Source organism: Oryctolagus cuniculus, chromosome 5 (assembly GCF_051225735.1).
Source record: "Oryctolagus cuniculus isolate XC-2025 breed Fujian yellow rabbit chromosome 5, ASM5122573v1, whole genome shotgun sequence".
In the NCBI taxonomy this organism is placed as follows: domain Eukaryota; kingdom Metazoa; phylum Chordata; class Mammalia; order Lagomorpha; family Leporidae; genus Oryctolagus; species Oryctolagus cuniculus.
Genome location: NC_142871.1, coordinates 33,740,620 through 33,884,798, shown reverse-complemented (window position 1 = coordinate 33,884,798; position 144,179 = coordinate 33,740,620). Strand labels below are relative to the sequence as shown.

The 144,179-nt window shown below is 40.6% G+C and overlaps 2 protein-coding genes and 1 pseudogene across 9 annotated transcripts; 1 reads left to right on the top strand and 2 right to left on the bottom strand.

Annotated features, from left to right (window-relative positions):
* Positions 1 to 11,485: 11,485 nt before the first annotated feature.
* ALDH8A1 (aldehyde dehydrogenase 8 family member A1) lies at positions 11,486 to 40,534 on the bottom strand. 2 transcript variants are annotated; one of them, XM_002714833.6, is made up of 7 exons: positions 40,339 to 40,534; positions 35,800 to 35,947; positions 34,778 to 34,933; positions 31,782 to 31,931; positions 27,393 to 27,649; positions 22,856 to 23,017; positions 11,486 to 12,294 (listed from the first exon to the last, which is right to left on the bottom strand). In XM_002714833.6, exons 1-7 carry the CDS (start codon positions 40,474 to 40,476, stop codon positions 11,842 to 11,844), a joined length of 1,464 nt encoding a protein of 487 aa, XP_002714879.1. In that variant the 5' UTR covers positions 40,477 to 40,534; the 3' UTR covers positions 11,486 to 11,841. The 2 variants fall into 2 exon arrangements, 1 of the variants encoding a protein (XP_002714879.1); XR_016233714.1 differs by lacking the exon at positions 11,486 to 12,294 and adding an exon at positions 24,080 to 24,246 and having other exon boundaries at positions 22,881 to 23,017.
* Positions 40,535 to 50,066: 9,532 nt separating this feature from the next.
* HBS1L (HBS1 like translational GTPase) lies at positions 50,067 to 141,709 on the bottom strand. 7 transcript variants are annotated; one of them, XM_051854308.3, is made up of 18 exons: positions 141,550 to 141,709; positions 138,212 to 138,277; positions 129,816 to 129,944; positions 127,025 to 127,219; positions 85,639 to 85,747; positions 79,358 to 79,614; positions 78,750 to 78,915; positions 76,337 to 76,454; positions 71,393 to 71,539; positions 69,651 to 69,725; positions 68,340 to 68,457; positions 67,622 to 67,690; positions 64,575 to 64,679; positions 62,029 to 62,119; positions 61,550 to 61,658; positions 55,302 to 55,402; positions 52,201 to 52,345; positions 50,067 to 50,719 (listed from the first exon to the last, which is right to left on the bottom strand). In XM_051854308.3, exons 1-18 carry the CDS (start codon positions 141,590 to 141,592, stop codon positions 50,708 to 50,710), a joined length of 2,055 nt encoding a protein of 684 aa, XP_051710268.3. In that variant the 5' UTR covers positions 141,593 to 141,709; the 3' UTR covers positions 50,067 to 50,707. The 7 variants fall into 7 exon arrangements, with proteins under 7 accessions (XP_051710268.3, XP_089188777.1, XP_089188775.1 ...); XM_089332651.1 differs by lacking the exons at positions 64,575 to 64,679; positions 67,622 to 67,690; positions 68,340 to 68,457; ... (8 more) ...; positions 138,212 to 138,277; positions 141,550 to 141,709 and adding an exon at positions 62,821 to 62,937; XM_089332648.1 differs by lacking the exons at positions 50,067 to 50,719; positions 52,201 to 52,345; positions 55,302 to 55,402; ... (9 more) ...; positions 79,358 to 79,614; positions 85,639 to 85,747 and adding exons at positions 115,947 to 116,590; positions 125,437 to 125,655.
* LOC149126461 (small nucleolar RNA SNORA40) lies at positions 59,166 to 59,271 on the top strand (annotated as a pseudogene).
* Positions 141,710 to 144,179: the final 2,470 nt, after the last annotated feature.

Here is a 144,179-nt window from a genome sequence, read left to right as displayed (position 1 = left end):
CCACTGACCTGTGTGTTTGGAGATCTTAGTAAGATTTTCTCATGAGGAAAATGCTGACTCACGATAATTATTCCCCTTGTTTTAGACTTCATTTATTTATGCGAGTTTGCATTATTTAATTTTGTTTCTATTCTTGAGTCATTTCTGTTTCATCCTCCCTCACTTGAAAGCTCTGAGAGGCATGGGCTCAGACTCTACTCTCCTGTGCTCCATTGTAAGACCCTAGAAAAACACAGTGGCCACTCAACAGTTTCCCACTGAGTACTGAGCTAGCTCCTGCACTCAAAAGAAAACTCTTGGTGAAGTCTCCACTCTAACTTATTCCTTAAAAGACTGCTTGCAAACTTAAAGAATGGCGAATGTCCTAAACAGCACTCTGGCCTCAGAATCAGCCCTGAAGGCATTCAGATCTGGCTGAAAAGCCCATGAGAGTATTTCAAGCATGGAAAGCCAAGACACTCTGGGAAAAAAAAAAAAAAAAAAAAAAAAAAACCACCACCCTAAATGAATTAAAGATCTCCATGAGTGAGATCCCAGTGGAAAGAACAGGTCATCAAAGAAGGAGGTACCTTTCTCTGAAGGGAGGAGAGAACTTTCACTTTGACTATGACCTTGTCTAAACATGATCAGAGTCAGCAAACTCAAAAGGCTTCCATAGCCTTGGCAACTCATGACAAGAGCCTAGGGTGATTACTGATGCCATAAACAAGAGTGTCAATTTGTAAAGTCAACAACAGAAGTCACTGCGCACTTACTCCTCATGTAGGATCTCTGTCCTTAATGTGCTGTACATTGTGATTTAATGCTATAACTAGTACTCAAACAGTATTTTTCACTTTGTGTTTCTATGTGGGTGCAAACTGTTGAAATCTTTGCTTAATATATGCTAAACTGATCTTCTGTATATAAAGAGAATTGAAAATGAATCTTGATGTGAATGGAATGGGAGAGGGAGCGGGAGATGGGAGGGTTGCAGGTGGGAGGGAAGTTATGGGAGGGGGGAAGCCATTGTAATCCATAAGCTGTACTTTGGAAATTTATATTCATTAAATAAAAGTCAATAAAAAAAGACTGCTTGCAGACATAAAATTGGGAGATAAATGCCCACCTCCATGGAGAGACAAAAACTCAGTTTTCATTTTACACTCATGACCTGAACTCTTGGTCCACTTTCTCCCAATAGACTCATTTGAGCTCCTGGTGGCAGAGTCCCTGTGGGTTAGCTCAACTCCTTTTTCAGACACTGTTCACACAGACACTCTCCCCGGTGGGACTCACCTTCTTTCTCTCAGTTCTGGGTTGAGCCTGGACCCAGCAAGGGCTCAGTATGGACCAGCCCTGGGGACTTACCTGGATTCATGGTCTGCTCTCCGTGTACCTGAGGACCTTCCTGGAATCAGGTGCCCCACCCGCCCACAGCATCCACAGTCCCTTGCCCTCGCACCATGAATGTTGTTCCCCAGAGTGTACTCACCCACCTGTGACATTCCAAACATTTCTTCACTTAGACTGCAGTGTTCCAGTGGTTTTTCCCCTTTATGAGACAGGAGAGACAGGATACACAGGAAGTGAAAGAGAGCAGAATGGGCCTCCCCAAAACATGATGCCTTGGAGTATTTTGAGCTGAAAGTTTTGGAGAAAAAGCAGACACAGCAAGATCCCTCTGCCCTCCCCCTCTCTGCCTAAAAGGAAGGAGAGGAGAGGGACCCTCATCCGCAGACGTAAGACTGAGATGAGACTGCCCAGCAAAGCAGGCTAAATACCCCTGCCTTCCATCAGTTCCCCCACATACTCACCCTCCCACAATTCACCGAGGCCCCGCCCCCTCTCCTGCTAGTCACCTCTTCACATTGACGGCCCTGCGTAACATGGTACAGAAGCTCCCAAGTCTGACAACTTCTTTGGGTTTTCACTTCTTTTCTGTGGAACCCTTATATATGGAAAATGAAAACTAGCACGTGTAGGCCTTTCCCCGTTCACCTGTCTTCCGTCAGCTTGGTTCTAAGGGCGCAGGAGTGGAGCCCAACAGAGTGAAGGACAAGTTTTCCTTTGCCACGGAGATGAGGTGAGAGGGAGGGAGCAGGGCGACCTCCGCTCTCCCTGCTCACAGGGCCCTGGCTGCCCAGTCACAGGGCAGCAGCTCTGTCTGACCCTGATCACCTCTATGTACCTCAGCTGGATGAAGATTCCACTCTCAGCACTCAAACTCCCCCAGGAGGCCATCACCAGAGGCACTCCCTCCACCTCAGGCCAAAACAAAGCTCTTCTCTTTACACTTTGCCCAGTGGTGTGATGTGGGGTTGCTGGCAACAGAAAATGGGCTAATTTGACAATTTACTGATCCGTGTTTTAGATTGAAGTCATTCAGGCAATGAGTTTCTCTTTATGAAGAGAAGCTGGCTAGTCATGATCGTGCCAATGAACAAGGAGATAACACCTGGAGCCGGAAGCCTTCCCTAGAGCCAGAGCTTGGACCTGTCACCCACAATGTCTACTTGAAGCTCCTAAAAACCTTCTAGCTCTTTCCCCCGTCTTGTTTTTCTTATTCCTGGGTTAGTTCCGTGACTTTGGTCAACATGAAGTTTGGCATCTGATCCATGCCTGAGTGGTGGTCTGAAGGCCCTGACTCCACTCCTCACCACCTGACCCACAACTCTTCACCAAGCCAAGCACCCGGCATCAGACTCTGATTGATGTGGGTCTAACTCAGCAAACTGAACTAGTGATTATAACTTGGTTTCAACCTCATTGTAAACAAGGGTGTTATTTTCCCAGGACTCGAAATAGTTCATATAGAGCCTTTTATTAAATTCAGTGCAGCCGATTTTTATGCAGTCTCTGCTGTGCCAGGCACTAATCTCAGATCTGTAAGGACAAATGCTGGCATGCATGCAATATGAGAAACAATCCTTGCCTTCCGGGATCTTGCACTCTGTGGAGAGTAAGAGTGTCGGGCCTCTTGTTCAGAACACAGAAATGACACTCACCTGGGTTTCAAATTGTGTGCGCTGTTAAAAAAATAAAAACAAGAATGGGACACCTGAAGATCCTTCAGAATGTGGAATGAAACGTGACTTGCTCTGTGGTCGACCTCTGAGGCAATCAAGACAGGATATAAAAAGCTATCTGTTGCTGCCAAGATTGAAATCAGTTTTCCAAAGGCATTCGCCAAGACAATAGGAGGTGTGTTCCCCCCTCCACAAGAGAGAGGTGAGTGGAGGGTGAGCATGCCGAAGGCCCCAGTAATCACTGCTGTGGTATAGGTTTCTGGAGCTATCTCTTCATGGCTTTGCTTATGGCAGCAAATTAAAACTAGCAGTGGAAGGCAGAAATAGCAACATTCACCTTATCAAACAATACAGTGCAAAGGTTCGGGGAGAGAGAAGTCTGACCTGAAGGCACTTCCCCGCTACTCATCATCTTGGACAGCTACCCGGAACCCGGGACCCGGGGAAGAGATTTTCTTGTCCAATTCTTTCTAACGTGCAAGTTCAGGGAGCTGCTCTTTGTCTAGATAGGATGCACTGGGTACATCCTGAGGAAAGGGAGAAGTCCGTTTTCTGCAAACACTGTCCGGGAGATGTGAACTCGCTGGCTCGCTCCGCCTAGGGTACCAGAGGAAGCAGGGGCAGGAGCAGGCCAGAGTTCAGGCAGCTCAGCTCAGAGCAAGCGCTCCAGGCAGCGCCTTAGTGTTGCTTCCACGGGGCCAGGGCGGGGGGACGACAGGATCACTTCCCTCCCTAAGAGGGAACTCAGCCTGAACTCAGACCGCTAGCTCAGCCCCAGGGCAGGCCAGTGGCCAGATCTAAATAACCCCTCCAGACTGCCTTCCGGCGATTTATCACTGCTCGTATTCAGCGGGAGAGTGAATTCCCCCTAATGTACCTAAAATCAACACAGAAAGGACCCCCAAACTCTGTATTTTGTTGAACTCCAGACATCAGAAAACTTTCAAAAATCCCCTGAAGAACTAAATAAGCTGACCTTCAACTTCTGTACCTATCTGGAAGATTCTCACATGCTCTGATTTCTCCTACGTAGCAGTTTGTAAGCTCTGCTGTTTATCTCCTGGCGGCAGGCCTGGGCTGTGTGTGTGTGTGTGTGTGTGTGTGTGTGTGTGTGTGTGGACATCTCACCAAGATGCTGCAGCGACAGCATTTTATGCCCCACGCAAGCACCTGCTCCCACCCGAGCACCGGTGCCTGGAGCCACAGAGCCCCATAGCTCTCGAGCTGGTGCACCCATTCCAGCATTGGAGCTGACTCCCCACTGGGCACCACGGGCACCGCCTGACTTTAGAATCGCCCAGGGAAGAGGTTTCCACGTGCATTGGCCATTCACCATATCTAAGCTCAAGGATTTAAAATAAAGTACTTTTGTTTCACATAGAAACTCATTTCCAACAGCTGTAACTAGTATCCAGCCCCCATCTCCTGTCCAGTGGAGATTAAGGCCAGCTGCTCACTCTGGGTGGGGAGGGAAGACTCGAAAGTACTTATCACTGTTGTGTTTCTCACTGCCCTCAGAAAACCTCTAACTCTTCAATGCCCACGTGTTTCTGTGGGTTCTAACATTCTGTTTTCCACCTTCACCTAGAGGTACCTCTTGCTGTGCAATCTTTGGCAAGCCAGTCAACCTTTCTGTGCCTCAACTGTCTACTTGGGAGTGGGGCCAGAGTTGCACAGGGTGACTTCAAGGTCCCTGGCCCTCTATTCTGTTATGACTCAGTGACTCCCTCGGTCCTTAATCTTTCCAGGGAGCATTTTTTCAGTGCACTGTTGGAAACTCTTGAGTCATACCGGAATGAACTGCAATTATAAGCTGTGGTCAGCATGTAAGGCCATCTCCAAGGGTGAGTCTGGACTGGAGAATGTGGAGGAGGAACGGGACGAGGTGTGGTAGGGAAAGCCGGCATCAGACGCGGAGGGGAAGGCACATCCTCCGCCTGAGGAGGAGCCAGCGGTGGTGGGAAACGCGGCTCTTCCCAGAAGAGCTGCCAATCACAGCCTTGGCGGCAGGCTCAGCGTGGTGATGACAAGGGTGTGCACAGGCACTGTTATTGGAGGTCACGGTCAGCTGCAGGCAGCTCTAAGACACCGGAAACTCCCAGGAGATGCGCAGATTCAAAGCAAGGAAGGATCAGGGCTTTGGAATCTTCGTCCATAGGTCTGAGGCCGGGCTTTAAGGGAACATCCCGGAGGCCCGACCCAGAGGCAGGGGAAATTTCCCAGGAGACCCTTCGCCTTCCCTGTGCCCCGCAGGAGAGAAAGAATCAGCCCAGCGGGAGGCGGGTGCTCATAGAGTCAGTCCTGCCAGGCCCTCTGCTGAGCAGCCTGGCAGCCTGTGGGACCCTTGAGGACAGCGCCCCCCTGTGGCCACGGCCAGGGCAGGCAGCCTTCCCCAGAGTCCACTCTGCAGGATGACATTCTGTCCAAGTGCACTGGGCCTCCCCAAGGTACCAGGTGATCTCAGACCTCTGAAGGCAGCAGGTGTCAGAGACCTGGAGGCCCTTGGAGAACACGGAGCACAATCTTCCCAACTCTCAAGTTTGAGGCAAAGCATTGGTAGGAGAGCTTCTAAATACAGATAGCGTTATTTGTAGAAGGATAATCACAGCATGTTAAAATAAGCGGAAATAACTCAAATATTGCCTCATGATACAAACGAGAGGAAAAATGACTCCCTCTCCATTATACTAAATACCCTCTTCCCCACCCTTATTTCTTTTTTTTTTTAAAGATTTATTTATTTTACTTGAAAGTCAGAGTTACACAGAGAGAGGAGAGGCAGAGAGAGAGAGAGAGGTATTCCATCCAATGGTTCACTCTCCAATTGGCCGCAACGGCGCCGATCCGAAGCCAGGAGCCAGGAGCTTCTTCTGGGTCTCCCACAGGGGTGCAGGGGCCCAAAGACTTGAGCCATCTTCCACTGCCTTCCCAGGCCACCACAGAGAGGTGGACAGGAAGTGGAGCAGCAGGGTCTCAAACCAGCGCCCACATGGGATGCCAGCGCTTCAGGCCAGGGCGTTAACCCACTGCGCCACAGCGCCAGCCCCTCCCCACCCTTACTTCTTTCCCCCAGAAGTAGTCACTTTAAAATACTTCTGGTTTTAGGTCTTCAAAACCATGGAACTAACCCTTATGTGTGTCTGTATTTCTGGCCTTGTCAACTGATAATATGCATGAGTTTCCTGCATTGAAAAGAGTGAAATTTAATCCATTTACCCTACGTCATCCTATCTGCATTTCATCTTCCAATCTCTATGAATTACATTAATATTTTAAGATGTTTAATGGCCAAATGCATAGCTGTAAATGAGATACATTCAGTTACTATTTCCTGATTCTTGAGCTTCTGACACTATTGGCCTCTTCCTTATTCTGTAAGATTTAAAATTTATTTTAAAGATTTATTTTAAATCCTAGCTAGCTTTGGTCTTCACCCTGCTCCTTCTCCCTTCCTGTCAGTTGACTAATCCATTACTAACCTGGTAACCTCTAAGTTTAAGCTAGTTTTCTGTACTTCGTCTATAGTTTGATTCAAAATTGCAAACCGTAAGAAATTTATACTAGTAAGATTATGATTATTCATGTATTATTATATGAATAGTAACACAATTATTATTCAGAGTCAAGTGGAGATAGAGACAGCACTACATCTGCATAAACAAGCCATGCAAAATAGCCCATGACTTGGGGCTGGCGCTGTGGCTTAGTGGGTAAAGCCACTGCTTGCAGTGCCAGCATCCCATATGGGCGCCAGTTCGAGTCCCGGCTGCTCCACTTCCGATCCAGCTCTCTGCTATGGCCTAGAATAGCAGTAGAAGATGGGCCAAGTCCTTGGGCCTCTGCACCTGTGTGAGAGACCATGAAGAAGCTGGCTCCTGGCTTCGGATCAGTGCAGCTCCTTTGACTTACAAATAAATAAATAAATCTTTAAAAGAAAAAACCTTTTTAAATGTTTTTAAAAAAAGCCATATCTTCCATTAGATTCCCCCAATTACCTAACTTCCTACGTTTTACCTTCCTAATAAGCACAAACTATTTTGCTACTTTATTGTCCTTTTTGCGCAATATTTTGTCTTTTGTTAAGATGGTGTATACCACCATCACCACCCCTGGGGGAGGAAGAGTAGTTGCTTCTTTGGGTCTTATTTTCTATGAAGTCCTTTGTGCATGTAAAGACTAAAATATTAGCATCCAAGTTTGTATGTCTTCTCTCTTGATAACCTGTATCATATGTCTCTTGATAATCAGTTTCATTTCTCTTCCTGGTACAAGAAAAGGGGAAAGCTTAGCAAGGGACATTTATGACATACTTTTAGAACTATAGGGAAAGACTATGTCTGGCTTAATTGCCTTCAGTTCAAAATAATCATTATGCCAAAGCAGCATATTTTAGGAAGGCATATTCTGATTCTCTTTAACCATTTCACATATCTAAGATCTTCCAGAATACTAAACATATTTTTAATCAATGTTCCTATTAAAGACAATGTTTAATCAGTAACTCTTATCTTCCCTGTTCTAATTTGCACCAGTTGCTTTCTAGGCCTTTCTACATCTGATAATTTCACATTTCTTTTCATTCTGTTCCTTGAGCAGTTCTTTTGTTTGTTGGATTTGTTTTTTCCTTTTGCTATACTGTATATTCCCTATATTGCTTACTTCAATACCAGGAAAGGTAAATGGGGGAAATTTTGAATCACTAACTATATTGTTTTGTCTTTACTCTTCAGGAACACTTCAGCAAACTGTAGAACCTGCATTCAAAAGAATTTTCCCTGAGAACTTTTAATCCATGTCCCACTGTACACTAGCCTAAATATTATATATATATAATATATATATAATATTATTAGGGGAGAGGTATTCTGTCAATTTTCTCTGCAAGCTTCACACTGGGAACTTTTAAATTTCAACAGACTACTTCTTGGTTCTCCATGAGTAATTTCCATCTGAAAAGTCTCTGTTTCCTTCAGAGAAATGTTCCCTGTTGTTTGCTTCACTGCTCGTCCCCTCTTTGGTCTTTGTTTTCTCACCTTGGATTAGTTCTAAATCTACTCTCCATCTCCAGCTTCCAACAGTTTCTCTTTCTGTCATGCTCTACATTTGGACCTATTTTCTCCACTTTATCTCTTAGGTTGCTAGTTTAGTTTTGAGCTACACCAAAGAATTCTATTGAATTCTACTGAATTCTGTTAAATTTTATTGAAGGAAGCAATGTCTAATTTTTTAAGACCTCTTGCATGTTTTCGGCCTGCTCCTCTTAATAGTAGCCTTTTCTTACTGAATGCAGTGCCCTCTTACATATCTCTGAGGAGACTAATTCAAGTTTTTATTATCTCCTTTCTTTCTATTTCTCCCACAGCCAATTGTTTCTTTATGCACCTTGGTATTTTTCTTACATCAAATATTTGATAAGCTTTGATTGATTGGTAATCATTTTTTAACAAAATGTCTATTGGTTGATGAGCATAGGTAAGTAGCATAGTTCATTTTTGCAATTTAGAAAAACAGCTTTGGGGCCAGCGCTGTGGCATAGCAGGTAAAGCTGCCACCTGCAGTGCCCAGTACCCCATATGGGTACCAGTTTGAGTCCCAGCGGCTCCACTTGTGATCCAGCTCTCTGCTATGGCCTGGGAAAACAGTAGAAGATGGCCCATGTCCTTGGGCCCCTGCACCCACATGGGAGACCTGGAAGAAGCTCCTGGCTCCTGGCTTCAGATCAGCATGTCTTCGGCCATTGCGGTCATCTGGGGAGTGAACCAACAAATGGAGGATATCTCTCTCTCTCTCTCTCTCTCTGTGCTTCTGCCTCTACTTCTCTGTATTTCTGACTTTCAAACAAATAAATAATCTTTTTAAAAAATAGAAAGAAAACCAGTTTATTGGTCTTGCATTTTGGATTCAATTTGGTCATGTAGAGAAGTTTAGTGTTTGCCTCCACTTCCACCAAGATAATCCAAAGCAGCTAGATGCACAGGGGCCTCTGAGACAGTCCTGCACTCTCTCAGGGCAGACTGAGCCCCGTGGCTCCAGCTGGACCCATCAGGGCAGTGGTGGTTCTGGAGCCCAGGCCCACACAGTGCTTTGTGCTGATAGACAATGGGGACCAGGCACTTGGAGTAGCCCCTGGTGCTCTGGAAATAGGATTTGAGAATCACCCTCTTTCCCATGCCATGTCTCCTTCCACCATGTGAAAAAATATCACATGTTGCTGCTGGGTTCACATGCACCTGCCCATTTGGAGAGACATAGTGCAGGCCCAGCTCCCGGCACTCGGGGGAGGGTTCTCATATTGGAGTCAGGGACACACTGCAGAGTGAGTCTGCTCTCCAGACAGTACACACCTGGGTGAGTGAAGTGCACTGGCATTGTGACCTCACTCTAAACTGTGAATCAGCTATTTCACCCTGGCACAGAGAAAAGCTGGGACTGCAAAGATACCAGCTGACTCCAACATCCTCTCCCCCCACCGACTGTAACCAGAGATACCCCCACACCTGTCTTGGATGTCAGTCTGGACTCTTGCCCTACCCACAAATAGTGGCCACAGCTCCCTGGCCTCAACTAGCAAACATCCTTAGAGGTCAAGTGTAAGCCTTGGACCACTCCTCCACCTCCAACAACCAAACCCAAAGGCATATTTCCAGCAATAAAGCCTTCAGAAAAAAATTAATAACTCCAGAAGTGATAGAAACAAGGGTCCACTCAGCTGCACAAAAATCAATGTAGAAACGCAAATAAACATGAAGAAGGAAGGCAATACGACCCCTCACAAGGAACACAGTAATGCATTCCTTTTGGACTGTGAAGACAGGGAGATTGACAAAATCCCTGAAAAAGAATTCAAAGAATGATTTTAAGGTTACTCAAAAAATGCAGAGAAAGAGTTAAATGTGATTTGGATCTCAGTACATGAAATGGACAAACAATTCAGCAAATGGAGGTAGAAATATTGAAAAAGAACCAAATAGAAATATTGGAAACAAAGTGCTCAGTAAGTCAAACAAAAAATACAGTGGAAGACCTTACAACAGGCAGAAGAAAGAATATCCAACCTAAAAGACCAGTTTTTTGAAATGGATAAAAAAAAAAGAAGAAGAAAAAAAAAAAAAAAAAGAACAAAAACAATTGTTTAGGTCTATGGGATAACTTCAAATGACAAAATATGATCTTAGGAATTCTTAAATGAATGGAAAAACAGAGGGTTTGAAAAACATATTCAATGAAAGAATAGCAGAAAATTCTCCCAGTTTGGAGAAAGATATGGACATCCAAATACAGAAGTGCAAAACCCCCAAATAGGCATGATCAGAAAAGATCCTTGCCAATATATATTGTAGTCAAACTTCCAAAAGTAAAACATAGAGAGAATATCCTAAAATTTGCAAGCGAGAAGTTCCGGGACTAGAACCTGGTGTGCCTGCACCGCAAGGCAGAGGATTAGCCTAATGAGCCGCGGCGCTGGCCAATACTAGACTTTTCAACAGAAACCCTACAGGCCAGGGGAGAATTGAGAGACATGGTCCAGGTTCTAAGAGAAAAAAATCTTCCACCCCAGAATGTTTTACCCTGCAAAGCTCTCATTCATAAATGAAAGTGAAATAAAAATCTTCCCAAACAAGCAAAAATTGAAAGAATTTGTCACCAGCCAGCCAATTTTGCAAATGGTACTTAAGGATGTACTACATACAAACAGAGAAAGACAATCAGTATCATGAAAGAATATGAAGGTAGGAAACACCCAAGTTAAAGAACAAAGGAGACTTGGCCAGTGCCATGGCTCACTAGGCTAATCCTCCACCTGTAGCACCGGTACCCCGGGTTCTAGTCCCGGTTGGGGCGCCGGGTTCTGTCCCGGTTGCTCCTCTTCCAGTCCAGATCTCTGCTGTGGCCCGGGAGTGCAGTGGAGGATGGCCCAAGTGTTTGGGCCCCTGCACCCGCATTGGAGACCAGGAGGAAGCACCTGGCTCCTGGCTTCAGATCAGCGCAGTGTGCCAAAGGTAGTGGCCATTTGGGGGGTGAACCAACGGAAGGAAGACCTTTCTCCCTGTCTCTCTCATTGTCTAATTCTATCTGTCAAACAAAAAAATTAAAAAAAGATAATTCAAGAGGAAGGTACATATCATATAGGTTACTAAAATCGCTTACCATTTATAGTTTCTGTTAGAAGTGGTAAATTATAAGCCTTATTAGATACATATTCTGAGAGCTGGAACCGATTGGGCTTGACAATAGGAATGGATCAAACTATTTCCTCTTGTTTCAAGTTTTCAGCAAAGTGGTCATTATTTTATTTTTCTTTGTCCTTACAAAAATGCATTCATCAGGGTCTACTAGGCAGGCTTTCTCTGAAAAATTCCATAGGCGTTCACAGTGCCTACATGATGAAGTACGGTCATCACTTAGCCATGCTAGTGAGCGGTGGACAAGGAGACCACCTCCACATTCTCCCCAAAGGCAGGAAATAACAATGTGTCTTTGACTCAGTACAACTTTATTTTTTACCATATAGTAAAGGTATCTGATTACCTGCAATCCCTAAAATTCAATCAAAATGATAAAAAAACTGTGAAGACAAAATACGGGAGGAAATGGATGATTGTTTGGTTTTCTTTTTGTGCCTTCCTATTTGGAAGTCTTGCCCTTTGTGAGCCCACACTGGATACACATCTTTACTAGCAAGTGAAAACACAAAACACCAGGGATCAACTGGAGATAACATCCTGCCAAGTCAGGGCAAGGTGGAATTCACGCCAGCTTCCCATTCACCCCATGGGGCCACCAACTCCCCGCAGCCAAGCGTGGGCCATGACAACTTCTCCATTGGCGAAGATCAGTGTTTCACAGTGATGGTTTTGATTTCAGTGAAGAAGTCATAGGAGTCCTTGAGTCCTTCCCTTCCTACCCCAGAACTTTTCATCCCTCCGAAAGGCAGGTTCAGCTCTCTGATGAGCCAACAGTTAGTCCACACCAAGCCGGCCTGCAGCTTCTTGGCCACTCGGTGGATGCGCCCCACATTGCTTGACCACACCGTGGCTGCCAGGCCATATTTAACATTGTTGGCTCTTTTAATCACTTCCTCTTCACTATCAAAGGGGACGACACACGTCACTGGGCCAAATATCTCCTCCTTCATGCAGCAGGAATCATCCTTAATGTCTGTTATCACCGTGGGAAGCATAAAGTAGCCGGCCTGGTTTCGGGGGGGCAGGTTCAACTTATCCACGCCCTCCCCACACAGAATCTGAGCTCCTTCAGCACGGGCTTTTTCGATGTAACTTCTGACCTGGGTGGTCAAAAACCATAATTAGCAACATGTCACCTTCCGGCTTCACACAAAGCAGCAGAACATTCAGTATTTCTAATCATCAGAAAGAGACTTAAGGTCATGGCCAAGAAATCTAGGGTTCATTATCTCATCACTCAGCTGTTAAGCCCAAGTGCAGAATTGTTCCAACCGTCATGTGGGCACTGAGCCCTCCTACATAGAGGAGGGAAGTCATTTATTTAATGTCTAAGTGCCAGGCACTCTGCAAAGTGCTTTTCCTACATTCGTACTTGATTCTCTCCCAATGTTATTAGCTATTTTTATCTATTATTATCCCCTATTTGCTGATGATATAATTGAGCCTCGGAAAGTAGAAAAATGGTTCCTAGCACTAATAAACAATAAAGCTAGAATTCACACTTGGGCTTATTTTGCAGTTAAATACACAAAAGAATATTTTGTCCATTTGAAGCAGCTATGTCCATTATAGAAAATGAGAAGTCAATGATACGTAAGATTTAGGTAAAGGCCAGGATCTCTCTCAATAGTTGCACTTCTAAAATAATCATGTTTAATTTCTGGTCTCATTACTGGTTATACTCTGAAAATACATCTAGGTAATATATAATTAATGATAATGGGAAATAAGTTATATAATAAGTTAACCCCTTGGCTCAGAGATAGCAACAGATAAATGGTTGTAGAAATAACTCATTATAATAACTATGTATGTATGTGTATGTTTATGTGGAAGTCTTGCTGAAGTCCCAATGATAGATACATTATTCTACCCAAAGGGGTATTATAAGCATAAGAACAGAAGAAAAATAGTCCTCAATATTAAAAGGCTAGAAGAGCAGTTGAGTAATAAATCAAAGGCAAGGTCAGTTTTGAAATAATGTTTCAGATTCCTTCTTATCCTTTCTCTCTCTGAGCATTCTGCCCCAGAATTAGATTAAGACTCCTCTGTACAACACAGTGAATGCAGAACTATATTTGTCCATTTGCCATGTGAAAGAATAACTAATGCTATTCTATTATTAATCTCCTTCCAGTTTGCAGAATTCTTAATAAGCCTCAAAGTTAAAGACTTTTTAAAAAATACAACATTTGGCACCAATTTGTATTCCCCTCCACTCTACCCTCTCCGCCAGCATCCACAAGGACCTCAAAGCTTTCCCAGAACTTACCCTATTCCAGTGTGTGGCTACAGAATAAACTAGGTCTGCACTTCTCTTTCCCCTACTCTCTTGATCCTTTTGAAACCACACACCCACATTAACTAAAAGACTCAAAAAATGGGTGACCTGTAGGAAGGGAAGTCCACAGAGAGGTCTCTAGACGTGCTGCCTGGGAGCAGTGCTGGACTTGTGTAGATATTGAGAACAGTGTGAGGCATGCTTTTGCTTTAGCTTATCATATCTAAACGCGATTACAACACCCTCTTATCCCCAAGGGACACATTCCAAGACAACCATGGGTGTCAGCAACCACAGGTAGAACTGAACCCTACATGCCCCAGGGTTTTTTCTATCGGTACATACCTGTGATAAAATGCAATTTATAAATCAGGTACAGTAAGAGATTAACAGCAATAGCTAATAATGAAATAGAAAGTTATAGCTGTGTACTGCAATAAAAGCAATGTGAATGTGGTCTTTCTCCCTTGAAATACCTTCAATATTTGCAGGCTGTGGTTGAGCACGGCTAACTGAAACCACAGGAAGCAAAGCCCCAGACAAGGGCAGACTACTGCACACACTTTATCTCAGGAAAATAAAAGAGGAAGGGATGTGTCCATGTCCAAATTGTGAATATATCAAAATGCTTAATGTATAAGGTGTCTCACATGAAATTGAATTTATATCCTAGAGAACGTCAGACTGCATGACAGAATGGTATTTCCCTTTGTAGATCAAGAACTAAGATTTTCAGTAAAATCTGAAGAAGAAAAAAAAAAAACTCTTATGTCTGGTACTGTGCTTCAAAAGTAAGAAATTACTATCATAAAACTTTTCCTTCGATGATAAGGGATAGTTAATACTTAGTGCCTTTGAACATAAAACTAAAGCACAGAGGTTAACGGAGTGGTCTTGGGAACACTAAGGTATTCAACTCTCAGTTTCTCCACTTACTAGTTGGGAGCTTTTAAGTGGTCTATGCCTTGGTTTCCCCATCTGGAAAAATAGGATTAATGCTGTCACTTAGGGCTCTTACAAACATTAAATAAAATAATGTATATAAAAATTATTTCACACAATGCCTGGCACATAGTAAGTCTTGTTTTAGTCATTTATTTTATTTATTTGAGAGAGAGGGATACTGCTCCCACCTGCTGGTTCACTGCCCAAATGCCCACAATGGCAGGAGCTAGGAAAACAACCCAGCTCTCCACGTGGGTGGCAGAGACTCAGCTACTTGAGAGATCACCTGCTGCCTCCCCAGGGTATGACCTTAAAAAGAAACTGGAATTGAAATAGGCTTGAGAGTCAAACCCAGGAAGTACAAATAGAAATTAGGTATCTCGGGGCTGGTGCTGTGGCACAGCGGGTTAAAGCCCTGACTTGAGGTGCAGGTATCCCCTATGGGCGCCGGTTCTAGTCCCGGCTGCTCCCCTTCCAGTCCAGCTCTCTGCTGTGGCCTGGGAAAGCAGTGGAGGAGGGCCCAGGTCCTTGGGCCCCTGCACCCATGTGGGAGACCTGAGGGAGGCTCCTGGCTCCTGACTTTGGATCAGCTCAGCTCTGGCTGTTATGGCCATCTGAGGGGGTGAACCAGCAGATGAAAGACCTCTCTCTCTATCTCTGCCTCTCTCTGTAACTCTTTCAACTAAATAAAATAAATCTTTAAAAATAAATCAGAGCCGACGCCATGGCTCACTAGGCTAATCCTCTGCTTTGCAGCGCTGGCACACGGGTTCTAGTCCCAGTCAGGGCGCCGGATTCTGTCCCAGTTGCCCCCTCTTCCAGGCCAGCTCTCTGCTGTGGCCAGGGAGGGCAGTGGAGGATGGCCCAAGTGCTTGGGCCCTGCACCCCATGGGAGACCAGGATAAGTACCTGGCTCCTGCCTTCGGATCAGCACGGTGCGCCAGCCGCAGCGTGCCAGCAGCGGCGGCCATTGGAGGGTGAACCAACGGCAAAGGAAGACCTTTCTCTCTGTCTCTCTCTCTCACTGTCCACTCTGCCTGTCAAAAAAAATAAATAAATCAGGTATTGCAAGCAGTGACTCAACTGCTAGACCAAACACTCATCCCAATGGTCCTTTCTTGAACAGCAGCTGTAACTTTGATGCTGGTGATGATGGCGATGACAAAGATACTGGAATCCACGTTTCTCTGTGATTTTGCTTTCTGTTATTTCAGTTACCTATGATCAACCAAGGTCCAAATACATAAAATGGAAAATTCCAGAAATCGGTTTTAAACTGCACATCTTCTGCATAGCATGACGAAAATCCCATGCTGCCCTACTCCATTCCACCAGGGACATAAATCATCCTTTGAACAGTGTATCCGGGCTGTATGCACTACCCGTCTATTAATCACTTAGTAGCCACACTGGTTATCAGACTGATCATCCCTGCATCACAGTGCTGTGTTCAGGGTTCAGTACCATCCACAGTTTCAGGCATCCACTGGAGGTCTGGGAATGTAGCCCCTGGGATAATTTAATGAGGAAGAAGAGATAGTGCATGATCTGACACTTACTAGCTGAGACCTCAGAGATACCCCTCACTCTGTATGTCAATTTTGTTTTTAATCTGAGAAAAGTAGACAGGGAACTGTCAGAGCAGGCCCTACGTAGGCCTGGTGCCTTGCCTTAATGGAGGTTGAACTATGAACTTCTGTGCCTCCTCAGGTCTCACTGTGAACACTCCAGAATTCTCTCTCTCTTTACATCCTTGGAAGGCCACATAGCCAGATTCTCCAGAGTGCCTAATTGGAGAAGACACCAGGAGAGTAAACAGAGAAACAAAGGAGCTGGCACTGTGGTGCAGCAGATTAAGCTACCACCTGGGACACCAGCATCCCATATGAGCACCAGCTCAAGTCCTGGCTGCTCTGCTTCTGATCCAGTCTTTGTTAACACACCAGAAAAGGCAGCGAAGATAGGCCCGGTACTTGGGCCCCTGTCACGCAACTGAGAGACCTACATGGAACTCCTGGCTCCTGGTTTCAGCCTGCCCAGCCCTGGCTGTTGCCATTATTTGGGGGAGTAAACCAGTGGATGGAAGATCTCTCTCTCTCTCCCTCTCTCCCTTTCTGTCTCTCTCCCTCTCTCCCTCTCTCCCTCTCTCCCTCTCTCTCCCTCTCTCTATTTCTCTCTCTATCCTCATCCCTTGCTTTCTCTCTAGAACTTTGCATTTCAAATAAATAAATCTATATAAAAAAGAAAAAGTACCTCTGAAAAAGCAAAAGCATCCTTTGCAATTTTGCATGAGGACAGAATCCCATAAAGTTCCCGCACATCTTGTAGAGTCACTGGGCGCCCAGAAGCCACACCTGCCTTTGCAGCATGCTGGACATCTCTGTCTCTGGCCCTTGGTCATTCCCAAACACCTTCTTCACATTCTCACTGAATTCTGTGACAACTGCATCACTCTCTACTGTGACAATCACACAGAAAGTGGGTCGGACACAAAGCCCAGTCTCTGCGGGCTAATTTGGTTTGGACAAGACCGATACCCAGTACCCAGGTATGAGAGGACTGGAGCGCAGCATGAGCAGCCAGACCTCCCTTGGCACGCAGCCCCAGGGCTTTCTGGGAAGAGGTGACCGCTGCAGAGGGTTTGCCCTCCCGCCTCCATCGACAGTGTGACACGGGGACCTGAAGAAGTCATGTCTGAAAAGGTCACGTTTGCACTCATCGGGCTGCTTCTCTCCCTAAAGGTGGGACAGCAGAGCTTCCCAGAACTGAGCTGGAAGGTCTGGGGAGTTTACGCCAAGGATCAAAAAGAATTCAAGGAAATAGGTACCTGAAGTTGGCAGGTGCTCTGTACCCAGGACTCACAGTGTGGAATCCATTCAGTCATTTGCCCAACAGATAGGTGCCTACTATATCCCAGCAGCTTTTCTAGGGTCTAAGGATACAGCAGGAATAAAACTGAACTTGGAGCTTGCTTCTCATCAAGAGAAGATGGTAGTAGGGGGTGATAATATATATTGTACACCACATGGCATTAAGAACCATGGAGAAAAAGAAAGGGAGAGGATGCTCTAAAGGGTGTGGTTTGGGGGGAGGACAGGCAGGGAAGGTGTCATCAGAAGGTGACATTTGACCTAAGACAGGCCGAGCAAGCAGCAGCAGGGAGCGCTCTCCAGGCAGCGTGAACAACAAACAAAGGCCAAGAAGCAGGAATGTGCCTGGGATCTTTGAGCAAAAAGGGAGGCCAGAACGCAGGGAGGGCAAGGTCACAACGGAAGTGAGACCTCTATAGACAGCTTCCTGGGTCGTTCTAAAGACCTTGGGACCAAACATAACATGAGGCACCTCAGCCAGTGACAAACAATCCTGATGTGAGAGCGAGGCTTAAGGGGTGACGTGGCTAAATCAGAAATGTCGGCGGGGACTCAGGACCCTTCTTACCAGGGCACTGTGGGAGCACAGCCCTGCCAGGGTTGAAGTCACTCCCGCTTGGGTGCCCTGTCCTGTCTTGGTCTATCCAGTGCTGCATGTCTTAAATACGTACAGCGTGCTACCTATGCCAGGACATTAGTGTTAGTGTTGTTCGTGAATCATTACCATGCTGAACATTTAATTTTTCAACAGTTGTAAGTTCCGTACATGTTAAAGCTTAAAATATAAATAATAAAAGAAGACTCCTGTGGTTGGTCAAGCAAGGACAATATTTTTAAATGCTTTATTAAAGCCCATGGTAATTATAATGCATTGGAACCTGCTGAACCTGTCAATGACCTGGGTTCATTATGCTGCTAGGTAGAGACAAATACTTAGAGTAAGATAAGAAAAACCATGGCTACCCATGTGAGTCTATGTATGGCATCAATCTCTCTCTCTTTCTCTCTCTCTCTCTCTCTCTCTCTCTCCACACACACACACACCACCACCACCACCACCACAAATCATTGATAGAGAAAAGTCAAATATTTTGAATTGTTTCACTGGTGCTAACTTCCATTTTGCCCCTTCCTGCCTCCCAGGAAGCACTCAGGAGAGAACTGAAGCTGTTTTCCACCTGTCACCCTCACATGTGGATGGGCAGGCATGCGGCCCTAGAAACCCTACAGACCCTGGAACAGCCAGAGGGCAGAGACAACGTGAGCCTTTTGCACCCGGTGAGTCCTCATTCTGTGAAGGGGAGAACGTCCACAACTGTGGGCCCCCATGGACATTCTGGCACAGCTGCCTAAGCACCTGCAGATTTGTAGGTAGACTTGGCTGGAGGAAAACGCCCATGCTAGTTGGCTTCTATACAAATAACCATAACCTCAAATGAGCCTTTGGAGTTACCTTGCTAATTGCTTTGTCGTTCCCCCACCCTTTCTCCTGGTTTCTTACCACATAATCCATGCCCTCCCCTCCCTCTTGAAGCCTTCAACACCTCTTCCCCCTGCACCATGCTTTCTAGTCCACTAAGAACATAGCAGAAATAAAAACAAACCATCAAGCCACTGCATTCTTCCCATCTACCTGCATCTAGGCTTCACAATGTTGTGAAGTTCAAAGTTAAATGTAACAAATCTGCCAATGCGTTCTGCAGTATCAGAGATCCCTACAAACCCAAGTAAAGGCTCTTTTTCCTCATTTGCCGACTGATGAGGACAGTCTTCTTTCGTCAGTCATTCTTTCCTTACTGCAACAAAATACCTAAGGCAGGCTGCTTACCAAGAGGAGAGGTTTCTTTTGACTCATAGTTCTGGACATTCCAAGTGCAAAGAGCACCCTACAGGCTTTGGCAAGGAGCTGCCTTGGCTGCAGCACACTGTGGAGTACACCTGTTTCTCTTTTCTGTGTTGCTGTAGTTTCAATCAGATGTGAGTCCCAAAGCAGGCAGACAGTTTAATCCCAAAGTTGTACGTTGATGGTTCCAAGAAGGTGGAAATTCAATCCAATTATGATGTCTAGGATGTGGGCCTGGAGCTGGAGGGAGGTCCTTAGATCATGGGAGGTATGACATCAGAAGGTAGCTCTTGTGAGAGACTTGGTTATAAAAGCTTGATCCAGGCCTAGCTGTTCTCTCTCTGCTCTCTGTCTTAACAAGTGATCTTCCCTCTGCATGTCCTCTGCCATTGCCATCTGCCAGCCTCATCAGATACCAAGCAAATGGGGCCCACCACATCTGGGACTGTGAACCTCCAAAACCATGACTCAGAATACACCTCCTTCCTCCATAAGTAACTTCTTTTGTGTATTTGGTTATGGCAACAAAAAACTAACTGGCCGGTGCCGCGGCTCAATAGGCTAATCCTCCGCCTGCGGCACCGACACCCCGGGTTCTAGTCCCGGTTGGGGCACCAGTTCTGTCCCGGTTGCCCCTCTTCCAGTCCAGCTCTCTGCTGTGGCTCGGGGAAGGCAGTGGAGGATGGCCCAGGTCCTTGGGCCCTGCACCCGCATGGGAGACCAGGAGAATCATCTGGCTCCTGGCTTTGGATCAGCGTGCTGGCCGCAATGCACCGGCCTTAGTGGCCACTTGGGGGGTGAACCAACAGAAAAAGGAAGACCTTTCTCTCTGTCTCTCTCTCTCTCTCTCACTGTCTAACTCTGCCTGTTTAAAAAAAAAAAAAAACTAACAAACACAGAAAATTGATACTAGAAAAAAAAAAAAAGGCTGTCGTCATAACCATACCTGAAGATGCGGAAGAACCTTTGAGATTGGAAGTTTGGGAGAGTTTGGAGGAGCAGGCTGATAAAAGCCTAAAATGCAGCAAGCAGAACGTCAGGGGAAATTCTGGTGAGGGCTCAGAAGGCCAGAATGCTGACAGGAACAGGACAGATGGAGGTGGTTACCGTGTCGGGAACCGAGCTTCTGTCGCACCATGGCAAGGAAGGCATTTCAGCCCCTCCCACCGCAGGCTCAGAGGTTTAGAAGCACAAATGTGTTTCAAAGATCTTCCAGGGAAGAATCCTTTCAGAAAAGAGTCCAGAGCTCCTGTTGCCCAGGACCAGCTCCAAATTCGGGCTTGCTGGATAAGTGCGCCAAGACTACTACAGCGGGGCCGGCGCTGTGGTGCAGCGGGTTAAAGCCCTGGCCTGGAGCGCAGGCATCTCAAAATGGGCACTGGTTCTAGTCCTGGCTGCTCCTCTTCCGATCCAGCTCTCTGCTATGGCCTGGGATAGCAGCAGAAGATGGCCCACGTGCTTGGGCCCCTGTACTCGTGTGGGAGACCCGGAGGAAGCTCCTGGCTCCTGGCTCCGATCGGCATAGCTCCAGCCATTGCGGCCCTCTGGGGAGTGAACCAGCAGATGGATGACCTCTCTCTCTGTATCCATCTCTCTCTGTAACTCTGTCTTTCAAATAAATAAAATAAATCTTAAAAAAAAAAAAAAAAGATACTGCAGCCCTGGTTTAAGCAGGCTCAGGTGCAACTTCTGTTAGTAGCTGACGTTAGCATCATCTGCAGAATCCAAGAGTTATGGGGTCATGGCGGCTTTCACTGAGATTGCAAAGGAAAGCAGGGAAGCCAGGCAGAGTGGTTTTTGCAGGATTGTAGCCCCTGCATTGAGACCCTCATGGGATGATACCCGGTGAAGGTGTGGGAGTGCAGTCAACGTGGAGACCCAAAGAAGGCAGAGTGACCAGCAATGTGCACCTGCCCAGGAAAGCCCAGACATTTGTGTGCAGCCACGTGGGCAGAGGGCCAAGGCAGGAAGCTGCTTCAGGGTTGGAGCCACTTCAGAGAACTTCCACTAAGGCAATGCCAAGCAGAAATGTGGGGCCAGAGCTGCTGCAGAGTCCCTACAGTGGCAATGCCCGGTGGGGATGCAGAGACAAGAGCCCAACCTTTGATGAGAACTGAAGCACGGGCTGTCGCCTCCTGCAGTGCATGGGAGGGGCTGCCCCTGCCACAATGTGCCCAGGTTGCCAGACGCGAAGCTTTGGAATTTAATGCTTGCCTTTCTAGTGTTTGGCTTTGCTTTAGTCCAGTGAATCCTTTCTACTTATCTGTCACTCCTTTTTGGAATGGCAATGTAAGCCCTATGGTTGTCTCAGCACTGTATCTTGGAAGAATGCGACTTGGATTTTTACAGACTTGCCTTGGGTCTCAGATGAGATTTTGGACTTTAAACTTTTGAACTAATGTTGGGCTGAGTTAAGACTCTGGAACTGTTAGAATGGACTGATTGTATGCTGTATATGCAAAGGGTGGGACTTTAGGGGAGCCGGGGAAGAATGGTATGGTTTGAATAGGATATGGCTCCCACACTTACACAGATGGAGAATTTCCAAAGTCATAAGTTGGTGAAACAAAGAGAATACAAACTCAACTGAATTATGGTATCTAGGAAGTTGTCCCAGAGGGAAGTCCTTATGTCCCTGGGGACATGCCATCAAAAGGCAGTGTTTGCAAAAGCATTAGCTATAAAAGCCTGAGGTGAGCCCAGCTGTTCCTTATCTCCTTCCTGGTTTACCATGTGTGTGATCCTTCCTCTGCACATTTCTCTCATTGCCTTCCACCAATCTCAACAGATGCCAAACCAACAGGGCCTACTCAATCTTGCACTGTGAACCTCCAGACCTGTGGGCCAAAATAATCCTCCTCCTCTCATAAGTACCTTTTCTTATGTATTTTTCTATAGGGATGAAAAACTGACTGATACAGGTGTAGTCTCCCTCCCCCTCTTTATAAAGCCACCAGGATTTGGTCATGGAGTCCCCACTCCCAATGACCCAATCTAATCACTTTCCAAAGTCCTAGTTATAAACAGCTGTAGAACTATGTTTCCAAGCTCTTAATACTATTAACATAAGCATTTAGGGGTTAAACTCCTGCATGAGTTGAGGGGGACACAAATCATTCAAATAACAGCATTCTCTTTGGTGTGCCTCAGTTCTCTCAGCTAAAAACAAGGTCCTTCTAATTGCAAAATCTATGACTTATTTTGGGAGTCACATCTGCTGGTGAATTAAAATGACCCGAAAGATAGGAATTCCATAAATCACTCAGAGACCACCAATGGTTTCTATCAGATGGGCTACCACTGGTCACCTCACTGGCTATCGCCCACACAATTTGCATTGTTTGTGCTCATTTTTCCATCTGTTATAAACCAGAAAGGCAAACTTGCCTATGGAATTCTCTGCCATTTTTGAGCCACACCATCCTCATTAGCTGATCTCCATGTTTTGAAATGTGTCTTCTCCAATCTACTGGTGGTATCTTCTTACCCTCTTGTTAAGTTTACTAATTTCACGTGAATGCTACTTGAACATGAACTACACTTGCATATTCATATCTCAAATGTTCAGACCCACATCCAAAAACAAGTTCTCAAGGGTCATCACTTTTCAAAGCTAGGGTAGGAATCAATAGTATTTTGAAGCCTGATGTGAGTGGTGCCTGCACTGAGCTGCACTTCGAATGAGAACTTTTTCTGAAACTTACATGGCAAAGATTTCTTACCTTCTCCAAATGTGCTTTGCTTATCAGAGCTCCCATGCTGGCCGATGGATCAGAGGGAATGCCAACTTTCCACTTTCTGGTAGCTTCTACAAATCTCTTTAAAAATTCTCTGTAGATGCTCTTCTGGACAAAGATCCTGCTGGTGCAGAGACAGACTTCACCCTGCCAGGAATGAGGACAATGACAAGACTTGAGCACACCCTATTTCATGGATCACTCACCGTGGGATTCTGAGTATCAGGCACTGAGATGGAACAATGGCACACAGTGCTATGTCATATGGGACACACAGTCTTGCAGGGAAGACAAGAAAAGTAAATAAGCTCAATAAATAATATAACTCCACATAGTTTTCAAAGCAATACAAGAAAAATCAAGCACAGGATGAAAATAGCAACTGGTGGGAGGGCAGCTACTTGATTAATGGGAGCCATGGAAGCTGCTTGCCAAGAGAAGATGATTGAAGGAAGTCTTGATTGATGGGAAGGAGCTGGATAGGCAAAGATCTGAAGGGGGAGATTCTCACAGCAAGAATGGAGGACCTGCGTGGTGGTGGGGGGGGAACAAGCATGGGGAATGTCGGGAAAGACAAGGAGGTGGGTGGGGCCGAGAATGTCAGTGAAGGCAAGGACAGGAGCCCGTAGGAGAGGAGGTCGAAGGCAAGCAAGGTGACATCACGAGATCACAAGCTTTGTGGGCTCTGGAGGCGCTTGCAATTTATTCTCTGTATCATGAAAAGATAATAGAAGGTTTTAAGCTGCAGGGGGATGCGATCGGATTTACATTTTAAAAGGATCATTCTGGCAGCTGGAAAATAGAAAGGAAAAAAATGAGTGGGAACAGAGTGGAGAGTTAAGAGAATGTTCTGGAAGTCCAGATAAGTGACAGTAGCTTGGACCAGGGCGGCAGCAATGAGGAAAGAGACTATGGGATCTGTCAGATTAAACAGATTCTCTCAGGAGCATGGAGCTCCCAAAGTGTAAGAGACTGGCACCGATGCAGTGGAGAAGAGACGGTGTTTGGGATACGTGTTAAAGACAGAATCGGCGGGAAGGTGGGAGGGTGAGAGGTGGGGTTTAGGGCAAGAACAAGGATGAGCCCTAGATTTTTGGCCCAAGCCACAGAGCAGATAGTAACTGTATTCCCTGGAAGGACACATAAGCTCCAGGGAGAGCCTGGGTTCCTGGGGGGAGGGGAGGAGGAAGTCGAGATGCTGGTGCTCACACGAGAGGTCCTTAGCAAGCCTCTCAGTCAACTGAATACGGCGTGTAGTAGCCTCCAGCAATGGTTCTTGACATCTCAAAGCTTTGTGCATGTAGGACAAGTAAATCCATAGCTAAATGGCTTTCTCATCACATCTGTATTGGGCCTTCACGATATACACGACAATCCTAGAAAACAGAAAGCTTCTAATTATGCTGGGTTTCGGACCAAGGCTCACTGTCCACATTAAACAGCGGTATGTCTGGCTTGGTGAATGTCCAAACACATGATGGTTTCATTTGCACAAGTGCCCTGTACCTTGTCGGGGAGGAAGACATGATAAAATGACTTGAGGGTTTTACTGAATTTCCATTACTCGCGCCAAAAATGCATGGGTGATACCAAGACCCCTGGAAAGACGACTTTGGAGGCAAGGCGAGAAGGACAGCATCACACAGCGAGTGCCAGCTGTGCAGGTGCTTCCCTCATCCTATTCCTGTGGGGGATGAGCTTCTCCACCGTATGGTGAGCGACTGAGGTTCTGGGTGAGTACACCCCAAGAACGCACAGATCCTTCAGAAAAGCAAAGCAGTTTGCACCGCTTGGAACTCATCACTCAACTACGTAATCAGCTGCTGCACTTATTTTACCTTAAACCTATTTATTGCCCTGAATTGGCCAACTCATTTGGTCCATGTCCCTTTTCCCATTGACATTTTAAAGACACCACCCCCACAGTCTCCTCCACCCCAGAGGAAGGCTCCCTGGGCAAACTCAATCCAGCCTGATTCTGGGGCTGGGAAGTCCACAGCCCAGATCCCCAGGTCAGCAATCCCTGGCCTGAACACAGAGTTCACCTCACGCGCTCTCACCTCCATTTCTCAGTCACAAAGTTTGTCCCTCGCATCTCTCTAAGCCATCAAAACACTTGGGTAAATGGTTCACTTGGTGGTTTTTTTTTTTTTTTTTTCTGACAGGCAGAGTGGACAGTGAGAGAGAGAGACAGAGAGAAAGGTCTTCCTTTGCCGTTGGTTCACCCTCCAATGGCCGCCGCGGCCAGTGCGTCACGCTGTTCCGATGGCAGGAGTCAGGTACTTATCCTGGTCTCCCATGGGGTGCAGGGCCCAAGCGCTTGGGCCATCCTCCACTGCACTCCCTGGCCACAGCAGAGAGCTGGCCTGGAAGAGGGGCAACTGGGACAGAATCCGGCGCCCCGACCGGGACTAGAACCCGGTGTGCCGGCGCCGCAAGGCGGAGGATTAGCCTAGTGAGCCACGGCGCCGGCCTCACTTGGTGCTTATTTTAATGATTGAATTAGCTATATCATAAAATTGCCTGTCTATTGATCCAGAAATATTTTCTTTTTTCTTTAAAGATTTATTTATTTGTTTGAAAGGCAGAGAGAGACAGAGAGAATGAGATATCTTCCATCTGCTGGTTCACTTCCAAATGGCTAGAACGGCTGGGGCTGAGTCAGGCTAAAGCCAGGTCTCCCACATGGCTGGCAGAGGCCCAAGCACTTGGGACATAGTTTGTTGCCTTCCCAGGCACATTAGCGGGGAGTTGGATAGGAAGCAGGGCAGTTGGCACTCCAGTATGGGCTGCTGATTCCCAAGCAATGGCTTAACCTGCTGTACCACAACACCTGCCCCCAGAAACCCTTTCTACCACTTCCTCTAGGAATGATAGGAGAGAAATAATTACAAGTATAATTACGAAAATAACATTATAAGTTCTATTTTTCTCCATACACTCACAAAAATCCTGTTGGGAGGCATCATTACTGCTCAGATGATTTTACTGATGAAGAAATACAGGCTCAGAGGCGGGTGTTTGGTGAAGCCGTTCAGGTGCCACTTGGGATGCCCACACCCCACGTTGGAGTGACCAGTGTGAGTCCTGGCTCTCCCACTTCTGATGCCAGCTGCCCAGTAATGTGCACCCTGGGATGCAGCAGGTGAAAGCTCAAGTAATTTTATCCCTGCCACCCACGCGGGAGCCCCAGGTGGATTCCAGTGTCCCGGTCTCAGCCTCGCCTAACCCTGGCTGTTGCAAGCATTTGGGGAGTGAGCCAGTAGATGGATGCGCTCGCTCTCTCTTTCCCTCTCTCCCTCCCTCTCTCTCTGTCTCTCTCTCTCTTTCATTCTTGCTGTCATTCTTACTCTCACACTCCCTTTCAAATAAAATGAAACTTTACACATTTTTAAAACAGTTTAAGATAGAGATTCAAAAGGCTACCTGACAGCCAATATGACCTGAGTTAGGTCAGTACAGATCCCCATCTCATTCCCCTCTGCTTTCCTTCTATGGAAGTTCTAAGTCTTTGGCTTAAGTCTTTATTCTCTGCTTAAATGAAATGTCCTTTGGAGAAAAGCCTTCTAAGCATCAGTGCCAAAAAATACTAAACAAAAGCAGGCATTTGCTGTCTAGCTGATCTGCTCTAGTGTTCTTAACCCTTTGGATGCTGTGGCCTTGAAGGATCTGCTGAAACTACGGCACTCAACAAACATCTGTTATACAATGCCAGGAGACTCCCTGAAGCTCATCACAGACTCCACATAGAGAAAGCTGCTCTAGGCCATTTTGGATATTTCTAACTCATGTGTGAATGCACTGGGGATACTTTTCAGGAGAGAACACAATTTACTGCAAAGGAGACATTGGGATGGTAAGAAGGGACAGGACAACTTTGTGGATCAAGGAATAGAGAAGCATGGAGCAGCAAAATCAGTCATTTTGCCTGTGGCTGGTACCTGATGAGAGGTGTGAAACCCAGGGCCAGCGCCATGGCACAGTAGGTTAATCCTCCGCCTGCTGTGCCTGCATCCCATATGGGCGCCGGTTCTAGTCCCAGCTGCTCCTATTCCGACCCAGCTCTCTGCTGTGGCCTGGGAAAGCAGTGGAGGATGGCCCAAGTGCTTGGGCCCCTGCACCCACGTGGGAGTCCCAGAAGAAGCTCCTGGCTCCTGGCTTTGAATCAGCACAGTTCTGGCTGTTGTGGCCTTCTGGGGAGTGAACCATTGATGGAACTCTTCTCTCTGTGTCTCTCCCTCTCACTGTCTATAACTCTACCTCCAAATAAATAAATAAATTTTTTTTAAAAAAAAAGTGTGAAACCCAAGCAGAGGAGCTTGCTCAACAGAAACCGTGAGTGCACGAGATCACTGGTCGACGCTGGGGTCAGATAGGCAGTCAACAGAACAATGCGGGGTACCAAGCCTCCTGCAACTGAAATGGGGCCGGATGGACCTTGTCACTCCTGGGCTTCACCCTGTGATGAAACGGATCCCGCTTGACAGGGCCACAGGGAGGGGGCGGGCCCCGGAGGACATACCTGGTTGGCAAAGCTGGACCTGACGGTTTCCGGAATGCACTCCTCCAGGTTGGCGTCCTCAAAGATGACAGCGGGATTCTTGCCCCCCAGCTCCAGGGAGAGCTTCTTGCAGTGGGGAGCACTCAGCTGGGTGATGCGCTCAGCTGTGGGCTGGCTCCCAGTGAAGGAGATCACGGGCACCTCTGGGTGGGCCACCAGGGCCTCACCTACCCTGGGCCCTGTTCCAAACACAATATTGACCACACCTGGAGGAACACCTGCATAGGAAATAGTATTAGTGCCGGCAGTTCTCCTCACTGCAATGCGGACTGCAGGTGACGTGGAGCGGCTGCAGGTGTATGTGGGGGAAGCTCTCGGGGGGTTTGACAGAACTTTTATGGCTGTCTCTAGTTTAACAGCAAAGACTACAGAGTCACCCCCTGCCTATAGGCCCCAACAAGTGGAATTTCTCTGAGTGTTTTGTTCTGGAGCAAGGCAGGTAAGAGTACACCCTAGGTAATTCATTCCACAGTACCTACAAGGCCTTGGGGGCCAAGAACGCAGGGCAAGACCAGAGGGGCAGCAGCGCCCTGCTCCGATGTGGTATCCAGGAGTCACAGCGTGGGATGAAATACATACATAAATGCCGCACAGGCACAGAGAAGAGATGGACTAACTTGGCTCACAGGAGTGGGGGAAGGCTCCCCAGGGAGGCTGTTTTGAGTTGGAAGTCCAGAGCCCCATGATAGGGGCAGAACCACTACTCTCTAAAACCGGCCTCCCAGGACCGACGTCAACCAAGAACAGGAGCCCTGCTCTTTGAACACCAGAACCTCCTGCCCTGCGCCCAGATGTATTGGCTTGTGCTTTCTGCAAGCACTCATCCACGTCCAGGATGAGAAGGGATGCCAGCGAAGGCACAGTGGTGTCTGGTTTCTGTTCTCCATTGTATCCCCGGTGCCACAGCCTAATTTGGTCCAAAGAACTCTGGTAAAGGCTCACGTTCGTTGGGTGCGTCCTGTGGGCCAGCCATCGCCAGCAGTCCTGTCCCCTCTCTCGCCCTCACAGCACCCTCTCAGATAGGAAGTACTGTCACTATCTCTTCACCCACGGGTACACTGAGGCAGAGTAAGATTGAAAAACAGTCAGCAGGCTAAGAAGTAATTGTTAAGTAAAGGAAAAATTTGAACTGATGCTCAGTGTACGGTATCCCTGCTAGAACTGGATTGGAAACTTGGGAAGCTGTATGTGGTGTCCAAAGAGAAACTCATGTGCACAATCGTGTTGTGTCTACAGGGCTGCTAGGTTTGCCAGCTGATTTCTGTCTCTCTTCCTCCAGGCTGGCATTGCAATGGGGCCAGAAATCCTGCCACGTGTCAGCTTTTGGAATTGTATCTCTGCTCCTGGCTAAGCCCCACTGAGACCTACCTAGGGTGCATGTTTTTACTTCAAGAAAAGGTGCCCAGAAAAGAGAGGGGGAGATGGACTCTTCCCAGCACCCACCGTGTGGACATGGAAGTGGTCAGCAGTAGCTTCCCTGTGGACTGAGAGGCAGTAAGTGCAGAAGAGGCTGACAGACAGAGGACGGCCAGTCCGCCCCCAGCTCGCAGCTACCATCCCCACCCTGGCCTAGGGAACAGTCAGCTGAGGGACCTAAAGCAAGGGCCTTCCCACAGGTCACCTGCTGGGGCTGCCTGCCTGCTACCTCCGCACACCACCACGGGGTCAGGCGGGGCAAAGTCAGGAATGTACACAGGGGGGCGGAGGGGGGGGGGGGTAACCATCAAACTACGACCAGAAAGAGGACCGGAAGCCAACACGAAATCCTTGATGTGCTGGTAGGAGGCCATATTCGATCAGCTTTCCCAAATCTGGGACAACTGAGGGATTGCCTCATTCAAGAGTCTTAAAAAAAAAATGGGTTGTGTCCTGTTGAAGTGAAATGGACACTATGAGAAACGGTGACTTGATCAGCACAGCCCTGACTGTTAATGAACAACTTAATACATTATCCCTCTTAGTATTTTTTTGTTTGTTCTACTTAATATGACTGGTTTAATTCTGTAATTAATACACAGTTATTCTTAAGTGTTGAAAATTAACTGAAATGTGATCCCTGTTAAACATAAGAGTGGGAACAAGAGAGGGAAGAGATGTACAATTTGGGACATGCTCAAGCTGACTTGCCCCAAATGGTAGAGTTAGAAACATACCAGGGGACTCCAATTCAATCCCATCAAGGTGGCATGTACCAACGCCATCTCACTAGTCCAAGTGACCAATTTCAGTTCACAATTGATCATAATGAAAGGACTAAGAGTCAAAGGGAGCACATAAACAAGTCTAGTACCTGCTAACACTAACTGATAGAATAAATAAAGGGGAGAGTGATCCAACATGGGAAGCGAGATACTCAGCAGACTCATAGAATGGCAGATGTCCTAAACAGCACTCTGGCCTCAGAATCAACCCTAAAGGCACTCCGATCTGGCTGAAAAGCCCATGAGAGTATTTCAGGCATGGAAAGCCAAGACACTCTGGCAAAAAAAAAAAAAAAAAAAAAAAACACAACCACCTAAATGAAAGATCTCTGTGAGTGAGTTCCCAGTGGAAAGAACAGGTCTTCAAAGAAGGAGGTACCTTTCTCTGAAGGGAGGAGAGAACCTCCACTTTGACTATGACCTTGTCTAAGCAAGATAAGAGTCAGAGAACTCAAAAGGCTTCCATAGCCTTGGAAACTCATGACTGGTGCATAGGGAGATTACTAATGCCATAAACAGGAGTGTCAATTTGTAAAGTCAACAACAGGAGTCACTGTGCACTTACTCCTCATGTAGGATCTCTGTCCTTAATGTGCTGTACATTGAGATTTAATGCTATAACGAGTACTCAAACAGTATATTTCACTTTGTGTTTCTATGGGGGTGCAAACTGTTGAAATCTTTACTTAATGTATACTAAACTGATCTTCTGTAAAAAAAAAAAAAAAAAGAAAGAAAGAAATTATTAATTCCCAACTTGACTCTCACTGGGATTAAACATGACAATAGGTCTGATCTGATTTCATCATCATTTAAAAAATCATTGATTATTTTTCACTTTATGTTTCTGTGTGGAAGCAAACAGTTGAAATCTTTACTTAATGTATGCTAAACTGATCTTCTGTATATAAAGAGAATCGAAAATGAATCTTGATGTGAATGGAAGGGGAGAGGGAGTGGGAAAGGGGAGGGTTGGGGGTGGGAGGGACGTGATGGGGGGGAAGCCTTTGTAATCCATAAGCTGTACTTTGGAAATTTATATTCATTAAATAAAAGTTAAAAAAAAAATGGGCTGTGTCTCCTAGGTATTCTACAGCCACAGAAACCGTAGGAGCACCTGGCAATATTGTTATTACATTGAGATTAACCTGTGGTTTAGACAGCCGGTGAGCTTGACTATTGAAGATGCTACCTGGGGCAGGCTACATGTTGTGGTATGACCCAGACACTTCTATGCTACAGCTCTGCTCTCACGGGGCTGCCAGTCAACTCCCCAGGGGTCCGGGACAATCCTGCAGTAGCTCTGTCTTGGCACTGAGGGGAGGAAGCAGTGAGAGGACACTGTGGGTGAAGGAGACTTCTTAAAAGTGGATCAAGGAGTGGCCGGCGCTGTGGTGTGGCGGGTAAGGCTGCTACCTACAGTGCCAGCTTCCCATATGGGCGCTGGTTCAAGACCCGGCTGCTCCACTTCCAATCCGGCTCTCTGCTAAGGCCTGGGAAATCAGTAGATGATGGTCCAAGTCCTTGGGATCCCTGTACCCACATGGGAGACCTGGAAGAAGCTCCTGATTCCTGGCTTCGGATCAGCGCAACTTTCTCTCAATCTGTGTTTCTCCTTCTCTCTCTGTGTAACTCTGCTTTCAAATAAATAAATAAATCTTTTTTTTTTTTTTTGACAGGCAGAGTGGACAGTGAGAGAGATAGAGACAGAGAAAGGTCTCCCTTTGCCGTTGGTTCACCCTCCAATGGCCGCCGCGGCTGGCGCACCGCGCTGATCCGAAGCCAGGAGCCAGGTGCTTCTCCTGGTCTCCCATGCAGGTGCAGGGCCCAAGCACTTGGGCCATCCTCCACTGCACTCCCTGGCCACAGCAGAGAGCTGACCTGGAAGAGGGGCAACCAGGACAGAATCCGGCGCCCCAACCGGGACTAGAACCCGGTGTGCCGGTGCCACAGGCGGAGGATTAGCCTATTTAGCCGCGGCGCCAACATAAATAAATAAATCTTAAAAAAAAAAAAAAAAAAAAAAAAGGATCAAGGCGTCCACACCCAGCAATGCCCCTGGAAGCCGCTTCACTACTGTACAGAAGGTTTCTATTTGATGCAACTCTGCTAAAACCCTGTGTCCCCCTCACCCCACACCCGCCGTTACCTGCTTTGTTCAGAAGTCTGCACAGCATCCAGGCAGTCACGGATGTCAGCTCGCTGGGCTTGGCTATCACCGTGTTCCCGGCAGCAATGGCCGGGGCTATCTTCCAGGTCAGCAGGTAGAGCGGCAAATTCCAAGGACTGATGAGACCAGCTGAGGGTTGAGAACAGAAGAAGCGTTGTCCAGGAAGCCACGCCCCTCGGAGGCAGACAGGCCCAAGGGGCTATTAATGCAGTACCTTTTCAAGTTGCATTTGTAGGTAACTTCTAAAAAACATTATAAATGGAGTGGGTACTGGGTTCAGCGGTTAATTCAGCATTGGGTTGCCTTCATCCCATGTCAGAATGCCCCGGTTCAAATCCTAGCTTTGCTTCTAATTCTAGCTTTCTGCTAATGCCCACCCTGGGAGTCAGCAAAGCCTGATTTCTTGGGTCCTTCCCACCCAGATTGCGTGTCTAGCTTCTGGCTTCAGCATGGACCGTCCCTGGCCTTTGTGGGCATTTGAGGGGGTGAGCCAGCAGATAGGAGATTCCTTTCTCCTCCAACCTAACCCCTATCTTTCTTTCTCTTTGCAATAAACAGAAATCTTTAAAAACATATTTGCACAACTGTACTTTTTAAAGCACAGTAATATCAACACAATTCACTCATTTTTAGATGGCTTACAATTATAACCATGAACAGCACAACGTAAGGTCCAGGACTAAAAGGTCCCTCACTATTCCGTTCCAGGATGTGATACATTTTGAGATTCATTAGCTGAATTTTGCTGTTTAAAAAGCATATCAAAAAATAAAGTAAAATAAAAAATGTATCGGGGCCAACATCACAACATAACAGGTTAAGCCACCGCCTGAGGCACTGGCATCCCATTCAGGTGCCTCTTCGAGTCCCGAATGCTCTACTTCCCATCCAGCTCCCTGCTAATGGCCTAGGAAAGCAGCAGCAGATGGCCCAAATCCTTGGACTCCTGCACTCATGTGGGAGATCCAGATGAGGCCCCTGGCTCTTGGCTTCAGTCTGGCCCAGCCCTGGCCTTTGCAGCTATTTGGGGAGTGAACCAGTGGATGGAATATTCTCTCTCTCTCCCTCTCTCTCTCTGACTTTGCCTTTCAAATAAATAATTAAATCTTTAAAAATAATAAACTAATGAAAGATGTATCCCTCCACCTTATTACGCTGTCCAGCTGCTATTTCTTCTATCAAGTTTCTCCACCTGTTTCTAATCTTTTGTGAATTGGGACATAAAATTCCTAGCTATACAGGATAAGTCGTAAAATGGGAGCACAAATGTTCTGCACGTTCCTGGTAGGGCTCTCCTCTCCACAAGGCCAGAGAGTTCTGATGTCCACACTGTGCTGTCCACCTAGACTACTCAGAAGATTTTCTTCAAAGATGTTTAAATTTACTTTTATTTCTTTGAAAGGCAGAGTAACAGAGAGAGAGGAGAGAGAAAGAGATCTTCCACCCACTGATTCACTCCCCAGATTTCTGGTCAGACCAAAACCAGAAACCTGGAACTCCATCCACATGTCTCCTGTGGGTGGCAGGGGCCCAAGTACTTGAGCCATCACCCGCAGCCTGCTAGGGTGCATTAGCGAGCAGGAAGCCGGACTGGAAGGCAGAGGTGGGATTCAATCCCAGGCACTCTAACACAGGATGTGGGCATCCCACATGGTGGCTTAACCCACTGTGCCACAATGCCTGTCCCAGTAAACATTTTTTTTTAGAAGATTAATGTGGGTGCATTAGCAGGAGGCTGGAGCAGAAGCAGAGGTGGGACTCTCTCCCAGGCACTCAGATAAGGGATGCGAGTGCCCCAAGGGTGGCTCAGCCCACTGCATCACAATGCCCAGCCCCAGAAGATTTTCAAGTAGCAATCCTCTGTCGACTCCCACCTGTCAGGGTTACCAGCATCTAGAGTGTGACTCCCTGCAATCGTCTGAAACTGCCCGGGTTTCCAATCATAAAACACACAAATATAAAATCTACCTTATGAACAAGGAAATGGATTTGGCTCATTTGATACTCTGCCCTCAAGCCTGTGCTATGAAAATAAGTATATAATTTAGATTACTAATTTCCCATTGAAAAAAACTGTTCTTCAGGGGAGATTAGAGGATTTTTGTGGCATAACAAATCAGCATACTTTTTCAGACAGAAGTTAGAGGTTTCTCTAATGTTCTTGAAAATATGATTTCCGAAGAGCTCAAAGAATCCATGCAATAAAATGTCTCATTTTCCTCCCTTTTAACTTAACATTCACAAGAAGTAACAAGCAAGAGCAGGCTGATTGTTTCTTATCAGGGCAAACAGTGACATCAAGTGGACAGTTCTAGTCATTGCATATATATTTATCAGTTTCCCCAAAGAGACAAATGACTAAGGGAAGTGAATCATTCTGTCGAGCCATATTTACCATGTGCCTGGCATTACTTTAAGGCCCTACACTTACTAATTTATTTAATTCATATCAATGTATATATAACTATGATTGAACTTTTATTCCATCTTTTCAGATAAGCACATAGAAACAACCACTACACTCTCTGGAAATAGATTATTTTTTAATTATATAAGAGTGCTTCAAAATGTGTGTAGAAAATGGAATTAACATATACATTCAATATGTCCCAAAATTTGAAACCCATGAATTCAAGGGGTCTTCAAAAAGTTCATGGAAAATGTATACTATGAAAAAAACAATGCATGGATGTCAGCACTTTTTGACTCAAAATAAGCTTATGTGGTAATACCATTTTTCCATGAAATTTTTGAAGCACTCTCAAAGTAGGAAAAACGTCCTGGAATGAATGTACTCTGCGCATGATCTTCCAAGATCATGCTCTAGGAGTAAATAGGGAATGTGACCCAAAGAAGACAAACAGGCATTTGAGGCTGACAAAGCCTCAGTTAAAGCAGAAAAACTCGGCTCCTTCCCTGTCCTTCGTCTGCTCCTGGAGCTCCATTCCGTAGAATCTCCGTCTATCTGCACCTACCGATGCCCACCGGGGTGCGCACGGTGTAGTGCAGGCAGTCCACGTGGTCCATGTGCGTGCACTCGGCGGTGTGGTGCAGGCTAGAGGAGGCGAAGAACCGGAAGTTCTGCACCGACCGTGGAATGTCCATGGTTCTAGCCAAGGTGACGGTTTTCCCTGGAAGAAGGCGGCCCCATTATTGTGGGTGTATTTCACCTCCGTCCACCTGCTTTCTGCCACACGTACCCCAGTGTAGCCCGGGCCAGCCTGCATCACACACACACACTGATCATGTATAACATATAATAACATACATTTATATAAACTCATATAAAATATAATGGCATTTACAAGAATAGATAGTAATGTCTATGAAGTTATAGGAATCCCCTGGCTTCCGCCTGGCCTAGCTCGGGCCGCTGCGGCCATCTGGGAAGTAAACTAGCAGATGAGAGAGCTCTCTGTCTCCACCTCTTGTCCACTCCGCTTTCAGATCAATAAATCTTTCTAAAAAAGGGGGCCGGGGTTCCAACCTAAGGACAATAATCTTCGCTTGGTGGAGTGAGCGCTTCATAGAATTCACCACGAATTTGCCGATGCTACCGCGTCACCGACACAGTCACCAGGCTTCGGGCATGCGACAGAGGGGGGAAATACTGGCTGGATTTGCCCATCTGTCTCTCTCTCTCTCTCTCTCTCTCTCTCACACACACACACACACACACACCACTTTACAGACACGTGGTGTGTACTGCGTGTCCTCCAGGCACACAGCTGCGCTCCTCCTGCTCGCCCCTCAGCTGCCACGCGCGTCCCAGCTCCCAGGAGGAGACTGAAATGAGCTGAGCTCAGGGCACGCGCTGAGGGGTCCTGCGTCCCATCTAGGGCGCTGAAGAGGCGAGAGCGCACCTGATCGAGTGGAAGGAGGCCGGGTAGGGCCGGCAGCTGCCTGCTGTGTCACAGCTTTTGTAAGCGTCGCCTGAGAAGGCACCTGCACCAAGCCCGGCTCTGCTAGAGAAAGATCGCGCGCACAGGGCTCTCACCTTGGTCTCTGGATTCCGCCCGCGCCAGCTCCTCCAGGGACTGCTCCAGCAAATCCGCCACCTGGTTCAGCACCCTAGCGCGCTCCTGTGGACTCCGGGAGGACCAGCCAGGAAAGGCCCCTCTCGCAGCCTCCACGGCGGCCTCGATCTAGAGGAGCAAAGAGAGGGAGTGCTGCTGCTTCTTGAAGGGCCGGAGGAATCCGGAAGCCACAGGTCCCTACACACCTGAAGATTTTTTCTGCCTGATTGCAGTTATTCAGCATGGCCCCGAGCTGAGATCCCCACACAGTAGAAGACACAGATGTGTACGCCCATGGCCAAAGAGGGTGCTGCGGTTTGCAGGGCACGGGCCCTCCCCAGGCTAGGGCAGGAGTGCTGTAGCCCTGAGGTTATGTGCATGCTATTAAGAGGGGGAGAGGGAATCTGGGGGGGGGGGGGGCTTTGTAGAGAAGTGGTTAGAGCAGATTAGGTCGAGAGGGTGGAGCCCAGCATTCAGAGAAGCCACACAGCCCCAGGAGCTCCTGTCTCCCACCCTGTGCTGCCTGCCCCGCCTCAGGACCCTGGCAGCCAGGCCATGGCCCGATGGGGGCCCTCATCTCTGCACATCCAGAAGCATGAGCCAGAGTAAGCCTCTCTCCTTTATACAGTAGCCTGCCTCGGCTATTTTGTTCAATTAACAAAAAGCTAATACACAACAACACAGAGAAGCACTCTGTTTCAGCAAAGGTACCTAGAACGTGGCAGTCAGACAAACAGAAAAACAACTGTTTGGATCTTAATGGCTATGCATTTTCACTACTTCCAGACAGTCATTTTTGAATATTGTAGGAGAGAGGACATTTACCCATTTGGATGACAAATCTGATTCAATATTTATCATCTAATTTTTATATATAAGAGAAAATGCAAAATATCTTATTTAATTTCATACCTTTTAAAATTCTGTATTGAGAGTGTTACTGTGTTATCTTTTTCCACATAATGATTATATATTTTTTAATTTTAATTTTTAATTAGTTTTTAACAGATTCAATGTGATTTGTAGATAGAATTCTAAGAACTTAATGATTTTATCTCTTTCTCCCTCCATTCCCCTTCCCTCCCACTCTTTCTCCCTTTTCAGTTTTTGAGATAACATTATAAAATTGCTTAATTTTAAAATTTCTCAATACTTCACCAAATAAGAAGTTTAAAAAGTAAAAAGCAAAAGACTCTAGTGGGAATATAGACAATCAGCTGGATCCAATAAGACAAATCTCGCATGTTCTCCCTAATATGTGGGAGCTAAACTTTAAAATGCAAACAAAAAGAAAGAAGAAAGAAATGCATGTGTGTTTCAGTATTACTGCAAATACAGTTTTGCAAAACTTTGTCTTATACCTTTTTCAAACCAATGGTTAAGAATGCTAAACTAGACCAGCACCGCAGCTCACTAGGCTAATCCTCCACCTGCAGCGCCAGCACCCCAGGTTCTAGTCCTGGTTGGGGCGCCGGATTCTGTCCCAGTTGCTCCTCTTCCAGTCCAGCTCTCTGCTGTGGCCCGGGAGGGCAGTGAAGGATGTCCCAAGTCCTTGGGCCCTGCACCCGCTTGGGAGACCAGGAGGAAGCACCTGGCTCCTGGCTTCGGATAGGCGCAGTGCGCCGGCCATAGCGGCCATTTGGGGGTGAACCAATGGAAAAGGAAGACCTTTCTTTCTGTCTCTCTCTCTCTCTCTCTCACTAACTCTGCCAGTTAAAAAAAAATGAATGCTAAACTACTGTAGTTTTAATGATTTGTAATTAAGATGTATGTGGCTGCAATGGTTATTTTTCCATTCAATTATTGTTAACAGCCGTTGGCTATGCTCATTTTACAGATAGTGCAACTGGGGCCCAAGAAACTTAAGTCACTCTCCTGAGTCACGCAGATAATCAGCGTCAGAATCAGGATTCAAACCCAGAGCTCTTGGCCCTTGAGAGGAGTGGTTCACCTGTTATGACAGAACCACATCCTTGGCCCCTGCCGAGCTCCACCTAATCAAAGAGGCCTCTGGGAGAAGAGGGGGAAGAGGGGTCGGTGGTGGCTGAGCACAAATCCTGGAGGCCTAGTTTTGGAGCTGCTTGCAACAGGCAACAATACTCAATACCTGGAGAGCCATGGGCAGGGCCAACTCACTGCCCAGATGTGACGCAGGCACAGTGAATTTTCCCAGTGTCGGCTTTCTCCTCTCTCTGGCGGTGGCTAAGCAATGGTTTCCCAGAGGTGGCTCATCCCTGCCAAGTCTGCCACGTGCGCCCAGAGTAGACAGTCACTCGCATCTCTCTTGCACCGCTGGGCCAGGCTCAGGCGCGCGCTGCTTTTCCACGCGCCCTGGGGCAGCCCCCTGCAGCCTTCTCCAGTCGCCTGCTCTGACAGCACCCAGCCCCTGAGTCCCTGCTGGCCCTCTCACGTGAGGCCAGACCCACACAGCTCCTTGTTTTCCTCCTCATGGACCAAAGCCACGTTCAGCCGAGCTGAAGTAAGGTGTAAGATGACGCTCATCTTAATTAGAAATTCCTGGAGACACAGTGGCTTCACCTGCAAACCAGAAACTCGGCTTCACAGCCAGGATGTGGGAAGAGATGGGGGCTTTGGTGATCCCACTGTGAGCTGCAGCCATGGGGAGCCCCCCTGCAGCCAGCAAGAGGAGCGTTCATTCCTACCACCGTCAACGTATGTGTAGGACCCTTGTGCTACTTGGGAAATTCAAGTCCATTCACCTCCCCTAAGTTGTTTTCGGTTATGTGTCTTGGTCTGTATAGAGTATATATATATATATACACACACACATATATATATATAAATCTACTATATACAATAATACTAGTATAAGCTAATATTCTCTAAGCATTTATTATATGCCAGGCACCAGAGGCCTCACATGTGTTAGTCTGTTTCATCCCCAGAGCACTGTGAATTAGGTGTTACAATTATCACCCCCATTTTATAGATGAGGAGACTGAGACACAAAGAGCTTCAGCTCTAACTCAAGGTCACAGACACCAAGCTGTGAAAGCTGGGCTTTGAAGCCAGGCAGGCTGACTCGAAGTTGTGCTTATGATTGCAATGCTGTAATGCAAATGTGCCAAAACACACACACACACACACACACACACACCTGTGTGCATGCATGCCCGTCGATCCGGGCATCAGAGATGAAAGAGTTAGCACACCGTCCTCTGTAAAGTCAGCATGGTGACAAAGTCTAATTTCTAGGTTGCTATAGCTGAAACTCAGGATAAGCCCTGTTGAAGGCTCAGTGAGCTGAATGTGAAGCGCCTCACCAGCGCGGAGTAAGTGGCAGTTCCTGTTAGCACCAGCAGCCATTTCTTCGCAAGTGACTTTTTGGACAGTTGGCCATGTGGTTTGGTGATCAAAACTGGAACTAATTAATGGGACACGATAGGCTCTCAGCGAGTTGGATTGCGGGCAGTGGGCAGCACCTCTGACTGCGTTAGCAGGTGCATCCGAACTCATCCTGTAACCTGCAAAGGCATGATGCTGTGGGTGCAGACAAGATTTCTCTGGAATCTGCCAGATTCATCATTTCTTACCTCACTTTGGAAGACATTCTGGGGTATGGAGAAATGAAATATGCAAAGCTGGATTTTCCACATTTTAGGTCATGTGAAGCAAACAAAATTGCAGGTTTACAGTTTAACCAATGAATTAAGCAATGTTTGCAAACTTTAACCCAAAGTCTAAAGGTTTTTTTTTTTTAATGCAAGACAGGCCTGAAATATTAACCATCCAGAAAAAAACTATTCTTATGGAAACTTTGCTTATAATATATATTTACATATGATGGCTACAATTACATTTTAAATAATTTTTTTTTGTGCCTTAAAAAGACTAAATTGAACCCAGTAGACATTAGATGACAATACCTACATCAGCTGTGCTGACTGTCCCTGTTATATTTGCATGCTCTGCGCAACAAAGGAGAACTAATCAAAACTATTTCAAGTATTTGACAAAATTCCCCAAATAAAATTAATTCTCCATTACCATTAAGCACTTTGAGTAAGAAAAATATGCTGTTAAATATAAATCCCAAAACCTATGGGAATTTGATTTTGAGTTTTGTCACTCAAATGACTGATTTTATTTTACTAGATATTTTGAAAACATGAGGAATCATTAGAGAACAATCTACAACTAAGCCCTAGGGGTTTTTAGTCTGTTTTCTTTTTAGAGAACTGTGTTACTTCTATCAGGGAATGTCAGGATTGCCCCCGCCCCCCCCCCCAAAAAAAAAAAAAGAAAGAAAACTACATATCCAGACTTGTGTTAGGCTGGTTAGAAAATCAACTTTCTTTCGGGCAGAATAGCCCAACATTTGGTCTACCACCTATACCCGGTTACACGACGAACTTTCGTAGAACCACAGTCTTCCTTCTGTTGATGTTTAACAATTCTGGACCTTCCTCCACCTCCCTTTGCCTTCAGAAATTAGTTTCCCCACAATATTCCAGTGTCTTAAATATTAAATTCGGTTGCCTCTGAGGGAATATACTCACCTCTTCTTTGCCACTGTTGGGTACTTTGCAATACACCTCTCCAGTCGATGGGTCATAAGAATCTATGTAAGACTTGCAAGGTACAAATGTTCCGCCTATGAAGTTTTCCAGTACCAAAGGTGCCTCTGTCGCAGCCATCGTAAGGAAAAACTCTGCCTTCCCCTTTCCCCTCAGTCACCCAGCTGCCCCCACTTCTGAGTTCCTCTCCTCTCTTCTGGTCTTTATATCCTTGTTTGTCACTCAGTGGAAGTGGGAGGAGACCTGCCACTCTCAGTTTCCCAGTCTCCAAACTCAGAACCAAGGGAGCCCTCAAATATGCGTCAGGCTTCCAAGACTTTATGGAAAATAAGCAATAAGGTGCTGAACTGACACCCACTTATAGCACACAGCCCCTTAGACTCTTCAAAAGGCTTCTGTGTGCATGATTTTATTGCTCAAATACTGATCAAATACCAGGCCTTGAGGCAAGTCCTTTTCATTAGTTTACTCATTTGCTCCACAAAACAATCTTATATGAAGCAAATATCATTGCTTCCCTCTTTAATTTTTATACTTTAATTGCTATACAACACGTGCACTTACTTGTTGGATAAAGTATTATAATTCAACACATGTATATATCATATAATGATCAAATCAGGGTAATTTGCATTTCTATCTCAAATATTATCATTTCTTTGTGATGAGAATTGTCAAAATCTTTTCCAATTATTTTGAAATGTATAATTAATTACTACAGCTGCCCTATTGTGCTATAGAACATTAGGACTACGTCTCCCCCTAATTGTGTGTGTGTGTGTTTTAAGATTTACTTATTTATTTGAGAGTTACAGTTACAGGCAGAGAGAAGGAGAGTCAGAGAGAGAGGTCTTCCACCCGCCGGTTCACTTCCCAAATGGCCTCAAAAGCCAGAGCTGGGCTGGTGCAAAGCCAGGAGCCAGGAGCTTCTTCAGGGTCTCCCACGAGGCTGCAGGGGCACGAGGACTTGGGCCATCTTCTACTGCTTTCCCAGGTGCATTAGCCAAGAGCTGCATCGAAAGTAGAGCAGCAGGGTCTGGACCAGGTCTTGAATAGGCACCCCTGTAGGATGTGAACAGTGCAGGCACAGGCTTAACTTTCTACACCAAAACACTGGAATCTACTCAACAGTGTCTGAATCTATCTCTTTATGATAAATCCACTTCTTCATTGAGCCTGGCGGGGCCACAGGAGCCGGGAAACCTTTCTTTTCCAAACAGGGTGCTATTGTTTGCTCCTTATGTTCCTACACAACTCGTGTTGAAATGTAACACCCAATGCACTCGTGGTATCAAGAAGCAGGGGATTTAGGAGGTGAACTATGAGGGGCCATGAGGGTCCTGCTGCGTGGATGCAGTCCGTGCCCTCATGAAAGGGCCTCAGGGAACCAGGCCTTCTGTGCGCCACTCCAGCCCTGTGCAGATGCAGCCAGGGGTGCCATCTTCAAAGTGCAGAGCCCTCACCAGCCAGCTGACCTGCCCGCACCCTCCTCTCGGACTTCGCAGCCTCAAGAACCATAATCAATAAATAGTTTATGTAAATGACCTAGTCTAGTTTGGCAGAGCAGCAAAGGGGGTGAGATAGAGCTTTGGATGGGTAGCATTTTCTGCTGTTAATTTTTTTTAAGAGTCCATGGGTGAACAAACTCTTAATCTTGGTACAAACTTTAACCCTTTTCTTTAACCCTGCTACTTCTGTTTTCTGTTTTGGTTGTGAATTTCTGTTCCTCTGTAGGAGATTTGACTTTTCTCCTTGACCCATTTCAGGATGTTAGCCATGGGTATTCTGCAGTTTTCATTGCCGTGTAATTAGATGCGGATTTCTTTTTATCTGCCAAACTTGGAATATATTGTGCTGCTTTTACTTGTACATTCACGTCTTTCATGATTGGTTCTGAAAATTTTTCAGCTACTTACACTTTAAATATTGTTGTATACCTCTTCTCTCTGTTCCCACTCTGTCATACTTTAAATTTTCTACAAGGCTTCTCATTCTAATCAACATGAATTCTCTTCATATCTTTCTCTCTGTGTCCTGTATCCTGGGTAACAGGATCCTGATCCTGTTTCAAATCCTGTTTCAAATCACTTATTTTTTCTTTTAGGTGTACCTGATCTGTTTAATACCAGTTTTATAGTTTCAATTATTGATTTTTCACTTTTAAACATTGCATGGGTTGATTTTAAAGCATGTCTGGGGAGCAAACATTCAGGCTAGTGGTTAAGATGTCTGTGACCCATATCCGGGTACCTGTGTTCAATTACCAGCGCTGGTTCTTGACTCCAGGTTCCTGCCAGCACAGACCCTAGAGGGCAGCAGTGATGGCTCTGGTAGTTAGATCACTGCCACAAAGGTGGAGACCTGGATTAGTTCCAGGCTCCCTGCTCTGGCCCTGGCCCAACACTAGCTGTTGTAGGCCTTTGGGGAATCAATCAGTGGATGGCAGCTCTGTTTGTCTGCTGCTCAATTTTTTTTTTTTTTTTAAGAAATCACAACCTTGGGGAAAACATATAAAATAAGTAAGGAAATGAACTATTGTATGAAAATTGCCTGGCATGAGGTAGAATCCAACTAACTGATCATTTTTTTTTCATTCCTCCACACATTTGTGCCTTTTCTTTCAATCGTGTTTCTATTATTGGCATTTTTTTTGGTAAATTTTAGTTTTGCAGCTTGCGTCCCTCTTTTAAAGAGAAAAATACAGATTTTCATTTACTGTAATAATTGCAATCTTTTGTCTTCATTTGATTAACTGTTTTGTACAAAATAGGTCTCTCTTGTCTTTCACTTTTGTCTTTTGCACTGACATGAATACTTTTATTCGTTCTATTTAGTGGCTCTCCTAAACATTCTTAAAACTTGTTTTATGTGTTATCAGAATAATAAACAAAATAATATACTCCTCTCACAGGCTATCAGTAATTTAATACATTTCCTTTCCTCATATTTTATGTCATATTTGGAGGTATACTTCAATTCACTTATTTCATTCTTTTGTTTTACATTATACTTTACAACTATACAGTTAATTTACTTTTTTTTGTTGTTGTTAAATTTACTTCTATATATTTGAATAGCTTCACTGAGAGAGAAAAAGCAGTTCTGACAGCAAAGAGCTGGCCTGGGAATCCATGGCTATGTCACAATGTTCTGCTGGTTAACAATTCTCAGCTCTGTCACCAGACAAGATTACTCCATGGTCCTGACAAAATGAAACACTGTACTTACGGCCAGTACAGACCAAAACACTCATTTGCAAACCAGAAAAACGGCTACACACTCCCTCTTGTGGCTAACGTGAGTAACTCCAACTTCTTTCCATTCCTCTCTCACATGAACCTGGACGCTAATCCCACAATTACCCCTCTTGCTGACAACACTCACGCCAGAAGAAAGGGTGGCTCACTGGAGCCCTCCTCAGAATTACCTGCTCGGGCTCAGACTGCACAAGCCCCCTTCGCACATCTCCCTGAGAAGCACCGCGTTCCCCAGTGGTGTGCGTGTCTGCTGCGGCATCAGTCATACATTGACGACAGCTGTGTCCTGGAGGTCTTTGCTGACACTAACCAACGATGCTTGCTGCACCACCACCTCCCCAATCCTGAATTGGAATGATCTGAGTATTTTTCCATCCTGCCTCCCCATGCACTCTTTTTTTTTTTTTTTTTTTTTTTTTTTTTTTTTTTTTTTGACAGGCAGAGTGGACAGTGAGAGAGAGAGACAGAGAGGTTTTCCTTTTGCCGTTGGTTCACCCTCCAATGGCCGCTGCGGCCAGCGCACTGGGGCCGGCGCACCGCGCTGATCCGAAGGCAGGAGCCAGGTGCTTGTCCTGGTCTTCCATGGGATGCAGGGCCCAAGCACCTGGGCCATCCTCCACTGCACTCCCTGGCCACAGCAGAGAGCTGGCCTGGAAGAGGAGCAACCGGGACAGAATCTGACACCCCGACCGGGACTAGAACACGGTGTGCTGGCACCGCAAGGTGGAGGATTAGCCTAGTGAGCCGCGGCACCGGCCACCCATGCACTCTTTCGCCTGCTGGGATTCTTAGCCTCCTCTCTCAGCAGCAGCCTAGCTGCATAAATTCATTTAAAATGTATTGTGTGTTAAAATCCCTGGGAGTTAAGAGTTTTACCCGTAGGTACTCGGAGCTATTTTGCTCCTGTATACCTTTGTCTTTAGGAATTCAGTGCTGCAGTACTGCTGGAGGCTGGCTAATCATTTCTGGTGTTTTTTTTTTTTTAATTTATTTTATTTTTTTTTGAAAGACAGCTATGGAGAGAGGTAGAGCCAGAGAGACAGAGAGGTCTTCCATCCACTGGTTCACTCCCCAAAGGACACAACAGCCAGAGCTGAGCCAATCTGAATCCAGGAGCCAGGAGCTTCTTCCAGGTCTTCCATATGGGTACAGGGGCCCAAGGACTTGGGCCATCTTCTACTGCTTTCCCAGGCCACAGCAGAGAGCTGGATCGGAACAGGAGCAGCCGGGTCTCGAATCAGCACCCATATGGGATGCCGGCGCTGCAGGCTGGGACTTTAACCTGCTGAGTCACAGCCCTGACGTTTCTTCAAAGGTTTGTTTTAAATATTTTAAAAGTTTAACAGAGCATGCAGTTATAATCTCTCTGTGACCTTTGCGCACAATAGGGTGCTCTCTCTTCACGAGCTGACCTGGAGTCTGCTGACTCACCTCTGTGCACTCTAAGAATGGGTTTCCAAGGTCGGTTTTCTCTGTCACCAATCCCATTTTGTTCAAGCTTAATCTATTAAGTCTGCAATGAGTACATGAATTTAGCTGTCACGATGTAGGTTCCCATGTAATCTCCCCTAAGCCATTCCAACTGTTTTCTCCACATGGCCAACATTCTTACAGGCACCACACAGCAGGTATCCAAAGAAAACTTCTTCCTGCAGAAAACCTGAAAGAGAAGTCTTGCTTCCATGTGCTCAGAACACTATTCTACTCTTCCTGTACTGCACACTTTTCCACAGGTCGGCACTGTATTTCTTAATCACCTTTGAATAAAAAGAAAAGTCTCCATGCCAAGTGCTGGGAAGCCCTCAACCACCTGTCCACTTGAGTGCTGGAGTTCTTGGCAGCCAACTGATGGCTGCTTTCTTTCCTGCAATGCACACATCTTCGAATCCTTTGGGCTTGGGGGTCATCCTAGTCAAGGAAAGAAAGACTTCAAAATGGGGCAGTGGGCATCGGAAGAAAGACCAGCACAAGCAGTCCTGGGGTTAGCTGGGCTCCTCTCTCCTTTTGGACCCGCCCTCGCCTCAGTGTGGGGCCCTGCTGGTTTGTGCCAGTTCTGATGGCCTTGTGGCACTCAAACCAGTGTGACCTTCTTATCAGAGTTAGATAGGGTCTGTCGTTGGCAGTGAGGCTTTCTGCCAGTGGACACCAAACGCTGCCCAGCTGGATGATTTTGCCGATGGAAAACTTGACCTCCTTTCTCATATACCATCTTCCCGAATTGGCAGGGGAAGGTTATCGACAAGCTGAATCTCTTTGACACAGATAAATATTTTATATAAGGTTTACCAGCACTTACAGAAGTTCCTCCTCACCTGTTTCTCCTGCTTTGTCTTCAAGCTATGTTCTTCCTGGATGCGTTCATGTGGTTAATCCTCCTAAAGTAGGCAGGCATACAGGTTAAAATTGATTAGGTTTGTGAGCTGGAAGACCACGCCTTTGCCACGCCCCTGTGTGACCTCATGCCCCTACCTGGCCACACCTGGGTGCCCACCAGCCAATCTTGTTAATTAACCACACCCCTTTGGAAGCTGGTTAAAAGCCAGACACTGTGTGTCCAGCCTTTCTCTTCGGCCCTGGCCTCTTGCCAGGAGGGGGCTTGCTGTAGCCCTGAGCCTCCAGGGCTCTTGGCCTTCGGGCCACTCCCCTCAGCTTCCTGGCCTAGATGCTCCTCCATGTGGCTGGTTCCTGGTGCTTGGTATGAACCCAGATTTACCTCTCTCTCTCTCTTAAATAAAGCTCTCACTCTCCTATGCATCTTTCTTACTAAATAAAAGCTTAAAATGTACCATGCTGCCTTGTTTATCTGTGCCGGTATTTAAAATTCTTCTCTAAATATTAGGCAAGAACCCTCTCAGGCTTATTAATATTGGGGATTTATTGATAAGTATAAGCTGATATCGTATAGCACCCAAATTCCAGTAGCACACGTGGCATCCCAGATGGCGCTTCTGGGGAGCCTTAAGGGGCCACATTTTGGTGTAGATTTTAGGGGGTCATTCCCGACATCACTCCTTGTACTTCACTGGCCTGGGAAACCCTTTCCCCTCGCTGGACTGTCAGCCCGAGGACAATCTGAGCTCCACAGTTTTTTACTTGCCTGGAATATGGCAGGTGCATAATTAAATAAGGAAGCAAGGGAGTTTTTTTTAATTTATTTATTTGAAAGAGAGTTACAGAGAGAAAAGGAGAGACAGAGAAATAGATCTACCATCTGCTGGTTCACTCGCAAAAATGGGCCAGGCTGAAGCCAGGAGTTTCATCCAGGTCTCTGATGTGGGTGACAGGGGCCAAGTACTTGGCCCATCTTCTGCTGCTTTCCCAGGTGCTTTAGCAGGGAGCTGGGTCTGAAGTGGAGTGGCGGGGACACGAACGGGCCCCCATATGGGATGCTAGTGTCGCAGGCGGTGCCTTAACCCACTATACTGAAAGGAGTCAGATGGGTTAAAAGTCAAGGGATTCCACTGGAATTTGGGATGTAAAATACTTGCTTTCTTCCCCAAAATTTTAAATTTAGCAAGAACACAGCCTGCTCTCCTACCTTTGGAATCTCCAAATTTACCATGAGAATAGCAAGGGAGCTCCTTAAGAGCTCACAGCTTATTGTGAAAACAAGTTATCTACCCCACCCTTAGACAGGACAGAGAACTGTAAATGAGGTCTTTTGATGTTTTTTGTCCGACTGGTAACTGAATGCCAATCTAATCCTCAAGTTTTTTTTTTTTTTTTTCTTCCAAATTGTACTTAAAGCCGGCTGCCACCAGTTCCCTTTGGGTTTTCCTCTCTTGGAAGCCACGTTCCACATCACTCTGGCTGGAGGTCCTTGATTCTAATAAATACTTTTAAATCTCAAAAAAAAAAAAAAAGCCAGTTATTTTGCGGTAATGGAACTCTGGGTGAACTTTATTCTTCCCTATATTTTTTTGTATTCCCCAAATTATCTGAAGTGAATATGATTGTGTTTTAACAAAATCGAAAATACTGATTTGCATTTTCATAGGAGAAAAACACTTCTAGTCTAAAACATCTCTCACGCTAGAGAGGCTCAAATATTATCATAAATTAGTGTGAGAAAAAACACTAACAAATGAAAATGCAATTCTGTACTTTCCAACCCAGGTTAACCCTAGAGGCAACTCTTTGTTAGGAAAATTGCGCAGTCCTATCTATGGTAGGATCTACACCTGACACCATCCTAGGCTGTACCACCCCCCCCCCCCAAGCCATTGCTGGAAGTCAGGTGGCCATGTGGCCCAACCACTGGTGTCAAGCTCCACCCCCATCCTAATGGGATTCGAGGCTCCTACTTCCCTGCCTGCCCCTCCCCACTGAAGTTTTAAAAGGACCTGCTCCTGGACACGTGTCGTTCTCTCCCCTCCTCTCTTCCACTCTGTCTCCTGACATCCATCTCTGTCTCTGTCTCTTCCGCTCTCCCTCTTTTCCTTCTTCGTCCCTTCCCTCCAGACTGTCGGATTTCCCCCACTAAACTCTTTCCCTTACGCCAGTGTTTGGTGTGTTTTGTGGTGGCCTTATACTCTTCATTACAGCCTCAGTACAGTCAAGGGCAGAGGACAAAGTTATCCGTGCACGGACACCACTAAGCTTAAAGGAAGTCAGGACAAGCATGTGAAGCAAAATGACACGAAATGGATGTATTATTAAGTGTAGATGGAAGAGTCAGGCCAAGAAATCAGATCACAACCAAGCTTGGGCATGCCTGCTGTTCTTGTTTTGTTTTGTTTTTCTCCTCCTTTCCTTAAGATTTCCTTTCAAATAAAAGGACGAATGAGAGAGAGGGAGAGAAAGGGAGATACACAGAGTTCTTCCATCTGCTGGTTCACTTTTCCCAAAGGGCCAAACATGGCACTCCATCCAGATTTTCCAGGCGGGTGCAGGGGCCCCAGCACATGGGTCATCATCAGCTGCTTCCCCAGGCGCATCAGCAGGGAGCTGGGTTGGAAGCGGAGCAGCTGGAAGCCCTGCAAGTGGCAGTTTAACTCCTGTGCCACCACGCCAGCCCCTCTTTGTCTCTTGATTAACCCCAGCTTTCCACTGCCAGCGCTCCTCCCATACAGTGGGTCAGCTAAGTGACTTCACTCCTCCCTTCACCAACAGGCAACCGCAAACACAATGTAAACAAAAAGATTGCAGTGTATCACAACTAAATAGAAATGGACATAGACATAGAAATGGACGAACTCATTAATTCCCTCTACTACTATTTGTTGAAGTTCAACTCTTACTTCTGCCATGTCCTTACATAACACACAGAGTGGAACTTTCTTGGTTTTGCTCCTCCTTGTCCCAATCACTTTCCTCTCCCAACAGCACCCTGAATCTCACCGTCTCAGCTAAGTGCTCTGCGGACAGTCACTTCACCAGCAACTGCAGGGGCGTTCCAGGAAAAGCAGCACAATTCAACTGCGGCCAAGAAGGAGCTTTCCTAGTCCAGGACTTCCGGAAAACACACGCTCTTTCCTTTAGCCTGCTCTCCCCTCCCTGGATGGAAGATGTGCGGACAGAATCGCTGTCTCGTTAGGAACTTGGCATTGGAAGGGTTCTGTTGACACTGTGAGCTGTTGAGTCTGCACTGACACAAAGCTAGGGCTTCTTGTCAGGCAAAAACTTTTTTGTTGCTTCCGTCACTTGAAGTTAGGTTTCTGTCACATGTATATGTTCAAGTTCTGATTAATAGAATACATGAGTGAAACACTTATCTCAGCAAGTTCACTCTGAAGTGACAAATACTGCTCAGTGAGGAAGCACACCGTATGGGTATGTGTGTTCACCTGGCGGTCATTCACTGATCGGCACATTAAAGCTGTGCACTCTTCCATATGGGTGATATTCTTTAATTAAGAAGAAATCCTGTTGTGCATGGTAAGCCGTGCATGGTGTGAATAAACCACACCGCTTTCTGATTTTAAAAAAATTATAAAACTCCCTGAGAGTCCCAGGCTCAGCTGCAGACTGAGTCTCCTCCCAAGTTCCCTGCGCCCGGGAGGTAACTCAACAAATACGAAGGCACTGCAAAAGGCTGCTGGGAAATGGAATCAAAAATAAGTTTGTTTTGGTATAAAAAAAATGGAAACCCATGCATAATTTTCTCATGATATGCATTTTCCATGAACTTTGTGAAGACCCTGCACACTTACTAAATATGTAAACCTTGGGGTTTGTTGTTGAAACTTGAAAGAAACACTTGACTCTTAGTCATAGTGCACCGAATCTCTAAGCTTTGTGAGATCTGTGTGCCTCAGATCACGTATGTAATTCTGAAAGTGAGAACTGGGGACACAGTTATGGTTAGGAAAGGCTGAGACCTAAATTGATCTGCTGGTAGGAAAAAAGCAAGAATGCATGTGAAATAGTCAAGAAACAGAACAAACACCCCAGTCAGATGACAAGGGTGGCAGAGTCTCTCATGGACGTCCAAGGAACAAAACACACTGTGCATTATGCTCAGACTATAGTATTTTATTAGCAGGCTTTACAACTTAAATAATGTCTCGGGCGCGAAAGGAACAGCTTCCACTAATTCCAAATTAAGCTTTCAAAAGTTTACTTGTTGGAGGAACATATGTACGCTCAACACAAAATGCTTTTATTATAACATTCAGCAAATCTTAGAGTTAACAAAAAAAGGGGCCCAGTTCAAATGTCAACAACCTCAAAAATCCCAGTTTAATTACTTTTCCTTAAAATGTGTGCAGTTCAGTTGAATCAAAAGAGAAAACTGCAAATATTCTGTGGTCTGCCAGGAAGAAGGGTGCATTGCATGATAATTATATCTTCTAATACTGTTTCTCACACTTGCCATAAAATCTCAGCAAAGTCAATCCATTCACCAACATTTCGAAGGGAAAGTTGGTTTTTCAAATGAAAGCACACTAGACTTTCTTTCTCAGTTGGCAACTTTTTTGTGGGAGTGATTTTTAATATACTTCTTTGCAGTTAATTATATCTTTAATTTTTTCCCCAATTAAAAAAAATCAATATATCCGTACACATTGTTCCTTTACATGAATAACTGGATTCTTTAAATCCTGAGGTTAGTTATTTCATTGTATTTGGAGATGCTCTGAAATTCGGATCCATCATTCTTTTATCTGTAAATTTAAAAAAACAGCAAAATTTAATCATCTGCATGACCAGAACAAAGAAAGGGAAAATGACAGCGAAGTGATTTTTTTTTTGACAGCAGAGTTAGACAGTGAGAGAGAAAGAGAGAAAGGTCTTCCTCCTGTTGGTTCAACCCCCAGATGGCCGTTACAGCTGGCATACTTCGTGGATCCAAAGCCAGGAGCCAGGTGCTTCTCCTGGTCTCCCATGCGGGTGCAGGGCCCAAGTGCTTGGGCCCTCCTCCACTGCACTCCCAGGCCACAGCAGAGAGCTGGCCTGGAAGAGGAGCAACCAGGACAGAATCCGGTGCCCCAACTGGGACTAGAACCTGGGGTGCCAGCACCATAGGCGGAGGATTAGCTTATGAGCCGTGGCACCGGCCGCGAAGTGATCTTTATATTCAGAGATAACAGTTTACTTTTTCTTCTCCTCCTCAGTCACACTACTTCTAAGGTTTACTTTATAATATTTTATTTTCCTTCAGAAACTCTCTTATTTTTATAACCCAGAGAAGGACTTAATAAATTAAATGATGCTGTTGGCAACAAAACTAGCTAACATGTACTAAATGCTTTACATGTGCCAATTACTGTGCCAAGTGCTTTCTTTGCACAGACTTCACAACTCTGGGAGGCAGATTCCATAATACCGCGTTCATAAATGAATACACTTACAGGAAAATGTTCCTGTGGGGCTAGAATGGGTAGAGCAGCAACATCAATGGGCAGTTGAACCCTGAGCCCGCTCTGTCGGTCTCCACCCTATACTGCCTTCCACACAGAGTTACACAAATGATGTACATATCTCTTGGTGCCTTAGAACCTTAAAAAGATAGGTTTTATATGATTACATGTGTAACTGAATAAATTTTGACTCAATTTAAGCTCTGTTTTCAAAGTATTTCTCCAATTAAATAAATCAAATCATTCGATGCAGAAAACAATCATGAATTAATAAAGTCCCCTCTAAAATATAATATTCATAAGATTCATGCTAATTATGGTAGTGTAGAATTTAAATTATTGAAATTTCCTGGTTAAGTTTTGGTCATTTTCCCAAAACTCAACTGAACTTTGCGTTATATATAGTACACAGGTTTCAGAAACATCACTAAGATGTTAACCAGTTTTTCATGAAAACAAATGAGGGCTCTTCTATTAAACAAATCATTACTCCCAATGAATTCGATTCCTGCAGCCTCTACTCTTGTAATTTGGACTGCATGCCACAGCCTGGTTTTTCAAGACTTCCTTCATCTGGAGCAGAAGCACTGGTGGAGAACACAGCGTGCACCTCTCACAACAGATAGGTCTAAGATCAAACTTTTTCTTTCTTATCGTTTAATATAGTTTTAATTTCTTATCCTAATACCTTAATTGTGTTTCCCTTAAGCCATTTCAGTAATCTTCTTTCAAAGTAAAAACTAGACATCATAGCCATGTATATAAAACCAGTCACTTTCCAATACCTCAGTGACGACACCAGCAGCTATCGTAGAACCACTGTAGCGTAGCATAAACCTCCCCAGCTCCTTAAAGTCCTTATACAGCTCCAGTGCTATTGGTCTTTGTGTCTGTAGTTCCACCAATGCATTCTGGCCTTTAGTCAACAACCTTTTAAGGAGGGGGAAAAAGGAGCAAATGGATAAGCAATAGAGGAAATAACTGTAATAACAAGAACCTGAAAAATAAACATTTCACACTCAACACACACACACACACATACACATACACACACCCTTCCAAATGCAACTCTATTCTTTAACCTAAAATATTAGTTGTCCTAATCAATTCTTTCCCCTTCCTTCCCTCAAGAAATTGAAAAGTTCCATTATTTAATAAAGTGATAATTAAGGTTAAATCGTATAAGAAGGTATTAATGCAATGTTCTATGTCTTTTTTCTGGTAAAATTCTAATTCGTACTCTCTCCTCCCACATCCCTCCTAACCTCCACACATATTCCTCATATAGCAGAGGTTTAGGACAAAATCTTTTAAGAGGTTTTTTCACCATATAATACTTACAGGAAATGAAAGGGGCTGAGGCATGGGCCAGATTAGAAATGGTTGCAAAGATACAAGCACACAAAAAATTCCTAATCATGGGCCCCAGCTCTACATTCCCTGTGAAGGAGACATTCCAAAGGGTCATATTTTGAAAGTGTTCTGTAATTTAACTTTGATGTCCTCCAGAAGGATGGGGGACAGAAATCACAAATTCTGTGGACAACTAGTTCAGGGACAGATCAATCAGTTTCTAAAAAAAAAATCAAATTTTTCAAATATTAGCTTTGGATAATTTCTTTTCTTTTTAAGATTTATTTATTTGAATGGCAGTTACACAGAGAGAGAAGGAGAGGCCGGGAGAGAGAGAAAGTCTTCCATCCACTGGTTCACTCCCCAGATGGCCACAGCGGCTAGAGCTCTGCCAATCTGGAACCAGGAACCAGGAACTTTTTCCAAATCTCCCTCATGGGTGCAGGGACCCAAGCACTTGGGCCATCTTCTACTGCTTTCCTAGGCCATAGCAGAGAGCTGGATTGGAAAGTGGAGCAGCCAGGACTCGAACTGGTGCCCATGTAGGATGCCGGCACTGCAGGCAGAGGCTTTACCCACTGCGCCACAGTGCTGGTCCCAGCTTTGGATAATTTCAACCCTAGATCTAATTCCTTAAGAACAAGAACAACTAATATATTCATGACTTATGCTAAATTTTGTTGTCAAGAAAGTTCACTTCCAGTCTGCATAAAGCAAAAAAGGGTTTATGATGTTCCTGAACTGAAATGAAGGAGAGGTCAAATGGTATTGGTGCAACATAGAGAAAAGGACAAAGCTCCCAGTAAGGTGACAGGGAAAACTAGCATGAGAATACAGGAAGCCCTAGCACCCCTGAGCTAGGATTTTGTAACAGGAGCAGTGAGGGCACAACTCAGGTTTAGGTATAATGAGTAAAACTTCAGATTGAAAGTTCTCCAAATCAACTGCCTGGGTCAAACAACCTGGCTCCTGCATGAGAATACGGTTTACTTAAACAAGGGACTGGGTTAGAATCCTGCCTCTGCCACATGTTCCACTTTGCTAGCTGCTTCATACGGGTGCTGAGACTACAAATCATATGAAAGCACTCTGACTAGAACTGTTAGTCACATAGTGACAACACGTCTCTCAGAACACCCTGAGACACTCACGTTAGAAGCTACGGGCTCAGGTCAAAAATAAAGAGCCACCTTTATGAGAAAGGTAAAGAAGCCCTTTCCTCCTAACAGAGAGCAAGTGTGGGTTCCCAGCAGTGGGGGGGTTCTCTCTCCACTTGCAGCCAACCCTCTAACACCCCCCATCACCTCTGGCCCCTCATGCAGGTGCAGAGGATGAGGAACACCCCAGGACTGAAAATGGGGGATTTTGGGTGGGATTCCCCATGGGGTTGAAGTTGAGGAAAACCCCAAAGCTGAAGCAGTCAAGCCAAACTGTGCCTAGCCTTTAGTTGAATCAGGGTAAGAAACCCGTATGCTGTAATAGTCACATCTAGTCTTGCGTCTTTTGTTTTTATTTACGGTGCTTAATTTTACAGAAGTACTTCCTGTGCAAAGTGCCGACCTTTTCTCAGTCAGAGGCACACTGTCCACACCTAGACCTGGATATTAAGTGATAATCAGAGGAACTGACATGCTGGCCACCTCAGCTGATGGCTCCAGGTGGGCTCTGAGCAGGAAGAAAAAGATTTTTTCCAAGGGGGGAAAAAGGCATTGCTACACAACATGTAGGTCACTGTCCTCTTAGCGTAGGGAAGGACCTCACCAAGGAGGTGACAAGGTAAGAAAAGCGTGAATCTGAAATCTGGAATCAGTGGTTAGACATAATTCAAACTCATCATTAAAAATGTAGGCCTGCAGCCAGCACTGTGGCGTAGTGGGCCAAGCCTCCACCAGTGGTGCCGGCATCCCATATGAGAGCCAGTTCAAGTCCCAGCTGTTCCTCTTCTGATCCAGCTCTCTGCTATGGCCTGGGAAAGCAATAAAAGATGGCTCAAGTACTTGGGCCCCTGCACCTGTGTAGGAAGACCCTGAAAAGCTCACAGCTCCGGCCTCCTGGTTTCCTATAAGCTCAGCTCTGGCCATTGCTACTATTTGGGGAATAAACCAGCGGGTGGAAGTCTCTCTCTCTCTTTCTCTTTCTCTCTCTCTCTCTCTCTCTCTCTCTCTGCCTCTCTGTAACTCTTTCAAATAAATAAGTCTTAAAAAAAAATAGCATGGTTCAAACGTAGGCCTGGTGTTTTCAATGCCTTTATTTTTATCATGTAAATGTATGTATGTATATATATGAATTTATATTTACATTTTTAATTTCCATTCACATCTCCTACCACAGTACACAACACAGAAATTATACCAAGTAGTCACACATAAACATGAGCTTAAATATTTGTTTTTATGTTTGTTTTAGTCTAATGCTTGGAAAACATAATTTCTGGAAGAAAAATGGATTTCATTTGCCACGAATGATACAAATGGATCAGTGTGAAGGGAATTCACTTAAATTGTTGTTAGTATTTCTGCACTAAAACACTCACTTGGGCTTCTTCTTCGTGACTTCACCGGTGCTTTTGTTCAAGACGCTAATCAAGCGTTTGATCACAGCAGGTTCACTGACAGTCTGGTAGTGTAACAGCACCTGAAACAAAAATTGCTAACACTAACCACCGGTCACTGCAGCACCGGCCACCTTGTCTTTAGGCGCTTCCTTTAATTCTATCCAGTTCAGGGCACTGCTTGCAGGCTTTCAGGGTCTCCAGCTGCTTCCCCTAAGACCCACCGCTCTATCAGGAGGTTGCTCCACTTACCCCAAGGGGAAGGCCAAATCTCTACCCCACCAAGTACTGTGTACATTTTAGTCAACTGCATAAGCTTCCTATCAGCTTCTTCCTCTATAAAGACAGAGGATAACACTATCATAGGGTTGTTGTAAAGATTAAGAGAATTTATCATTTACAACAGATGTTACTGTTGCTATAATTACATACAGTACTACGGAACTTGGGATTGAATCGCAATGGTGCTGGCATTTACAGAGTTGTGATGGGAATTCAATAGGATGAGAGATACTGCCTGGCACAGCAATGTTCAACAACTGTGAACGGCTTCATCCTAAAAATGAGGGAAGGCGATACTATCATATACAGTAGCAACCAACCCACTAAGTCCCAAGTTTTCAATTCTGAAAATATTTCAAAGTTATAAGCGGTATATTTACTGCTCAATTTAAGTCTTTATAGTGTCCTTATAGGAGTCCTATATATAGAACAATGAGACATAATGGGTGAAGGCATTCATTGAATTTCAGTAATAATAATAACATTAAATTTTATCTGTATGGGAGACAGATCTGCATGCAAATCACTTTCATTTGGGGCAAGTTCTTAATCCTCTCCTCCCCAAATCCCCAGCCTTACATTCTTCTCACTAAAACAAGGAAATCCAGATGTTATTTTAAAATAGTGCCTGGCACATGGTAAAACAGTTAATTAATTGATGACCTTTTATGTTAGTGATTATTGTCCATGTTTTACATGTAAGGAAAATTCTTATCAAAAACTGATAATTTAATGTGGCCATGATGCTATGTTTCTGAGATGAATTTTACACTAGCTCTTCCCACTTCAGCTTACCAAGGGGCCTGTAGAAATCACAGAGATGGAACTTCTCATTTTATAAAAGAGGAAGCTAAGGCTTATATGGGTCCTAATTCAAACCAGAACATACATAGGCTGACCATCTTCATTCAGTTAACAAGATTTTAGTGTGCAATATGTCTACAGCATAGGTATGGTAGAAAGAGAAAATCTTAACATTCTAATTCACATTATATGTGCAGATATCTCAAAAAGTTTGTGGGAAAATATAATTAAAAAATGTTTCTTTCAGTGTAAAAATATTTTGAAATCCACGCATAGTTTTCCCTTAGTACAAATTTTCCATAATCATTTTGAAGATCCCTCATGCATGGATTTCAAAATAGTTTTATATCAAAATAAACTTTATAGGGGCCAGTGCTGTGACACAGTGGGTTAACGCCCTGGCCTGAAGCGCCGGCATCTCATATGGGTGCTGGTTCAAGACCCGGCTGCTCCACTTCCGATCCAACTCTCTGCTACGGCTTGGGAAAGCAGTAGAAGATGGTCCAAGTCCTTGGGCCCCTGCACCCATGTGGGAGACCCGGAAGAAGCTCCTGGCTCCTAGCTTCAGATCAGTGCAGTTCCGGCCGTTGTGGCCAGTTGGGGAGTGAACTGTCAGATGGAAGACCTCTCCCTCTCCGCCTCTCCTCTCTCTGTGTAACTCTGACTTTCAAATAAAATAAATAAAATCTTGAAAAAAAAAAAGAAAAAAAAAACAAAATAAACTTTATCTTTTAATTACATTTTTCCAAGAAGATTCTGAAGTAGTCTCTTATAACCAAAATCACTCATAATTCGAAATAATCTGTAGCATGGTACAACAGCAAAAATAAATAAATAAATAAAACTATACATATGTATATGTAATATATTAAAAACAAAAATGGATTGGACTTCAGAGTGAAGGTGATGAATAAGGGGTCCTGGCTTAGGCATTTGGATATTCAAAAAAATCATAACCTCTCAGGGTCTCCACTTTCTCCTCCATAAGCAGAGACAACACTAATACAGGTCACGTTCCTTTATCTGTGACTCCAAAACCCCAAAAGACAGAAAAGCTAAAGTTGTCTCTAAAGTCTTTTATAAACCCTTTTAAATAGAATATATGGACTAGAAGTGAAGCAATTTGCAAGTCTTACTGATCTCAGTGACGATATTAACAAGCTGTGGTGCAGACACATCGATGTGCTTGATTACAGGAAGTTGCCCCCTTCTCTGTCAGGGGTTTAACACAATATGCATGGGACATTTACCTTTCTAAAATCCTAACACTTCTGAATTTTGAGACACACTAGCTTGAAGGGTGTCAGATGAGAGCAGGGAGTCTGTGCTTCGTGTGTGTGTGTTTTTTAAAGATTTTATTTATTTATTTGAGAGGTAGAGTTACAGACAATGAGAGGGAGAAACAGAGAGAAAAGTTTTCAGTCCGTTGGTTCACTCCCCAAATGGCCGCAATGGCCAGAGCTACGCTGATCTGAAGTCAGGAGCCAGGTGCTTCTTCCTGGTCTCCCATGTGGGTGCAGGGGCCCAAGCACTTGGGCCATCCTCCACTGCCCTCCCAGGCCACAGCAGAGAGCTGGACTGGAAGAGAAGCAGCCAAGACTAGAACTGGCGTCCATTTGGGATGCAGGTGCCACAGGTGGAGGATTAACTTACTGTGCTACGGCGCCAGGCCCATCGTATGGTGTTTTGAGAATCCACTTGTTTAGGGTCAATAAAGTATAATGAACTACATAATCTGTTAGGTGGCAAAGTAAGTTGTGATTTTCCTTAAACCTCTAGGTTTAAGGTTTATCCTTCTAAAAGTCTGAATGAATGTATGGTTTCCTGATTTTCAACAAGGGTGCCATGATCATTCACTAGGGAAAGGAGTCTTTTCAATAAATTGTGCTGGGAAAACGGACATCCACAGGTAAAAGAATGAACATCAAGAGTTACCTAACACTGTACAGAGAAGTTAGCTCAAAACCAATCAATAACCTGAACATAAGAACTAAAACCATACAAATCCTGGAAGAAAACATAAGGCAAAAGCTTCAGGACACTGGATTTGGCACCGATTACTTGGATGTGACACCAAAAGCACAGAAAATGACAAGAAAAAATGACCTGAACTCCATCAAAATTTAAAACTTTTGGGTATGAAAAGAATTAAAAGGTAACTCCTAGAAGAAAATTTTTTCAGATTATAAACCTGATAAGGGATGAATACTTAGAGCATATAAAGAACACAGTGAAAGTGAAATCATTAATTTAAAAACGGGCAAAGAACTATTTCTCCAAAGGTTCATAAATGTCCAAGAAGCACATGAAAAAAATGCTAAACATCATTTATCATTAGAGAAACACAAATCAAAACCGCACTATATCCATTCGTTTGGCTATTATTTTAATAAAAAAAAATCTCTAGAAAAATGGAAGGTAAGCATTACTAAGAAATAAAGAAGTAGAGAAAACAGAACCCTGTGCAATGCTGGTAAAAATGTAAAATGGCGCAGCCACTGTGGAAAACACTTCAGTGGTTCCTCAAAAAGTCAAACACAGAATTACCACTGATCCAGCAATCCCACTCCTGGATCTATGTCCAAAAGAACTGAGAGCAAGGACTTAAGCAAACACCTGCACAGCCCTTTCATAGCAGCATTATTCATAATACTCACAGGATGGGAGCAACCCAAACTTCCACCAACAGACAAATGGACAAATAAAACTGTTACATACACACACTGCAATGTTAATCAGTCTTAGAAAGGATGAGATTACAGCGTTCGTGTGTGTTTTCAACTTACAGACAAGTTCAAGAAATCTGCTTTTGCCAGTCAAAACTGATTGTTCAGTATGAGTTTTGTTACGTACAAGAAGGAATATTATGACACCTAAGGAAGTTAAAAGTGATGTAGGTACTGATAACCACAAAGATTGCTTCCATGATTAAAGAATTTATAATTTAAAAACACAATATTAAAGTAAATAATAAAATACAATTTTTCAAAACTATAAAAAGGGATGAAATTTCTAACTACATGCGACAACATGGATGAAGCTTAAAAACATTATGCTAAGTGAAATAAGCCATATACAAAAGGATGAATAGTATATGATTCCATTACATGAGGGACCTAGAATAGACACCAAATAGAAAGTAAGTTGAACAGTGGTTACCTGGGCATGGGCAGAGGGGACAGTGCAAAGTTGTTTGATAATGGGAACAGATTTTGAGTTTGGGATTATGAAAAAGTTCTGGAAATGGATAGAGGTAATGCATTGTGAATGCATTTAATGCCACTAAATTATATTTTTTAAATGGTTAAAAATGGTAAATTTTATGTTATGTATATTTTACCATAGCAAATAAATAAATAAATAAATAAGTCAAGGGGCTGGTGTTGTAGCACAGTGGGGTAAGCTGCTGCCTGCGATGCTGGTATCCCATATCAGAGCACCGGTTGGAGTCCCAGATCCTCTGCTCCAGCTTCCTATAATGTGCCTGGGAAGGCTGAGGAAGATGGCCTAAGTACTTGGGCCCCTGTCACTCATGTAGGAACAGGGATAGAGTTCCAGACTTCTGACTTCAGCCTGGTCCACACCTGGCTGTTGTGGCCATTTGGGGAGTGAACCAGAGAATGGAAGATCGATCTCTCTCTGCCTTTCATATAAATAAATAAATAACTAAACTTTAAAAAAAAATAAAATATAAATTCAGTTAAAATTTAATCAATTTTTCTGTTTTTCCTCATAAAAATGTAGACTTTATCATATAAATGAAGGCGAATTTAAAAGCATGGATACATTATTAAGCAATTAGTTATTAGGGTGACATTTTAATTGTTAGGCAGCCTTTTCTTGGCTACAAAAACCCACTTTTTTTAAAGTTTATTCCCTCCAAAAGAGAGTGGGTTGATTGACAGAGTATGACTATTTTTTCTGAAACTTATTTCATCCTGGTATTTGTGAATCAATATTGCACGTAGAATGTCATAAAGTAATGCTGAAATACTTTCAATTCATGCTTATTTTTAAGAAACTACAGTAGACAGGAAGACAGTATTACTATTCAAAGTAACTGCTGAACTCTTAACCTCTCTACCTCTCCATTGGCAAACACTATTATTGCATGAGTAAGAACACGCAGTAAGCAAGCTCTCCACCTTCTCCGCGCAGGACACACCGCTTTCTATGAATGAGTTCCATGCGCTCACAATCTATTAAAGGGTAGTAGTTACCTGCTGATCCAATACACAAGTTTTAACTGGTCTATAATTAAATATCTTCAATTATAACAATGTTTATGAAAGGGCACCTTTATTTTTTAGTGTATGCAAGAAATGGAATATTATTATAAAAGTACTTAACTAGTGTCTCCAAATACGATTTTATATGCTCAGATTTACACAGAAATACATGACTGTAAGCAAAGTATACAATTATCTCAAATAAAGGTGTATAATTATAAAATGAATTTAGATGAGTGAAATCAATTTATTTCCAACATCTAAAACACTATGACTAACTTTAAAAAGTTGAAAGATCAATCCCATGCATACATGCAACTGGTCAGTGATGACCTGGAAACCAACATCAGATTCAGGGTCTGAATAACTTCCTTCAGCAAAATTTAAATTTACCATATGTAAAGGATACCCAGAATACAGCTAAATATCAATACATGCATAGGTCAGGGATTATATACACACACAAAATGTGCTAAACTACAGTCTATGAATTATATAAATATAGAACAATCTTATTTTCTGTACATTTGGTTTTCTGCAATTTTATAAAGCAATCCACTGCTTTTGTAATCACAAAAACTGCAAATAAGCATGTTATACCTAAAAATATTAGGTAAACTTCAGAACAGAGTAAAAGTGTTATTTACCATTTTCCCTGGATGAATTTTATTGCTATTAGTCTATATTGTACTAATTATGAAATATCTTCTCAATCTCGCTTTGAAAAAGTCCTTAGGCTCAAGGATCAAAATAAAAAAAAATTTTTTCAAATTCTAATTTTGTGTTTTTCTGGATTACAGTAAAGAGATTAACTGAAATAAATATAACATCACCATTGATAAAGGAAGTTGTTATGTTTTAGGATAAAGTTACCTTAAATTTATGAAAATAATAATAAAATATTTTGAAACTTACAGGAAATCCTTTAGTGATAGGAATTTCAATATTAAAGATGAGGATTCGGGCTCTGAAACGAGTACAAGCTTTAATCGGTTCTTTGGGACCACAAAATATGCAGCCAACACTGTAACCACAAAAAACAAAAAAGAAGAAAGGTAGCTGGGTGACAAACTGACATCCAACAGGAATATCTCTAAAAACACAAAGAAATAAAAACAATTAAGTAAATCAGAGATTTTATTAATACTTTCTTCTGAGGTAAGGTATGGCTTTAAACCATCAGAAACCTTAAATTATTTTCATATATTACAGCTTTCTTTCAAAGAACATGCCATGTATGTCTGCTGACTTGTATTAATTGCAATTTTAAGTTGGTTTTGTGTTACAATTGTACTAGTATTATCTTTTGCTAAGTCAGATAGAAAACTGAGTTGGTGGATTGCAAAACTGATGCACATTTCCAAAACAACGGGTGCTTAAACTCATTTTCTCACTTGATTTTGATGATATCCATCCCAACCAAAGTAAGGCTAACATGGTCACCCGCTGCAGCCCAGTCGACAGGTTCATCATGCAGAGTGATTCCTGGAAATGAGTAAGAACCAAAGAATACAGTGAAACACCTCAATATTAAACCATAACAACCAAAAGAGCTGGGTGATTTGTGCTTCATCAGCCACTACTCATCATTTTCAATATGAATGAGTTGAGAGTGAGAAATGTAACTGTGAGCGTTGAGGAAAACACACTTCCTCTCAACTTGACTCTTCTAGAATACCACTAAACACGAAGTGCCCACAAATGGCTGACTCCTGATTATTTCTCATCGTAAGTATTCCAGTGCTTAATCTGAATTTCAGATGGTCTTTTTAGCATCTGAACTACGTCAGACTCAAAGAGAACCTCTTTCCAGAGACCTGTATATTGATAACTGGTCATACGAAAAAAAAAAAAAAAGATTAAGGAAATAGTAGCAAGAAAATGCAAGTTTAAAGTGGCCTCCGAAGTTACTCTACCTAGAGACACTGGCTCATTTATCTAGAGAGCATCCTGGAGACAGTCCCGGAGAGCAGATCCCAAGCATAACATACAGTTACCTTATTGAAAGGCTTTTCAAATCGTTCAATGTTTTCATATTTTAATCTTCAACAGTCAGTATCATTTTGACAGTCAGTTACAATTTCACTAAGACCTTATTTACTTTGGAGTTAAAACTAAACTACTTTTTAAAAATCTGCTGCCTCAACTTAAGGCTTGTTTAGCAAAAGAATTCTGCAGATGAACACCTTTTGCAGTGCAAGTTTCATTTGGAGGCATTGCTAGTAGTCGGTCACCAGTTGGATATAACCAGCTTCAATTTTACCAGTCACACAAAATTCAGATCCTTTATTATGTATTTTCTTATTTTATTAGGAACATCCATGCGTTAAATTCCCTTCCACTAAAACTCATCTCCCCGGAAGGCAGCAGAGGATGGCCCAAGTCCTTGGGCCCCTGCACCCACGTGGGACACTGGGGAGAAACTCCTGGCTCCTGGCTTCAGATCAGCTCAGCTCCAACCATTTGCACCCAATGGGAGAGTGAACCAACGATGGAAGACCTCTCTCTATCTCTCCCTCTCTCTGTCTGTAACTCTGCCTCTCAAGTAAATAAATCTTTCTTTTTGTTGTTGTTAAAAAAAAAAAAAGTATTGTAGCTCTTGAGTGCTTTAAAAAAGAAAAGCAGGGGCCAGCATTGTGGCACAGAGAGTTAAGCTGCTGCCTGCAACACCTGAATCCCATATGAGTAGTTCAAGTCCTGGTTGCTTCAGATCCAGTCCAACTCCCTAACACGCCTGGGAAAAGTAGTGGAAGATGGCCAAAGTCCAAGTTCTTAGGGCCCTGCCACCCAGATTTGAGACCTAGATGGAATTCCTGGCTCTGGCTTTGGCTTGGTCCAGCCGAGACCATTGATGTCATTTGACTAAGCACACAGAAGATACCTACCTTTTTCTCGCACTCTTTCTGCCTTTCAAGTAAATAAATTTTTTTTAAAAACTTTGGTTTTCATTCCCTCCCCCATCCTTAGATGTAGAGTAAACTTTTTTACCTAATCAGATATTTATTAATTTCTTATAATCTGCAAGAAATTTGCTTTTAAAGTAAGCAAATTAATTCAAACAAAATATGCATTAAAATTTTTATACAGTAGTTGGGCACAGTTCTACAAATTAAAAGAGGGAAATACTAAAATTTAAAATATTTTAACATTTCCAATATATTAATACTTCAACTTAAAGTTGTTAAAAATAATTATATAGTATAAAACAGATCTGGAGTTTTACATTGAAGACAAATGCTTAGTTGAAGTCAGATTGGTAAATACAGAATTATAAACTTTCAATCCGAATTTCAAAAATAACAACTTGCATGCAGAAAAAGCTAAATGATTATAAGGCACCATGAAAAATATGGACACATTTTAGATCTCTGTAGTTTGATTTCTCTTTTCAACATTAGGTTTTTCCGCATTTGCATCTTACTTTCTTACTTGAGTCCTCCTGTAAAATACACACACACACATACACACACACACATACACATACACACATTTGGTATAAACAGGCTCAAAGTTATTAACTTACTGTTGCTCTGAAATACACATTCCAGAACAAGGCAGTAGCAGCCTGCACTGCCACTGCCTAGTTAAGAGTCAGACTGGGATCAGATTTCTAGAGAATACGATCTTAAATGCATCCATCAGGTGTGCACACATCTGGTTAACATCTGGTTAAGCCCTAACTAGGCTTCTCTAATCAATGTCAAAAAAAGAATGCTACCACAGTTAGAGTGCTTATGTACATATATACACAAATAGTCACAACAGAAAAAAATCGTTTAATGTTTTCACATTTTAATCTTCAACAGTCAGTATCACTTTGACAGTCAGTTACAATTTCACTAAGACCTTATTTACTTTGGAGTTAAAACTAAACTACTTTTTAAAAATCTGCTGCCTCAACTTAAGGCTTGTTTAGCAAAAGAATTCTGCAGATGAATACCTTTTGCAGTGCAAGTTTCATTTGGAGGCATTGCTAGTAGTCGGTCACCAGTCTGGATATAACCAGCTTCAATTTTACCAGTCACACAAAATCCAGATCCTTGATCTGCAAAACAGGCCAAAATCTTGTGGTTCATACAACAATCTTCTCTGTTGATATTATTAATTATATTTAGTTCCAAAGTATGGTTACATGAAAATAATACTAAATGTAATTAATATCACTTCAGAATCTTTAATAGCTTTACTAAATATGGCATGACACATTCTTTTATTCTTTCAAATAAAAATATTCATATTATAAAAAAATGGAAGTTGATTCCTTTCTCAAGTATTTATTGAGTTATTACTAAGCACCAGGCACTATACGTCCCTATCTGTAAGGAGTTCACACTAGTGAAGATAAAAACAATTGCATTACCTGAGGCTAATCCTATTTAAAATATATAATGGTAACAGGAAAAGGTACTCCAAAGACTCCATGAAGGGGCCAATGTACACTTCATCAGGCACTCTGATGGAGGACAAGGAGTTTCTTACAGGTAGCCTGAGGGGGTTTCCAGTAGGAAGAAGAAGAAAGACACTGCCCACCCAGGAAACGGATGTGCTAACAGCCATGTGTCACTTGGGGGCCAGGGGACAAATGGAATAAAGAAGGAAAAGCAAGACATGAGGAAACACATTAGACAAGGGAGAAATAACAAAAGGGGCTCATAAATGACACTTATGGTCTGAATTTCATCCTGCTATTAAATGCTGGAAAACCAATAAAGAACTCTGAACAAGTGACATAATAGTGTTTCTGTGTTACAATGGAAGCCGATGGAAACTTACAAACTGACCAAAGCAAAGGAATGAATTCAGAAATTCAGGAGTAAGGAATGACACGTGGGGAGTGCTGAGAAAAGGATAATGACAAAAAAGGGAGAAATGTGAAATGCTGCATTCACTGTGAGAAAGGAAATGAAGGAACAAGATCCATCTTAGCCTTGGTGAATGTGAAGTGTCTATAGACACCAGTGGAGAAGTTCTATTTCAGGGGGCACTAAGCACACCAAATTCATGAGAATGATACCCCAGGGGCATGCCCCTAGGGAGACGTCCAGCATCAGTTAGATCCATGTGCTGGGACAGTAAGAGAACAGGTTTGGGTTGGAGACACAGATTTAAGAAGGATCAAGATGTGAGACACAGAGGAACTCAAGGATGTCATTTCAAAGAGAGCATATGGGATAAGAAAGCCAGAACAACAGGAGGCAGGTGCTGTGGCATAGCAGATAAAGTTGCCACCGGCAGTGCCAGCATCCCATATGGACAGCGGTTAGAGCCCTGGCTGTTCCACTTCCAGTTCAGCTCTCTGCTAATGCACCTGGGAAAGCAGTAGAAGATGGCCCAAGTCCTTGGGCCCCTGCACCCACGTGGGAGACCTGAAAGAAGCTCCTAGCTCCTAGCTTCAGATCAGCCCAGCTCCAGTCATTGCAGCCATCTGGGGAGTGAACCAGCAGATGGAAAATCTCTCTCTCTCTCTTTGCAATTGTGCCTTTCAAATAAACAAGTAAATTTTTAAAAAACAACAACAACAAAAAACATCATTTCAGAGAGAGAACGAGGAGTCCTAAGAGAAGTTAGAGAAATACACTAGCAGGAGAAATGTGGTCACTGAAATTAAGAGAGAAAAGTTCCAATGAGGATGTGGCTGTCAGCCTCAGAGTAATGCCAAGTTCAAGTAAGAAAGAACGAAAGTGTCTATTAATTTTGGCAACCAAGAGGTCATCTGACCTCAGCAGGAACACACTAGTGGGAAGGAGTACAGACAGAAGCCAGGGAACAGTATGAAGAGAGAACAAGAGATGAGAAAGTAGAGTAAGCAAACATTTTTAATTAAAAAAGAAAATAACTATCTCTTGCATATTTGATGGATATTGAGCATTCTGGAAATCACTTTCTCTAGTAGAACACTGGAAGCTACTGATGATAAATGTCAATTTCATTGTATGATTTCTTTCAAAGTACCTTCATTCATTTATTGCTTGTTAATTTATTGAGCATGTGCTATGTTGAAGGCACTGAAGTGAATTCTGCAGATTTGGATACAGAAGAGACAGTACTTATCCTCAAGGAATTCACAGTCTGGGTAAAATAAATACACAGCACAGAAACAACTGCAATACTTCATGGAAAATGCAATGATAACAAAGGGCAGAGAGAACACAGCTTGGGAGATGGGTGTGGGTAAGCATACTCCACATGGTCCTCTGTAGCCTCTATTATCAATTTACTGATGATCAACTTCAAAATCACTCATCATTGCCTACTCTGTGTAATGGAGATTTGGGGGCCACTAGTATCTTAACAGTATTGGTTATCCGATGATATAACGATCACATCCTTTAATTTATGGAGATCTTATTCTGCTTCCTGTTTATAGTGTTCTAGGTAGGGTTTTATACACTTACATTGTTGGGTTTTTATTAGAACATCTTCTCCATTGTGAGTTTATCCTTCCTTAGTGTTGGCATACCATACAGAGTTTCCTTGTATCTTACAGTTCCTCTTTCTCATAGTTAGCTATTCTTTATACTAAATATCCCTCTTTACCAATGTGTGATATCTGTCTGCTAACTGGACGCAGACTGTTAGAGATGAGTTTAAAAAAAAAGAGCAAAACATGGAAATATGGGCATGCACAGTGACAATAAAGATCCATGTAGTTAAGAAATTGTGAATGATCCAGTTTGGCTGGAGGACATGAAAGCTAAAGGGATTTAATGAGAGAAAAAAATTACAAGATTACAAAGATAAAGGAGCGGGTTTACTTAAGTGTGGCACACGAGTATAAGATGGGGAACACTGAGTGAAGCGAAGGATTCTTTGAACAGTACAACTAAGTGGGTACAACTGTACACTTTAAGATTAACTTGACAGTGATCCTATATGGCATGCAGAAAGGAGCATGTGAAGGCAATGTAAGAATTCAGGCCATGACAGGAGGAGAGAAGGAAAAGAGGGAGCCATGAAGAGGGAGATTGTGAAGGTAGTAGCACTCACCTTTGAAAACATCAGACACACATAATCTAAAAGGCTTATCAATGGATCGTTGAGGAGGCTTGAAGGAATCTAGGGGGAAAAGGACAAAATCAAGACTGAATTCAAAATGTAACTTTCCTGACTCATTCAAATGAATCCATTATATTCCCAGTTCTATAAAATTATCACTTTTTATAAATACTAATAGCAAACTATTATTTACATAATGCTTTGTAATTTATGAAATGTATTCACATGTCACACCACATGCTTTCAAAACAGGGAACTTAGCCTGTTGACTATCAATCCTATGCATTTTTTGGTAAAATTTATTTTATTTATTTGAAAGGCAGAATCAGAGACAGAGAAAAAAACAGACAGAAAAAGATCTTCCATCCACTAGTTCACTCTGCAAATGGCTACAATAACTGGGACTGAGCCAGGCACAAGGCAGGAGCCAGGAATGCCATCTGAATCTCTGCCCAAGCACTTGGGCCATCTTCCACGCCTTCTCAGGTACATTAGCAAGGAGCTGGACCAGAAGCTGGGTAGCCAGGACTCAAACTAGCACTCTGATATTGGACACCAGCATTATAGGCAGTAGCTTAACCTGCTGCACCACAACGCCTACCCTGAATCCTATCGTTTTTCATACACATTACTGTCTCCAATAAAGAACTTTAAAATTGTCATTAATATCATTTATAATGCACTGAAGTTAGAATGGCAGAATACTTACCAATGTGTTCTAATAAACATAGTCCTTTATACCACTTTGTGAGCTCACTTGACTGAGATCTTGTGATTAGGTTTTCACCACTGAGACCACTTGTAGGGATAAAAGCCACATCACTCTCCTATGAAAAAAAATGGAAGTATGAAGCTTATACAGTGATGCTTCTATCTTATTTTCAAATGTTTGTTTATTTTTTATTGGTAATGCAGAAAGAACAGAAAGAGATATCTTCCATTTGCTGGTTCACTCCCCAAACTCCTGCAACAACCAGGGCAGGGCCAAGCCAAAGCTAGGAGACTGGAACTCCCTCTGGGTCTCTCACAAAGGTAGCAGAGACTCAAGTATTCAAGCTACTGTCTTCTGCTTCCCAGGATGCACATGAGCAGGAAGCTAGATTGGAAGCAGAGTAGCCAGTATTCGAACCAGGCTCTCCAATAAGGGATGTGGGTGTCCTAAGTGGTGACGTAACCTGCTGCACCTCAAAGCCCACCCCAGTGGTGTTTTTAAAAAGTTAAAAAAGATTCATCATTACCAGAACTGCACCAAGTTTGCAAAAGCAACAACGATCTACTTTTCAAATGCATAAAAAAAAATCACAGAACTACAGTACAAAAGTCTGATCCAACAGTTTCCAACTTCTGTGATGTTTGTGGGAAACATGAATATTTATTCTAAAACACTCATACATTTTTATCTGGTTAAATAAGCATTTTATAGTCTTGCTGTAGAAATTCTTTTCTACAGGCTTCCACATTCTTCTGTGATCTCCCCAAATCTACACTGTCTGATAATTTAACAGGTGGCAAAGTCTTTTACTTAAACAAAATCCAAAGCAAACACAATTTTTCCTCCCAAAGTGAAGTAAGCAAAAACATATATAACCATGAATATTGGTTTTCCTTTCTCTCTCTCTTTTTTTTTTTTTTTTTTTTTTTGACAGGCAGACTTAGACAGTGAGAGAGAGAGACAGAGAGAAAGGTCTTCCTTCCATTGGGTCACTCCCCAAATGGCCACCATGGCCAGCGCCATGCGGATCTGAAGCCAGGAGCCAGGTGCTTCCTCGTGGTCTCCCATGTGTGTGCAGGGCCCAAGCACTTGGGCCATCCTCCACTGCACTCCTGGGCCACAGCAGAGAGCTGGCCTGGAAGAGGAGCAACTGGGACAGAACTGGTGCCCCAACCGGGACTAGAACCCAGAGTGCCAGCGCCGCAGGCAGAGGATTAGCCTAGTGAGCTGCGGCGCCAGCTGATTTTCTTCTCTCATATCAATAAGATGACTTAAACGTACTATTAAATAGATTTAAAATTCTCTTACCTTAAAACCTGCTTGCTTAAGAAAGTGCCCAAGTTTTCCAGTAATTTCTTGAAACCTTTCTTGCTGCCAATTAACCTGACAAAGATCCAATTTATTTTTAAAACTATGTTTCAGAACATGACATATAAAGTTTAAATTTCTGCAATAAAATATAAATAAAGCTATATAAAATATAAATATTAAGATTAAAATCCATCAAAATTAAAATTCAGAATAGGTCTTACTATAAATATGACCTAAAATAATTTCCCTACAACAGAAAGCTTAGAAATAATGTCCAATATATTTAGAACTTTTTTATACATGTGTATGCTAAAAGTAATCTCAAATTTGGGGGAGAAAAAGTGAATAATTTATTAAACTGTGCTTGGGTTAACTGTTCAAATAAAATTTCTGAACCCACCCCAGACAAACATACTAGAAAAGAATACATAATTAAATCCTAAAGACAAGGATATGCAGTGTTTAGAGGTAAGTGTACTAAAGTCTCCAACTTACATGGAAATGCATGCCAAACAAGATGACTGATTAATGGACAGATAAAAAATTGATTAATGGACAGATAAATTGATTAATGGACAGATAAAAAGTAGATGGACCAATGAAAAATGTGATCAAGCAAGTAAGTAGTAGACTCTTAAGTGGTATATATAAAATGAGTACTTATTATAAAATTATTTCAACTTTTCTTTAGTTTTTCATACTAAAATGCTTAGGAAAAAAATTTTAAATATGTATAATAATGAATAAAAGAATCAATAGAAAATATAGGTGAGTATTTATCTGGTCCCAGGGTAAGAAGATATCTTAAGTATAAAGAAAAAAGTCAAAGGAAAATATATTTTAAACTTTAATATGTGTCCAAAACACATCATAAACAAAATCAAAAGTGAGTAAACTACACAAGAAATTCCCAAAGCAAATGATTAACCTTTAAAATATATTCAAGTGCTAATGTATTTATGAGACTATATTTTTATAAATCTTTGTTTTGAATATCAAATTAGAAAACAAGTTTTTAATAACAGCAATGTTGCTAAGAATTTGGGGAAGTAAACAAATTATATGTGCCAAAAACAAATAACCTGAACATTTCTCAAAGGTATTTTGATCATATTCAGCAAGTCTTAAAAAGTAAATGTGTGTAGACCCAGAAATTTGCATAGAATAAAGTATTTCCACACGCATGAAACAACTGGAAATGGTCAAAAGTAGGGAACTATTTAGAATAGACTAGAACAAAGCCATATAATCAATCAGTTTGCCCAAGAATTATTAATACAAAAAAATAATTATTACTTAGAAGTGTGTGCAATAGTACTGTTATTTTTTTCTTAAAAGCAGATAATCAAACATTACAAGCCAATGTTATACAGAAAAAGATTATTATCTATAAAAAGAAATTGAATGGATATACAAACTAAAATTATGTTATCTAGGAGGAAAGACAGTTGGAAATAGAGGTTATTTGCAGTTTTTACATTTTCATTCCATCACAATAAACATGTATTATTTTACAAATAAAAACTTTAAAGTTTTAAAAATTCATTTTGAAAATAAGACACCTTCTTGCTTAAAAATTACTAATACTATATTCATTTAATGAGAGCATAGTGAATGTATTCTTCAAAATCTGGCTGCTTGATTAACAAAATGTAGATTAGTCATATCTGAGGTCTTCCATATGGGCAGAATAACGTTAGTTAGCATCTAAAATGAATTCCAACAAAGCCCTTGAATACCTGATCCATTTTGTTGACCGCAACTGCAAGCTGTGTCACTCCAAGAGATCGGACCAGAAGGCCATGCTCTCGTGTCTGGCCTCCAGTCTCAAATCCAGCTTCAAACTCCCCCCTGCTGGCATCTACAACTAATACAGCTACATCTGCCTAAGGAAAAAAGAATAATCAAACTGAGAAATAACATCACAGTATTTTAATTCAAAAGATAAATTATTCAATTAATTGTGTAGGTTTTACTTTTAAAGGCAGACCCTAACCTGACCTCTAACCTTATACCAAACACCAAAGCAAACGAAAGAATCCCACAGATATATTAAATTTATAAAGCATGGCACCAAAAATAATGACACAAAGAACAATCTTTAAAAGTCCATATTTGATTATGGAACAATTAAAATATACCAGATGAAGGGAGAAAGACATAAAATTAATTCCTAAGTAAACAGAGACACATATTTATAACATATACAGTAAAAGTCATAATCTTAATATGAAGTCTACCAAGTGAAAAAAGACACAGCTCTGTAGAAAGCTAGTTAAAGGTCAAAAGCAAGTAATTTGCTAAGGAAATACAAAATACCCAGCAAACATTTAAAAAGTTCAAATTCACTGAAAAAAAAAAAGAAAATTAAAAATACACTGACATATTTCCTGCCCTTCCATTTCTACAAATCACATTGTTGAGAATTCAAAAGACAGAATGATTTACTGTAGGCGAGGGTGCAGTGAGATGGGCATTCCACACAAGTTTATGGCACCATACATGCACAAGCTTTCTAGAAGGCATTTTCATAGTAACAATTGAGAGCCTTACAATTATGCAGATTTTACCTACCATCAATTCCATCTCTAGGACTTTATCTTAGAAATAATTATGTACCTACAAAGATATTCATCGGAGAATTATTCATCCTCCATAGTTACTGAAAAGGAACCTCATATAACAAAGGTTTCAAAGCTCTGTGAGCCACTGTGTGAATCAAAAAGACATTTCTCCTTTCAGACTCAAATTACACACAAAAGAAAGAAGAAAAATGTTATCCTTTTGTTAGCTCATTTTCCTTCTTTGCCTTATGGAAACTAGACTTGCGGGTTCTCACTAGTCTTTTGTGTAGATCCTTCTCTTTGTGATTCACTTTCATTTGTGCAGCATTTACAAATTCCAATTTAAAATACCTTGTACAACCATACATCTTCCTTCATTTTCATTCCTATCAATTAATTACTGCCAATGCATAGTCAAGACATTTAAAAAAAAAATCCTCATTCTCTTCTACATGCCTTGTGTGTATACCTGTTCTCATAAAATCTCTTTTCTGTAATCCAGGATACCAATGAGCAAATGCAGGATTCCTCTCTTTAGTTATCTCTGACAGCTACATGAAATTCACTCTCTCTCAAAGGTCCTCTTTTATTCTATGCCCATCATTAACTGCTTGGCCTTTGGGGGAGAACAGAGTCTAGTTTTCTTTGTGTCCTTGGTGACACTTTATGTTGGTGCTGTCTATTTTTAAAGCATTTCACATACATTATTACATAATCCTCCCCATAACAGCAAATGAAATGGTCATGAAGTCAGTCAATAATTTATGATACTTTGCTTTTTAAGCTTTATAGCGTACATTAAAAGTATCCACATGATTTGGAGGGCAGAACAATTGACACTATTATTTCTATTTGTTTTTCTTTTTATTCTTACTCAAATACTCTTTCGGCTTTACTTGTATTCTTCAGTGAAGTAATCATTTCTATTCTTCATAATTTATAATTCTGAACTCTAATATTTTCCATGAGATCCAGCTCTTTGCATCAAAGATTGTTAATTAGAAGTAAAACTGGAATAGATTTGAAAAGTGACTTGCAGCCACTAAAGGTCTCATGCCTCGGGTAAATTGTCAAGTTTCTCTGGGTTATAAACCCCAGGGCGCTAAATAATAGTTTATTACATAAAGTATCCCCCTGTAAGCATCCAAATCTCATGTTTAATAATTATAAATCTCCTTCTCATTAGATTTTGCTGAAGCTGTAAAACTGTATTTACCTTCTTAGGTTAACATTTGAAATGTATTGAATTATATCAAGATACTTAAGCTTTGTAAATATTCTACCGAATCTTCTATCCTAAAACCATCTCCAAAAAATTACTGGGTAATTTCTCTATTAAAATACTTCCTATGCAATGGTTCCTGTCTTTGGGAATTTGAATGCCTATACACTTTTGTGATCAAGCATATAAAGTGATCTCATAATGTATACAGTGTATGTGCTTCTTGCAGTGCATCTGCTAGCCTTTTTGTTTTTCTCTGTCTTACCTTCCTACCCTGTGATTTTTGAAAAGAGGTAGCATGCTCTCTGGTTCCCCAAAATCCCATCACAGCATTTCGTACACTATGCTACTTTATATTTTTTATTTCTTTGTTTTATGGAACTCAATTAGGTCATCTCTAAAACTCCTTTCTACTCTAATTCTATAAGAAATTTGGAATAAATTACCTTTTTTTAAAAAAGATTTATTTATTTATGTGAAAGTCAGAGTTACACAGAGAGAGGAGAGGCAGAGAGAGAGAGAGAGAGATCTTCCATCTGCTGGTTCACTCCCCAATTGGCTGCAACGGACAGAGCCACGCTGATCCGAAGCCAGGAGCTTCTTCTGGGTCTCCCACGGGGGTGCAGAGGCCCAAGAACTCCTCTACTGCTTTCACAGGCCATACCAGAGAGCTGGATCAGAAGTGGAGCAGCCAGGTCTCAAACCGGCGCCCACATGGGCTGCCAGCGCTTCAGGCCAGGGCATTAACCCACTGCACCACAGCATCGGCCCCGGAATAAATTATCTTTATCATAACTCTGGACACTAAGGAAAACATTTACTCTAACTACTAGTTCTAGTGTTTGCCTCTCCCACTAAACTATCCAAATGTGCTTTGTAGTCATTGACTCCTAACACTCCTACCATAGCACTTGGTACTTAGCAGATATTCCATAAATATTCATTGAATCAAAGAAATACACACACACACACACACACACACACACATACATACAACGAAGTAAAGGGAAACTAAAACTAAACTGTATCCTTTGGTAAATCCAAGTATACTAATTTAAAAATGAGAAAAATATAAAATTTTATGAAGATTATATTAAACTAAATGCATAAAAAGTGTCTCATGAGTGTCTAGTCCATATTAGGTATTCAGTATAAGTGATTATACTTCAAACTTTTATCAAATTCAGTCCAGAATCTTAAGATTATATATCAACTTTCTAAAATGGAAACAAATAATTTCTCATTGATCTTCAAACATATCCATACTTATTCATACAGCATCCCTTTAGGTTGACAAGTGTTCATATGCATTCTCTTTTAAATGTTTATTTATTTTTCATCATCTGGTTCTCTCCCCAAATGCCTGCAAATAGACAGGGCTAGCCCAGAACTAAGCCAGGTGCCCAAAATTTCATCCAGTTTTCTCATGTGGGTGGCAAGGGCCCACATCTGCCACCTCTCAGAGTGCGTTAGCAGGAAGCAAGATCAGAAGCAGAATAGCCGAGACTCAAAGTAGGACTTGGAAAATAGGATGCAGATACCCCATGCTGCAGGTTAACCACCACAGTGCCTGCCCTTAATATTCCCTTTCAATGAATGGAACTCTGAAAATAGTCAACTGCTTAAAGTCACATTTTTGCCACATGACAGAGCCCAATTTGTTAATTCTTCATGTTTTTCAATAATCATCTATTATGAAAGAAATCAATGCCATATGGTTATATGGTTATATTGCTATTTTCACTGCTTCTACTATTTAAATTTAAAGTTACTTATCTTTGGGTATTTTTTTTCTAGTATCCTTCATTTAAGAGTGATCTAAATTTAAAAACTGTAAGTTATAGTTATTCCTCAGCATCCTCAGGAAACCGGTTCTAGGATCCCTTCAGATACCAAGTTCAAGTCCCTTACATAAAATTGTGTAGTATTTGCATATCCTTCCATATACCCCAAGTCAGTCATCTATTTATAACTTACAATACCTAATACAATGAAAATGCCATGTAAAGAATTGTCATACCATATTGTTTAGGGAACAATAACAAGGAAAATCAATCTGCATGTCTTGGGTACAGATTTTTTTTTTTAATATTCTCCATGTGCATTGGTTGAATCCACAGGTAGGAGCCAAAAGAAACTGGGAGCCAATTGCATTTTTTAGTATAAACAAATAAACTACTTGCTGGGGAACCCTCAAACTTACTTATCTCTGCATATATTAGTTTGAAAAACAGAAAGGCTGGGTGTTTTGTGCAGCAAATAAGATGAGGCTTGGAGTACACACACACCCCATAGTGAGCGCCTGGGTTCGAGTGCCAGCTCTATATCCAATGCTAGTGTCCTGCTAATGTGCGTCATGGGAGGCTGCAGGTGATGGCTCAAGAAGTTGAATCCCTGCCACCAACATGGGAGACTTGGATTGAGTCCCTGGATCCTGGCTGTGGTCTGGCCTCAGTCTAGATGTTATAAGCATTTGGGGAGTGAACCAGCAGATGGAAGATTTCTCTCTCTCTCTCTCCCTCTCCCTTTCTCCCTTTCAAATAAAAATAAGTAGGTAAAAGTGCTTTTAATTTAAAAATAGAAAACTGAGTATATATTGAGTAAAATAAGGCAGATTTGAAATACTAACTTCAACTTATTAAATAGAATACAAAGCTACACTTCATCAAGTACTTTTCCACTATTCTTACTATACAGAAATTATTAGCTTCTACACATTTCTTTGTTTATAAAGTACAGATAAAGAAATCATGAAAGACACAATATTTCTTCCAAAATTTTTAAACTTAAAATTATTAATATTAAAATATTTTAGAAATTAAAATCTCAGTTATAACCTCAGAATCAGGAATTTTTATGTACAAACAGTGCACCATCATTAAGGAAATACCTAGTACCTGGGCTGCTCCTGTAATCATATTGGGAATAAAATCCTTATGGCCTGGAGCATCCATTAATGTAATAACTTTGGTTGTGGTTTCAAACTTTGTCATACCAACATCCATTGTCACTCCCCTTAAACAAAACAAAACATTGTTAGAATGCACTATGTAAAACAAGAGTTCTATGGATTAAATCATTAAACTATAGGCTGACAAGTAACAATGCGAATTTTATTACATAAATCATTATTTTGAATAATTAAAGTATCAATTAGGGCTAGAATTTCTGCTAAATACAATTATACTTCTATGGCATTAAAACAAGGTTGTGGATACAGCAAGAACTCAATCAAAAGGATAGTTATTTCCCAATTCCTTGCTTTTTTATGTTTTAGTAAGAAATAGTATGAAGTATACATAAAGAAAAATATATGGGGACATCTCTAGTGGGGGGAAAATAAATACTGCACATGAGAAAAGACAACATGAAAACTCATCACTATCAACAGGTAATGTCCTTATGTTTCATGGTTATACCTCACCTATTTATACAAATAAACTTGTGAAATTCTCATTTGCAAGGTTAGTCAGTAAGTAATGCGTTTAGAAAATATGGAGAATCCAAGGAGACCTAACTTTTTAAAAACTGAGAGAAATGAATGGCAGTTTACTTTGTGTGCCTTTCCATCTCCTCTGGAGACCAGACACAATGAACGCCTCTTTTCAGTCACAAGAATGTAGATTGAGATGATAGGGAAGCTGAGGGAAGGTCCACAAGGTCACTGAATCACTCTTGACCTCTGGAACTTGGAAGAGGAACTCGGGTGGGCAATCATCGTAGTACCCGCTGCATCATCCAAAGCAGTGGATGACAGCCCTCTCTTTCATTTTCACGAGTCCCAACGATTCTAATGAATTCAGGTCCCCCCTCAGAGTCAGGTGACTATGGTTTCCTCAGTCATGGCATCTGAGTTTAATCTGAAGTGATGGGCCAAAGTGAGGTATAGTTCTCCTTAATAATCTCCAAATAACCTATGGATCACGGCATTTCAGAATAGTGATGAACCATGACTAATCTATGTAATAAAGGGATATTCTAAAAATAGTATCATCCTGAGAAACCGAAGACTAGTAGCAGTAAAAGTACAACAGTCAGTAAGCAGCAACATCATCCAAAAAAGACCCCTAAAATGAGTGATGATTATAGAAATCAGATCATTAGCTAACTTGCCAGCTTAACTCACAAATTAATTAAATTCGACCAAATTATTTGCACTCAAATTATACTGTCTCCAATCTCTTATTTACTAGATGACACAAAGAAAACTAAAAGCCATATACTTTAACAATCTGCTTGTTGGGCTGACAAGCAGAAATTATGTATGCTTCTAATACTGATGTCATATACAATTCTACTGTTTACAAAAAACTGGCAGCTGTCCGGCTAATTTTTCTTACCAAGGTGGAAAACAGGTTCATGGTGCTATACAGAATTTATAAGACACTTACAAGGGGATAAAAACCTGCTATGATATAAAGTCCTACTTATTAGAAGAGCTAAGGAACATTGTGACCAGTTTTACCAATGATTACCTTATATATTATAATGCAGGTTATCCAAGACTATGAGAAAATAAACATATCCATGAAAAAAGTATAGAAATCTAAATATCTCTAATTATACTCAGATTGAGGAAATTGGGGGAATGCAATTTAATTTAGTCATCATTTTGAAACAGTTACACTTAATCACTAAGGTGCCCTTGGTTCTCCCACCGTTTACAGCCCTAAAATAATACATATCACTACTACAAGAAATATTGTACTTTAGCCAGAAGTATATGAGTGGCTGTATTCTCCTGCTAGAATTTCCACCTCTCCCCTCACCAAATTAGCATTGAACATAGTAACAAAGACAGAAGGGAGTAACTGACTGAATTATATCTCAGTGGCAGGTTATGGGTTTAATTACTTATTTAAAGTATAAAATAAGTAAGTGTGGTAATCTAGATATAATGGTCACTTTGATCCTGAAAGAAGAGAGTTCACTACTGTTGCCTTTCCTTTACAACCTATTATAAAATTAAGTCTTAACTCATAATTTAAATTCAATATCAAGGCAATCAGGCATAAAGGGAAGTAGTAACAGGATCTTCTCCCATAGAATAATTAGCTTAGGGTTTTTACTAATTAACTTCTATGTGTTTTTTGTTTTAGCTTTGATTTATTCTCATAGAATTTGGGAGAGTACAAAGAAGCTATTTATAATGAAAATTACAAGAAATACTTCTCTCTGATAATTAGAAGTTTCTCTCTGAATATAAAATCCCTAAAGTATTTCATGGCATGTTTCATATATTCAACACATATTACTAATTTAAAAAGACTATATCATTTCAAACTGAAAATTCTGAAATATAGTGACTACCTTTCTCTTTCTTCACCAGTCTCATCCAAGACCCATGCATACGCAAACGAAGCTTTGCCAGCCTTTTTAGACTCCTGTTCATACTTATGCATAGTTCTTTTGTTTACATTACCCAGGAGATAAAGCATATGGCCCATCAGAGTACTTTTCCCAGCATCAACATGACCTATGGAAAATTGATTCAAGATTAATACCAGGCACATTTCACAAGCTGTTCACATTGAGGCGTTGCATGACAGTGTAATTCAATAGTTCACTGCAGTGTTTATGGAGTATACTGAATACCAATTTTTAACAAACGACAGATAAAACATCTAAATGCGGGGGGGGGGGCATGTCCCTTTAGAGGGGGAGATTTCCCTCATTTTTATAAATTAAAATTTTCAATAAGACATGCCATTCTCAAAATGTGCACAACATGAAAATGCGGCAACAGGTCCACCAGCCTCCTTGGAAACGCGGCATCATTTCCGCAGGGTGACCAGGAAGCCATTATGATGCAACAGCTCCTTGCTTTCTGTCCATTACACCCACAGAGGAACACAGAGCTTCGGGGCTGCCCCACAAGGCAGTGAGGCTCGCGAACCTGGAGGCACAAAGGGCATTACCAATGACCACTAAGTTGAGGAGCTGCTTCCCTCCTTGCCGCTTCTCCAGTTCGGCTTTCACATCGATTTGCTGCCGCAGCCTGCCGGGCTTCTTCACCAGCGCCGCCGGGGAGCTCTGTTCTTCCGACACCTGCCCCGCGTGAGGCGCGGGAGCAGATTTCGCCGTGTGCTCCAGACCGCCACCAGAAGCAGCACTGCTGGTATCGTCACCTTTCTGAGGTGTGTGGAAACCATGACCATTCTCTTGGGAAGTTACTCTAAAGAAAGCAGTTAGGAAAACACTGTTTTAAGCCGACTCTACTTATGAGTCCTTTTTTTTTCCATAACTCTTTACACCTCAAACCCAAATGCCTCTGCCAAGTGGTTAGAGTTTGCTAAAAGGGGGATGGCATAAGCTAGACCCAATCACACAAATACAAACTGGAAGATCCCAGATGAAAAAAATACTCTATCAAAGGAAAAAAAAAAATCCTGTAAACTAACTAAACCTTAAAGTCCAAGCCTTGGTCATATAATCAATCCTATCAAAAAAGATGGCATAAAGGAGGTATAAAGGAGGTTTTTTTTTTATGGCACCACGTTACTGCAGATAAAATTAGCATTAAAAAAAGTTTTGCCCCTAATTTAAAATCTTTTTTGCTCAAATGCTAACTTTAAGGGAGATATCACTAAATGACTAGTTTCTTAATATTTCTGTCAAAGGTACTTTAATTTATTAACTCAGTAAACTTGATTATTAAAAACTGTAACATATACTAGGCACATATATACTAACAAAAGGTATACAAATGAAAGATTTCACCACTACTCCCAAAAGCTTAGAACCTAGTGAGGAATTCAGATATATAGAGACAAGACAATCAGGCTTTTTTTATTCATTCCTTGACAATGCTGATACCTCTAAAAGTAAACTTTGATTTCAGTTCTCTATTAGCTCTTTGACTACTCCCCACAGAAAGCAGTCCCAGTGCTAACCCAGTGGGTTAAGAGCAGCCTGGAACACATACATCTCATGTGGGCGAGCTCAGGATCAAGTCCTGCCTGCACCTGCCACCCAGCTGCCTGCTAATGCATACCCGGGGAATCAGCGTGGTATGCTCCATTACTTGGGTCCCTGCCATGTGTGTAGGAGACCCTGACTGGGTTCTGGACTTCGGGCTTTGGCTAGACCCAGTCCAAGCTGTTGCCAGCATTTGGGGAATGAATCAGCAGATGGACGACCTCTTTCTGTCTCTGTGTTTCTCCCTCTCTCTGTGTCACTCTGCCTTTCAAGAAAATAAACAAGGGGCCGGCTCTGTGGTGCAGCGGGTTAATGCCCTGGCCTGAAGTGCCGGCATCCCATATGGGCTGCTCCACTTCCCATCCAGCTCTCTGCTGTGGCCTGGGAAGGCAGTAGAAGATGGCCCAAGTGCTTGGGCCCCTGCACCCAAGTGGGAGACCCGGAAGAAGCTCCTGGCTTCGGATTGGCACAGCTCCGGCCGTTGCAGCCAATTGGGGAGTGAACCAGTGGATGGAAGACATCTCTCTCTCTCTCTCTGCCTCTCCTTCTCTCTGTGTAACTCTGACTTTCAAATAAATAAATAAATCTTTTTTAAAAAATCATTTTTGAAAAAAGAATAAAGCCAATTATATCCAGCTCAACATGGGGCAAGCAAAGCAGTACATGGAGAAAACAGTATGTAAAAATCACTCAAGACTACATTTTCTTTTTTGTTCACAGTAAAAAAAGAACAGATTAGTTTTTCCCTCTTACAGCATTTTTTTATGCTTGAAATTAATCCTCTTCTTAAATCTTAGGAAAAGAGGCACATTAGTTTTATTTGCAACTTCATTCTTATTTATTTTGTTTTTCCAAGTCTCCAATAACCAACTGAGGTATTCATTTTTTAGCACTGCATAAATAAATCAGCTTCACTTCAAACTACAAGGAAAAAAATTTTAATATGTGGAAAACATTCCTATACTTTTAAAGGATTCCAATAGGCTGAATTGAGAAAAATCAAACTTCCACCTTTGATTATATTTGCACATATTTCAACAACAGCTAGTTCTAAAAAATAAAGCATGACAACTATGTCTTCAGAATATTAAAAAACAGAAATACTACAAATTACAACAAAAGTAGTCTACCAGAATGGTAAGACATATGCTTGGGTTCCGATCAGACCTGGGAGAAATCACTCAGTCTCAGGCTTTAGTTCTTTGTGTTTTCGCTACAGACTTTTTTCCTTCATGGAACAGTTAAGACTCAATCTGAGACGGAACACAGACAGCAGCAGACCCAATACGTTGACAGAGGGACTTGAAGCTCAGCTCACCCTCCACTTCAGGCAGCCCTCAGAGGGGATATTTGGGATGGAAAGAGCTTCATAAACACAGATCTGACTGGATCATTTACATTCTACAACATGAATGGTTTGGTTTTCTCTCACTTTCAGGAGAACATTCTCTTTGAAGTAAATATCAGGTAAACTGAATATTTGTTCACTAAAATTGGATAGCATTAGAGGGATATGGCCAAAATCACTAGAAAAGCATGCTAGGTAAGTCTACACTTAGTAAAATCTTCTCTACATTATGATGCAAGAGTTGATGTCTTCATTTGAAAAACCTCTTAAGGTTTAAAAATGGCTATTCTGGGTTCAGGTCTATAATTATTGACTAGAATGAAGTTAGTTGAATGTTTTTCAGATGCTTTCTGGCATAATTTTGTAATCTTATCTAATACTATAAAATGACTAATCTCTTGTTTTTCTAAATCACCTTCCCAAAAAGAGAACTATTTACATATAAATTTAGAGGCTTAATCTTTCTTCTTAGGATTCTTAGAAGCTAATATTTTAGATTTACAAGGTTAAATGTATTTGTTCTACATGCAATACTCTAATCATTTTTATTTATTTATTTATTTTTGACAGGCAGAGTTAGACAGTGAGAGAGAGAGAGAGAGAGACAGAGACAGAGAGTTATAGACAGTGAGAGAGAGGCAGAGAGAAAGGTCTTCCTTCTGTTGGTTCACTCCCCTAATGGCCACCACGGCCGGCGCTGCGTCGATCCGAAGCCAGGAGCCGGGTGCTTCCTCCCGGTATCCCATGTGGGTGCAGGGACCCAAGCACTCGGGCCATCCTCCACTGCCCTCCCGGGCCACAGCAAAGAGCTGGACTGGAAGAGAAACAACCGGGACTAGAACCCAGTGCCCCAACCGGGACTAGAAACCGGGGTGCTGGCGCTACAGGTGGAAGATTAATCAAGTGAGCCAAGGTGCCGGCCTTTGAACAATCATTTTTATTTACATGAATTTTCTAGAAAAATATTGGCTGTTTTTAGTATTAGTGAAGAAAAGCTTTCTTTTTTCAGCTCCTTCTAAGCAATGCATTATCCTTTTTTTAGTAAGTCACTATTGAGAATCACATGTAGAAACAATGCTGAAATCTACTCAAAAGTGCTTCATTACGTTTCTTTTTTTTCTTTAAGATTTATTGTATTTATCTGAAAGGCAGATTCTCTCTCTCTCTCTCTCTCTCTCTCTCACACACACACACACACACACACACAGTTCTTGAGAGAGTAAGAGAAATACAGTGAGTTCGTTCTCCCATCTGCTGATTCATTCCCAGCTAAAGCTGGCTCAGGCTGAAGGCAGGAGCCTGGAACTGCATTGGGGTATCCCATGCGGATGGCAGGGGCCCAAGCACTTGTGCCATCTTCTGCTGCCTTCTCAGAGAACAAGATTAGAAGTAGAGCAGCCAGGAATCAAACTGGTGCTCCGATATTGGATGTTGGCATTACAGGTGTAGCTTAACCTACTGAGCCACAATGCTGGCCCCTTTGTGTGCTTTCTTGAGATTAAACCAGAACATCCTAAATATTGCCTGTACTATAGCTCTCAAAAAAATTCTATAAAACTATAGCGTGGAGGGGCCGGTGCTGTGACACAGTAGGTTAATCCTTTGCCTGTGGCACTGGCATCCTATATGGGTGCCTGTTCTAACCCCAGCTGCTCCTCTTCCAACCCAACTCTCTGCTATGGTCTGGGAAAGCAATAGATGGCCCAAGCACTTGAGCCCCTGCACCCGCATGGAAGAAGCTCCTGGCTCCTGGCTTCGGATCAGCTCAGCTCCAGCTGTTGCGGCCATCTGGGGAGTGAACCAGTGGATGGAAGACCTTTCTCTCTGCCTCTCCCTCTTACTGTCTGTAACTCTACCTCTCAAATAAATGAATAAAATCTTAAAAAAAAAAAAAAAAGTATAGCTTGGAAAAAAGAAAAAGACAAAAAAAAGTATAGCTTAATTTTTTTAGGCACTACAAAGCATTTCTGAGTATCTCATTTTCTAACTACAAATTGTCACATTTTGAGGACTTCTCCTATCCTACAGAGCCACATTAAAATACTGACTCACAGACTTTTCTTTAATTTTCATACTACATTTCCAAAGACTGTGATCAATAAACATTAAATGACTAGTCCGTGAAAGGGATACAATGCTGAGCACTAACAGTCCCTGTCTTCATGAAGCACATAATCTGGTAAACTTCCGAACCACCTGCATTGCATTTGTTAAAAACAGAGTCGCATTTTCAATATTATTTATTTGTATTGATTATTTTTATGTCTTGATCACTTGTTATTCATTATTTTAATAATTATTCATTTACATACCTATGAATTTAGTTTTAATTTGGAAACGAATCTGGGCTCATTTGTATGTTGTTTTCTAAGACTTCTAAAACTTTTTGCATTAAGACGATAAAAGCCTTACAACAGGGGTGACCATTGGATGTAGCCATTAAGCAAGGGATGCTGCCAACTCACATTGGAGTGCTTGAGTTAACGCTCCTGCTCTACTTCTGATCCAGCTTCCCTGTTAATGCATCTGGGCCAGCAAGTGGTAGCTCAAGGACTTAGGTCCCTGCAAAAGACATGGGAGACCCTGGTAGAGTACTGACTGACTTCAGCTAGGCCCAGTCTTGGCTACTGCAGGCATTTGGGGAGTGAACCAGCAGATGGAAGATGTCTTTGTCTCTCTTTTACTTTGCCCTTCAAATAAAGAAATGAAACTACAAAGATAAATAAAATCTTTACAATAAGGAAATACATATATTTATTTTATTTTCCTCTCTCAATGTAAATAATCTCATAATAGAATTAAATGGCACTCAAGACATAAATATAAAAAGGGAATTTAGGATTCCTCAACTCAATTAAGAAAGAAAAAAGATACTAATTAGGATATTTATGACTACATCAGAATTCTAAATTATTTTACCAGGTTACTCAAAATAAAAATGATCTTTTTCTTTCAAGCAATCATTGATAATGTAAACTGAACGCTTACTATGTCCTATATAGAGTCCTTTCTCTCACTAAATGAAATCTAGTGAATAAAGTTCTGCTTTTTTAAAATCCAAAAACTGAAAAAGAGGAACACTGAGCCTTTCCAATCAAGATTCATGATACTTCCATTAATTTACTTAAAAGAAAGCTATAAAGAGGAAAAAATAAGCCTACAAAGTTTATATTTCTTGATGTTAAGAAAACCCTCTACTGTTATAGTTGATAACAATGTTTTTTTTTTTTGATCCTCTTGGCAAACAAAATGCATGGCTTATAAATTACAGATTTAGAGAATGATTAAAAATTGAAAATTTTAAAGAGGTTAAAATTAATAATTTCAAATAATGCTTCTGAGCCTCAAGCAAACCAATTCCTTTGTCTATAAAACTCCCTGGGAGAATTCTAGAGGCTGTGATAAGAATGAACAATCAAATGCTACTAAAATACGATTTATTACCCAGCTCATAAGATCTCTGAAATTCTATGTATGCTTCATTTTGTCTTTTCTACCATGGTTCATTTTACTGAATATGAAAATTTTAGAGTTAAGATATTATTTTAATTATTAAAAAATTTAACTAGTGATTCCATGATTCACTGACTACATGTAACTCCCAAAACCCTGCTTTCCTGTGCCACCTAGTGGTATAAAAATTCCCTGTCTCACAATGCTACATTTCATGAAATCATAGGTTGTTTTTTTTGTAATGTTAAAGTGGCTACAAATTATTTATGTGAGGAAACTGACAATGAGAGTAAGGAATATACAAATAAAACTTGAATCAAGCCTAATTTCTTAACCTGTCTCTTTGTACTAAGTTATACTGAAGACATGGGATACTTCAATGCTAATGATATATTATGTAAAACTGAAACATTCTCTTTCTTACAGACCAATAGGAGACAATACTGATTTCAAAACAGGGAAGGAAACTTAAAATCTTACCCAGGCACTTCAAATCCCATAGTTTGCTTCTTTCCAGATACAGTCATTTTAGCAACTTTTGGCACAATTTCAGATTCACTTCGAGATGCCTGGGAACTTACTGATTTTCCTAATTAAGGAATAAAACATAAAAGTTTAATTAAAATTGACTTTTAGAATACATATTATATAGTATTTAAATTATAGATGATGATAATTTTCACAGATTTCACATCTTGAAAAACACATGTCTTTTCTCTAAAAAAAAAAAAAATCAGTGGGATTAAAATGCTGAAAGAGATTCCTTTATCACTCTACTCTGGGAAATCCCCTATTGTCAGGACTCTCCTGGGCTTAACCTATACCAAATCTCTTCCTAATTTTGAACTGACTGTTAAGTTTCAGTATTAAGAGGTCACAAGGTGGTTTGTGCACTAAGCCTTGTTCTGACATTACACCTAGACCCTATTCCTCCCTCTCCTACCACACCCTTTCACAATACTAAAATTGTTTGGTCAGTTAGCAGATGGCTAAACTATTTTTAATCCTGTGAGATTTATAAATTGATGAACAAGTTGAGAATCTGCTGAATGGTGAATGCTGTATATATTTCACTTGCATGCAAGACTAGACTGAGTTAGATACATGACATCTATAAACAATATGGGTGAAAGGTCACTGTTGAATAAATGAATTCAGAAAAATGAATTATGAACTATATGAAAGACTTTACTGCATTTGATCCTTATAATCATTTTTAATAAATTTTTATAATCTGCAAAAAGATTATCATGAGGATTGGATCTACATAAAACTATGGAAAATGCATCTGCTATAATAGTAAACATATAAACAGAAACTACTAAATAATTAAAAGAGGTAATGTACAGAACTCATTCAAAATGTCTGCTATGTGACTACCATACGCTAGAAACACAAGAGTGAACAACAGCAGACATAGTACTTGTGCTAAGAGTCTACAGTGTAGTGAGGAAAACATCAAATAATCAAAAACCATAAAATTATAAATGTCACTAGTATCAAAGAATTTGTATATGATGCCATAAGATTTGATAATATAAATGAATGAGAGAGGTTTCCTAGGAAAGCAAGAATTGGAGGTAAGATACCAAAATGAGTAGAAATTCACTAGTACAGGGTAGGCTTTGTGGTGAAGCAGGTTAAGCCTTTGGCTGAGATACCTGTTTCCCCTATCAGAGTACCTGGTTTGAATTCTGGGTACCCCACCTTTCCAATACAGCTTCCTGCTAACGTGCCCAGATGGAGCTCCTGGCTCCTGGCTTCAGCCTGGCCCAGACCTGACTACTGCAGGCATGTGGGGAGTGAATCAGCAGATGAAGGATTTCTTTTCTTTCTCCCCTCCCCCTTTTCCCTCCCTGCCTCTCCCTCTCATTAGCTGTCTCTCAAACAAATAAATTAAAATCTTCCAAAAAAATTGGAAATTAAGTGGTACAGAAAGGAAAAACATTTCAAACATGGAGAGTAGCTTGCCATAATGGCCCTTAGAGGAGGAACTTGCAGTGCTTCGGAACCAGGGAGAGCAGAAGGGGCACGAAGTGAAATTGAAGAGTTGGGCAGGCCCAGCAGGACATTGAGGCCATATCTCAGATTCTGAGCTAATCAACAGGGACTACCAAAATGAGGTAAGAAAGAGGAGGAAGAAGAAATAGAGAAGGAAGACTAAAGTAAAGGAACAACTGAAAATACACAGATTAGGGGTGGGAAATATTGGGAATTTGGACCATGTGAGGCTTTCTAAAGGAAACATCAAGTAGGCAGTTCAACATACTGGTCAAGCGCAAAGGAGAGGCCTCAGCTGGAGCACATATTTGTGATTCATGAGCACATAATCAACAGTTGAAGACACAGATCTAGATGAGATCACCGAGGGAGAGAATAAGAAGAGGGGTGGTCCTAGAACAAGATCTTGGAAGCATCCCAGCATTTAATCACAAGGTAGGGGACAATGCACCTACAACAAGGTGAAGGCAAGTCAACAGAAGATAGCACCAAGGAAGCTAAAGGAGGAGAGCATTTGATGAAGGTAGCATCACCAAGATCTGAGGCTGAGTCAGTTGAGATGAGTACTGAAAACATTCACTGGTGACATAAGCACTTTAGATAAAGGACTGGGGTAGAGCTAGCAAGAGTCATTTGAAAGAAGTGAGGGAAAGAAAAGCCAGAATATGTTAAAATGTAAGAAAGATAAGAAAAGAGGCAAAAGTATATATACACTACTTTTTGTTTGTTTTTGAGGGTTTTTTTTTAAAGAAGATTATTTATTTGAAAGGCAGAGTTACATAGAGACAGGGAGAGACAAGGAGAGAGAGAGAGAGAGAGGGAGAGAGAGAGATTCTCCATCCACTGATTCATTCCTCAAACAGCCACAACAGCTGAAGCTGAGCCAGATTGAAGCCAAAAGTCAGGAGCTTCATCTGGATCTCCCATGTGGGTGGCAGGGGCCCACAGACTTGGGCCATCTTCTGTCGCTTTTCCAGGTGGATTAGTAGAGAGCTGTATCAGGAGTAGCCGGGACTCAACCCTTACTCATATGGAACGTCAGCATTGCAGGCAGCGGCTTAACCCACTGTACCACAACACCGGTGGCACCACCACTTCTCTTCTATAATTTTATACCCCAAGACACTGCAATAACAACATTTTAGTTTTTTCTTTTATTCTTATTTATTTATTTACTTGAATGGCAGAGTGACGGGATGGGGAGTGGAGAGAAAGAGATCTTCCATCTGCTGGTTCATTTCCCAGATGTTCACAACAGCCAGGACAGGGCCAGGCCTGATGTCTCCCATGTGGGTGGTAGAAACCCAAGTACTTGTGCCATCAACTGTTGCCTCCCAGGCATATTAGCTGAAAACTAGATCAAAAGCAGAGGTAGAACCTGATCCCAGGCACAATGATAAGGGATGAGGGAGTCCCAAGTGACCAGCTGAGCCTGCTGTACCACCTTTGCTCCCTTTTTTTGGCTTTTTAATAACTCATTTGGAAGTAAATGTAACACAGACTGACATGAAGCATTTTATCTATAGTCTTTATCCCATTTGAAGTAAAAAGCTACATATTTCAGGGCAAAAATTAGTAATGTGTTTGATTACAGAGTACTTCACCAATCACTGGGCAATTACACCATGTCTAGTATGTGTATGTTAATCCTTTTCTAAATCCAAAAAATTGTGTCAAGTCTACCCCATGATCTTCAGATAAGGCTGTAGATGTGTAAAAACAACTTGTGTAAAAAGTTTGGCTGGAAAGGAAGGAATGTAGTAAAAAGGTAATAAAAGTGGAAGATGGGATCAAGTTGATGAAAAAAGTGATATTGAGATGGCATGGTTGAACATATTAGGAACAAAGATCATCAATATCTAAGTTTCTGAGAAGACAGAAACAGATTAGAAGATGAGATCCGTGGCTCACTTGATTCATCCTCCACCTGCAGCACCGGCATCCCATATGGATGCCAGGTTCTAGTCCCAGTGGCTCCTCTTCTACTCCAGATCTCGGCTGTGGCCTGGGAGGGCAGAGGAGGATAGCCCAAGTGCTTGGGCCCCTGCACCCGCATGGGAGACCAGGAGGAAGCACCTGGCTCCTGGCTTTGGATCGGCGTAGTTCTGGCCATAGTGGCCATTTTGGGGGGGTGAATCAACGGTAAGAAGACCTTTCTCTCTGTCTCCCTCTCTCACTGTCTAACTCTATCAAATAATAATAAACAAACAAACAAACAAAAAAAGATGAGGAGATCCAAAGCACAGGCAGAAATTGAATAGGAGACTTATTGGGAAGAGGGCAGATTTGTATTTTTAGGAACTAAAAGAGTGGCTTCTGTTTTCTCTACAACACAGCCATTAGTTATTGGTTTAGACTTAGGGTGGATAAGGGAGGTAAAAAATTTAAGTAATATTTTCAATAATTGTTCAACAAAGTTTACCACTAAAAATGATTTAGGAAAAGTGTTAATATTGGGGGCCAATTTAAGTTTTTGATAATGAATCTATTAATGGAATCAAACCACTTTTCTGTGTGACTTTCTCTAGCAAGATTCAACCATTCAAAAAAATACAGAGAGAAGGCATTAACTGTTCTAGCTAACAAGTGCAAGGACAAAGCAACAGGCTAGCTGAAATACTCCTTCCCCCCCTCAAAAAAAACCCCAGGTATTAAGATTAAAATCATAAAATCTAAACTTTTTAAAAATAATAAGTGACAAATGAAGAATACTAGGAGAAAGTAGAGGGATCTATAGGTATAAGAATAGCTAGAAATAGTTGTGATCAGAACGGGATGTGCGAATTAGTGATTTTGAAGGAAAGGGAATTATGGTGAATTGCTGATGAGGTGGGGAAGACCACTGGATATGATGTAGTCAAGTTACTGAAAGTCCAGCGTGCTGGATTTGCTGCTGTTTTCTACAGAGGGGCAGTAGTCAGCTATGTTCATAAAGAGCAGAGTAAAGAAGAAAACTGTAAGACAACTGCTGAACTCTGATGAATAAGGAGAAGTGGCTCTGAGGCTGTTCAGTAGACGACAGTAATGGGGACTAACAAAGGCTGGCTCAGGTCAAAAACAAGAACTTCAACTGTGCGGAGATTAAGAGGAAAAAAAGAACAGAAGATTAATAACGCTGGACAGGCAGGAAACAGAACAAAGTTGCCCATCTAGACTCTGAGGTTTGAAAGGCTATAAGTGAAATAAAACAAGAAAGTGAAGAAAATGCTAGGAAACTAGTTAAAGAGATGAGGATTCTTAAAGCGCTATGATGATACTGGAGGGATGGGGGAGGGACACGCTGGGAGTAATGGAGGAGACACACTGAACAAAACAAGAAGAGTATGGGGGATTCTGCTATCAAAAGAACAGGGAGAAAAATATTGGAAGGCAGGAAACTATCTCAGTTCAGGCTCTTCAAGGACTAATTCTAACTTCCCTTTCAGGCATTTTTTATTTTATTTTTTTAAGATTTATTTATTTGAAAGTCTGAGTTACACAGAGAGAGGAGAGGCAGAGAGAGAGAGAGAGAAAGGTCTTTCATCTGCTGGATGGACTTGGGTCATCTTCCACTGCTTTCCCAGGCCACAGCAGAGAGCTGGATTGGAAGTGAAGCAGCTGGGTCTCGAACCGGCGCCCACATGGGATGCTGGTGCTTCAGGCCAGGGCGTGTTTTAATATCTTCAAACTATTTTGCATGTAAAACATATCTTAATCCACTTCTATTTTATGTTTAGTCCAATGAAATTCTACAATTTTCACTTTAAAAATGTAGGCCATAAAATGGCATAAAAAATCTCCCAAGCATTGGCCGGCGCCGCGGCTCACTAGGCTAATCCTCCGCCTAGCGGCGCCGGCACACCGGGTTCTAGTCCCGGTCGGGGCGTCGGATTCTGTCCCGGTTGCCCCTCTTCCAGGCCAGCCCTCTGCTGTGGCCAGGGAGTGCAGTGGAGGATGGCCCAGGTGCTTGGGCCCTGCACCCCATGGGAGACCAGGAAAAGCACCTGGCTCCTGGCTCCTGCCATCGGTTCAGCGCGGTGCGCCGGCCGCAGCGTGCTGGCCGCGGCGGCCATTGGAGGGTGAACCAACGGCAAAGGAAGACCTTTCTCTCTGTCTCTCTCTCTCTGTCCACTCTGCCTGTCAAAAAATAAAATAAAAAATAAAAAAAAAAAATCTCCCAAGCATAGAGAAAAAATAATGTGATTTCCAGGGATACAATAAATATATTGTTTTCTTTTTGGTGATTCTTATCAGATATCAAACCCAAGATGCAACATTTCCAAACTTTGGTTATGTCAAAGCAGAGGGGAGAAGTCAATCTTCCCTTTCAGAGATAACCTTTGCTTAGACTATTTAGGAAATATCTGAATTCTAATTATTGATGTTTATCCATAGTCAAAAACAAGAACACAATTATCCACTGAGCAGCAAGGTGATGTCATTCTTCTTATCCAGCCATATTATAAAGTCCCCTTCAAAACTAGCATCGGCCAGATGGCAGGAAAACTATTGACATGGGTCAGAAATAACTAATGACTAAAATCATCAGTCACAGATCAGTAAGGGTTACATATGTATGTATTCAAATTCATCATAGGAAAAATGAAAAAAATATAAAATGTTTATTGTGTGTTCTCTCATACTCTCCAACCAAATGAAGTCCATTCACTGTATAACAATCTCAAGAAATTGAGCATGAAATTTTGAGTAGGTCCCAAAATATGGCAGCAAGAATGAATAAAAAAAAATGGTAATTTGGATTCTGGTCCCTGTCCTGACACTAATTAGCTGTTCTCTAACAGCTTAAAACAGTTCCCTTAAATTAATGAACTAGTTTCTTCTGAACTTTAAGTGAAGTACATGAAATTTTCACTTCTTATAATGAATTGAACTTGAATGATTTCCAGCTCTGTGATTGCATGTTTCTCAAACTGCTAGGGCATCCTTTAAATCCAACAGCCTTTTATGAGGTAAAAGTAAAATGTCCATTCTAAAAGAAGACCAAGCTCTTAAAATATACCCACCATTAAATCATGGTCAGCCCAGAGACATGCATTCTGAAAATTCACACTGCTTATTAGTGTTCGGTCTCTACTAGAATAGAGAAGACTTGCTCATTCATTAAATTTTTCAGTCAACCAGAAAAACAGCCCTCCTGTTGAACAAGTCTAATTTGCTTATTTTATATACAAAGAAGTGAAGTGACTTCAGACTTGCCTGTCCAGTTCACTTTGTTCACACTCCTGTTACCTCTGCAGTCAAGCACAACTGCAAACTGACTGCCTCTCTTCCTAGTGATTACTCTTTGATCAGCTGCTGCCTCCAGGGCTCCTCTGCTTGTCTCTAGGGCTAACATCTAAACAGAAGTGTCCAGTGTCTAGGTTTTCTCTTGAACATGAAATGATCTAAGTCTCTTGTCATGAAGTCCCCCCCCCCCACGTCTATATTCCTATGTAAATGATACAATGCGATGTCTCTCTAGCCTCACACTCTTGCTGAATCTAATGAAACCCTCTGCTTGCTCCTCCTTGACTGACTCTTCCAACTCACTCCTTTGGTCTTTAGGCACATTCACTATTATAAGATGGCTAATTCTTTGAAGGCAGGAAGTGCCTGATACACATGTTCACATAGTTCACAGCTCACAAAACAAAAGCTATGCCAATAATATGCATTCAATATAAACAGTTTAATGACTGACCCCTAAGGATTTAAATTTTGAAGTCACAAGTTAACCATTACTGGTTTTACAAGCTATCTTAGATCTCATCTTCAGACAATTACCTTCTCAATTTACTCTCTACTCACTTCTTACACCTACCACCAGCCATAATATTCAGAGATACAGACTTTAGTAAGCCAACCTGGCATTCTCTTGGGCACTTTCATACATTCTTCTGCAAAGTGCTTTCATGGTCACAGCAACATGCAGAATAGATACCACCATTCTCCCTTTGTTTTAGGGAAACTGGGGTTTAAAAGGCTTGACTTGCCAGATGCCACACAACCTTGGCCTGGGACATAGCTAGATAGACGAATCATAAGGTGGCTGCTCTCAAAGAGCTTATACACTGTTCTGAGGAAGTCATAGAAGTTATGGAGAGGAGTTACAGAGACCATAAGCAAGAAAAGTTCAAACTGTGTAACTGAGTAATTATAGAACGCTTAACAAATTAAATATTTGACCACACTGAAAAGTAAGGAGGCAAAAATCACATGAAAAACAAAAAGCATCTATGGAGGTCAATGGAACAAAAACCCTAAAAATGACTGGAGAGTGGGTGACAAACTTTTAAATATTATATAACTAAAACTTCTAATGAAACAGTTTTCAAAAAAGATATTTTATAAATTTATGTTTAAGGACTCCATTTCTTGTTTAATAAGTGCAAAGTAAAACAGAAAAAGTATCAAATGTTCTTAGGAAGAATAATTACTCAAACTGTTTAGAAAGGCAGAAAGCCAAATTAGATTTGGTAAGAGAAAAATCATAGAAACTTATGTGATAATGATTTTTCCATAAAATATGCTGCCATGTCTCATTATTCCAGAACTCCTCTATTTTTTACCAAGTCTTTAATAAGGCAGTCCTCAAACTTCAGCCCTAGAATCCTATTTATATCCTACAGCTATCTTTTACCCAGAAGCAATCACTTCTAATGCATCTAGTATGTCTGGAACTCCAAGGCTCTCCCACCAGAACATTCATAGAACTTGAGCCTTGACTTCATCATCGAATATTCAAAAGACTGAGTTTACCACATTTGCAAAATATCATCTCCCTCACAATAATGTAATTTGTGAGGACACTAAAAATTATTCTCAAAAAAAAAAAAAAAAAACTAAAAAGTCCTTTAAGTTATCACTGTATAATAATGTCCTTGGAAGAAAACTCTTAAATTAAAAATAATTGCACCCGGTTGCCCCTCTTCCGGGCCGGCTCTCTGCTGTGGCCTGGGAGGGCAGTGGAGGATGGCCCAGGTGCTTGGGCCCTGCACCCCATGGGAGACCAGGAAAAGCACCTGGCTCCTGGCTCCTGCCATCGGATCAGCGCGGTGCGCCGGCCGCAGCGCGCCGGCCGTGGCGGCCACTGGAGGGTGAACCAACGGCAGAGGAAGACCTTTCTCTCGGTCTCTCTCTCTCGCTGTCCACTCTGCCTGTCAAAAAAAAAAAAAAAAAAAAAAAAAATTGCTGTTTGGGGCCAGCACTGTGGCATAGTGGGTAAAGCCGCCGCCTACAGTCTGCAGTGCCAGCATTCCATATGGGCACCAGTTCAAGTCCCAGTTGCTCCGCTTCCAATCTGGCTTTCTGGAAAGGCAGTGGAAGATGGCCCAAGTCCTTGGGCCCCTGCACCCACTTGGGAGACCTGGAAGAAGCTCCTGGCTCCTGGCTTCAGATCGGCACAGCTCTAGCTATTGCGGCCATGTAGGGAGTGAACCAGCGGATGAAGACCTCTCTCTCTCTCTGCCTCTGCCTCTCTGTAAATCTGTCTTTCAAATTAGTAAATAAATCTTAAAAAAAAAAAAAAAAACTGCTGCTTTACAATAACATTTACAGTAACATTAAGGTTTGGAAATTTCTGCACCCATTAATTCTATTAGTTTTTAAATGACTCCAGTTGAGTTTAGGATCAAGTGTTCAAATAAACATGCACTGGGGCCCAGAGCTGTGGCATAGAGGGTAAAACGGCTGCCCGCTGTGCTGGCATCCCATATGGGTGCTGGTTCCAGTCCTAGTTGCTCCACTTCCAATCCAGCTCCCTGCTACTGTGCCTGGTAAAGCAACAGAAGATGGACCAAGTCTTTGGTTCTCTACATCTGTATGGAAGACCCAGAAGAAGCTCCTGGCTTCAGACTGGCCCAGCTTCTGCCGTCTGGGGAGTAAACCAGCAACCAGCGGCTAGGAGACCTCTCTCTCTCTGCCTTTACCTCTCTGTAACTCTTTCAAATAAATAAATAAATCTTTAAAAAGATAAAATAAACAAACACCCACCTAGCCACATATAGACAGCAAAACAAAGTACCTTACCTTGGTTTGAACTCAAGTGTTTTTAAGTAAGTGTCATGCAAATGAGTTTCAAGAGTACATAACAAAAAAAAGAATGATCTGACAGTACAAATCCAATGAGACTATTTTAGGGGAAAACATGCCAAGTTGATGTTTAGGTACATCTGGAAGAGTAAATGTGAGAGAATGACCAATATTTTTTTTTTTTTTTTTTTTTTTTTGGACAGGCAGAGTGGACAGTGAGAGAGAGAGAGACAGAGAGAAAGGTCTTCATTTGCCGTTGGTTCACCCTCCAATGGCCGGCGTGGCTGGCGCGCTGCGGCCGGCGCCCAGCGCTGATCCGATGGCAGGAGCCAGGTACTTATCCTGGTCTCCCATGCGGGTACTTGGCTCACTAGGCTAATCCTCCGCCTTGCGGCGCCGGCACACCGGGTACTAGTCCCGGTCGGGGCGCCGGATTCTGTCCCGGTTGCCCCTCTTCCAGGCCAGCTCTCTGCTGTGGCCAGGGAGTGCAGTGGAGGATGGCCCAAGTGCTTGGGCCCTGCACCCCATGGGAGACCAGGAGAAGTACCTGGCTCCTGCCATCGGATCAGCGCGGTGCACTGGCCGCAGCGCACCAGCCACGCCGGCCATTGGAGGGTGAACCAATGGCAAAGGAAGACCTTTCTCTCTGTCTCTCTCTCTCACTGTCCACTCTCAAAAACAAAAACAAAAACAAAACAAACAAACAAACAAAAAAAGAATGAATCTAAATTAGTTAAGAGAGTTTGAACTACCAGATATCAAGATCTCATATAAAGCTGGAGGAAACTAAAATCTGGCAATGGCACAATAATAGCTCAATGAATTGGAACAGATCTCTGCAAATGGACCACTTAACAAGAATATATTTATATGTATGTTGTATATAGGAACTAACAGGAATTAAGTATATGGAAAATATATAGGAATAGGAATGTATACATTTTAATAATTATAGAAATTCGGTATGGAAAGATGTGTTTCCTATCAGTGAAAAAAGGATAGGTTATTCAACATATTGTACTGGGAATATTAGCAATTCATTTGAACAAAAGGCTCTATCACATGTCTATGGGGTATCATATAGAAATTCCTTATTAATTAAAGATATGAAGATAAAGTAAAAAGACATAAATATATTAATAATCTTCAGGTAAAGAAGACTGAAAAGCTCAATACCAAAATTTAAATTTTCCCCCGATTAATAAAGATGCCATGAGCAAACACTAAGTATGTGGGGAAAATATAAATGCAAGTTGTTAACAAAGGTAGAGTTCCTGCAAACCAAGAGGAAGAAACAACTCAGAAAGAGAGAGTGAGTGAGAAATACAGCAGCTCAACAAACACAAGTCAAAGAAAGAAGTGGCAGAGGAGGGAAGAAGGAGATGGGAGAGGGAGGAGAGGAAGAAATGGAAGACAGAGGACACGAGGACTAGGAATAAAAAATATTTCTACTTCTCATGAGCATCTAGTGTTGCCAAGGGAAAGGGATAAAATAGCACCATCTGATACTACTGGCAAGAGTGCAGCTGGTACCACCTTTAGCATAGAAAAATTTGACAAAATCAACAATTTTACTATGTACCCTATGCTTCTGATAATGGTGGTCTACAGAAATATTAATAATACTATGCAATCACATATGATTGTTTAGCATGGTGTTGTTTGCAATGGCTAAACAAATTTTAGATATATATCAAAAGGGAATGGTTAAATAGATCACGATCCATCCAAACAATGGACTAGTATGCTACAAATATAGAAGATCCACAGACATAAAAAGATAACCCTGATACATTAAGTAGAAAAAAATAGCAGTATTATATAACTATGATCTCCTGTCATTATCTTTTGGCTTTAAAAAGTTCAAAAGCATGTAAGTGAACTTTTTAAGATAATCACTTCTAGAGAGTAATACTAGGAAAGAGAAGGTGTAACATTCATTTCAAACTTTATATACTTCTACACTAAAATTACTTTTATAATAAAAATGTTTTAAAGTAACATTTTAAAAAATCTAATGCGAAACATTACTCTTTAGAGTCTCAATTTTTCTCAGAAGTCAATAAGGTAAAACCCTAGCAATAACACTTGGAATTGGTATATCACAATCCAACTTTTTCTTTACATCAATGACTCTGAACAACACAACATATTACTGAAAACATCCACTAAAAAAGACCTTGCTTTGAAATAAATGTACAGGGGCCAGCACTGGGGCACAGCAGATTAAGCTGTTGCCTGGGACAAACCACACCTCAGCACCCATTTGAGTCCTGGCTGCTCTGCTTCTGATCCATTTCCTGCTAATGTGCCTGGGAAAGCAGCAAAGAATGACCCAAGTACTCCCACCCACATGGGAGACCTGGAAGGAGTTCTGGATTCCTGACTTTAGACTGGACCAGCCCCAGCCATTGTGGCCATTTGAGGAGTAAACAGCAGATGGAAGATAATTTCCCTCTGGCTCTAACTCTGCCTTTCAAATAAATTAAAACAAAACAAAGGAACAGAGCTTATCTAATCAAACATTCAGTAACAACCCTATACTCAGCAAACTCTCATAGCTGCAAGCAATACTCTAAACTGTTCTGTGTATCAAGCAACGCATTCAAACTGCAAGGCTCTTTGACAACTGCAACTTCAATTTCTCTGTTTCAGCAAGTATTTGATATAGTGCATATCTCCTACTCACGTTTCTGAGTGCTAAATAAACAAACAACATCAGTTTTCAACAGTTCTTTCAGTGTTCTAAAAAATTCCTGGGGCCAGCGCTGCGGCGCAGTGGGTTAAAGCCTTGTCCTGAAGCACCGGCATCCCATATGGCATACGGCTTCAGATCGGCTCAGCTCCAGCCATTGCATCCATCTGGGGAGTGAACTAGTAGATGAAAGACCTCTCTCTGTAATGCTTTCAAATAAATTTTAAAAAAAGAAAGAAAGAAAGATTCCTAAAGGAATGAAAGTGAAAGTTAAAAGGGAAGTGTAAATGTGCATTCTTTGACATGTGCTCAATTACTAGATGAGAATTTCATGGTACAATTGATCCTGCACACATAAGATTCTCAAAGCCATGATTTCTCAGCCTTGATATTCTTGACATTTGGGATGAGATAATTCTTTGACAGGGTTGGGTGAGGTGCTGTCCTCTGCAATGTAGGATGTTTAGTAGCTTCCCCAAAATGTCTCCAGACATTGCCAAATGTCCCTTGTGGAACAAAATTACCTCCAATTAGGAACTACTGCTCTACAAGGGTAATTAGCAAGAGTTGTATACACACTTCATACAAGCACCACCCCAGATTCATGCAGCTTCTCCTAAATTCATCCCCTTGCCCACAAACCCAACAATCCTTAATATTCTTTTCCTATCCAGACAAGTTTGAAACTCTGGAGTCATTTATTTCTGATTCTTCTGTTTCTCACAACTTTTATATTGAATTAATACTAATTCCATTAATTTTGTTCAAATGTGTCCTCTCGTTTCCCACCTACATAGGCCAGGCCCTTAGGACAGTGTCCATAGTGTCTGATATGGTGTCTCTGTGCTGTCAACCTTCAGCTCGGCAAACTAGCCTCTCTCTGTACACTATGGTTTCTATCTTCCTCTTCACTAACCTGATAAAATATGTTCAGTGTGACTGTTTACACACAAAAAATCTAATTATGTGTAGTCCTTTGCAAAATAACCTCAATTACCTTTCAACCACCCATCTCTTCCTTGCTACTCCCATGAACAGACTGGAATTCTCTGCCATAAAAACTCAAGCTTTTCTAACATTCATGGCACTGCTCATGCTATTTCCATGTTCTATGCAAATTTTATTACTTGTGTGAAAATTATATTCTAATTTTATTGCAAGAATATTTGTCGTTAATATAAGGAAGTCAAGGCATCTTGATAATGGATGAATCACAGAGGCCAACTTTAGCATAGTATGATCAAAGACTCTTGGGTTCATTACACAAAGTTTTACTGAATTGTTTCCTATATGTAAGTAGCAACAGAATAACATATATATAAGTTCTCATGCATACTTTCATGCTCCCGCAGAAGAAACACAATAACCATTCTCCATCAAAAGCCTCTAATTCGCCTGTCACTTAAAGGTGAGGCAAAGTAGTAAAACATGGACTCTGCCTTTACATGGCCTGAATTGGGAGCCATGCCTTGCCACATGGCCTCAAGTGACTCACTTACCTTCTCTCTGTGTCTAGATTTCTCATCTATAAAATGATACTAGCATTTTCCTACTAGGGATGTTAGGAGAATTAAACAAGACAATACATGTGAAGTGCTTAGGAAAATGTCTGGAATATATTCAGTACTTCTATGCTTCATTCCACCAATAGAATGCACATTCTGGGGAGTGTCTGATATCACTAATGTATCAACTTTCTTCTTGTTTTTCTCATTTGACACCATGGAACCTATAGCATAATCACATATTTATTCTTGATGGGAATGAGCAAAATGTCAACTGTGTGACAGAAATAGATACTGGAACAAATACATCAAAGAAAATGACATGATCCCAATCTTCAAGAATCATATGTCTAAATAGAGTTAACACACAAATACAATGTGAACTGTTACAATGCAGACAAATGAAGTGCACCGGAAAGGTACAAAACCACCCGCAACTGGGAGAATAAGGGAAGGTGGCCTTCGGAATATTCCTAATGAATTTTGAAGAGAAAAAGGGGCATCAAGGAGTAGGACAAACTACAAAGATCATCATGGCTTGGACCCAAAGAAGGAGACTAAGTGGTGAGAATACAGATTAGAAAAGTGAGAACTCGTTTAAGGTCATATGACATTTAGGGCACTAAACTTGATTTGGAGACATGAAGAGGGTAAATGAAGGAATCTAAGCATTGGAGTAGCATATCATATTGTGTTTTTAAAAAATTCATGGCCAAAAAATAGAAAATGGATTTTTAAAGCAAGACTGAAGCAAAAGCAGTCAGAAAATTGTTGAACGGAGACATGCAACAAATCCTATGGATTGACCTAAGGTTAAAACGATGGAGATGGAGAAAGGGATATTTAAATACAAGGCAAACTCAGGAATTCTTGGTATCTAAATGGATACAGGAAGTAATAGAAAAAAATCATCCCCAGATTTTCAGCCAAGAAACAAAGAGCAGATGGTGGTGCCATCAACAAATGAAGAATGCTCTCCAAGGAACTAAGAGCAGTCTGCTGGCCAAAACCTGCTTCTGTTACGACAGTCCTTTCATCCACTGCAAAATTATAGCAGTCCACGCAGGAACTCCGCTTCCACCTCTGAAACAGATGGGTACTGCTACCAAAGATTTTCTTAAATACTATCCTGGGTCTTTATAGGGTATTGCAGATTAAATTATCACATGTTCTTGGCACTAAGGACACACAGGTGAGAAATATGTTTTCTGACAGGATTCATTGTAACAAAATGATAGACAAGATGGAAAGAAAATGGAGATAGGGAAATTAAGGTTTCATAGGAGACTACAAATACAATGACTGCAGCTAACCAAGTACCACAGCATAAAAAATGAATTAATAGGACATGGTGATGAATTAAATGTTAGGAAGGCATAGGAACCTCAATGACTGCTAAGATTCTAATTCAGATGCTATTAATGAGTCTGAGATCCTTCAAAACATGTGGAAAGAAATTCACACACACACATACACAAACAGCTGGATAATCAGGTTTATAGAAATGTGGGTACCTTTAAAACACATGATACAACAAGAAACCTAGACAGCTGACAGAAAATGAAGGGTGAGAAGACAGCCAAGGAAAGAACTCCAATGCTTAATTAAGGAGGCAGAAAATAAGGAATCATCTTTCTTAGAGATTCCTTACATAGAATCGAGATTCACACAGCATGGAATTTGGGGGTGGAGGAGTCACATCTTCAGAGATCATTAAGTTCAGGCCATCATTTTACAGATGAAAATCTAAATAAATTTCCAAAGAGCATAAAGCTGATTAGTGGGAATGATGTTCTTGTTTTCTTCAGGCTATTTCCCAGGCACCGGCCCCCTTCTACTCCATGTCTTAGGGCTGCACCTCCTCTGGACCTCATAGAAGTAGTGTTCCCCTTCTGACTGAACCGAGATTGTTTTGCTGTTCTGTATATATAAATACTGCTAATCGAGTGCCTCTAGAAAATATTATTGCATTGTCCAGAGCATGATTTTGTGAATTTAGTAAGATCAGAGTCTAGCAGTTGGACTATTCTCTGCTTAAGAAAGGGGCAATTAGAAGGCTGGGCTGTTTTCCCTTAATAATAAACACCAAGACAGTGTCCTCTTTATCTTTTGCTCATGCTGACTTTAGGAGGTAGGAAAAAGATATCAATTTTAGATCACATATAATAAATCCCATATTGCTAAAAACGACAGCTCCAGATCAAAATCAAAGGTCTGTGAATGTCAAAGATCTTTACTACTATCTTCATGCCATCAGCATATATAATTTTCTGTCTTTATTATATATAAGGAAAAGAGAGCATAAGTCTTACCCCTCAACTAACCTATGAGCTCCAGGTTACTTTTTTGCATTTTACACAACATCCGGTCCAGTGCCAGGTGCTAAGCACTCAAATACCTGGTCAAATCAGATCATTTTATACACAGAGAAAAGTCACATATTCTCTAATTTAGTGATTCTCAGCTCAGGGGACCTCTTTGCTCCTGTTCCTTTAAAAATTACTGTGACTGCTCCTTTAAAAATTACTGTGACTCATGCTGACAAATGTTTTCTCTCTCAGATGTACTGGGACAGAAAAAAAGATTGAGAACTTCTTATTTGGTATAAAATGAATTTCACAGATTAAGATATGAGGCTCGTGTAAATTAAACAACTTGTCCACACCAATGGACATGCTTTGCAAATCATAACCACCAGGTTCTTACTGACTGATTTCAGGTTCATAATGAAAAAGATGTTTGAAAATCTGCTTCAAGTCAAAAAACTAATTTAGTTCATCTTTCAGGCTTCTCTCTCTTAATCCTATTTTTAAAAATAACTACTTGGCCTATTCTGAGAGAATCTCTCCCACACTCATATAAAGCCTTAATCTCTAAATAACATCAAACAAAAATCACTTTAACATTTTAATACTAACAATATAAAATAGAGTAACAGACGATAAAAACTATTATCTAGGAAATAACATTCTTAAATTCAATCAAACCAATCAAGAAGGGTTTTTTTTCCCTTTTACATAAAATCCACAACTAAATGTGAGAAATATTACAAAGGATAATGTTAAAAAGTAAATATGTGGTTCTAATTTAAGTAGTATTTACAAAGATGTAATACAAAACACCAGTTTCTGTTTTAAATAAAAAATGCCTTTTTTATCTTAATACTTTTAACCAATATTCTGAAGGCATTCTCTGAAGCAAATTGGGATCTAAAAGTCAATTCTACATGTGTGTATGTGTATACATGAGGATACTTCAAAAGTTCATAGAAAACTGGAATTAAAAGATAACTTTAGCAGCCAGCACTGTGGCACAGTGTATATTAAGCTGCCTCTTCCAATGCCAGTATCCTAGAGCACCAGTTCAGGTCTTGCCTGCTCCAATTTTGATCCAGCTCCCTGCTAATACACCTAGGAAAGCAGTGGAAGATGGCCAAGTGCTTGGGCCCCTGCACCCACATGGGAGACACAGAAGGAGTCCCTGGCCCCTGGCTTCAGCCTGGCGCAGCCATGGTTACTGCAGGCATCTGGTGCTGAACCAGAAAATGAAAGCTTGCTTGCACTCTCTTTTCCCCGACTGTTTCTATCACTGCACCTTTCAATTAAATAACAATTCAAAAAATTTTGAACTCCGTACATACAAGGGGCCTTCAAAAAGTTCATGAGAAGTGTGTATTTGAAATCCATGCAGTTTTTCCATAGCACACATTTTCCATCAAGTTTTTGAAGACCCTGCATATGCATAACTTTCAATTTTTTGCACCAAAATAAACTTATCTTTTAATTCAACTGCCCATGAACTTTCTGTCATAAATCTCATGTGTGGGTATATGTGTGTGGGTATGTATAAGGAAGGAAAGTAGGGGGTAAAAAATTGTATATACAATTGAAATAACAAAGAAAAAATAGAAAAAAATTAAAAACACAAACTATGATTGTTGCTTTTAGAAATGAAAATCAGGAGTGACTTTTTTCCCCTTTAACTACATTAAGAATATTACTTTGACATTGCAGTATATAATTTCAAATATTTCAAAAGGAGGACTTTTTAAATATTTATATGATATAGATACATTCAAATGAATTCACAGTAGACTCGGTGGGAGACAAATTCACAATTTAAAGTCATTCAGATCAAAACATCTTAGGTTTAAAAACATTCACAGTTATTAAAAAAAAAGTTTTCCAGGTAAGCATACTTTTCACCATCAATCATTTTTCCTATAAATGTTTCAAAATGTCAGTACGTATAGTTATACATATAAGAAATTAAGACTTTCAAAATTTCAAAGAAATCAGTGTTAGATTTTCAATGGAAAAATAACCACTTCAAATATGAAATCACTTCACTGAATCTGACTAAAATTTAATCTAGTTCCCAGATGTACATTCTGAAAGCACACCAACCTGGCTACCCAGAACAAACCACTTCCTTCAAGAGAATCACTGTTCTGGCTGTGATTTATTCAGCATGAATTATTTTATTCACTTTAAAATACCTTCATAGCAAAACCTGTGTCTAATTTAGCATGTAGCACCCATCTTCTATTACACAAAAGTAGAAAAAACAAGCAAACAAAAAAGGTGAACTGGAACTATGTTTCAATTTTATGTTATCAAACCAACAATTTTTAAAAACAAATTTAAGTGAACAGATTCCAACCTGTATATTAAATTGGATTATGAACAAAGGTAGTGTATACAAAATTTATAGACACATACAATAAACTTAAAATATGATATATTTTACAGCAATAAGAATTCCTTTTAGTTCAATAGGGAATAAAGGCAATACCAAGGTACTAATAATTTCCCCTTTAAAAAATCTATTTAATACATTTTATTTTATTATTGCTGTGACTGAAGTTTTTGCTTGTTAGCCCAGAAATAGGGTAGACAACAAAACGAAGCCCTTTTGCTATAAGGAAACAATATAAATCCTTCAATAGCAAAAATAAAAACACTAAATAAATTCACTGATGTACTTGAGCATTCTGCCAAAAGCTTTCTGTTTCACTTATGCTAAACTCCCTCTGGAATTTCCATCTATATCCCCATTCCTGGAAATATTTATTCTTGAGCCTCTCACTAACAAATCCCATTTATCCTTTCAGTATAAAATTGTGGGCAAAACCAAGATTGCAAATTTGAGAAATAGCTCCCAATAACAGAATTAGCCAAATTTAGCAAGCTCCCACTATGTGTCAAGAAATGCTGTTAATACTTTCATATACAAGTATACGATCTCTTTCACATCACAACCACCTTAAGAAATAAGAATGATTACTCTACTACAAATGTGGAAACTGTGGCATGGTGTTAATTTGCTGAAGGTCATACAGCTTACTAGTAGTTGGTTTAGCTAGAATCTAAATCCCAGCAATGCAACACAAGTGGCTGTGCTCTTCTAAATTACTGTGAAAATCAGCATTGAGAATCTCCAACCTCAACTCATAGAGTTAGAAAACATGGCATTTGAAGACAGAAGAAAGTTCAAGAGAAATAAAAATGACCTGGAAATGAACCAAAGAATTTACAAGAACCTTGCCAAAAACTCCAAGAAAGTGCTCTATCTAAAGATGAACAAAAACTGTATTATTCAAATTTTAAAAAGACACTAAATTTCATCAATTTTCTCTTCATGCAGATGCCATTTGCTCTGTTTATAGTGGCAGTAAACCATACCTACACAGGCCTTCATAAATTCAGTGTACATTTCAACCTCATCTTCAATTCCTTTTCTAAATTCTAAATTGGGACATAGCACAACCTTAAAGACAGGAAAAGGCAACTATATCTGAACAATCCTAAACAAATTTACATTTAAAAAAATATACAGTATGCAATAGACCATCTCCCAATGCCATCATGAATTCGTATGCAGGGCCAAGAGTCATTTCTGGATGTTTTAAGTAATGACACCAATATCCAGAAATAATATCAGAGTAAAATGTAATGAATTTTAAAGCCATCAGTAAAGGGAAAGAAGGGGAAATTAACAGTTTTAAATAAAGGGCTTTCAAATAGTTCATGGGAAATGTGCTACGAAAAAACTACATATTGATTACTAATTTTTTGCATCAAAATAAATCTGATAATTCCACTTTTTCAAAGAGCTTTTTGAAGCACCATTGTATAACAGAAACAAGTAAAAGGAAAAATCATACTAACTTTGAGGTCCATAATATTATCATCATTTCAAAGAAGAAAAAAGCCCAAATCTCAGAAAATCTCATAGCTTAACAACAAAGGTCACAGAGATGGCAAATGGCAGAGCTAAGCTGCAAAATATTTCTCCAATTTCACAGCTACCATCCCCTTCTGCTGTATCACACACTACCAGTCATAACACACAAGCTGATGTATTCTTAGAAGTCTAATGAAAATCTGGGAAAAAAATAAATACCATCCTCCCTTACCCCGGCACAAAAGTGAAATTAAGCTTAAATTTTCTGAATGTATGCAATAAATTTTTCAAAAGCAAATTGAGAATATGTATAACTGAGAGGTTCATTTTTAATCTGAGACTGGAAACTGGTAAGAATAAAAGATATATATGATGACATAAGGGTTTAAGTTTTCCTACAGGAAAAAGATCATAAATTTTAAAAAAAAGATAAAATGGGAAAATCATATGATTAATAAAAGGTAAATATCTATAATACAATCAGGCTTAAAGTAAATAAAAGACAACTCAATTTAAAAAATAGGGAATGCAAACAATTAGCAACTTAGAGAAAAAATTCAATCACAAATGAATATATGAAAAACTACTCAACTTAGTAATGGTCATGGAAATGCAAAGTAGTGTAATAACGAGATGCCCACCTCTTATTCAGACTGTCCAAAGTCAAGAAAACTACTAAGAGGAATACTTTCCATAAGCAATGGCTGTATCTACTTAAGCAGTACACCTTTCCACTCATAATTTCACTAGAGGTCTCTCCCAGCAAAAAAAGCCCTACTTTGTAAAGATATGTACAAGGACCGTAAATGAAGAGCCATGTTCACAGAAGCAAAAACTAGAAATAAAAACCAGTGAGTTTCAATATGGGGAGTGCTGAATGAGCCACAGAACAGCTGTATCATGAAATATATGATCACAAAAAAAAAAAGAGTAGGTTAAACTACTTGACAGTATGCTATAAAAGAAAATATAGCATGCCTTTTATTATATAAAACATATTAAAAATTCCTCCTTGTATGCATCTATTTTTATGCATAATTATATTAAATAATATGTATCGAAGTGTTTTTTTAAAAGTGGTTAAATGAAGAAAAGGGCAACAAGTAATCTCCCAAAAAGGGCCTCTGTTGAAGTACCATGAATGATTTTAAAAATCACCAAATAAGTCAGTGAAAGTAACTTGAATGCCTTAACTCATCAGACATTAACCCAACAATCCACCATTTTACAGCACTTGTCCTTAAGTTCCTTAATAAAAGAACACTGCTTCACTGAATTAACTTCGGTTATCACTTCTTGGGCATTTCCCATGTATAAGACATTGTGCTAACTGTTTCACCAGAATTATTTTAATTTTCATAGAAGCTTGTAAGGTAGACTATTTTCTCAAGGAAAATAAGTTCCTGGCAATGCCAACTTATAACAGCATGCCCAGTGAACCATGGACAGAACTTTCAGGGACATATAGATGACTGCCATTACAGTGGGCTCAAGAAAAACTGCGTAATATATCTTTGACTCTTACTCTGTCACAAATGAATAAAAACTCTGATACAAATATAAAATCCTTTGGTGGTATATAACTGTTCACTATAAAAATAATGTTAGCAATGTTACCCAGTATAAAAAAGGCCCAAGATTGGTTGCTGGGGCTAGAAAGAAGGTGGAATGGGGACTTGTTATGTAATGAGTAGAGTTTCAGTTCTGCAAGATGAAAAAAGCTCTGAAGACCGGTTAGACAACAGTGTGAATATACATAACACTATTGAACTGTATACTTAAAGATGGCCAACTTGGTAGATTTCATTGTATTTTACAACGAAAAATAAAATTTTAAAAATTAAAAACACTTACCATGGTACATGATTAAAATAATTTTTAAAAACTTAGTTACAACCTCACTTTTTAAAAAGGGGACTAAGGCCGGCGCCGCGGCTCACTAGGCTAATCCTCCGCCTTGCAGCGCCGGCACACCGGGTTCTAGTCCCGGTCGGGGCACCAGATTCTGTCCCGGTTGCCCCTCTTCCAGGCCAGCTCTCTGCTGTGGCCAGGGAGTGCAGTGGAGGATGGCTCAAGTCCTTGGGCCCTGCACCCCATGGGAGACCAGGAGAGCCACCTGGCTCCTACCATCGGATCAGCACGGTGCGCCGGCCGCAGCACGCCAGCCACAACGGCCATTGGAGGGTGAACCAACGGCAAAGGAAGACCTTTCTCTCTGTCTCTCTCTCTCTCACTGTCCACTCTGCCTGTCAAAAAATAAAAAAAAAAGGGGGGGGGACTAAAATACCCTATAAATAGATACATATGTGCAGTATAAAAATGAGGACCTCGGTAGTCAAAACATATTGCTCTGAATGCTGGTTCCCCCATTTACTAATTTTGTGATCTCAGACAAGATGTTGAGTCATTTTTGAGCTTCAAATCCCCCAACTATAAAACTGGGAAAAAAAATCATCTCTCCCCTATTTAACTATTGTGAACATTAGGGGCCACCATTGTGGTGCAATGGGTGAAATCACCCCTTGCAACATCAGCATCCCATATCAGAGCACCAGTTCAGAAATCCAGCTACTCTGCTTCGGATCCAGCTTCCTGCTAACATGCCCAGGAGGCAGGAGAAGATGGTCCAAGAACCTGAGTCCCTGCCATCCACTGGAGGACACCAGAATGGAGTTCCTGGCTGCTGGTTTCCACCTGGTCCAGTCCTGGCCTTTGAGGCCAACTAGAGAGGGAACCAGAGGATGGAAGATATTCTCTCTGTCACTCTACCTTTCAAATAAATAACTAAATAAATCTTTAAAGTATTATGAATATTAACTAAGATGGTAGACACATAAAATTAGTACAATATTTGGGGTACAGTAAATGCTAATATTGCCAGTTATTGCTTAAATGCCATCAAAATGCTAATTATCTCTAAATTCTAGATAATGGTATTAAATAAGTGCTTCTTATGTTGATCCATTTGAATTTTCTGTTTTTATCCATAAACACTATTATTTATTTAATATGGTGCTTAAAAATGGCATCAAGCTAGCAAACATAAAAATAATTCTATAGGATTTTGAACCAAATAGAATCGTTGTTTTAAGTAACTTAACTAAGACCACAAAAGTAATTTGAAATTTAAACAGACTAAAAAATTACTTCATTTCTTAGTACTGCTAATTTATAAGGATTTCAAAATTGATACCTGGGGATGCCAAGGGTTAAGATATCACCTGCGACACTGGCATCCTGTTTGAACATTGATTCCAGTCCCAGCTGCTCCTAATGTGCTTGTGAAAGCAGCAGAAAATGGCCCAAGAGCTTGGGGTCCTGCCACAGACACGGGAGACCAGGATGAAGTTCTGGGCAGTCCACCCCATAGTAGCCATTTGGGGAATAAACCAATGGATGGAAGATCTGCTTCTCCCTTCCTCTCTGTTATTCTGCCTTTCAAATAAATTTTTAAAAACTTAATAATAGTAAAAAAAAAAAAAAAAGAAAAGAAAAAAGAAGAAATTGAGGCCACAATTCTTTACATAGGAATCACAAGCTTCTTTGTTAAGAAACAGGTACAAAGAAAATTTTTGGACACTTCAGTAATGATAACACAGGACTAGGATACTCATCTCCAAACACCAAGAGGTTAAATTATTGCACATAAAATTTTGCTGCAAGGAAATAATATGAAACAATAAAAAAAGTATTAGATGTCCAAAGAATTTTGTTCAAATTATAATTTGCCTCATAAAACCCATATAAAACAAAGCTATTCATTTATTTCATATGAGCCTCAACTTCTTTCACCTGGGATTCTGTCCCGGTTGCCCCTCTTCCAGGCCAGCTCTCTGCTGTGGCCAGGGAGTGCAGTGGAGGATGGCTCAAGTGCTTGGGCCCTGCACCCCATGGGAGACCAGGATAAGTACCTGGCTCCTGCCATCGGATCAGCGCGGTGCGCCGGCTGCAGCGCGCCGGCTGCGGTGGCCATTGGAGGGTGAACCAACGGCAAAGGAAGACCTTTCTCTCTGTCTCTCTCTCTCACTGTCCACTCTGCCTTTAAAAAAAAAAAATTAAAAAAAAAAAAGAATAACCAAATACAAAGCATGACACACAGTTAGTATCCAACATATTAATGCACTTCCCTGTCTTCTCTTGAGAGGCAGCATCTTGTAGAACAGAAAACTTGACACGTAGCCAAGAAAAAAGAAGCAGCTAACATGTTCAGAGTGAAAGATCTTGGTTCTATTTGATAATTCTATTAAACCAGAGAGCTAGCTAGCTTCTGAGGAGCTATACAGAGCTATATGGAGGGAAAAATCTATGCTTTAATGTTATATCCTCAATGTCTAGCACATTTTTCTGATATAAGAAGGATCAAGCAATAAACACTAGTTAAAACTGTATTTTTCACCTCCCTCTATGCTGTCCCTTGCTATTTAGCAATGCTTAGCATACAAGTGCTCAAAAATTATCTAGTAAGAGGATCCACTGCTATCTTTGAATAAAACAAGAAAGTATACACAAATACATATATACATATGTAAAATCTGGTTGCAATTTTAACATTAAAAACAAAAGCAAGGTAATTAGAATTAAAAGAACACTCTGTATTTACCATTAATGTAATTCATATATGATGCTGGCTATTCACGAAGACAATATCTGTCATGAGATGCTAAAGCAAATAATTTTAAATTAAGCAATTAGTGTTTCAGTTTTTCCAGTGTAGGTGTATATAGAAAGAGAATCTTAACACATATCTGAAAACATTCTGAACTGCTTGAGTTTTTTCAGTGAAATAAACCACTTCCTTTAAAAAAAAAAAACCCACATAATTTTAAATCGAGAAAGTCAATTAATTTTGAAGTTATCTGTATAAGAAATATAAAATTCCTCTAAATGCTTGAACCAAAGTACTCAGTGATGGAAAAGTTAGAGGAAAAAATTTTTTTCAAAGAAAAATACTTAAAGGAGAAACCAAAAAAACTGGTACTTAATTATGTCTACTTTAGTTACAAAAAAGAATTAAAGTACAATGAAACAATGTTTTAAGTGCACTATTGAGAAGTTCATATAGATCTTAAAGTATTCATAATATTTCACATTAATAATCTTTCTTTGTAAAACAGACTTTTCAAATTACTCATGAGATTTACCTCCAGGATGACATTAAAAACTTTTTAACACATTTGATCTGAGAGGAGAAAGAAGAAGCACCTCTTCATAAAAACCTAAGTTCACTATCTTTGCCAGTTATTACTCTGGTGATGTCTGAGAAACACTGACACACAGCACAAAACACAAGGGGGAGGGTGGAGACCTGTTCCAACTGTTTACAAATCTGTTTTATCTTTTTCTAATGTCTTGGATCTGCTCTAGAGAACAGCCTGCCATTAAGACCCAAACGTATGACAATCATCATCTGAATATGGGAATACTGTATAGAAATCTCAATTATAATAAGATATACCAAATAAAGTTTATTTAACCAACGGTGAATTCTGTGAAAATAGGAAAACACTGCTAGAAAAAGTAACTATATCCTCACTATACAAAATTAGACTGTATTTCTCTAAAGAAAAGATTCACTTAAAGGGAAAGTAGATGAAATTCAAAGGGAAAGAAAAATTATGCAGGACAGATTTTTAACCAGTATATGAAAACCAAGGTTACTTGCAGCAAATTTTATCAAAGACAGCGACTCAACCATAAAGTAAAATATTGAAGTATACTTCTCTAGAGCATGCACAACTTTTAAAGAACCAATTCTTTTAATGATCTGATTATGATAAACAGACATCAGACACTTAATTTGTGAAGCAATGGAAATATCACTTTGAGAACCACAAAAAATGCTAAAATTACATGATTCTTTTTCCAGATTTGTGGATCAACTATTTTTTCTCAATGTTAACTTTTGTAACATAAATGAATTTCCATAAAAGACTCAAACTAAACCCAATATTGGAAAAAAGCCTCAATAGTAATCATAAAATTTTACTTCCCATATGAATATTATACATATTCTGTTAAAAATTATCTTCCAGTTATGTTGACTAATCATAAAATTTTAATTCATAATACTTTTCTGTCAAGATTTTCATTTGCTCCCCAAATAAATGTTCTTTTGGCAGTACATTAATATGAATGCACAGCAAATTACATTAACATATTCCAAGGTTATATGTATCTGCTACTTGTGACTCTCATTATATATATTAACATAATTAACTAAAAAGTTATCTAAATTAAGATGACACATTAACATTCAGTATATTTAGAAATTAGTCCTAACTTGTTGCCATAAAAGGCTAATTTTTATATCAATACTATAAAGTTCTCATTCCAAAACTGTACAAAAATACTGCAAAATTCCCCTAATGAGAAATACAGTACATTCTCTTCTAGACTGCTTAGCAGCATCAGGTTGATATGGATAGTGGAATAATTATACTCAACCCTCAAATCCTTTAGTACAAAGTTCATCGTATCCTATTTCCAGAAAGAGATTATTCATAAATTTCTCATATATATCTAGTTTCAGACTTGAAAACTGCCATTAGGAAAAAAAGCATCCAGTTTTAAAAAGGCAAAACAAAGTGTTTTATTTATTTATTTATTTATTTTTGACAGGCAGAGTGGACAGTGAGAGAGAGACAGAGAGAAAGGTCTTCCTTAACCGGTGGTTCACCCTCTAATGGCCGCTGTGGCCAGCGCGCTGTGGCCGGTGCACTGCACTGATCCGAAGCCAGGAGCCAGGTGCTTCTCCTGGTCTCCCATGCGGGTGCAGGGCCCAAGCACTTGGGCCATCCTCCACTGCACTCCCGGGCCACAGCAGAGAGCTGGACAGAATCCAGCACCCCGACCGGGACTAGAACCCGGTGTGCCGGGCCGCAGGCGGAGGATTAGCCTATTAATTCTTGTTGCTGGCCAAAACAAAGTCTTTTCTATTCCAATTCTCCTCAAGTGAAAAGTGGCACAGATTATGAAGAGCTTCTGCCAAACAGAAACGTGGACTGAACTGGCAGAACACCAAGATCCCTACAAGTGCAGACTGTGCCAGGAAGGCACCATTCTCCACCAGTGACGGCCTATCTCTGAAGACCCAAGGCAACAGCCACCATGAAAACAGCAAGATCCAGAGAAATGTGAAGGCTGAGGAGCAATCTCAGGACCTACTCACATCAAGTACAAGGAAATTATAAAAATCTTGGGAAGTGACAGGCATTTGGCCTAGCAACTGGGATACTTAAAAGTCCATATGAGAGTCTAGGGTCAAATCCCTATCTGTTTCTAATTATAGTTTCCTGCTAACATACACCCTGGGAGGCAAAAGGTGTTGGCTCCAGTACTTCGGTTGCTGTCACTCACACGGGAGACCTGGATTGAGCAGCTTCAGCCTGGTCCAGGATCCAGCATTTGGGGAGGGAAACAGCTGATAGGAGGTCTGTCTCTCTCTCTGTCCTGGTCTGTCTGTCTCTCTTCCCCACTATGTCCCCGTGTGTGTGTGTGTGTGTTTCTCTCTCTGCCTTTCAAATAAATAAATAACAATAATAATCCTCAGTAGAGAATTTAACTTCTTAGTTTTTAGGTCGTATTTTGCCTCAAAAAGGAAGAAACAAGGGGAATGCTAACAAACTGCTGAAGTATGACCTAAGGGAACAGCATACAACAAGTTCAAGAGTCTAAGATACTCAGAGAGCTCAATCTCCACACTCCTGCCCACATTATTCTTCGTACAATGCTATCAGGAAGAAAACTGGCCCCTTTTAAAGCCTGAGAAATATTTAAACGGGACAAGACATAGAAGCTTACAGAAATATACCCAATAATAAATTATGAAAATAATTTAAAAACAGATGAAAGGGCCAGTGTTATGGAGCAGTGGGTTAAGCTGTTGCCTGCAAGACATCAATTCCAGTCCTGACTGCTCCACTTACAATCCAGCTCCCTGTTATTGCTCCTGAGAAAGTAGTGGAAGACGGCTCAAGTGTTTGGGCCTGGCACCCATGTGGGAGACCCAGACGGAGTTCCAGGCTGGTGCCTTTGGCTTATTCCAGCCCCAGTTGTTACAGCCATTTGGGGAGTGAACCAGCAGACAGATCTTTCTGTCTCTCTCTCTCTCTCTCTTTGTAACTCTGCCATTCAAATAAATCTTAAAAAAATAAAAGCAGATGAAAAATATACAACATATGAAAGAGAAAGTATAATATCAAATAGAGCAAAGACACCAATTCTCAAAAAGGAAACAGAAGATAAAAGAAAAGATGATTAAAAACAACAGGAGAAAAGGTTAAAAAGTAAACCAGTAGAGTTTAAAAGAGAAAAACTGAGGGAGAGCAGGGAAGCTACTACAGAAATAAAACCCAAATTAGAGGCAGCAGAATGGGACTACTTAGCAAGGTGCACTAATAGAAAAGACAGAGCAACATCTATAAAACCCTCCAGGAAAGAAAGAGGGACTCAAAGCTATGCAAATATAGACCAGAAAACCACTTTCAAATATTAATAACTCAGGAAGTATTTTATACATGCATACTTTGGGTAGATAGAAAGAGAGGAATTGAACCAGATGACAAGTCAAGTCAATCAGTGGTCTAATCACAAGAACTCAATTTCAAAATAACTGTGCTTTACAACTAAGGATATTTTAAGGATACAATAAAATAAAAATGCCATAAATCTTGACAATATGCAGGTAATATGAACAAGTATCTCAGGAGATAAAGGGGGAGGACAAAGTATAACTTTGAAGAGTACAATCTTTGTGGAAAGTCAAGAAATTTTTTTGCTTTGTTTTAAAATAAATACTGAAGATCCCCTATTCCCCACTACCCTACAAAATTTTTGTATGTGGAATGTTCAACGGCCTATCCATTTTAGGTTACAAAACTAGCAAAAATTCCTATTGTCTAATGATGAATGTTTGAGAACAGTTTTGTTTTTAAGTAGCTAAGCACCTACTGGAGAAATTCCTTAGCTAAAGGTTGCAAACAAAATTCAACTTCTGTATAGAAAATTAATGTAACAGCCTCTGCTTAACCGAAGTCAAAGCAGAAAAGGACAAATAGCAGCATTAAGTTCACAGGCATACAAAAGAACTAGACTAAATTGCTAGAACAAATTCCAACATCCTACATATAGCTAAGTTTTAATTTATAAACCAATTCATGGAGCAATGAATTAAAACCAATGGAATGAATATCTGATCTAGGGGCCAATCACAGAGTAAGGGGGGAAATCAACTGCATGGTAGTAACTAAGAGAAAAATTCGGGGGTAGGTAGAGCAGAGGAGAAAAAACAATATCTATAAAATATGAATAGGGCAACTAACTGCAGGTGTGGAAAAACCTAAAAGAACAAGACAATGTTTGATACAATGCTCAACTAATACGTAAGTCAACCTGGATGAAATGGGTGATTTTCTAAGAAAAATAAAACTTTTAAAACAGACTCTAAACTATTCAGGAAGAGGAATTCCATCATGAAATGAATCATTTCAATGCTATTTAACTTTTTGAGAATAAAGAAAAACTTTCTGTATTTTCCATACGCCAGCCCAAGTGAAACCAAAATCCAAGAAACAGCATGCACACATTTACAACTGCAAACTAATTTTAAAAAAGATGGAATCACCTTAAATGAAATGCTAGCAAATAAAAATTTATCACATTAAATAACCCACCAAGTCCAATTGAGCACATTTCTGTATTACAAAACTAGATCAATTCTAGAAATTCTAAAAGATAATAATAATCTCTTTAATGATATGCAAGGTCTTTGGCATCCATACAGACAGTATTTCTTCCCTAAAAAACAATCTCTTGATCTCATTAAACATCCCAATAAAAACAACTGGCTTTTTTTCCCATAACCTTTGCCAGATGTTTCCAAACCTCTTATAGGAAAAACAGACATCTGAAATAACTTAAGAAAATTGTAAAAAAAAGACGAGAACAAAATAAGACAGCCTACTAAATTTTAAACCTAATTGGAGGGGCCAGAATTGTGGCACAGCTTGTTAAGCCACCACCTGCAATGTGGCACATTGCATATGGGCGTCGGTTCGAGTCCACTTCCAATCTTCTAGCTCCCTGCTAAAGCACCTGGAAAAGCAGCAGAAGATGGCCCAAGCACTTGGGCCTCTGTACCCATATGAGGGAACCCAACGGAGTTTCAGGTTCCTGGCTTAGGCCTGGGCCAGTCCCGGGACGGTGCAGCCATTTGGGGAGAGAACCAGCAGATGGAAGCTCGTTCTGTCTCCTTTCTCTCCCTCTCTCTGTAACTCTGCCTTTCAAATAAATAAAATCTTAAAAACAAACAAAAAAACAGGAACAAAAAGCTACAGTAATTTAAAGGTTAGAACAGATCTTTAAGACACACAGATGAACAAAGAAGAACTCAGTAAATGTCAAAAACATGTATAATTCAACAAAAAGGTATTTTGATAAATCTACCTTTCCATAAAGAAGGAAAATGTTAGCAGAGAAAAGTATATTCCTACAATAGTCCTTAATATCAGGTATTAAAGGCACAAATGTAAGAAAATGAATCCGTCAACAGTATTAGAAGAAATGATAAATTATTTTTTAACAACTTGTAACAGAGCAGGATTTTCAAATAAAAAGCCATAGGACTAAAAAATTTCAATACATAAAAATTAAAATACATCTTCTAAAAAATTATCTAAGAACAAACTGGAAAGCAAAATAAAAAATATTTTCCATGCATGTAGTATTTTTTTAAAAACTAATATCCTGGGGGCCAGCGCTGTGGTGCAGCAGGTTAATGCCCTGGCCTGAAGCGCCAGCATCCCATATGTGCGCAGGTTCTAGTCCCAGCTGCTCCACTTCCTTCCAGCTCTCTGCTATGGCCTGGGAAAGCAATAGAAGATGGCTCAAGTCCTTGGGCCCCTGCACCCATGTGGGAGACCCGGAAGAAGCTTCTGGCTCCTGGCTTTGGATCAGCGCAGCTCCAGCTGTTGCAGCCATTCAGGGAGTGAACCAGCGGATGGAAGACCTCTCTCTCTGTCTCTATCTCTCTGTAACTCTGTATTGCGGATAAATAAAAATAAATCTTTAAAAAAAAAAGAACTAATATCTTTAGTATGTAAATACAAGGATACTTCAGAAAATCAGTAGAAAATAAAATTAAAAGGTAAGTTTATTTTGGAGCAAAAATTTCTTGAAATCTACACAAAGATTTTTCATAACGCACACTTCCAAGAACTTTTTGAAGACCCACTCATTTGTATATTGGATGTATGTGTTTACAGATTCTTATACACACATATCACTAAAATTGAGGAAAATGATTAAAATCAACCAATTCTGGAAAAAAAATCTAAGTAGATTTAAATGTATGAGAAGGTAGTTAAGCCTCACTTATAAATCAAAATGAAATGAAAAGATTATCTGTGAGAATTCCAGCGGAAATACAAACTAGTGGGAAGGAAAACAGTACAAGTTTATTTATGAAAGGCAATTAGACAGGATCAAAAATTTTAACCCAGAAATTCAATTATTAGAAATATAGGATGTGCATTTTTGTATCATTAACCACAGTAACTACAAACATTTAAAAATGTTCATCAATGGGGGTTGTTAAAATGAATGATGGCACAATCAGAATTCTACCGTTCTGAAGAAGAATGAGATTGACCCCTACGACTAAATATTGTGAAGAATGTACAAAATCACTAAGTGATACAGATATAGAAGCATCATAGTATCCTCTCATTTGGGTAAAAATATGTATACATGTTCATATACATTTAACAAAGAAGTAATGTTCCTAGAATAACAGAATAAACAAATTGTTTAAAGTGGCTTTCTCATGGAAATAAGATTGTGGGGGACTTTACTAAATACAGAGACTCACTTTTGACTTTAAGTCTTTTCCTACATATAAATACTACACAGATTCCATGCTGGGGATACAGTAGTGAGTACACAAAATTCCTGCATTTACAGAACTTACATGGTGAAGCGAGGGCACATGGGGAACAGTAGGACAAAAACAAGCGCATACACAACACAGAGACAACGCCAGATGATACCGTGAAATGCTATGAAGGATAAAGCAAGGTCACAAGAGAAAGAGTCCATGTATAATGGGGGGTGAGCTAGCTCTTGGCTTCGGATTGGCGCAGTGCACTGGCCATAGCGGCCATTTGGGGGGTGAACCAACAGAAGGAAGACCTTTCTCTCTGTCTCTCTCTCACTAACTCTGCCTGTCAAAAAAAAAAAAAAAAATTGGGGGGTGAGGGGTTATGATTTCACATGGAGTGGGGTAGTAATAAGAGGAGCACAGTGAACAAAGGGGTACACATAAAGGTTCCCTTACCCCATGATTAGGATACGTAATATCTGAACTACAATTTAAAAGGCAGAGGAAGAGAAGGAAGGGGACAATTATGGAAGCAGAAACTTGGAAGGTTTTCTTGGGTGGGTTTAGGTAGCAAGGTACATGGTTCTTTTAGCAGTAAGCTGCCCAAGCTGACTAAAAAGAAATACACCTGACAGACCAGGTGGATATCTTAGGGAAGAACCAAGAGCCCAGTCTGGATTCAGACAGTAGTTTTTATGCACTGGATTATGGGCCCTCTCCCTCCTCCCTTTGTGGGGTGTCTCAGTGGGTGACAGGCCTTCTGGGCATGGAATTCTTAAATTTGGGAGGTACACAGATTATAGAGGCCTAGAGAAGAAAAGGATTTAGACAGGAAAACTGAAAATTTCTGGCTCTAGCATAGACAACACTTTAGGAGAAAATAAAATGAAAAATCACTAAACATTAGTTTCAGTAATTCTGTCAAAACTTAATGCCTTTAACAGAAAAAGTAGGGGTCGGCGCTGTAGCACAGTGGGTTAACACCCTGGCCTGAAGCGCCAGCTTCTCATATGGACACCGGTTCGAGTCCCAGCTGTTCCATTTCCAATCCAGCTCTCTGCTATGGCCTGGGAAAACAGTAGAGGATGGCCTGAGTCCTTGGGCCTCTGCACCCACATGGGAGACCCAGAGGAGGCTGCTGTCTCCTGGCTTCAGATCCGCGCAGCTCCAGCTGTTGCAGCCAATTGGGGAGTGAGCCATCGGATGGAGGACCTCTCTCTCTCTCCCTCTTTTTCTCTGCCTCTCCTCTCTCTGTGTAACTCTTTCAAATAAATAAATAAATCTTTAAAAAAAGAGAGAGAAAAAGTAGCTATAAAGATGGAGAGTAGGAGCCAGGGCTGTAGCATAACAGGCTAAACCTCCTCCTGTGGCACTGGCATCCCTTATGGACGCCGGCTGCTCCTCTTCCGATCCAGCTATGGCCTGGGAAAGCAATAAATATGGCCCAAGTGCTTGGGCCGCTGCACCCCTGTGGGAGTCCACAGAAGAAGCTCCCAGCTCCTGGCTTCAGATGGCCTAGCTCCAGCCATTAAGGCCATTTGAGGAATGAACCAGCAGATGGAAGACCTTTCTCTCTGTCTCTCCCTCTCTTTGTCTGTAGCTCTGTAACTCTACCTCTCAAATAAACAAAATCTAAAAAAAAAAAAGAGAAAATAATGGACTAAGATATACAATGATCCTCATTATTAGTGCATGCCACATTTGTGAATTCACCTACTTGCTCAACTTATTTTAATACTGAAATCACCACTCACCACAGATTTGCAGTCATTCACAGACATGTGCAAAGCAGTTAAGGTTTTGAATCACCCAGCCTGCAAGTTCCCAGGTGAAGTCAAACAAGACAACACTCTGCCTTCTTGTCTCATCTCTGAATACTGAATACAAGTGTCTACAAGTGTCCTTTTCATGGTTTGTTTGGTGTCCTGTTTTATCTGTTTTCCATGTTTTTCGATGTTAACTCTGTTTAAAATGACCTGAAAATGTAGTGCCAAAGTGATGTCTAATGTTCCTAAGCACAAGAAGGCTATGACACACTTACCAGAAAAAGATAAGTGTTAGACACTACAGGAATTAGGGTACAAATGTTAATGAATTGATGTATAAACAATACATACAGATTGTATATCGCTTATCTGAAATTCTTCAGACTGGAAATGTTTCACACTTGTTTTTTGGATCTTGGGATATTTGCCTAGATTTTACCATCAACACTAAAAAATTTTCAGATTTTGGAGAATTTAAGCTTTCAAAATTGCAGATTAACCTGAATTAAATAATTAAAATATTTTTAAATATAGGCACATACAAAACAAGGTTATGTACTGATTGGCTAATGAAAATATTAAGACCGCAGGCTATTAGGAATCTAGCTCTCCATTTCTCGAAGAAGCAAAGGTTCAGTATTGGCTAACCCAGGGTTCTCAGTGACTGTATATAACTACATCAAATAACAAGTGACTACACTTGTCTTTGCATGAACATGTGCGTATACACACACACATTTACTAACACAAGGTAGAAATAACAGAAAAAAACAGAAAAGGCAATCAACTATAAGTAGAAGGTGAGGGAGAGACAAATCATAGATGATGCTAGGTTTCAAGTGTTGGCAAGTGGAGGATGGTGAAACCAACAACATAGGAAACAGAGGAGGAGCTGGCAGCTCAGATGAGGAAGACACAGATGTCCGCTTTGGAGAAGGGAATGTCGTACATACAACTCTGTAATAAACAAGAGTATGCTTATGTGATTATATGTCTGTACACTCACCTTGTAAGTAAGAATCATATTTTTGTTAATCTTGGTGTATCTCCTGTATCTAAAATTCCCTCTTTTAAATTGTGCATTATAAATCAGGCATGTCGATGTCAGAAATGTGTACTTTTATCAATTTTTTCAACTGCACCTGTCATCTCTGCAATTACATTACCAATATTTACCATAACCTACACTTTAATAAGTGTTTCCACGTAATTCCTAAAAAGTAGAAATACATACATTCTTACCCTGTGGAAAGAAAGAATTCTAAATGACACGTATATTTGAAGAAATTCTTCATAACCAGGTCATTGTTTTTTAATTTGTTTATAGAAACATTTAAAGCAGTACTGTCAACATAAATTATTAAAATATCACTCTGAAATATCAAGTTTATATAGAAAATCCTAGAGGACAAATTTATGTTTTTACACTGGTTTAAGAAAGCCTCAGAATTATAATTTCTTTCAATGTATCTTTTACAAAAATTCATGTATATATTCCAAATATGACCAACCTTTTATAATCTACAAATTAAAACTATACAACTATATAAACTGAGCTTTATGTAATTACATGCCTACAGGGTAAGAGAAAAGTAGTACAGAAATTCATATTTATCCTTCCCTGTCTAGTCAACACTTTTTGTTTACAAATGTTCTACTGCTTATATAAGTTAATAGAAAACAATTTCTGAGATATTATACAGGTGATTTTATAACACAAAACAGAAAACTTGCTGATACACAGTTCTTTCTCAATATATAATGTGTACTTGTTTCTTTCCAATGGCTCACATATACATTTAGGGTCAATTTAAAAGGTAAGTAATCATATAAGAAATCTTTTTTTCCTTAAGTAGATTTATTTCATGTGCTTCCTTCTTCATGAAAAGCACCTTACTGGTTCTTTCTTCGCATAACAATTTGTGGCATGACCTTCCACTAAATACTAAATATTAAAAATAAAACACCAAAAATGTTATTACTACTGGTATGAAAAGAAAGAGGATTAAAAAATTCAAGAAAGGAAAATTCAAAACTAAAGAGAGGAAAAAGGTGAGATACCAGTTTCTTAAGTAGGAAAAGTAGGAAAGAGTAAAGAAAAAAAGGAAAGAAATGTTAAAGAAAATGTTCTATTAAGAAATGAAACCCAGAATCTTGACAATTAATTATAAAGCAAACTAAACACTTTAGAATGCAACAGGAAAGAACAGTTATGGACAACATGAGAGTTTTTTTTACAAAAACAAAAAGTGAGGAGCAAAAATGAGTTTTTGAATCTTCTGTGACTTATAGGATTCAGAATCTAAGTAAGGTATTATTATACTCCTAAAGTAAAACACTAATGCACTTGATCATAACACAAACAATACCTAAACTACAACAGTAGTCAGTCAATAAAGAGCTGCTAGAACAGAATATGTACTTAGAACAAACATTCACTGTCACAAAGAATGTAGCCATTAACAAACAAGGCACTTGTCTTTTCATGAAAGGCCAAGGACCAATGCTGGCAGAAGAAGGGGTCTTCTTGGTTTTACCCTCTGAATCTCAACATTTCCTTAGTCAACAGGGCAAATGTTTGTCATGTACAAGCATGACAGGCCAGAAGGAAAACAGGGACACTGGAAACTTATTTAAAAAATTTTTTTTAATTTTTATTTACTTATTTGAAAAACAGAGAAGAGACAGAGAGATCTCTCTCCCACCTGCTAGTTCACTCCACAAATGCTCTTATCTACCAGGACTGAGCTGTCTCAGGGAGCTGGGAATTTATACCAGGTCTCCCACATGAGTAGCAAGAACTCAACTACTTGAACCATCTCCCAGAATGCACCTTAATAGAAAGCTAAGTGGAAGCAGAGCCAGGACTTGAACCTAGGCATTCCAAGATGGGATGCAGATGTCCCAAGCAGAATCTTAACCACTACACCAAACACTTGCTCCTATCTAAAATACTGTTGCTTTCCCTTACCACCCTGTAATATAGAATTTTTTCCCCACAGAAAGACATCTCATAAATGGTACTTACAATCCTAATCAGCCATTAAAGTGAGACCCAGCTCACTCTACCAGGTCGGCTACATGGCTTAAAAACTACTATGTTTCCACTTGAAAATGAGTTTGTTACACAAGAAGGTAAAATAATACCACTATTCAACTTCAATATGTGTTAAATAAGTATTGTGAATTCATGTGCAAAGTGGACCACTTATGTGGTACTTAATCTACCAGGAATTATTGTCAGTTACAAACTCTTAGAATACGATCCACTTCTAAATTAGAGACTGCACATACATAAATCTAGTTGATGAGTCATATACTAATAGCTCCAAATTACCAAAATGTCTGATCAAGGTTCAAGACTAGAAAAACAAACTCAGCAGTTGGGGTAATTCAAATTTTAAAATCGATCATAAAATACAGCTTGTTATTTTTATGGTCTCTTTAACATCAGTATTATGTGCTTGGAAATAGCAATTAAAAACAAAATCTGAAGACATCACAAGAAATCAAGAAGTGTTTGGTCAAGAATAATGAAGATATACTATGCCACCTTAACTTTTCCCATCAGAATACTAAATATAAAAACATCACACAGAGCTAAAATTACTGGAATGTCATTCTGAGAAATAAACAAAACAAGAAGGAATACAAAAAACCTGATGAAACATATAGTGAAAAGACTGCCAGAGAAAAATATTTCTGGGAAAAGGCTATTTTACTTTCATTACAATATTACTATTTTTGGCAAGAAATATTAACTGGATGCATTATTTTATGCAAACGGTCATAATTCTTAATGGGCAACTTTCTTTGGTATTCCTAATTTCTAGAAATTATTAATCAAATTGATCCTATGTTATTAGTATTATCCTTAGTACTAGTAATTTCATTAAACTGACTACCTTCTCTAAGGCAGTGGTTCTCAAGCTTAATTATACATCAGCATCACCTGGTGATCATTTTGAGCACATACACTCCCAGGTGACATCTCACAGGGACTGCCTAGAGTAACGCCACAGCACCTGTGTTTTAAAAACATTCCCCTCCCGCCACCCTCAGTGATTTCTGAATGCTAGTTGAGAACCAGTGCTCTAGGTCTAAGAAATGAATGAGACTCTTATTCTACTGACCAGATGAGCCCTTATTTGATTGGCTGTTCTGAAACTTTACCATTACAAGGCACAAAGCTTTCAGTAGCAAACAGGAGAACTTCACTTTTCATTACTTAATGTAAAAAAGAAGCTTAAAGAGATTTGGTAAAATTATCTTTCAAACAACATGCAACCATACTGGAAAACACTTTCTATGTCTTTATTTTAAAGTGTACATTTAGGATAAACAGTGCTGAAAATGTATAAAAATAATTTCTGAATTAATCCAACTTCAATATTTACATGGTCCCTTAAAAGATTTTCATTTTATTATCATCAAAATGTATTTCAACAACTTCCATGGTATTCTTAAAAGTCAGGAATTTAAAGATTTTCTAATAGAAAAATTTTAGTATTCACCTACAGAAAAATAATTAAACTAGGAATGATATCAATAATATTTAAAATATGTTATCTCAGCTATGTTATGCCACACAGAAGAATAATCCTTACACTAAACTAGAATAATCTCGTGTTGGCATTTTTTTAAGAACAAAGCACAAAAATATTTTATAAAAGAAAGTATCTCATTGTAAAACTTATAAAGTTGAATGCCAAACAAATATATCTGAGGTCTGATTTCACAATATCAAGTTTTCATATGCCCTTTGTAAACATACACTCATTAGAGGCTATCAACTTGGAGCCAGTTATCACTAAAAGATAGAGTAAAAAAAAAAAATTTTCAGTGCAAAAACATATTACCTACTGACTTAGACAATTTTAATATAAAATTCACAACCTGAATCCCATATTATGAAGTGATCCTATAAAGAGTAAATTAATTTTAAATAAAAAGCTCTACAACAGTAATCAAGTTTTCCTTGTTACTATTCTCTAGTAAATGCTTTCTTTTGATTAGCTTTTACAATGTCATCAGGAGAAGCTGATTTGAAGTCAAATGGCGTTATTGCTACAAGAGGACTCATTTCTTTGTCCTTTACGTCTTGGACTTGTCTACTATAAAGAAAAGTCTTATAGAGGTCAAGGGTGCGTTGCTTGCGGCCTTTCAGTGGGTAACGAAGACACAGTGTCGAAGCAAAAGCTGAAGGTCTAGCAGCAAGGGCCTTGGTCCAAGAGAGAGAAAAGGGTATTTTTCTAGTCAGAGAGCCTTTTCTGTTTTTCTTATTATCTTTAACAGAACTGGAAGTTTTTCCTAACTTTGAACTTAGAACTTTAGCTCCTGCTGTTGGAGCAACCAATTCATCTACTATAGGCTTTGGAACAACATCTGATGTTTTTATGAGGACACTAAGATCAATATTTGAATCTATCCCAGGAGACTTCATTTCAGATGAACTGAGCTCCAAGGAATCTTTCTTAATTTGAGAGTTGTCTACAGCAATGGTTTCTGCAATCAAATCAGAAAGTGACAAATTCTCGAGGTCTCTTGTGGGAGAAGCTTTATGAAATGCCAAAGATGAGAGAGATCCTGTTAATTCTGATATTCCTGTTGAAGACTGACAGCGATTTGCCAGCTGTGACAGGGGAAAGGATCCCAAACTCAGATCTGTGAAACTGGAAGATGACTGCTGGTTACAAAGATCAGATAAAGTAAAACAGTGACTTGGATTGTTTCCTTTGTTCTCCTGAAACAGTTCAGCTAGGGATGGACTTTCTCGCTGGGGCAACTGTGAACTGTCCTCTTTTAAGATGTGATTCTTGTCACCTGGCCCAACTAAAGAAACACTTGCAACTTCGGTCTCTTTACTAGCATTTAAATTATCAAGAGTCATATTTTCCAAAGAGCTAGTTAAATGCAAATGATTATTTAAACTTACTAAATTGCTTTGTACTGGAATGTTTTGTAAATCAGGTAGTAAGTTATTTTGAATTAATACAGAATTATCAGGTGGTGTACTCTTTATCATTAAGGACTGTAAGTCTGGGACTCCTTTGAATGCAGAATCATCTTTGGAAACACATTCGGACACATGATGTCTCAACAAATCAGTATCTGGATTTTTTGAAAGCAGATTTTCCAAACTATCTGTGGATGACAATCTGACTGATGGCAGACTTTTATAAGAATCTGTTGGTATATCATGAATCAGGTCAGCTACTGAAAGCTCTCTTGTTAACTTACATGATTCTAGTTTCTTCTCACTTTGAGGCCTGTCAAGTTTCTTTTTTCTATGGGGTAAATAGTGACTTGGTACAACTGAAGGTTTATGATATAATCCGTATTTGGCTACAGAACTAGGAAAATCAAAGGGTTTGCTACTGCAATTCAAATGGTTTCCTGATTGAGAGTAAGAATTTTGACCATTATCAGCTGAAACTTCAGAGGAAGAAAATAAGACTCCTTACCTTACAAGAGCCATTAATTTCCAGATGAACAGGTTAACATACGCAGAGGACAGCCACAGCAACCAAAAGGAAACATGAAATGAGGCATTTAATTACTAAATGCTTTCTTCTGATTATGATATAATAAAGTGATACTTGATCATTAAGTGAACACTCTAAAAAACATTAATAAAGGAATATTACATACCATCAAGCAATCTAAAGTGACCTTCTAATTGTTCACTGACATATACAAATGTAAGTACCAAGTCAATCAATGTCAATGCATTCCTGCCACCCATGTAGGAGACCCAGATGAAGGTCCTGGCTTCTGGCTTCGGCCTGGCCTAGCCCTAGCTGTTGTGGATATTAGAGAGTGAAACAGCAGATCCTCTCTGTCTCTCCCTTCCTGTCACTCTGCCCTTCAAATTAATAATTTTTTTTCAAAAAATTCTGATTTTAAATGAATCTAACAATGTGAAGTTTTACCAGAATTACATTAGAGTCAAGGCTGTCTCAGATTCAAAATTCTGAAAAAATTAGGTTCAATTTCTTCTGAATTTTAATGCATGAAATATAAACTAGCAAACAAAAACACTCTGTAATGTCTACTGTGATCTGAATACACTGTTAATACAGATGACATATAACAAACATTCCCATAATGGGCAACTGAAACTACATATCCTTGCCCCATCCTGCACTTTAAAAAACACTGTTAATTCATGGTAACAGATTGTGTGCAACTTTTGTTACAGCAAATATCTAGCCCTCAGGTAAAAGAAACACCAACTCAGTAAGGACTAATACAGTATCAATCACTCAATAGTTTCCTTCTTTCTTCCACTAGCTTTCAAACTCAACCCCAAATCCTAAAAATTTAAAATTAAAAATTTGGCTATGAAATGCAGGACTAGTAAGTTATGATCTTTATGATATTTAATAGTATTTATATAAAATTATCTTTATTTATGATATAAGCACACAGAGATTTTTAACATTAACTGTTTAACTACTAATTTCCATCTCCTATTTCATTACAGTTAAAAAACAACATAAATTTTGAACCAACATGAGAGAAAAAATGTCTTATTTTATCTGATTTTATTTTTCCTAAGTTCTGGTAGTTATGAAAACAAGTAGTAAAATAACAAAAAAAAAAAAAAAACAAGGCTTCAATAGAGGGAAAGAAACACAGTACTCAGCTTTAAAAATTTACAAACTAGAAAATCTAATGATAATCTCAAGAGTTAACTGTAACATGCGTGATTTTCTGAAGAGCTCAAGAAATTTAAATTTTTTCCTTAACAGCTCAAGCAAATTAAAACCTCTTTTCAAAGTATTAACTATGTAAAACAATTAACAGAGAAGTAGTAAAGGCATACCTTTTGCTGTCTTTCCCGTAGTTACTACTCTCTCTCTCTTGTCCTTCAAATTCGGTAGGTTATCTTGTTCCAGAACCACCGCCAAAGCCTTCTGAACATCAAACTTGTTCTTCAGAATTGCTTCTATGAGTATTTCATCTGGCACAGCATCTCCAAGTACCTCTCTCATGTGATCAAGGCATGAATAAAGACGAGCTAAAATAGACAACAATGATCAAAAAACCAACAACAATGATAAAACCTAAAAACAATGATCAAAACTAAATGGTGCCATGAAGGAATTTTCCATGTTCAAATCTGACAAAAGGATCTGAAACCATACTAAGATATTTAACTTCTTTGGCAAAAATTAATTATAATGATCATATTTTTATCTATAAAACACCTATTTTCCTAAATCACAGGAATAACTTCATTTATTAAGAAATTACTATAGGGATGGGTGTTGTGATGCAACAGGATAAGCAGTCACTTGGGATACCTGCATCCCATATCTGAGTGCCAGTCCAAGTTCCAGAACCTCCACTTCTAATCCAGCTTCCTGTTAATGAAGCCTAAGAAGAAGCAGATGATGCCTCAAGTGCTTGAGCTCCTACCACCCACATGAGAGACCCAGACTGAATTCCAGGCTCCCGGCTTTCATCTGGCCCAGCTTTGGCTGTTGCAGTCATTTGAGCAGTGGATCAGCAGATGGAAGATCTCTGTTGCTCTGCCTCTCAAGTGGAATGGAAGTAAATAAATAAAATCACTATAATAAAAGTCTCATAATACCAATGTTCAAAAATGTACCAACTATATACACTTTACAGTAATAAGGATAAATATAACCAGAACAATACTAATGGTTGAAAAAATACACACAGTACTTTCTAATTTCAGACAATGATGATGGTATCTGCACTGATCATTTTTCATAAATTCAGGAAGGGAGAAATAAGGGTGGGACTAATTCTAACTTATTAGTGAACCAAAGAATAATTAAGTATATTTCTTACATTTCTTATATTATTTCCTTAAATTTTCTTTTAAGCTAACTTCAATTTTTTCAAGTCAACTAAAAGCATTCTTAGGGCCAGCACTGTGTTGTAGCAGGTAAAGCCACTGCCTGTGGTGCCGGCAAACCACGTGGGTACTGGTTTGAGTCCCAGCTGCTCCACTTCTGATCCAACTACCAGCTAATGTGCCTGGAAAAGCAGTGGAGAACAGCAAAGTGTGGTGGCTCCTGCAACCCCCAATGTGGGAGACCCAGATAAACTCCAAGCTCTTGCTTTCAGACTGACCTAGCTCCAGCTGTTGTGGCCATTTGGGGAGTAAACCACCAGATGAAAGATCTCTTTGTAATTCAGTCTTTCAAATAAAATTTTTAAAAAATGAGCAAAACAATCTAATAACAAGGAAATCCTTATTAAGAAGGGAGTAAGTAGATTAAGAATAAATATTCATCTTAAAAATAAAAAATTTATGAGGCGGCACTGTGGTGTAGCGAGTAGTCACCTCCTGCAATGCCAGCATCCCATATGGATGCCAGCTCCAATACAGGCTGCTCTTTCAATCCAGCTGCCTGCTAATGGCCTGGGAAAGCAGTGGAAGATGGCCCAAGTCCTTGGGCCCCGGCACCCGCGTGGGAAGACCCAGAGGAAGCTCCTGGCTTCTGGCTCCTGGCTTCAAATCAGCGTAGCTCCAGTCATTGTGGCCATATGGGGAGTGAACCAGCGGATAGAAGACCTCTCTCTCTCTCTCTCCCTCCCCCTCCCTCCCTCCCTCCCCCTCTCCGTCTACTCTACCCCTACCTTTTCACCCATGTTAACCATAATGTTTGTTTAAAAATACAGTTCAGTCTTACTGAGAAGTTCATACGACAGTTCCTCTATGCACTTTTATCTAGATTTTCAAATGTATTTCAGAGTTGATAAAGAAATTCTATTTCTTCTACACCTGTTGTTTCACTACTTGCTTTCTCATTTTGTGCATTTATGCTTTTTTTCCCATTTTTCTTGATTTGGTTAGCAGCTGATATTTTACTACTTTATTCAAAGATTAATTCATATTCCTACATTTTTTCTATTTTGAAATTATTATAAAATTTTAATTTAAAAATACTTACAGAACAAATCCACACTCCAAAGAAAAGAACAAATCACCTCAGCCCTATACACTATCAGCAGATGATATTCCTGTTATATCATGCCATTTTGGTTCTGCTATCAACCTATGGCTTCACTAATGTTTGACAAATGTCATATTTTGAGAAGAAAGCAAAAATATAAATATCTTTGCTAATTCAACAGAGTTGAAAATAAACTCAGAACCAATGTCATCATAATTTAAAAGCTCTTATCTTGAAATTTACATGGATGTGAAAAATCAGGACACACATAAAAGTCTACTATGGTCTTAAACTTTTTTTTGTTAGCCTTTTGGCACTTAGTATCTTTGTGAGTAAAAGAATTTCTGTAAACTAATCATTTGCTCCACCATACAGCTTATGAAACAATAAAATTTTTTGATGTTCCTATAACAAATCACTGGAGCGTCTCTCTTACGATAAAAATGAAATGGGACAGTTAACCAAAACTTATAGTTACTAAACAAAGCCAATCAATTTTTCAACAACATAGTTAAATATACTACTGACATTATATACTTAACAAAACTATTTTTCTTAAAGATATAATTTGTATCATTACTGTCCAATTAGGAATAATTACAAATTAAAACTGAAACAGTCTGGTAGATTTGGTTATTAATCATTTTCAGTGAAGACATACAACACACAACCTCTACACTATACCTTGATCAATTCCACTTAGCTGATGGTTTGAAAGAGAGTTGGAAGATTGTTTCAGTTCTTCAGAATCATATTCTTCTACAGGCTCAACAACTGAAGGTTTGTCACGTCGTGAGTAAATAAATTGAGCAGCTAAAATATAAAATGATTAAAGAATGCTGTAATATAGCCATTTCTCATTAGCTTTTTACCTCATCCTTGCCTACTTTTCTGTGCTGCCTGAAATTTTCTCTTCTCTGGTACAAATATTTTACATGATATAAGAAACTTCCTATTTACATAACTATAAGAAAATACTAGGCTAATTTTCACTCCCCAAGAATTACTTATTTGCCTGAGTCCAAAAGTTCACCAAAAACCTAGGTCTTAAACTCTGAACGATTTAAACTTTCAGTCCCACACTGATACTATAAACTAATGAATGACATATATTTACCTTTGACTTCAGACATCAATGTGTGTGACTCTGCAATACTGGCAGTGCCATCTCTCAAAATATAGCTGGAATATTATGTATTTTATTAAAAAGATGAAAGACAGATTATCAAGGTGTTCATATATGTGTGAGTATCATAAATGAAATACAAGCATTGATGTTTCCACCTCCACTGAAATCAATTCTGAAGACAATATTCAGTTGTGAAGGAATAAAATTAAAGAAAGAATATATTAAGGACAGAAACTGTCAACAAAAGGCAAGTTTTTATTAGGGATTTTATAATGATTAGCTTTCTGTCAGATCATGTAACATGCTGCTTAGAGTTCCCACATTTGGCTTCTGTACGTTTTTCAGGAAGCCATTACTTATGAAAGAGAAATTATGTTTAAAATTTATTAAAAATACACAAAATATGAACCTACAGCCTATGTGTAACACCTAAACTCAGAAGGCCATGGCATAAGGGCTTTCTAGTCATAGTATAAGTCAATGACTTTACAGATTAGCAGGAAAGGCAAAGAAGAAAAATGAAATTATTTGAAGAGTCAATTGAATAAAAAAGTGCCACAGAAGCACAGATGGTTAAGCAATCACTGAACACTGCAGCAGTTGTAACAAGAAAGGTACATAACCATTCAAATAAAGCTTAATCTACAGTGCCTAGGTTCAAGTCCTACGTTCAAGCTCCACTTCAGAAAACCTAAAGGGGAGAATGTATCTTGGGAAAAGAACAGAATAAGAAAAAAAACAGAGCAGTGAAGGCAATTCAACCTATTCTGCTAAATACATGCTTTCTCATACTAACTGGCAAATAAGGGAATGATGAGGGTGCTGAAGATGCTTTAGTTGATGAAATATTCCCCCCAACAATTCAATGTTTTTTCTCACCACATAATGGTAGCAGATATGAAATCCAATAACACCAACCAAACTGTAATATTATACTGTAATTCTAATGATACTATAATTCTACATAGCCTCACATTCTTCCACTTGGCTCAATTTCTTCAGGTGCCTTGTTCTTGGAACCCTTTACTACATGGTTCTCTAGGCCTGGGTGCATTTGAGCTTTGCAACATTACTCATTAGATTCCAACACTTCTTCCAGGTCCTTCTATCAAGCGTTCATTTTCTCTTAATGTAAAGTCTTTTATTTACTGAATATTTATTAGGAAGTTACATATCTTTTCAAACATACAAACATTTTTAAGATAATTACTGTTTTTGTAGGTACTCTATAGATAAGGAGTCAGTCCTAATCCTATCTTTTGCCATAAGTTGTTATTCTTAGTATATAATTTTGAAGAACACAAAGTTTTTCAAGAATGCACATATTCACTTACATACAAATATGTATATGTGTGTGTATATATACATATCCCTGTTTTTCAAAGTAGTAATAACACTATCTTATAAAGTCAGTATGCCTAAATAGTAAGAGTCACCCCATTCATAAATTGTCCAAAAGAACTCCTTTCTTCACATTTTAAAATCTCAAAATTAGAAATATGCTTTACCATCAGATACCATCTCATTATAATGTAATCTTAGAGTAACAGCCTTTTGTTTTGAAGTGGTCAGTAAAATAATGATATGCCTCACAGTCCATAGCATCAGATTTAATAAAATATAATAGTACTAAAAATGTAAGTGGGGTCATTTTGTGCCTAATGATCTACAAAATGTTTTTCCAGCTTTAATAAACTGTATTCAGTTTAGCCTGAAAATATATTTTCCTCAACTTCTTCTCACAACTGTGAAGAAGAAAACTGAAATCTAAGACAAACCAAAATACTAAGTGAGGGAATGGGGAGTTGGTTCAGTGGTTAAGATACCATTTGAGACACCTGTATCCCATATTGAAGTGCCTAGGTTCAAGTCCTACGTTCAAGCTCCACTTCAGATTCTACTTTCCTGCTAATGCACACGCTGGGAGGATCAAGTGATGGTTCAACTACTGGGATCCCTGCCACCCATATGGGAGGTCCAGATTGAGTTCCATTCTCCTACTTGGAGAATAAATCAGCAGATACAAGGTCTCTCTCCGTCTATCTCTGTCTGTCTCTTCTCTGCCTCTCAAATAAGATAAATAAATAAAACTTTTAAATAAAAATATCAAGTGAGCCAAGAAAGCAGATGCTTTCCTCAACAAGTTTCACTTGAGAAATACTGACAGACAAGAGGAAGTTCTCAATTAAGATTTCTACTGTACCTCCTAGGAGCTACTTTTTGGGGCTGGGGAGTACAGTATTCCTACTACCACCAATCCAAACACCATAAATTCAACTGAGACTTGGGCCATTGTTTTGGAAGTAGAAATGGTTGGGTTTGCTAGGAAAATAGCTCCCAGGAAGGTAAAAGTGGTCCAAACTTTTGAAGTTCCAATGAAAGCCCAAAAGGCAAGAAATATAATAAAAACAAGAGAATAACAATGATGAGAAAACAATAAATACAACTTTTAAATCACAAACTTTGATGGAAATGCCTTCTAAAAAAATGCACATCTATTGTGACTCTTTAAATGTAAGGCATTTTGATGCAGGCATTCGGTGCACCTGAGATGCCAGTATCCCATATCAGAGTGTCTAGGTTTGAATCCCAGCTCTGTTCCCAATTCCAGCTTCTTGATGGGAGGCAGTGATTGATGGCTCAACTGGTTGGCTCCTTGCAGCCCATGCGGGATACCTGGATTAAGTTCCTAGCTTCTGGCTTTGGCCTGGCCTAGTCATGGCTGTTGAGGGCATTTGGGGAGTAAACCAGCAGACAGAAGATTTCTTTCTTTCTTTCCTTCTCTCTCTCTCTCTCACTTTCCTTCTCTCCCTCTCAAATACAATTTTTTAAATATAGATTTAAGGTATTTTGAAAAGCACAAAAGTTCAAAGAATTCAATATTTATTTCCTGAAACTATCTAAAATTGCTTTCTAAACATCTTAAAATAAAAATCATCTGTGAGACACTCATTAAAATAGCTTTCTAGGCTTCTTTCCCTGAAGATTCTGATTGAGTAGTGCTGAAACTGAGCAGGCAATCTGTATTTTTAAGAATTATTCACAGTTGATTTATATCATCAGGGAATGTTACAAACCACTGGCCTACAAGCCCTTCCACTTGTAGTCCACTCTACAGTATTCTATCATCAGTTACCTGCCTAAAAGGTACTAAGTAACCTCCAATAGACTGACAGTACAAACCAAATTAAACACTATTAAAACACCCTGGCTCTTATCTCTCTTCCTAGCCCTCTGTCCTGTTGCAACTAGCATGAATTCAGGTCTAGAAAACAAGCCTCATTTAAAAGCTGTTGGTTGACAAGTGTTGGACTCTCTACCTGGGACATCATTCTTACTCACAAATTTACCAGAACCATCCCATATCCTTTTAGAAGCTTTCCCAGATGCCTTAGTTTCTTACCTACCCAACTGTTATGACAAGCTATTTGAATGGCATTTTAGACAAGCTGCCTTATGTCAAAGAAATTAACAAATTTCTTATACATAAATTGATTTTTAACAAAGGTTTTAGATTGGAATGGACCAAGTAAGAATAACTTCAAGTCATATTAGCTGAAACAAAATACATAACCACTCAAATAAAGCTTAATATATAGGTGCTTTTTGCTATCCTCACTCTCTGACATATACTCAGTGCTCAATAACAAAGGAAATCTTTCTAAAGGAAACCAAAAAGCTGTTATGTTTAGAAATCACCTATCCATCAGAAAAAGTGTTTAACAGAATTCAAAAGCATATGTATGTGTTGCAGAATTTTAGGGAAAAAACTATATTAATTGGTAAAGTCATCCAATTATCACATGAGACCATGAATTTCATCACGTCTTAAATGACATTAGTTGCTTCTTTGAGAACAGAAAGCATGCTTTTTTTTTTTTTTAATTTAGTTGACAGGTAGAGTTATAGATAGTGAGAGAGAGAGAAAGGTCTTCCTTCCGTTGGTTCACTGCCCAAATGGCCGCTACGGCCAGTGCTGCGCCGATCCGAAGTCAGGAGCCAGGTGCTTCCTCCAGGTCTCCCATGAGGGTGCAGGGGCCCAAGCACTTGGGCCATCCTCCCCGAAAGCATGCTTCTTAAACTACTCACATTTTTTGGAAAAATATATCATTAAACAGGAAAGCAAGTCTGATCTGATATCACTATATTATAAATGATTTGAAACAAAAAAATCCAGGGGACAGCATTGTGGCATGGCGGGTCTCCTTGGCCTGCAATGCCAACGCCAGCATCCCAAGCCAGTTCATGTCCTGGCTGCTCCACTTCCAATCCAACTCAATACTAATGGCCTGGGAAAAGCAGCAGAAAGTCTGAATGTCTGTGCCCCTACCACCCATGTGGGAGACCCAGATGAAGCTCCTGCCCTTGGCTTTTGTTTGGTTCAGGCCAGGCTATTGCAACCATCTGCAGGGAGAACCAGCATGATGGAAGATCCATCCATCTCTCTTTCTCTCTCTCTCCCTCTAACTCTTTCAAATAGATAGATTAAAAAAAAAAAATCCAAAATTACAAACTGCGTTAAAAATACCAGTTTGTCAATAGAAGAAACTCCAAACTCTACTATCTCCTGCTTTGACAATGTCAGTGATTCTTGGTACAAAACAAACTCTTAGAATGAGACTGTTCAGAATTACAAACTTTCAGTTGGACTGTCCAGAATACAAACCATAGGTATGACACACATCAAAAGCTAAGACTCATGGATAAACCCTGATCTAGAAAGCTAGGTCATTAAAGCACACCTCAGAAATGACAACCGGTGAAAGTCTAACCTTGTTATTCATCAATGCATTACTCAAGACTGCATGCTATGTCCCCACATAAGCCTAGATATATGACTGCATTATCCTGCAATAGTAAAGTGCCTTTCAGTTATCTCTCTCTCTATAGAAAGGGTTCCAGTCTTATGCAAACCATATTCAACCAAATTCCAAATCCTGTAGACTTCAACTCCTATAAATTTTCTCTTGAATCCATTTCCAAATCCAGTGCTACCACTCTTGTCCTAAGCCAAAAAAAAGAAAAATTTGTTTTTATAATTGAAGATGCTCTTCTAAAATTTTTATTTACTTTTTTTTTTTTTTTTTTTTTTTGAGAGGTAGAGTTACAGGCAGAGAGAGGGAGAGTCAGAAAGAGAGAGGTCTTCCTTCCGCTGGTTCACTCCCCAAACGGCCTCAATGGCCAGAGCTAGGCCAATGAGAAGCCAGGAGTCAGGAGCTTCTTGCAGGTCTCCCACACAGGTGCAGGGGCCCAGACACTTGGGCCATCTTCCACTGCTTTCCCAGGACATCAGCACAGAGCAGGATCAGAAGAGGAGCAGCTGGGACATGAACAGCACCCATATGGGATGCTGGTGTTGCAGGCAGAGGTTTAATCTCCTACACCACAGTGCCAGCCTGAAGGTGCTTTTGACTTTTTTGGTTTTTTTTTTTTAGTTTTTATTTAATGAATAAAATGAATGCATTTTTTCATAGATACAACTTTAGGAATATAGTGGTTCTTTCCCCCTATCCCTGCCCCCAGCTCCCATCCCACCTGCTTCTCCCTCTCCCATCTCCTTCTTCATTATGGTTCACTTTTAGTATGACTTTAAATACAGAGGACCAACTCCATGCTAAGCATAGACTTCAACAATTTGCACCCACACACACAATATATATAGAGTACCGTTTGGGGAGAAAATTTACAGTCGATTCACATATTGCAATTCATTAGGGACAGAGGTCCTACATGAGGAGAAAGAGCACAGTGACAACTGTTGGTCATTTAACAATTAACACTCTTTTTTTATGACATCAGTGATCACCCGAGGCTCTTGCCATGGGCTGCTAAGGCTATGGAAGCCTTTGTGACCATAGACTCCGTCGGTATTTGGACACGGCCATAAGGGGATGTTCTCCCCTCCCTTCAGAGAAGAGTGTCTCCTTCTTTGATGACCCTTTCTTTCCTCTGAGGTCTCACAGAGATCCTCCGTGTAGGATATTTTTTGTCACAGAGTCTTCTAAGCCAAAAATTTTCAATGCATGCTATAAATAGTGAATAGCTGCTGTGCCACTCCCAAACTTTCTGACTGCTGGGTGGGGGCCCCTAAAATTGCATTTCTAACAAAGTCTCACCAAAATAAGCTTATCTTTTAATCCCATTTTCCATGAACTTTCTGAAGTATACCTGTATTTATGCTACACTCAACCACGGGTAACATGCACCTTCTTTTAAAGCCAGATTAGGGGCCGGCGCTGTGGCATAGCAGGTAAAGCCACCACCTGCAGTGCCAGCATCCCATATGGGCCACCAATTCAAGTCCTGGCTGCTCCACTTCCAATCCAGCTCTCTGCTATGGCCTGGGAAAGCAGCAGAACATGGCCCAAGTGGCCCCTGCACCTGTGTGGGAGACCCGGAAGAAGCTTCTGGCTCCTGGCTTCGGATCAGCGCAGCTCCAGCCATTGCGGCCATTTGGGAAGTGAACCCCGCCCCGCCTCTCCTTCTCTCTGTGAGTTAACTCTGACTTTCAAATAAATAAATTTCAAATAAATAAATAAATCTTTAAAAAATAAATAAATAAAGCCAGATTAAGTTACTAGGTATTTTCATCTACTGTATATATAGTAGCCTGAAATTTGAAGACAACTGTATTGTTAGGAAAATGCAGAAGCCAAAGGCCAGGATCAAAGACTCACTCTTTGCTGGAAAGAATTTATACAGATCCTGATATAGCAGCAAAGAAATCTTTAGGCAGATAAGATAGAAGATAAAACTCTGATGTGGAATCAATCACACAGGAATTCGAATTCTAAATCCCTCTCAGCTCTAACAGAATTCTGAAATGTATTTGGTTCATTTATCAGACAGCTAACAGTAAACTGAAATATTATTACCCTGTACCCATAAATATGTACAATTATTATGTGACAACTTAAAGAAGAAGAAAAAACACCACAGGATCACAAAGAAAAGTCTAGGCAAAACACCTCACAATTTCTAATATTTAAAAGATTCTTGGTAATACACAATTAACTGCTCCACAGACTCCAGACTTTAAACTTTCACTATTGACTAAATTAGCATTTTAGGGGCAGGCATTTGGAATAATAATTAAGATGCCAAATGGGACACCAGCTCTGCTCAATTCCAGCTTCCTGCTAATGTGCACCCTGGGGACAACCAGTGATGGCCCAAGTACTTGGGAACCTGTCACCCATGGAAGACTCGGATTGAGTACCCAGCTCCTACCTTCAGTCTGGTGTACCCTTAGCTACTGTGGGTATTTGGGGAATGAACTAGCACATAGAAAATTTCTCTATCTCTGTTGGTCTTTCTCTTTCTCTTTGCCTTTCAAATAAAAAATAAATGTTTAAACTACCATTTGAATACAGTGCTACCAAGAATACTGCAAAAAGAATGATCTTCAGCATTTTCTTCAAAATGTTTAAAACTAAATGATAGAATCGAGACTTTCTATTCTACTCATGGATGAACTCTCAATGTCCATTTAAAAATTAACATAAATTATATTTCTAAGTGTTACATATTACAGTCTTAGGGAATACTCTAATCCTACAATGACAAAAGTATCTACTTGACATTTTGACAACTCAAATCATGAAAATCATGATTAAAATTCACCTGTAGGGGCAGGTGTTTGGTCCAACAGTTAAGATGCCAATTGGGACACCAGTATCCCATTTCAGAGTGTCTGGGTTTGAAACTCAGCTCTCACGTCCAATCCAGCTAGGTGCAAATGCACACCCTGACAGGCCACTGGAGATGGCTCACATACTTGAGTCCCTGCCACCCGTGTGGGACAGCCAGATTGTGTTTCTGGCTCCTAACCTCAGCCTGGCTCAGACCCAGTTATTGCAGGCACTTAGAAAGTGAACCCGCAGATGGAAGATCTCTGTCTGCTCTCTCTGTCTTTCAAATAAATAAAAAAAAATTTAAAAATAAAGTTCACCTGTTGATGGAGAAATACAGTAATCATCCTCCACAGACTGGCCATAATAATCATCATCTTCAAAATCTGAAACAAAAAAAAGAGATAAATTCACTTATAATTTTCTATATTTATTAGTGAATTCTTTCCCAAATAAACTGTTCATCAAAAGCAAAGGAACCTGAAATGTCTATTTTTCCAAAAAGTAAGAATTTCACTCACAAATTATTCACTGACATTCTATATAAGTAAAGATATGCATGGCTCTTCAGTTTTTAAACCAAGTGGGTTTTAACAAATTTTTCCAAGTTTTCACCTCATATAAAAAAATTAATCCTACAAACAATATACTTGAATTGTCTTTCCAGTGTTGACAAAGACCTGAAACAAGCAATCCACCCCAGTTTTCACTAACTGCTCTCCAATAGCCAAAGCAGCTCTTTTCCATAGAACTGACTAGCCTAGGATGTACAATGAGAGCAGTTTCTCTTCTTGTGGAGCTGGGTAACCTTTATATAAACCTGCCTGTCTCTTTAAACTTCAGTGTGCTCACTCCACTGATGACTAACGACTTTTCTCTCTAACGACTGGAATATGCTTGCTGATCAGATTTTCCCAAGGCTCTTTATTTCTTCCAGCTCAGGCCCCAGCTTTCATGTCACCTCTTTACAGAAGACACAAGTAAGAAGTGAGCCTCCCTGCCACCTTTACCCCTAGTACACTTCTCCAATTCAGTGTCTTCAAAGCACTGACACCTAGTTCACTCCATGAGCCTATCAGCTTCTTCAGAGAAAGACTTGGTTTAAGCAGCTACTTGGCACTAAATTAATATTTATTTTATTACATGTTAATGAATCAAGCTACTTACCAATAAAAACTAACAAGGATCATGAATACATTTACATAAATGTATTCACTTATTCATCTGACAAATACTCATGTTATGTCAGGGACTACCAGACACATCCGTGATACAACAGTGAGCACCCTCCCAACTCTCTCCAAACCAAAATGTGACTGGAACACAGACAAGGAAATAGGCATCATCAACCACATGACAAGTGCTCAGCATGAGAAATACCAAGCAACTGGGGAACACACATACAAAAAACAAAACTAGAACTGAGAGTGGTGTGGCAAGGGAAAGGTCCCCAGGAATACAATATCCAAATCAATTCCACAGGAAACAATTTAGTTAATTTCTGATGGTACTCCTACGGGAGGGATACCATGCCCAAAAGACAAGTTAATAAGCGACAAGTTATTAGTAAATGAGACATCATTCACAAATACATGTATTTAGGTATTAAAGGCAATAAAATATTTTTTACTAGGTCAGTTTCTCAATACTGAAAATGACCATAAAGTGTCATAATGTAAAAAGATGAACAGAATTCTTTTCAAGTAATCTTTGTAAAGTGGTTCTTTTCCTCAACAATATTTTGGAGTATTTACTAGATGGAAAGTTTTGTGCCAGACACTGGAGTAAATATAAAATAAAGTATGGATTTTGCTTTCCTGAGATTTTTAAATTAGTAGTTGAGGCAGTCATGTAATGTACTATCCTAATTACAAAGAAAAACAAAGTAGGAATTAAATAGAAGCTCCACTAGGCTGCAGAGCACAAACTCTCATGAGGTTATATCACTTTTGGGAAAATTTTAAATTAGTATTCTAAGTCCAAGAGAAAGCTTAAGTTGGGAGAAATAAACTGGATTCTGAAGATGAGGAGAACTTTTACAAGCAGGGAAAGGGGATGGAGCTCCTCTGCTATAGAGGAACAACCTGGTTATGATGTCAGCAGTTGTTCCAAAAGAAACCCGGTTAACATGACAACCTGACCTTGGCTGGACAAGGAGAAAAGACATTTGGCACTTACTCCCTCAGATCTGGCCCCTCGCCTCTAAAAAGTCTTCTTTCACATAAATCCTGCATCAACTCCTCCAGGCCACTGTGATTGAGGTTCTCACTTAAGTAGCCCCCACAGCTCTTCATCAGTACCTTTCCAAGTACCTCATACCCCAATCATCTGGTAACAATTTGTGTTAGCTCCGCCTTTAAATTACTCTCAAAAGCCCACTGCCAGTCCCCAGGGCTTAGAACAGCACTCTAAGCACTCAGTGAGAATTGAGGAAATGATAAATGACTATTACAGAAATGAGCATGACATAAGTTTTTCATGCCCTTTATATTCTATGGGCAAAGATGTCTCCCAGTCCGAAGTCATTTCTCAAGTGGCAGTGGTCCACATGTAATGCCTACAGCCGCTACAATATTTACTTGAAAAGGCCACCACTCAGAAGTCACCACCACAAAATTAACTTGACAGACCAGCTCACAGCCTCCAAACCTAGCACAGGGTGTCTGTTAGCTGCCCTCCACTAAGCTGAAAGCACACTAGCATCCTAGCATAATCTACTGGGGTGGCCAATAACCACCAACATATTATGCACTACAACCTCTGCACTCCACAAAGCAACAGGTCTTTAATTTATTCTGCAGTCGTTCATGATTGTTTTTGTTCTCAGTTTGTGTCTCGCGTGACGATGCCTGTAATTATCCAGTACTTGAAGAGAGATGTGCTCTCCTAAAACTAATTCCAACTCCTTTTAAACCCTTTGAGAACATTCATACATTTTTCTTTTACTTACTTTTTAAAAATCACTAAGTCCTTTCCCATGCCCTCCTTACTACACACTGCTCTTTATTTCCATTTCAAAATGCATTTATAGTAAGCATTACCAGCCAAGAACTGAGTAAACACTCGGGATCATGTGATCTACTTTGGGCTTTTTTAAAAATATGTATTTTTTTTTACTGCCCCAATTCGAAATTTGCTGAAAAATATTCAATCAGCTCAAACGAGATTCTGACTTAAATATATACGAATATACCTTGTGTACATTTTTCCTTTAAATGTACAAATAACACGGTCACACCAGGTCAACTGGACGTTAAAACACTAAGTCAACTCGTCTTTGCAAGTAAGTTACGTCTCACGAACATTTTTGAGGGGGGGGTCAGGGGAGAGGGGCTAAAAGGCGGCAGTGAGTGCCCAACCTGGGGGCGACAATCGGAGATCTGCTCATGGGGTGAGTGCATAAACATCGCCAGATCCAGACTCGCCAAACGCCCTTCCCATACGACGCTCCGCAGCACCTCCTCCTCCCCCCCAAAAAAGATCCATTCCGGAGGGCGGAAACCACAACCTAACGCCACTCGCTGGCACTCGGACCTCCTATTATTTGCCCCAGCTGGGCCTCCGAATTCCAACCTGGCACCCCTGTCCAGTTCACACATGCGGGGGAATGCCAGCTGGAAGAGCGAAAAAGACGTCTCGGCAGGACCCTGACACCTACCTTCATCGTAGTTATAGCCTCTGACATTCCGATGTCGGGCCATGTTGGCGGACAGGGCGTTCGCCACCGCCCCTTCCAAAACACCCCGCTCAGACACTGACTAGGCGCCAACTGCGGCCTGGCGACCACTTGTACGCCATCTTGGCTTCCGGCAGGCCTCTGCGCCGAGCGCTTGCGCACGCGCAAAGACTTGTGTGCGCACTGCGCGACGGCAACCTCTCAGGGTCACTGTCCGCCTCGCTGGGGAGACATGCGCATTCTGCGCCGGGCCGGGGGGGGGGGGGGGGGTGTGCTGTGGGGTTGGCCCCGCCCACAGGGCCGCAGATTGACGCGCCTTCCGAGGGGGAATCCCCGCCACGTACACTTTATTAGAGTGAAATACTGCGAGCGGCGCGTTCAGGATGATTTTCCAAATGTGGCTTCCGATAAGCTACTGAAAAAACTGACAGTGTGCTCAATAAAAACATCGAGCTTGTTTTATGACCTTTCACCTTTGAGGTCTAGTTAGTCATGTAATGGCATTCAACCTGTGTACATTTGGTGTAAGAATTAGTCCAAGCTTTAGAGGAGAAAAGAGCTTTTTAAACAGGTGTAGGAGGGTACTTCAAAATTTTCGCGGACAATAGAATTAAAAGATAAACTTATTTTGGTGCAAAAATGTTTGAAACCATTTATTCACCATTTGCATTTTTCATGAGCTTTACAAGTACCCTCTTCCATGATTAATTGAGAACCTGAGGACAACAGGTCATCATGCTTCTGTTTATTTCATAACCTCGACTGTAAGCTGGATCCTGCACTACTGCCTTCAGTAAATAACTATCTGCTCTTAGTCATGTAAATCATCTTCATCAGCATCATAAAAAGTATTCATGGAGCATTCCTTGGACATAACCATGTGCACCTGCTGAGTATTAAATACGGGTTTTTAAGCATATCGCTGGCCTTAGGTGGTAATGATGACTGATGCTGATGCATACATCTATAACCTACTATTAAATGTCTTCATTTCCTAGGACATAAAGTCAGGAGTGCTATGTAAAAAAAACTAACCTCATTATCATGCTGCACAAACCACTTCCGGTTTTAGCTTGCGGTTTTGAAATGGTGATACTTCACATCAAAGGCAAAAGTCAAATTCTGGAAGTTAAGTAAAAGCTTGCTAAGCCTTCTGTTATCCATGGTAGAAAAGAATACTAATAAAAGTAAAACAAATTTGATTTATTTCTGCAAGTGACTTTGAATGTAATTTATACATGTGTTTGAATGTGTCAGTCTACTAAATAGTTGTTCTTAACCACCATTGGTGTTTACTATAACTCTAAGACGAAATCTATTCAGAAGTATAGTTGCTAATTTTCTATGGCTAAGTGGTTTTTTTTTTTTTTAAGATTTATGTATTTATTTGAAAGTAATAGAGAGAGTAACAGAGAACAAAACATCTTCCAAATGCCTACAATAGCTAGGTCTGGGTGAGGCTGTGCCAGGAGCTAAGAACTTCGTTCCTGTTGCCCACATGGGTGGCAGGGGTCCAAGTACTTGAACCACCATCTGCTACCTGGTCAGGCATATTAGCAGGAGGCTGGACTGGAAATGGAGTAGCTGGAAATCAAACCTGACCCTCACATGGGATGCAAGGGGTCACAAATAGTAGTTTAAGCCATTGTGCCACTATGCCTGCCCCTTTATTTTACACTTTTACATGCTTCTTCTGTTGCAACCTGTTACTTTGTATAGCAGAGGTAGTAATAGTAACTCACAGAGTTGTAAAAAATGATTTATCCATGTAAGATAATTTAGCATGCATCATGGTAGGTGCTTAAAAATATTAAAATACAAATGGCAGCTTCTAACCCACTGTAATTATCAATTAAAAATTCAAACAGAACTTGTTGAGGAACAAAGTGACTCAGTTGGGAACTGACAAGACCTCCCACTGGGCCCAGCACTAGACACCATAATTTTAGCAAGTCCCCACCTTCAACTCTTCTTCCAGTGGCATTCATTCGCTGTTAGCATAAGACCTTGGGGTTTTGGTATGTGTATGAATTGGAAAGCCAACTGTTGTTCAAACTATAGCAAGCCCTACTACCCACCCAAAATCATGAGCTCACTTCCTTCCTAAAGGATGTCGCATAAAGTGATTATAGTGATTATTTGCCACAAATAAGAAAGTCACAGGGAATGATTTTCAACAAACTGAGGAAATGACTGTCTTTTAATTTAGGGAAAAATGAATATGTAAGAGGAAAACGTCTTGTCATCACATGTAGAGATGTGTACAAGTCCACACAGGCACAGTTGAGAAACATATTCCAACATAGGTTATGTGTTATGGGAATAATGCTTAGACTCTTCCTGGGTTGAGATTTTAGTATTAAAATGAAGCAAAGGATTGTTGCGGGGCTGAAGGGTCCGGATTCTCGTCTCTGAGTAACAAAGGATGCACGAAAGAATTCAAGGACAAGACATAGATAAAGAGCAGCAGAGGAGCAAGAGTCATTAGCAAAGTCAAAAGTGCTGGCTCCCTCTAGAGTGAGCTGCAACCTGACAGACTGGGGCCATCCCTTAATGTGATCTGGAGGCAGAGGGAGTGATGTTTTAGATGGGATTTTCCAGGAAAGTGTGAA

Bases quoted from the DNA above. Each gene is read 5' to 3' on its own strand.
- ALDH8A1 (XM_002714833.6), bottom strand. From the start codon at position 40,476: ATGGCTGCGACAGAGGCACCTTTGGTACTGGAAAACTTCATAGGCGGA. The intron at 35,948-40,338 runs GTGAGTATATTC...TTGCTCCTCTAG, and splicing joins CCAACAGTGGCAAAGAAGAG to ATCGAGGCCGCCGTGGAGGC. The intron at 27,650-31,781 runs GTAACGGCGGGT...TTTCCTATGCAG, and splicing joins CAGACTTCTGAACAAAGCAG to GTGTTCCTCCAGGTGTGGTC.
- HBS1L (XM_051854308.3), bottom strand. From the start codon at position 141,592: ATGGCCCGACATCGGAATGTCAGAGGCTATAACTACGATGAAG. The intron at 78,916-79,357 runs GTAATGCCCTTT...AATTTTCCATAG, and splicing joins CCTCAACTTAGTGGTCATTG to GTCATGTTGATGCTGGGAAA. The intron at 62,120-64,574 runs GTATTCATCTGC...ACTCATTTCCAG, and splicing joins TGAAACTTGCACTGCAAAAG to GAATCACTCTGCATGATGAA.